The sequence below is a fragment of the Sylvia atricapilla genome, chromosome 3 (genome assembly GCF_009819655.1).
Source record: "Sylvia atricapilla isolate bSylAtr1 chromosome 3, bSylAtr1.pri, whole genome shotgun sequence".
Lineage (NCBI taxonomy): Eukaryota > Metazoa > Chordata > Aves > Passeriformes > Sylviidae > Sylvia > Sylvia atricapilla.
Genome location: NC_089142.1, coordinates 17,637,784 through 17,760,707, shown reverse-complemented (window position 1 = coordinate 17,760,707; position 122,924 = coordinate 17,637,784). Strand labels below are relative to the sequence as shown.

At 39.7% G+C, this 122,924-nt stretch overlaps 4 protein-coding genes across 6 annotated transcripts; 2 read left to right on the top strand and 2 right to left on the bottom strand.

Annotated features, from left to right (window-relative positions):
- Positions 1–5,647: 5,647 nt before the first annotated feature.
- On the bottom strand, positions 5,648–11,349 carry ADI1 (acireductone dioxygenase 1). The gene is made up of 4 exons (XM_066314861.1): positions 11,190–11,349; positions 10,529–10,648; positions 8,802–8,981; positions 5,648–7,095 (listed from the first exon to the last, which is right to left on the bottom strand). Exons 1-4 carry the CDS (start codon positions 11,307–11,309, stop codon positions 6,964–6,966), a joined length of 552 nt encoding a protein of 183 aa, XP_066170958.1. The 5' UTR covers positions 11,310–11,349; the 3' UTR covers positions 5,648–6,963.
- Positions 11,350–13,609: 2,260 nt separating this feature from the next.
- RNASEH1 (ribonuclease H1) lies at positions 13,610–21,010 on the bottom strand. Of its 2 annotated transcripts, XM_066314859.1 has the most exons (9): positions 20,993–21,010; positions 20,834–20,893; positions 20,640–20,764; positions 19,994–20,197; positions 19,326–19,425; positions 18,812–18,866; positions 17,644–17,728; positions 16,067–16,191; positions 13,610–14,052 (listed from the first exon to the last, which is right to left on the bottom strand). In XM_066314859.1, exons 2-9 carry the CDS (start codon positions 20,881–20,883, stop codon positions 13,966–13,968), a joined length of 831 nt encoding a protein of 276 aa, XP_066170956.1. In that variant the 5' UTR covers positions 20,884–20,893; positions 20,993–21,010; the 3' UTR covers positions 13,610–13,965. The 2 variants fall into 2 exon arrangements, with proteins under 2 accessions (XP_066170956.1, XP_066170955.1); XM_066314858.1 differs by lacking the exon at positions 20,993–21,010 and having other exon boundaries at positions 20,834–20,983.
- A 3,282-nt stretch (positions 21,011–24,292) lies between these two features.
- Positions 24,293–31,297, top strand: RPS7 (ribosomal protein S7). Its single transcript, XM_066314854.1, has 7 exons — positions 24,293–24,364; positions 24,903–24,984; positions 25,294–25,365; positions 26,968–27,111; positions 28,704–28,768; positions 30,419–30,569; positions 31,182–31,297. The coding sequence occupies exons 2-7, from the start codon at positions 24,910–24,912 to the stop codon at positions 31,257–31,259; spliced, it is 585 nt and encodes a 194-aa protein (XP_066170951.1). The 5' UTR covers positions 24,293–24,364; positions 24,903–24,909; the 3' UTR covers positions 31,260–31,297.
- Positions 31,298–38,991: 7,694 nt separating this feature from the next.
- Positions 38,992–78,212, top strand: COLEC11 (collectin subfamily member 11). 2 transcript variants are annotated; one of them, XM_066314852.1, is made up of 7 exons: positions 38,992–39,511; positions 56,509–56,664; positions 62,429–62,500; positions 73,248–73,319; positions 74,006–74,059; positions 75,714–75,809; positions 75,967–78,212. In XM_066314852.1, exons 2-7 carry the CDS (start codon positions 56,535–56,537, stop codon positions 76,374–76,376), a joined length of 834 nt encoding a protein of 277 aa, XP_066170949.1. In that variant the 5' UTR covers positions 38,992–39,511; positions 56,509–56,534; the 3' UTR covers positions 76,377–78,212. The 2 variants fall into 2 exon arrangements, with proteins under 2 accessions (XP_066170949.1, XP_066170950.1); XM_066314853.1 differs by having other exon boundaries at positions 38,994–39,511; positions 75,985–78,212.
- The last annotated feature ends 44,712 nt before the right edge of the window (positions 78,213–122,924 follow it).

Below are 122,924 nucleotides of genomic sequence, written 5' to 3'. Positions count from 1 at the left end.
GAAATAGAAATGAAAGCTTACTTTGAGTTGTAGGATACCGAGTCTTAGTTACTATATAACCTGAAAATAATAGCCTAGCTAGCTGAAGGAGAATCCCTTTTGATAGAACAATACCTTTCTGCTGGCTAAGGGATCCAAAGGTCAATGTAGCAAATCAGAAGTCTAAAGAGTAGTTTTTAGAGTTTAAAATATAACACAGTATGGTAATGTAGTAGTTCTTATAGGCTGTATGTAGATTCTATAGGATTTTGTGTCTTGTATTGGTTGGTCACTGTAAATTAGAATATTCATCACAAAAGGAGATATAATGTATTGTAACAAGGACCTCTCTCTCTTACTCGTCCTCTTCCCCCTACTCTTGTTCTCTCTTGCTCTCTTATCCCTGCTCTCCTACCCCTGCTCTCTTCCTCCTGCTCTCTTCCCCCTGCCACCTTGCTCTCTTGCTCCCTTCTCTCTTAGCTCTCACCCTGCTGTTCTTTCTCCCTCTCTCTTTGGGACTTCCCTTCAGCTGAGGCTGGTGGCTGAAGGCAAGGCCCTTTTACCCATGACCCTTGCAATAAAACCACGTGTTCTAGAATATACAGGTCAGCAGAATTCCTTGTCCCAGCCGTCCGCGGATTCTCCTACAGATATGCTGGGAATTACCACATTGCCTGGAATGGCTGCTGGGTTTTCTGCTCTATAGGCCTAACAAGAGCTACACAGACAGCCCCTCTGTGAAGCCTTTGCTGCAGGTGTTTTGCAAATCCAGTCAGAGGGGGAGAAGCGGAGAAAGATCTTTGTGCACAGCTAAGTTATGTCTCTCATTTGGTATGTCAGCTGATGTGCTTAACCACATGTGCTGGAGCTGTCTAAAAGAGGAGTGCAGGATGTGTGGTACTGCCATCACCCGCTGCAGCAAGAAATACACATTCACTCACTGCTTCAGCTGGGAAAATGGGGCTGAAGCACCAGATATAGATGTAAATGTATTTCAGACAGGCAGAACCACAGCAGGCAGGGTCAACTTCTCTGAGGTTGCTCAGGTAGCAACCTATATTGCCGCTGTCCTGAGCAGAGGCCAGGGAAATTAAAGGTGTTGAAACAAAGTGAGTTTATCCAGTAATTCACACCTATAAGAGTTCAAAGGAAGATGCCATCCACGTTTTCCATCCTGCTTTTTACCCCCTTAATTAAACATTAAGGAATTATCTTACCAATGAGGTACCTTGCAATGTAGGAATCTGCTCAGTTTCTGGGATTTGAACAACAGTTCTGTGGTACTGGATACAAACAAGCCCCAGCACTAACTTTCAGGAAATGGTAACAGAAAGCTGCTTTTCTGCTTTTCCCATTTAGTTCTTCCAGCCAGTCTGGGGATTACAGATTTAAGAATTGTCATTCTTTAAGAGGTGTGAGAGATGGTCACAACCCTGATCTTAGGGAGGAAGACAAAGATGTGGATGGGAGGATGACCTAGGTGCTGCCTTTCCAAGCTGTTCTGGATCGACATGTAGATTTTCTATTCTAGATTTGGGCAGTCATCTGCAGATGTTTATTATGTATGAGAGTCATTAAAATAAATCCACCTGAAAGGCAGCAATAATGACTTATAATTTTCCCACAAAGAGGGAAAAATGGGATGTTACGTTTTTGAGGCAAGGAAGGAAGGGGGGAGAAGGTTCCTCTTTGGCTTTGAAAAACTGTCAAGACTGTCAGTACTAAACCAAAAAAAAAAACTGAAATAAAAGGATGCAGAACTAGAGCTGTTTATTAGAAAAAAAAAAAAAAAAAAAGAAAAAAAACCAAACCCTGCTATTTGCAATGCAGGATGTGAACAAGTACTTCAAATTCTGGGACACATTTCCAGTGGCAGGCAGCAGGACTGAGCCCCAACGCAAGGCTGGGGCAGCAGGCTGTGCATAACCTGGCCACCATTCTGTTTATGCCCCAGCACTTTGTTTTGTTACAGCATCACCAAGGACAGCTCACCTCTTTCCCATGAACAGTGGGTCAGCTTTAAGTTGCCTGAATCATTTGGGGAAAAAAAAAAAAAATAAGCCTGAGGGCGGACCCAAATGAAATTCTCCCAGCTCAAATGCCTGTGATCACAAGGGAAAGCAGAGCCCAGAGCTCAGTTTGGCTGCTCTGGGCTGTGTCTGTGACCAAAGGCAATCCCAGAGCATACCCAGCCCAATTTTCTACCAGCCAATATTGACAGGCACAACAGTTTTTAATTGGTACTCTGAGAAGCAGCATAGAGAATGAAACAAAATTAATGCAGGTATCCCAGAGAGAACTGCAGCAGGGGAGGCCAGAATTAAAAGAGATTCACAGTCCTTTAACTGTTGAATCTTTCCCCAGGCATTTTGGTTTCTGAAATTTTGCTTCTTTGCCTTATCTGGGTATTTATACAGTTAATAAATAATGAGAGCTAGCGACTCAGTTGCACAAAAACAGGTTTTTCAAATTGCAGGTATAGCAGAGTATTACCTTCTTGCAACCACACAAAATGTTTTTTGAATCAAGCTGTAAAATCACAATGAGTGAAGTAAATCAAATAAAATCTGCATCTTTGAGCCAGGAATATTTAAATTGTAACACCAATTCACCCCCCAGTGAGTTGATGTGTTTGTTTGGCTTCAGGAAATAGAAGACAACTGGCAGTGACCCTATTCTCAGACTTCCTCCCCTACTGGGGTGGGGAGGGAGGGAATCTGGGCATTTCTATAATTTTCCCAGGAAAGACTCCCAAACAAATGATGTCATATTCAAGCATAGCACAAGTCACGTCTTGGTCAAATATCTAAATCCACAATTTGACTACAAAGAAATATTCTTCAAAGCGGTGCTCAGCTTGCATCTCAGTCTTTGCATGTGCTGGTGTTTGACAGCTGATACTAAATGACTGCCTTTGTCAGGAAACTGTCCCTTCTCCTAAGTTTCTAGTCCAAGCTAAATCCTGGAACCAGAAACCCAGCAGGAGAGTTCTGGCCTGTTCTGCCAGTAGGACCCGATGCTCTGAGTACATGAAGATTTATACTTGCCAAGTTCAGCAGCCAGGACAGACAGCTACCAGCTCCCACAGCTACAGGTAGCAGCACAGCCCCCGCTCTCAGGCAGCCCAGGGCAAGACACTCACCATCAGCAGCCCTTCTCTTCACCTATTCTTAGCCCCCCCCAAATGGATGTTACTAGTTAACTGTGAAATGTCGTTTCATTAAAAAATCCAGCCAAAGAAACTTGCCCCAGGACATATAACAAGGGAATGCAGTTTGCCCACCTAAATTATTAAATTATTAAAAATCCTACTGTCCGTCCACAGTTTGCACTGAGTACCCTTCAGAAAAGTTCTCTCAAGATGTTAATGAGAAAATAGGGTATATACCACTTTGGGAAGGTTTGGACTAACACAGAAAATAATACATAGGTACCAAAAAAAGCTATCTTTAAACATCTCAATTCAGTACCATTTTTCCTATTTTTTTTTAATCTAATCTAATCCTGGAGGAGCTGGAGTATTTCCCATGCCTGAGTTAATGCTGCCAATATGATGTTGCTGGAACTACTTACATGAATTTTCATACTACATCAATGTACCAAGATTTTCCACTAGCTGTGGTAAAACAGAACCATGTTTTTGGACCAAAAATCAATTTAACTTTGCACTTTTTGTTTGTGGGGGGTGAGGAGGTGGGTGGGAAGGGGAGGGAAGAAAGAAAAAAACCACAAAAATCACTATGAAAATAAACTACATTTTTCATCTGAAGGAATGGCATGCTCTCCTTCCCATTTCTCTGCTCTCTTAAATGTTTTCTATTAATATTAACATTTTTTCTGCTCAGCTGTTTCCTCCCACTGTAATTTCCCATATAACCTCTTTGCAGGTGTGGAATCTTTATACCGGTCTCAAATTGCTTTTTTTCCTGGCTGACAAAACCACTTTGAGAGTGCAAAGCTTTCACCCTTTCAAAGACACCTATAGCACTAAAGGGCATGGACTCCAAAGTGTTGACAGTCAAACCCCCCCAGCCCCTGCCACCTCTCAGCAGCAGAATGCATTGTGCTATGAAAATGATGAACGATCTCCAGTGGGGTGATCGTGTGTTATTCTGACAGCCGGGAGATGGGAGCTGTACCGGGTGTATATATTCCTCCAGAGAGGCAACAAAACAAGGTGGCTCAGCCTTCCTTCCCAGGTCACATCCTACACCAACGAGCTGCTGAAAGCAATAGCTGCAAGCAGCCTCTTTTACTGTCCATCCCTCATCACTGCTCCAAACTGTAAATCTCTCCCGAGGAGAATGCATTACCTGCTCTCTTCCCAGTCGCTCCCCCAGCCTGGTAGGTGATGGCTGCTCTGTAAGTGGGGCTTGCTGAGGGCCAGTGCTGCTGCCCCACCTCTCCTTTTGCAGAGAGAGATCAAAAAGCAAAAGCTTAGAAGGGGTATGAATTAGATGGGATACCAGGGGCTGATCCCAGCACCAGGAGAAAGCAGTCATTTTACTTCACATTCAGATACCCAATTTTCTGTGGCATATAAATCAAAGGAATAAAATCTGCTGCAGGCAATAACTGTCATTTATTCCTGTAGTTGTACCTTGAAAAATCCCCAAAGTTTGTTCTGGGAGCAGGAAGCCCCAGTGTGCTGTACAAGAGGACATTCAAGTGCTCCCTTTCAGACAAGTGGCACACAAATCCCTGAGCCAGTAAGGCACATGTCACAGCACAGCCTCCCCCATGTGTGTCTGGCTATAGCTAAACTTCCTATTTGCTCATAACACCGATTTTTCTGACAGGCTTATAGACCACAGCACAAAAGCCAGTCCTGGATGCATGGAGAGGGGGGTGAGTTTCAATTTTGCAAGCTTGGGTTATGCCTGTTCCCCCTCCCACAAACTGAGCCCATACTGGCAGACTGAAGGGGCAGCTGTGCTCCCACATCTTCTCTGGCTGCAACTCAAACCCCAGGGAACATGACTTTTTTCTTCACCCATTCGAACTTGTAAATTTTGTACAATTTTACTTCAAAATTGCAACTTCTCTTTCAGCAACACTTAAAGAAATAAAACACCTAGAAATGGTTACCAGTAATGCTGCTACAAAGTGAGAAAAACAAATTTACCAACTAAAGAAGGGCTGTGTACACACTCACAGGAAAGAACAGTGGGAAGTTCAATTGTCCATCATCTGCTACATTAGGAAAACCCACGTAGGGCCATTTCAACCTCCTCCTCGAGTTGTTTATTTAGGAAACTGCAAGGCAGGAGCATGTATTATATCTGGCTGAAATCAGCACACAGGCTGCAGTCAGCTCATCATCCACTGAGAGCTGGAGCAAGCAGTACATCTGCCCAGCTGATACAATCCTTCACTGAGAAGTGCAAAACACTCCAATGCCCATTGCTGGGGAGCTCCATGTCCTGTGTAAGCACAAGGCATTTACTGAAAACCAGCCCAGTGTGCCTAAGCCTACTCTTCTCCCTCTCACAGCTGAAGAAACAGGCACAGTCAGTGATTTGTCCCATGTCACAGAACAAATCAATGCCAGCACAAGAAATAAAAGCTGATTAATAATTACAGTAACACTGTTGTTCAATGGGTCCTAAATGTCAGTACAAGGAATTAAAAAACAACAAACAAACAAACCACCAGAACGAAACACACCTAGGTCAAAGTAATTTTATTAATAACTCACAAGAACAAATTGCTACATTTTACTGAGAAAAGCACAGCTTTCTGTACCAGGGCAGAACTTGGAAAGCTGCATACTAAAATGCCGATTATGCAAATTTATCTTACGAACGTTTTTAGACAAGAATGAAAGAGGGTTTATTTTCTTTAATTAAAACCAGAATCCTACGTAGTTCATTAGCATGGATTCTGAACAAAATTAATATTAATGTAGCCCACCTCTCACAATTCTACCTGCCAGAAATACCAAGGAAAAAACGGTTAGTAAATGGATTCCTGAGCAGCTGTAAATGCAACTAGCTAATGTCACTGCAAGGCTGCCGGCATCTTTGAAAGGTCACAGAGATCAGGAAAACCTTTTTGAGCAGAAAAAGGCAAGTAATACTGCCACCTTCAAAAAGGCATGAAAGAAGATGTGGAGAACTGCAGGCTGGTCAGCCCTGCTTCAGTCCCCAGGAATGTTACAGAATAAACCATTATGGAAGGCGTTCCAGGCACAAGAAATACCAGGTGATGGGGAGCAACCAGTCAATTCCAATTCATCAAGGGCCCATTCTGCTTGATGTTGACTGCCAGGGGCAGTGGCTCTGTGGCAGAGGGGAGACCAGACCATAAATGCCATTCACCTTGGCTCCACCAAGGCTTTCACTGGTGTGTCCCACAGCAGCCTGACTGAGGATACAGACTACTGGGTGGATGAAGAACCTCAGGCCCACTGGGCTCAAAACATCCTGTGGTTGAAGTTTAACTATCAGGTGGTTCTAAGTGACATCTCAGCCACCAGAACTAGGGCAAAACATGTTGAACATCACACTTAACAGAAGGGAGCCCAGCCAAGGGCACTGGTTTGGGCAGCCTGGAGAGGAGGCGGCTCAACTCAGCTACAGTTTCCTACTAGAGCAGGGACTGTGAAGAAGAGAGAGACAGACTCTCTCAGACATGCAGTGAAAAGGCAATAACAACTTCAAACGGCAACCAGAGAGTTGGCCATGAAGAACAAATGCTTGGCCATGGGAGCAGTTAAGTGTTGGAACCAGCACCCAGAGATGCTGTGGGACCTCCACCACCAGAGGTTTCCAAAACTCAGGGTCTTAAGCAACTTGGTCTAGCTTTAAAACTGGCATAAGTAATTCATAGGGTTGGATTACATGACATCCAAATTACTTTTTAATCTAAATTCTTCTATGATTCTCTGATTCCGATTTCCTATGTAAATGCAAGTTTAATCAGTGAAAAGCAACAAGGCACATTTATTCTGATGGGGCTTCAAGATGTTCCACCTGTCAGGTCTCAGACACCACTATGTGTTTCTTCAGCCAAAAACTTCATATACTGTTTCCGGGCAGGAAAATCGTCAGCCGGCCTGTTGTAGGCAGTCCACACGGGCTCTCCAACAAACAGCCTCATCGCCTTCACGTAGTTCTGCCAAAGAACAAGCGGTGACAAATCATTTAAGAGCTCTTTTTCAAGGGATCTTCATTCCAAAGTTAAGGCTTCATTTGCACTTCTGCAGAAATTTTTGAAACTATTTCATGATGGACTGAAAGCTTTACACATTCCAGAAAATTACAGCACTATTCTACTGTTCCTGCTCTCAGTGCCTGCAGGGGAAGACTCTGGCTCCTACAGAGTGATATACTGTGTCATGACCAGTGTCTTTAGTTCAGGAAGCAGCAGTACTTCTCCCCTTTTCAAGGACACCAAAACCATCCTCTTTTATGCAAACCTTTTCCACAGGATCCACAATACTCAGCAGTGCAGCATTTAAATCCCATCTCCTCAGTTAAACAGCAGCAACTGGAGTATCCAAGATGTTTACACAATGTTTTTGGGCAATACCAGAAGGGTAAAAGTCACAGCCATAAAAAGTGAATGGGGAGTGCATAAACTACCCCCGAAATAATGCTTACAGGAAGTGGAAAGTCTCCAGATTCCAACAGGAAAAGCAACAGCCTCTTACAACAGCTAACCAAAAGTATGCCTGGTGCAAGGTACAGCTGTGGCAGTAGAAAATGCGATCTGACATCCTGCAGAAGTGCTCCAACCATGTGGTTATGAGGAACTCCCCTCTTCTGTCCACTATGCTATAGATTTAGACCCTACCTATTCTGTAAAATATGGACAGACGATTATCTTACACCCAGGTGTTCAGCAATGGTAAGAATAAAGTTAGGTACCAGAAGAACTTAGCTGCAAAATGCCAGGGCAGAGAAGGACCTAAAGATTTTACTTTTGAAGATGGCATTTCTAGACTAAAGTTCCTGAAGTCAAACAGTGAAGACTTCCTGGGGATTCAACCCCTGACATTTTGTCTATGTAAAGAAAAAGCCTGAGAATAGTAAATGTAGCTTATTCATTGTGGATCTGAAGATGCAGATGGGAAAACTCAGGTTTTTCACCAAAGCAGCACCTCCCTTTTTCACATGTATGAGCACTACTATCTGGACAGGTGATTCAAAACAAAACCATTCTCAAAATCATTCTCTTCACCAGAGATGCAATTTCACCACACAGAAGACAGCAAGTTTCCCCATTTTGCAGGAGTAACGCTGAGGTTACAAACACGCTTGTAAAAGCTCACAAGAAAAGAAATACAGACTAGGGCTGTAACTGCCAATCTCACTCTCCCACTGACAACAGTATCTTTCCAAAGGAGGTCACCAGCTGTGAAGCCAACATTCAGCTTAGCATACAGCAGTTGCAAGTAGTGCCTCAGGACTCTTAAATCCATCTTTACCCGAAGGTGATTTTAACACTTGTGAAAAATATCACTGCTGGACACAGATATGCTCTTCTATCGCCACAAAAATACACAAGAAAATACAGAATGATCAATCTAGATGTTGTCCACCTCAGCTGACAGCTGGGGCAACTGTGGAAGGGACAGCCCAAGGCCTGATATGCCACAGACATCATGTGGCAATGACTTACAGCTGAGAAGAAGCTGAATCTGTGACCTGGAGATGAAAGGTTCAGATGCTGTGAATTATTTAGTATTTTTCATTCTCCTTCTTCATATTTAATATGTTTTGCTAATGAACTGCAAGTCTCAGGGCATGCAGTTACTAATGTGTTATATATTCACATGGATTTGTCATCAAAATTTACGGTAATCTACAACAACATACGTTCTCATCCAGGGTAAATCGGTGATATATGCCAGCAGGGAGGGTTATCATATCTCCTTTTTCCATGGAAATCCGAATCCATTTGTCATCCTTGTCTCGAACATCAAAATAGCCAGATCCCTCCAAGATGTAGCGAATTTCATCATCGAGGTGTAAATGTTCTTCATAAAATGTTTTTATCTAGAAATAGCAAATATTTTGTAAAACTACTGACCATGGGAAAACTGCAAAAAAATCTGTTAGAAACACAGAAGCTGAGAAAGTTAAAACAGTTACCCTGTGAAAGCCTAACAGAGGAGACCAACATGGTTAAGATGGCCAAGACAGACAGACAGCCCCCATCTCTGGACACCTCTAAGCAGTCCTACATTTCCTTTGGAGGGCAGGAATTCCTCTGACAAGAAACAGCAGCTCTAGCTGTAAACCATTCTCTAAATAACAGTAATGCCTACACCCATTTGAAAGAGAGATGGGTAAAGCTTCCCACTGGAGGATTTGGTCCTTGCACTTGCTCAGTTTGATAATTTTGTGCTTTTTTTTTCTGCAACATGCAGCACCAAACAAAGCCACAGATTATCTCTCCTCTTTTACACTTACATAGAGCTGAATTAGCTGCACAAGGTAGTACCACTGTCTGAAAGCACAGTTACTGCCAAACACGGCCCATCTACAGCAATCTGATGTAAACAGTGTGTCATGCCTGCCCACACACAGTGAGACCCAGCTCAGGCTCTCTTGTCCAAGGCAGTGACAGCAACATTCTCTTTTTTCTGGAATGGTCAATTCTTCACACATGCACAGAATATAAAGCACATTTTGAAAGTTCAATTAATGGAGACCTGAGATAATTAGTGCACAGTGAGCAGTGCAGTGCCAGGTACCATCACTACCAGCTCAGGTCTGGATGATATTTAGCCACACTTGTACAGATGTCCTTGAGCCAGAAGTGATCCAGCACAAGAAGATTAGCAAAAGTTCCTATATCCTGTAGAGAATGGCCCACCTTTCTCTCAGATAGAACCTACCCAAGCCATCTACCTAATGAGTTACTTACCTAATTCACCTTCTCACCAAAACAAAACACACTGGGCTTAAAACAAACTGCTAACTTGAAATTTAATAAAAATATTCAAGTGTCATTGGGTTGCTGTCCTCAAGTCAGAGCAGCAAGCCAGCAGCACCTGGAGGCTGGGATGAGAAAGCAAAAGCACCTTCTAGGTGGCTCACCTGAACAATGATGAGCTATAATGAAATTGTCAAGATATGAGCTCTCCAAGGTAAAAAAATCTTCTTGTACAAAGAATGTATCCCTCCTGTTCTATGGGGTTAACACTCACTTTAAAAAGACACGTTATGCAAGCAGCCATCAGGATGTAAAAGCCTTCAAAGCGCAGGCCCAGCTGGCAGCCACTTGCCTTCATCCCAGAGAGGCTCTCTGAGGACAGGTCAGCATTGGCAGAACTCTCCTGGTAGGAATCTCAGTTTTGAAATGACAGTGATAGAAATGATCCTCAAAACCTTTGAAGGCAATCTACAGAAGCAAAAGACCTCTGCTATCTTTAAAATAATATCAAAAGTTCTGTTCTAATGTTCAGGATTCGGTACAGGATGTATTTTAGACGTGGAAGCCTCATCCCCGTGTCCCGCTGGGCTGTCACACGCTGGCCGCATGCTCCAGCGGCAGACGGCGGCGCCGAAACCCGCACTGAGAGCACAGTTTCACGCACCTTTTCCTCATAGTTTGGAAGCTTGTCTTTATGTATGGTCACTATATCCATCCAAGAATAATTTTCGGCCCTCCGAATCTCTTTCAAGCATGGATCAGTTTCATAGTTATCAGCATCCAACTTAAAAAATAGGCAAGGGAAAAAAAATAAATTACTCGGACGCCATTGCTGGAGGCGGAACTCCGGGCACCCGTGGGAATCGCGAGGTGCCGAGAGCGCCGGGGCGGGCCGGCCGCTGCAGGCGGAGCTGCCGCAAGGACACGGGTGTCTGCACCGGGCCCCCGCCCGGCTGCCTGCCCGTCTGCGGGCGGCCCGGCCCGGCCCCGCGCCGTACCTTCGGTGTGCCCGCCGTGCCCTCGGTACCCACTGCTGTGCCCTCGGTACCCACTGCGTGCCCTGCTGTCCCCTCGCCGTGCCCTCGGTACCCATTGCCGTGCCCTGCTGTACACCCCGCCGTGCCCTCGGTACCCACTGCCGTGCCCTCCTGTCCCCCCGCCGAGCCCTCGGTACCCACTGCCGTGCCCTGCTCTACACCCCGCCGTGCCCTCGGTACCCACTGCCGTGCCCTCCTGTCCCCCCGCCGAGCCCTCGGTACCCACTGCCGTGCCCTGCTGTCCCCCCGCCGAGCCCTCGGTACCCACCGCCGTGCCCTCCCCCGTACCCTCCGGTACACCACGCCGAGGCGGCGCAGCTGCTCCAGGCTGACGGCGCGGTTGGGCCGCTGGCGGTGCGGCGCCCGCTGGTCCTCCTGGGACTCGTCCATGTACCAGGCCTCCACCATCTCGCCGCCACAGCGCCCGGGGGCCGGGCTGGCGGCACGTCCCGCCCCGGCGGGGCTCCGGGCCCGGCAGCGAGCGGGACGGGCCCGCCCCGCGGCCTGGGTTACAGCCTGACAGGGGCGCCGTGGGCCGCTGCAAACGCGTTGAACAGGGCGCGGTGCGGAGCCCGAGTGAACAGCTCCAGGCTGAGAGCCGAGGGTCGCCACCAGAGAACGGCCGGGGCTCGGCGCTTCTCATCCGCGCCAGCCTCCCGGGGTAGCCTGAGGGACCGGCCGCGGTGTTCGCATCATGCCGCCCCTCGCTATAAAGCTCTGACGGAACTTACTGCTACTGCTCAGGCTTAAAGGCCCGCATCGCAACCCCACAATATGGAAAAACGGAAATTAAGTGTTAAGATATCTGTGCAAGCATAACTTGTATTGTCTCCATCCACGGAGCCACACCGTCAGTGTCCTCCCCGAGCTGGACTGAGGAAGAGAGCCTGGGATGTGTCCCCTCCAGTCTCCACACTTCTGCATCTACCCGATTCTGCACGGCACTTAAATCAACAGACAGCTAACTTTAGAAGTTTTTTTTCTAAAAAGATTTTTACTTACCCAACTGTCAACCACTACTATTCCAATTCTTATAAAAAGGTACCAGATCCCTTTAATGTGTAGTATTTATGTTTAGGCACTATTGGTTATCAAACAGATAATCTAGAAGCTATGCTAAGGCACATGGAAGACAAGTAGGTGTTTTCGGACAGCTAGCACTGAATATTGTGGGTGCTAAGTGACAATATTCTCCTAAAGTTGCAGTTCTCTGAAAAGATGACATAATATCCACCATCCTCTGCAGGCCCTCAAGCCCGTTAAGTCCTTTTGAGATGTACTGTTTGTTTTCCATCCTTTAATCAGCCTTAATCTTGTAACCTTCCTCTTGGCTTTCTTCTGTCCTATATTTCCAGATTAAGAATACACATTTATATCAAATTGATGGAAAACTGTCCTATTAGATTTTCTATTATAATCTACCTATTATATTCAGGTAATCAAGTGGCCTAAATTCAGTATTATACATTGTTATGATTTACCCACCATTATCTTATGGGTTTTCCAAAGCTCCTGCTTTAAAAAAACCAAAAAAACCACAAACAAACAAACAAACCCAACCTACAACAAACAAAACAACAAAAAACCCCAAACAAACACAAAAAACCAAACCACCACCCCACAAAACTTATTTCCATACAGTTAACAGAATTTGCTTATTCTGTTAAACAAGAGAGGCAAGTTGCTAGAAATCTGATCAGGGTGGTGGATTTTTTTTTTTTTTTTTTTGCAGCCAAACTCCTAAATAATTGTGTGCACATATACCAAGAAGCAGAGGGAGCCCAACCAGTGCCCTCCTTACCCCTAGATGAGCTGCAATGTGCAGTTTTGGATGAGAAGAAAAAATAAAAATCATCACTGATCTATTAACTACTGGCTAGCCAGTTTCTTCCTACTACAATCATGTGACAAAGTATGTAAACCTCACACTTTCCCTCAAGAAAGTTCTCATGCATTATGATAATCTATTAAGTTACAAACTTCTGCAGCTCTAACTATCTGTACAGAAATTAACAAATACAAAAACATTTCAGTGACTTCTAGCTTAAGCCCTACTATTCACTAGTACAAAGGTACCATATAGAGAAGTTGACACATATAAAAAGCACAACAAACCTGTTTGCTTTTCCTCTATACTTGCATAGAAAACAAATCATTGTTGATTAGTGGTAATTACTCTCCAACTCAAGTGCACATTAGCAATTCCATTAATCTCATAATTGACTGGAAAAATGAAGTGAAACACTTGAGATCTGAAAGTATAGTGAAGCTTATCAGATTTCAGATGAAATGGTCAATTACCAATTACCTTTTGGGACAACACTGAAGAAGAATTAACAATGCTAACAAGAACCAGTATGCATAAACCCCCTAATTAATAAAAACAGGAAGTTAGAGACTAAGAGCTTGAATATGAATCAGGTAAAAAGAACAATAAAAATTCATTGTTCAAGTTTTCCTGTGACCTGGCTTTTTATCATGTTATTCTGCAGGGTAGGATGAAAAAAGAAAGCTACTGGTGCTGTAGCTGACACTGTGATGCACACACAGGTCAGTGTTACAAGCCCATCTGTGGAGCAGTTATTGCCAGTACCAGAATGCCAGAGTGGATCAATGGATATCTGTATTAGGCGACCTCCTACCAAATCAAGCAACCCCAAAGTCGGCCCCAACTATTTTGGGCTGCAATATATACCTCTATACAAAAAAAAAATAAAATTTATTTCACTAAGAAGAAAATACAGAACACTTTGATTTAAAATTACTTCTTCAGAAGCCTGTCTTTAAAGTGAATTCATAAGTACATAAGACAGCTAACAGCCCTTCCAATAGACGGAGATAAAACCAAATACTCAGTATCATCAACTAAACATTGTCTCAATTGTAAAACAAATACAACAGAAGAAAATGTGGGTTTTTCCTTCCCAGAAGTTGGTTTATATTTCGTGTTTCAGGCCAGAAAGAAGTATAGCTCAAAGTTCAACTCCAAAACAATTGTAGCAGTTCAAGTTGTTGTCATGTTAGGCCTTTTCCTCCCAGTACAACAGTCTCTAGTCCCAGGACATCAGCACTTTTGTTTCAGAGCTCCTTCTCTTGCCAGTCTATCAGCTTCCTCATTTCCTCGGAAGCCAGCATGACCAGGAATATGCATCTGTCAGGACAAAAATATAGGAGTGTTAGATAACGAAGAAATCAGAAAGAAAGCAGATACAATAATTTGATCAAGCAATGCTCTGTCATTGATAGTACAGGACCACCTCCTGAGAGGTCCCCACCTAATATTTAGCCCTTAGGTTTTCTTCCCAGGGATTTTCACTGCCTCTCTTCCTCTCTTGCCAAACTGAATATCCTCTTTATGGGAATTAGTGAAAAGCATAAGGACCAGCTAACTTATCCTTTAAGAAATGCAGACAACAGCTCCAATTCAAAATTCCCACCTTCCTGTATTCAGTGCTTAAACTTAAAGCACCTCTATTCCACTAAAAGCCTTGGTAGGTACAGCATTCACTTAGGACACATACATAGGATATTACAAGATCCTCTTAATTATCAGATGTCTTAACTGTCAATCCATCAATCAGGAACTGAAAAACACTTTAAGCCCATCCTTGTCAGAAGCAAGAGTGGAATAGGAAGGTAGGAAGAAGATCAAGCTTGTTATTTGACAAGATCTGAGAGGGGACAAGCACGAAGGTGTGTGTGTGAAGCGACACTAGATTTACATGGCAAGGAGTTGGTACCACGTGCTGTAGGTGTGTTTTCTGTCACTAGCAGTGCCTCTACATGTGAGGGAGCCAGACCCAGACAGCTCCAAAAGGGACCCACAGTTCAACACAACTAAGCCCATCAGCAAAGCTGATGGCTCTTCTGTAATAACATATTTAAGAAGAGGTAAAAATGCTGCACAACAGCCAGAGAAAAGTGAGAATATGTGAAAACAGCAGCTCTGCAGACACCAAGGGAGTGCAGAAGGAGGCGGCACTCCAGGCACCTGAGCAGAGATTCTCTTCAGTTTGTGGTGAGACCATGGTCACTCAGTCTGTCCCCCCTACAGCCCAGGGAGGGCCACGGTGGAGCAGAGATTTGCCTGCAGCCCGTGCACAACTTCATGCATACACTTCTCCTGAAACAAAATTCTTCCCACCTTTTTAAGAGATTTAGGTTTAAGAAGTGTGCATAAAGGACTATCTTTTAATTATGTAAAATATTCCCAAGAACAGCTGAACTTAGTTGGGCTTTGAATTTTTATGCTTTCTCCTCAGAAAATAGGAGTAGCTATAGAAAAGCTAGTCAGGGTGTAAAGTGCAGTCACCAATTCTGTAACACAGAATACCTGCAATAAATTCCCATCAAAAAATTGCACATTAAATAGCTACATGATCCTGCTTTCTATGGAGTAAAGACAGAAGCTGAGTAGACATGCCATTAGTAGCTGCAAAGTCAGCTGTACACATTTTCTCAAATCAGTGGTCCTATACCATAATTAGGCTAAAATTTAAGAGGCAAAGGAATGTATTCCCTGAAGCGTTAAGCACTGATTATTAGAGGTTACAGAAAAATACATTTTACCGTAAATACCTGCATAGAAGTTGGTTTACTTCTTTACTAGAGAGCAAAACAACTTAATTTTTTTTTATTTTAAAGACCTTCTTGTACCAATTTTTCTTAGAAGAAGCAGTTAAGGCACTAGAGCTAGCTTATTTTGGGTTACACACACTCAGTTTTCCCACTTTAAAGACACTCATGTGATTGAGTTACTCCAACAAACCAGCATCCTAAAGAGTTCTGACAAGCAAATACAGAAATCCAGCTAGGACAAAAAAAGCCAAACTTAGTTATATTCTAAGGTCAGATTTCCAGGAACAGAAATTGCATCTAATACCAGCACTAACAAACTATAAATAATTATTTCAGGCATTTTCTAAGCAGTAATAAGAGACAGGAAACATACAAATATTTATTTAAATAAATTAAATACTGGTTCAAAGAATCTAGGTAATGTTGCTAATTTCCTTTAAACACAACAAGCAGCTTCTGTGTATTTACTGTTTTAGTTAAGGATGTACAATATTATGGTCTACAAAGTCTGAGTCGTGATCACACTTTTAAGTTTCTACCAGAAACATGTTTAAGATGTCATTAAAAATAAGAAACAAAGATCTTACCCACTGAATTTCTATGTCTTTTGCTAGATTATCAAGTCTTTCGAAATCTTCTTTATTTATTACACTTGCTCCTGAACTTGTTCTCCAGCCATTTGTTTTCCAGTTGTCAACCCAGCTCGTAATACCTGTGCAAAGAGAGTATCACCATAAGAGTGATATTAAAGAAGCCAGCAAGGATGAAGATGGAGCCCACAGCCTTTAACAAGACATCATCTCTGTACAAAGTCTCAGGCAAAAACACTGGAGACAAAAGTTAATTCTTGTTTGGTTCTCTGCTGCTGTCTTTCAGGATTGTATTGTCTCATTACTACCTGAGCTGCCCATGTTTTTCTAAAGAGGTATTTAATTTAAAGACTACAATCTTATACATGAATTGTAAACAAACTCTCATGAACTTCAATAAACTGAAGCTAAGGACTTGCTTGATGACACAGCAAGCAAAGTCTACTGCTTGCCAGAGAATTTTCTATACTGTGCCTTAAGTAAGGATTTTTATTTTTTTTTAGTATCTTTGCTGGTGTGGACAATGTAAGACATCCTTACTGCTTTCATGACCTGAATCTAAACAACCAAAAAAAAAAATTACAAACACCAAAAAACCACATTACATCCATTTATGCTTAACTGCAAGCCTCCTTCTCTGGCATTTTTAAATAACAGCTCGTAGACACATCTACAAAAAAACCTGTTTAAAACAAGAATGGAACCTGCACCTCTGTGTATCAAAATGCAAAATAAAACTGCAAGCAAAACCAAGGAGACCAAGACAAAACCAAAAAACGTGACATTCTCAACTATAAGTTGCACTTATAGTTTTTACAGGTTTTTGTTTAATGTTATTTCAGAAAAAAACCCACTAAAATCAAATCTTCAAAGTGATCTGGAAACAACAAAAAACATGTACTGCCTTTGCAAAATTGAGAAAAAAAAAAAAAAAAAACCAGAAAAAACCTCAACCAGATCTATACCAGATTATCACAGGAACAAAATCTGAACATCTTGAGGAAAGAGGCAGAAGGTTTTTTTCAGAAATTAAGCCTTATTGGCTGCTTCATACAGTATTTACAGAGAATAAAATAAAATTTTCCAGGTCTTTTAATACATTTTCTAAGCATAGATCTCTGACTAGTCTTCCAGTGTAGCCTAAAAGCTCGGAAGCAAAAGAACCTGAATATATTTCACAGGTGTGTGTGTTAAAGACAGCCTCTCCAATGCAAGCAAAACAACAAAACCCTACACGTTACCACACCAACTTGCAAGTCATCTCCTGAGTACTGCCTTAACAGCCTATAAATGAACATTTTTTCGAGATTTTGTGTCATACTGAACACCTCAAGACACAAATCCTGCTGTTACTTCTGTCAGCATTTACTGTAACAGACACTTTGACTCTACTTCTATTTCATGTAGTTAGCAGGCAATGCCTGATACTCTGAAGTTTTCAGAGTCAGAAGTGATAAGTTATGCACTGTCTTCCCTACATTCCTCTCTCCAGGACTCCGAATGTTCTGTGTCTTATGTAATGAAAAAGCAGGCAGTGTCTTTAAGGATTAGGAAAATTAAAATCATTAACTTACCGTTAATAGTAAACTTGCTGTCAGTGTAGATTATTAACTTCTTGATGTTTTGACTCTTGGCTTGCTCTATCGCTTTGCAGGCTGCCTTAAGAACATTTCAAAACAACCACAGTTCAGAAGGCATTTTGACCACATGGAATTAAAATACCAACAAAGTACCTGATGCTAACCCCGAACTACAGAGTGTTACTGTAACTTCTCCACCAGTGGTTATCAACATGTTTTAGTGTAGAGGATCCCAAAATTGTGTATTGCAGATGACACCTTTATGATTCAGGCAAAGAGGCAGGCACTTAAGCTTCAATGGCAAACAAAACCTCGTAACATTCTGATGTTCAAATCTGTGCTGAAGCTCTCTGACCCATTTTCTAACTAACAAAACCTCTGTCAATACCAAAGCATTTTCTCCAAAACCTTGAAGAGGAAGAATTCATATCAGTTCCAACAGTCTGGAAGCCTTGAAAGGTTGGGGATTGGGTTTTTGGTTTTTTTGGGTTTTTTTTGGTGCTCTGAAATATAACAGGAAGAAGCAGTTGGGTGTGGGTGTAGAACTGAAAAGCTCTTTAGTGACAAGTTTGATCACTGGCACACCAACACCACCTCTAAAATGAACTATGTAGTTTTTAAGTAGATCAATTGCCCATTTCAGTTCATCTCCAAACATGGAGTGTGGGATAGCAGCAATAGCATAATTAAGAGGAGATGACAAGAGAAGACTAAATCTGCTGTTGCCAATAGAAGTTAGTCAGGAGCCTAGAATTGCTCTTTAGATTTATCTAAGGAATGAGATACTCTGATCATGTCATCATAAGAAGCTGACTCTCCTCTTTAACAATACTCAGCAGCCCTGACTCTAAGGTCTGAAACATACACATTAAAAATGCAAGAGAATCTATACAGATTTGAGAGCCAGACTTTCCTAATGTAAGGCTGTTTAAATAGCTGTGCTTGGTGGCATTTGGGAATTCTCAAGATGAATTACCTAGTTCAAAGCCAATAAAGACCAATAAAACCTGAAGGTAACTATTTGTTTGAAGTCACAACTCTGAATATTTTGCACACTTTCCTTAGAGCTCCATACCGGTTTCTGGAAACCGGAGTTGAAATAAGCATGAAAGTGCAGCTGCAGTATAACATAAAGAAGCATTTCAGAACATTTGCTACTTACATGGATTTCTGCTCTTTGATTAGTCTGCCGTCCAGGAAGCCTTTCACTGGTGTTTCTGTGTCCAAAGAACAAAGAGTAGATTAGTTATCCCAAGTATTCAGAATGGTGTATAATGGCTACACATTAAAAAAATAAAGACAAGAGTGTTACTATTGTTTTTGTAAAAAAAGATAAATGGATATTCTAGCTCTAGCTTTCCCCTGCATAGAACCACCTGCATCTCTGGACCTGACATCAATATGACATTATATTTGTCATCTTCTATGCACACACTTCTATTTTAAAACTTTCCACATTACTTGAACTCTAGCTTAAGCCCCCCAAAATATTATTTTCAGTTGATTTTTCCCAGAGAGGTTGCTTTCTTTGTTCCCCTCAGTATCTCCTGACTCAGTCATTGTGAGTCTCAACAATAAAGTCCCATATTTAAAAGGAGGCTGGCATTGTACATCACATAAAACCCAAACAGAATATATTAATAATAAAAACAAAAAAAATCCATTGAGTTACTTACAAAGGGTGGCCTGGTCCCCAGTAGACACCTATTCCAGCACGTGCCCTGTTACGTCCATTACCACTGCAACAACCATCTGTATAAACAACTGCAAAGTCACCTACAAAAAAATTACCAAAATCAGAAGTTCAATCACTTCTTCAAAAACACTATTTAAGATAGAAGAAATGTTTGCCAGTATATTAATCCCCAAAACTTCCCTCCCCAGGGACCCCTTCCAAAAGGTAACTGCAGAAGCCCTGTGAATTAGCAGCTCAGAACACCACAAGTCCCACTGCAGCTTGACACACTCGCTGCTGTCAAACCAGTCAGCCTCAAGAAGAACTTCTACCCCAAGTCCCATACTTCTCACTATAGCTCATGTCCTCTTCATAGCTTCCCAACTACATCCAAACATTTAAACAGAGTCTGTAGCCCAGACACACATAAAATCACACCTATCACAATGTGATTAAACTATATATTCATACCAGTTAAAACCAATCAAAGTTAAACTGAAAGACAATGTGACCAAATAGATCATGGTTCACATTTTCATTTCCAAAAGGAATAATGGGCCTGATGCTGCTATATACAACCTCTCTAAAAGCTTTCTAATAGTTACACTTCTTGCTTATCACAGAGAACAAACAAATGAAAATAATTAAAGGAATGAACAAAGACCTCACCCATGTATGAAAACTTGTCTTCACTGACTGTTGGTGTTGAGCACACTGAGTGTACTTCATCATGTTTTACACGTTTTGCAATCTGATCTTCATTTGTAGACTGTTCATATGGCCTTTTATGCGAACTGCAATACACGGTATTTAATTCTGGTTCCTCTCTCTGGCTACCACTTTCTTGTGTTACAGCTGGAAGACCAAATGCCTCTTCAAAAAAAAAAAATTCAGCAAAATAAAATTTTATTTGAAACTACTACTTCTAAAGACAACAGTTGTTAGCAGCCATTAGCAATGTTAGTCCGTTATCTGACGCCACCCTAAACCATTATTGAAAAGAAATAAAACACGCCAGTCATTCTTCATAAATAAAACCGAAGAGGAAAGAGACATGCAAGGGCCCTTTTACCTTAAAACACGAAACAAACAACTCTCTCCAAACACCCACAGAAACACTTTCACTGCACTAGCACATCCTTCACAGTGTCCTGAGGCCATCGCCACGGCGCTGCGCCAGTGACGAGGAATGCTCAGGGGTTGGTGCTCGCATTTCGGCAGCAGCCGCAGCGCTGCCACAGCCGCCGTGACTCCCCGAGCCCCCGGCCGCCCGCCGTCCTTCGCCTTCTCCCTCCCGGGCGGCGGGACGCGCTACCTGCCGGCTCGGGCTGCTGCGGCCCCGGGAGGCCGGCGCGCACGAAGGTCCAGGCGTCCTTCTCGGTGGCGAACTTCTTGAAGCTAGCGGAGGGGAACTTGTTCACCTGCTCCTGGCACTCCGCCCTGCAAAAGAGCGGGCAGCGGTAAGGCCGGGCCAGGTGGGCTCCCCGCTCCACCAGGGCCGTTGCTCACCAGGAGCGGTAGACGCCGGTCCGCCGGCCCTTGCGCACCGCGTAGAACATGGAGCCGCCCCTGGGGACAAAGCAGGAGTGGCTGAGCACGGCCACGAGCCAGCGCAGCATCGCGCGGCACCGCCGCCATCCGCGCCCCCGCGCCCGCGCCCGTGCCCACCCCGGCACCGCTGCGCCTGCGCGGCCGCCGCGCTCACGGCAGCGCCGTAGCCTCCTACGGGCCGCCAGAGCGGCCAAAGTACCAGAAAAATTCCAGAAGGCAGGGGTTTGTATGGCTTGGCTCTTTTGTTTGGTTGGTTTTGTTCCCTCCCCCCGCCAATAATGGCATTTTAAAAACCTAAATCAGCTGTTGTTTTGTGGGTGGGGCATGAGGTGTGTGAGGTCGCAGCGGCTTTGCATAAACCACCTCGTTCTGGAAGCCCCATTTTCTAAAAGGCAAAGGAGACCTCTTAGGTGTGTTGACGTGTTTAGCACGTCCAAAAGGCTGGAGCTGAACAAGGTCGTTAAGTTGTTCCTCATCCTGCTGTCAGGCTCCAAGTGTATGTGTTCCAGCTGAGCCCTGTGTCCAGGTGGCCTCTGGAGTGAGGAGAAACACCTTCACGGAATCTCAGAGTCGTTGGCATTGGGAGGGACCTCTGGAGATCATCTGCCATGGCAGGGCCAGCTGGTGCAGGTGACACAGGAGCATGTCCTAGTGGATTTCGAACGTCTCTAGAGAAGATAACTCCACCACCTCCCCAGGCAGCTGCCACACTCAGTGTAAAAAAGTTCTTTCTCATGCTTTAGTTTATGGCCACTACTCATCCTGCCACTGAGCACCACCAAAAAGAGTCTGGCACCACCCTCTTGGCACCTGGACTGTCATGTACTGGGAGACCAAAGCTGGGAGCTGGGTGTGTGCCTCAGCTTCTGACAAGACCAAAGTAGTGAAGACGGAGGCACTGGTGTAGCCACCTCCAGAAGCAGCCCAAAGTATCCAAGCTGCTGTTGTACTTCCCCGATAGCTCTAAAACTGATCCCTGTGACAAAGCCGACCACATGGTGCCAGAGCTGCAGTGTTGTGTTCCAATTAACAAGGGTGGCCCAGTAAAATGCCAAGAATGAGAAACACCGGTGTTAATTATGCCTTCCGTTGCAAAACCAACAAATGGACTCAACATTATGCTATTAATGTGATAACACTTCTCTTTAAAAAAAAAAAAAAAAAACAAAAAAACAGATGCAAAGAGCTTATGTGTTTGACAGGCCTTGGTGGAACACAGAAACAGCTTGGTCAGGGTTGTATGAAAATATAATTACTGCATTTTCTTTGCTTCTTCCAACATGTTAATGAGACTTTATATACTCATAGCATCCTATTGCTGTTGGGATTATTTCGTTACACAGCTGACAAATTTATTCTTTCCACTTCTTCACTGTGCCCATTCTGAGACTGCACAGCATAAGAACCTTCTTAACTACATTACTCTGTAGTGACTTCTTTTAAAGATCACAAGTCCACGGTGGTTGTTAAAAACCTGTCAGATATTTTTAGTACCAGGCATTATGGGGTACCAGGCACATTGATCTTGACACTCTACATTCTTTTTCTAACATAAATTCAGTGTCCAAAAGTAAACATCTCTCTACACCATTTTTTTCCTCGTGGCTGTTATCTGGTCTGTTCAGTAACACTCACAGCATGGAGATGGGAAGCTGCAGGTCGTCCCATTACATCTTTATTCATTAATGCTCTGAAGAGTCATGTTTTGATCCATCCACACATCACCTGTGCTTTCTGCCTCTCATGAATGGCTTCCCAGTATGAACTAAGTGCATACTACTGGACTGATGTTTTCTTGTTATCCTTCTTTTTGTTATTCTTCAATCAGGTCCTGATCACTGTTGCTTAGTCAATCCAAGTATCTATAAATATTATTCCTGCCTATCAGTATGAGCTGAGCCATTTTTCCCATTCATTGAATTAATGCTAGGAAAGAAGAGTGACTTGGAAGAAAAATGGGCATGAACAAAGTGCTTTTCTGGCTATCAAAAATTTAGTGAAAAGTCCACAAATGTTAGAAAACATGATGAGCTGCCTTTTGTGGAGGCTAAGGTTGTTTAGTTTGGGATGTTAGTGTCTTTATTGATTTTTTTGTTTACAAGAGATTATTACTCCACTATTGCATTTTGTAAAGTAAGAGACTACACACAGCATTACATGGTAATAGCAAATGTGTTTGTACAAGCTTAAACTGGTTCCTCTTAGGGTAATCCAGGGAATCTGAGCACAGAACCAGTGCTCTGAACGCCATTCCTGCCTCCAAGTCGCACACCTGTCTTCAAGTGGGACTTTCCTTTGAGCAAGAAACCTAAATCAGCTAACAGGGAAGTGTCAAGATGGGGATCTTTTGTCGGGGCAAGGTTTTAGTTCCACTTCAGTTAGGTATACAGACAGGCACTTTTACTTGAATCAACATGCAAGTCATTTCTTTCAAAATTAAAAGCACAGCTTGTTCTGTTTATCAGTGTGCAAGTGTTATTAGAGCCTTCTTTGTTAGATAGTAATACAGTATATTAAAAAGAGTGCTTCTACTGATGAGAGAGTATGTGGAGCCCAGAACTCTCACCCTGAATTAGTACCTGAACACAGCTGAAGACTCATGCATTATTTCTAGCCTAGTAAGTCAGGTAACTGTGATCACTGTGACACTGTCTTAGTGGAAGCAACTGAGAGATCACGTTTACAGAGGCCAACAAAAACCAAAGGCAGGCTGCCCTGTGCTGGCAGGCGACTGCCTACACTCCCGGCTTGCCAGCACGCTCCCTGGCACGGTTTTGGCCGTGGCTCTCCAGCACAACACCTCGCTACAGGCCAGGGGTGACCTTGCCAGCACTGCTCCATCACGTCTTTTATGTCTCGAAAAGGACTGAACATCTGCGTGAATTCGCACCACTAAGTTAACGTGAAACGGAGAGGGCAGGGAAAAACACCATCCATTCTCCCACTGTTCGAGTGGTGGCTGCTGCCGTCCTGCAGAGCCCTGGAGGGAGAGAGCGAGAGTGCGGAGGGAGCTCCTCGGCGGGCTGCGCAAACCGAGCGCACCGCGGTGCCAAGGCCGAGATTCCGGTGGCTCTTCACAGAAGTGGCATTTCGACACCAGAGAGCTCCTCCTGTGAGAGGTGCGGCGGGGGCGGCCCACGGCCAATGCTCGGCGTAACAGCGAGGGCCAGAGCAGAGCAGACTCTCCCTCACTCTCCCTCGCTGCCTGCCGCAGGAAGCGCAAAAGGTTGAGGCGGGACGGGAGCGCAACCCCCACCGCCCGCCGCGCTCCGCAGCACTGCGCATGTACCAGCCCGCGACCCTCGCGCCAGGACCCTAAATGTCCGCTCGGGCTTCACTGGTGCGGATCCGCGGTATGTTCGCAGCGCCCGCCCTGCCCTTCTTCCTGCTCTGGCTTCACTGGGGGTGGGCGGGGCCAGCGCCTTCCCGGGCCGCGATCTGTGCTGCTCTCGCGAGAGCTCTCCCTTTTCCAGGCCGGCGCGGAGCGAGGTGGGTGCCCGGGCTCGGGCCGCCGTTCTCCCGCCGGGGCCGCCGCGATACGGGACTGGGCGCGGAGCGGGGCCCCCCGCGGCACCGTGGCGTGGGGATGCGCCCGATTACCGCCCGCCCGGGGCCCGATGGCCGCCGGGGCGCCCGGGGCGGGGGATGGCCAGCCGGCAGGGTTTCCTTCCTCCCTCGGCCGGCGGCGACCCGCAGGAGGAGTGGGCCAGGGCCGGGAATAGGGCCCAGGAGTGCTGCTCGCCCGTGGCGGCTCGTCGGGATCTGTGAGCGGTGGTGCCGCTTCCCCGAGCTCCCGGGGCCTTGCAGCAGGCCCCGGGGTGGGCAGGCCCCGCGCTCCCTGGGACGCTTTTCCTGTGGCCTGGTAGGCACCCCCTGGTGTGACATGCTGGGGCTGGCCCGGCCCGTGCGGCGTTCGCTGGCTTAGTTTTGGAGCGTTCGGCTGCGTAGCCGGGTTGTAGAGTCGTGGCTGTGTTTGGAACAGGTGGCACATGCATGATAACAGCCGAAGTGTTCTTTTGCGTTGCAGAAAGGCCATGTTCAGCTCTAGCGCCAAGATTGTGAAGCCTAATGGCGAGAAGCCAGATGAGTTCGAGTCTGGTATATCCCAGGTATGTGGCTTTTCCTTATGCTCTTCAGTAACTTCAAGTTATAGAGGCAGTTATCCAGACCTTAAACTTTAAAATTGATCCTGTCAACGTGTATTGTTTCCTAGTTTTACTTGAGAACTGAGCCAGTTAGCTTTTGTTTTCATCAGTTAAACTTGCTGGATGTTGGTGTCTCATACAGGAAGTCTGTGATACTGACTGTGGTTAAAAGTCTATATCTGCTCTTTGGCCACTGTGGACACACTTTGGTCTTAAGCGTTCTCGTGAGCTGAAGCATATGTAATGGATAATTCGTCAACTTCACTCTTGTAGGCTCTGCTGGAGTTGGAAATGAACTCCGACTTAAAAGCTCAGCTGCGGGAGTTGAACATCACAGCAGCTAAGGTAGGCTGGACCTTCTCCACTAAGAACTGGCTGGTGACTTGTTCTGTGTATGTTTAATTTTTGTGGATGTATTGTGCTAGGTGAATGGTGTCTTAAGCCCTTATGGTCTGTGATGGTTTTGTTATGTGCTGTTGTGGTTTATCTCCCGGTATTTGCTGCCAGCACATAGGATTCTGTAATAGTGATTTTCTCAGGAACTAGTCTGAAAAGTCTCTGTAAAAGCCCAAATAACAGTTTTAGTGTGCTAAATACAAGTGTTTTAAAATTATTCTACTTTATGTCTCTGCAGACTGGGTTTGAGGCGTGAAAATGACTTTTTGCATGTAGATACTAGCTGGAAATGTAGTTGCTACAGAAACTTAGTCAGAAATACAAAGTGCAATAATCTTTGTAAAAAACAATGGATTTTTTAATGAGTCTCTTTATGTACAATTAATAGGTGGTTAGGTGGATTAAGGCAATAGACTGACTTGATCATGTAGCTTAGCCTGCTTGTATACATTTCAGTTTTAGATGATGCAGGTAGCTGAAACATCAAGAAAGAAAGAGAAGGCAATTAGTAGAAGGAAAAAATGAGTGTTTAAAATTTTTCAGCTTGGTAGACTGCATGGCAGCAGTGGAGCTGGTCACTGCAACTTTATTGGGCTGTTCTTGCCCAGCCCACCGGTACAGACACAGGGCCCTGACTCCATAGAATTGAGTTAAGGAATCATGGAATGCAAAAAGCAGCTCGATGTATGAGCTGAGGGGCCTTCAGAAGAAACCACATCTCTGGAAGTATAGCAATGCCAGCTGTCCTTAGTGAAGGGCTTTTAGAACACCTGTGTTGTTTACTTAGCTTACTTGATTTTATTTGTGAGGCATCTCCCATGGGCATCGTAGTTGGATCATATGAGAAGGTAGCTGCTGAAAAACAATTCGTCCTTCCATTCTGTTTGAGAATGAGGATGTCTCTGCAGCAGGTTTCATGGGAGAAGTGCCTTGTAAGCCTATGCCAACTTTGGATTTGATCAAATACTGGAGAGAGAAACCAGTTGAGAAGTTACCTCTCCTACTGTATTGTAATTCCTTTGGTATTTTAAAAGGTGACAAATGTTTTGATTGAGTTGTGATGCAGGCTAGGCAAGTGGTGGAAAGAAGGTGATTTCCATGAAGCAGTAGACTAAAAGGAAGAGATTTGTTCCTCTAAACTTTGTCTGGAGCTTGCATTGGAGTCAAGTAATTTTTGAAACTTTGTATCAGCACAACTGCAGATGTGATGGTAAACATTCAGTATGGTTACAGTTCTAGCATGTGAGTCTCATCCTGCAGAAGGAAAGGGCTTTTGCTATTCAGAAGATGTGATTCTGAAAGAAGTAGTGGGATTTATTGCCTGATCAGTCCTTCACAGTGAAACAAGTGCTCTGATAGAAGTTTTTCTGTTTAGTGCTTTGTCTGTAGAGCATTAAGGCAGATCCTGCTGCTTTCTGATGCACTCCCCACCCCCACAGAGTGAGAAGCAGGACTATCAATACCTATGCTCAGAGGATTCAGGGTCAAACCAAGTATCACTTCTCAACCCCTAGCTAATGCTTATGTATTACTTAATTGCTTCTGTTTCAGGAAATTGAAGTAGGTGGTGGCAGAAAAGCCATCATTATCTTTGTACCAGTTCCTCAGCTGAAGTCTTTCCAGAAGATTCAGGTGCGGCTAGTTCGGGAGCTGGAGAAGAAATTTAGTGGAAAACATGTGGTGTTCATTGCTCAGGTAAAAAAAAACCTCAGAGTCACAAAAATGTTGATTTGAAGGGATATCTGGAGGTGGTCTAGTCCAGGCTCATGCATGTTACAGTGTTGCATTACCCATTCAGGTTAACAGTGATAGTAATTCATTGTACCAGCAGGAATTGTAATATGTGTCCGGTGGATGTTAGCTAAAATGTTTTCAGATGGCAGTAGTGGAAAATGGGTGAGATGCAAAATTCTTTCATGGAGGGTATGACTTTCTTCTTCTGGTCTCTCTTGCTCCTTCAGACGTTTGACACACAAAGCTTAAAATAAAAAGGAGCAAATATTAATAGAAACTTTACTACACTTGGACAATTTAAGCACTTAAAATTTAAGTTACTAGGAAATGAGAAAAAAACTTCATGCAAGTTCTAAATATATGGCAGGAGTTGAGGTGAAAAGGTGTTGGGGGAATCTCTGGGTAGTGCATAAAGGTTGGACAAACTGTGGAGTGGACATTTGGTTAAACTGAAGCTAGCTGAAAATTTTTAATGCAATTTTAAGAGCCAGAGCACCTTACCCTGAATCTTTATATGGCCAAGAAGATTTATTTTAATGAAGTGCCTCTGGCTCACTTGACCTAAAGGCTCCTCATCTAGAGAGTGGTTGGGCACTGGAACAGGGCCCCCCCACCCCCACCCGGGAAGGGGTCACAGCACCAGCCTAACGGAGAGCAAGAAGTGTTTGGGCAATTCTTTCTGGCACATGGTGTGACTTGTGGGGATGTTCTGTGCAGGGCCAGGAGCTGGACTCGATGGTCCTTGTAGATCTCTTCCAACTCAGCATATTTCATGAATTTGTAAGATTCTGTAATCCCTTGAGAATTCCTTATCAGTTCAGTAATCAGTATTTTAGAAGGGAATGTGCTTTTGAGTATGACACGACCCAATTTGGATTATGGTAACCCCATCATGAATAGTCATGGAGAAGCTGTGATGTAATGGTAGAAAATACTGGAGGTGGCTAAAACTGCATCTAGAATGTTTTAAAACATCTAGTCTTGCAGTAGGGAAGTAAAAATAAATTTTACTGACCTAACACTTAGGTCCTATTTTTGGAACAGGTTATAGTTAAGCCAGGGTTTGATCTGGATTGTGCAATCGATCTTATTATTAAAACTAGCATTTCAATGTCAGATGTCACCTATGTGTGGAACTGAGCTCACTACTCTGGTTTGTGCCAGAGGCTCAGTCTAACAGAAGTTTTAAAATTCCCTGGGATTTCTGTTCACAGAAAGAAGTGTGTTCACAGTGCTAATGGGACACAGTAAACAATTCCGGTTGTATTCCTGGGGAGAGCAGATGAAGTACAAATCTTTTATCTCAATGCACTGAACACAGGAGTAGTAATTGAGAAATATAGCAGTACAATACTTCACCTTCTGCAGGCAACTCTAGTTCTCTAGTTTCTGATGCTGATGTCATTTTAAGCATATTAGGTCTACCATTTTGGCTTTTCATGCATTGGTTTTTAGTGTGGAGTGAGAAGGTGTATGTGCTGGAGGTGTTTTGAGTTCATAGTAACCCCCAGATACTGAGAAAAGGCCGCCTTGTTTTTCTTTTGTCTTACCAGAGAAGGATTCTGCCCAAGCCGACAAGAAAGAGCCGCACAAAAAACAAGCAAAAGCGTCCAAGAAGGTTAGTAAGTTACACTGATTCAATATGACAGCCTTCTTTTGTATCTGATAGTTTAATGGTTAGTTGAGTTTTTAGGAAGTCATTCAAGTGATTGGGTGGTCTTGTCCTTTCTCCTGCTGCTTGAAATAGTATCTGTCATTTGACTGCCAAAGTGTTCACTAGAAAGCTCACCTTTGGGCGCTGTGTTGCATTTCTTAGCACTCGATTTGTATTTCCAGCTACAGCTGTAGCAAACTTTTAGCTAGCAGTTCTGGCTTAGAGGAACCCCAAGCTGCTGTCTCTGTTGCCACAGTGTGCTGACAAGAACTATGTTTTTTTTAAGTTGTAGGAAGAGCCTCTTCCACATGACATGTTAGACTGTGCAGAAGTCAAGGCTGGCACACTGGAAGGGGATGCAATGAGGGAGAGAGTGGCTGAGGAGGGGTGTAGGTATGAGTACTAGTCCCTCTGAATATGAATTTGATAGCAATAGTATAGTCATCTGTGTTAAATGGCCTCCCTGCTCTCATCTAGTCACTTGATTGCTAGACATGCAACACTGCTGTGTCTCTGTGGATGTCAGTGCCTCATCTACATGTTGCTATATCATTATGTAAGTCCGTGTCTTAGAAGTCTGTCCTCTATGTGGCTTGTCTTGTAGCTTCTCCCTGCCCTCTCAGTATTATATGTGTGTCATGTGTTACTGTATTTTGCAGTCTTCAGGCATGGATTTTAAAAGTGCAGTTTCACAGTACTCATCTAGCTGCAGTCCTGCCTCTGAAAGACTCTGTATTCTATTAAAACTAGCACTGCACAGTGGTTAGGGCAGTTGGCATTTGTGTCTGAGTAGCACACTGCCACTTCCTGCACGAGTCAAGGCAGGTGTGCAGGACTGCCCCTGTCACAGCCTGAGATGAGATCAGGCTGTGTTGGTGTCTGTGTCCCTCAGCTGTGCCAGTCTCAGCTGGTGTGAAGTGCTGCTTTACACACAGGTGTTAGTTACTAGTGATACTGCCCTGAACCTGCAGCTCGGGCTGCTGCGGATTGGAAGACTTGCTAGTCCTGTAGACTCTGGTAAAATAATCTGGGCCGCCTTTTTTCATGTTCGCTCACTTCTGGACAGTTCAGGAACACACATGTAGATTTCAAACAGTCTTCTAAGCATAGACTCAATTGACCAGCTTGTCTTTTTCTGTATTACATTGGTCTTCTAAGCTGCTTGGGTTTAGGCACATTAAGAAACCAGTGTTTCCAAAATTGGGACTCCCATGAATGTACTCTGTGCAGCTGAGGATACTTACATACTTAAACTCTTGTAGTCAGTGTCTCTGGCAGAGTTGCAGATGAACCAATTTGGTTTTGATTTAAGTATTTATTAAATGTGTAGAAGTAGAAAAATGTTTCAGGGCTGTTGCTGCAAAATAACATGTGATCTAAAAGGTCAGAAACCTGGCTGCTTTCTCTTTTGCAGTCATTAAATTTCTGCACTCTGTAGAATTTATCTTTTCCTTTTGCATGCCCTGTGGTAGTGTTGTATTGTCACACTGTGGCATTCAAGAGAAAAAACAACAGTGAATTTTCAGCCAAAGCATTTTGTGGAAGCTTTAAACCTTGTCAAACTGGAGAATTTTCAAGAGTATGTGTTTTAACGATGTAAATGTGGCATTTCAGCCGTACACTTACTGCAGTGCACGATGCTATTCTCGAGGACCTGGTCTTCCCAAGTGAAATCGTGGGCAAGAGAATCCGTGTCAAACTGGACGGCAGCAGGCTTATAAAAGTCCATCTGGACAAAGCACAACAGAACAATGTTGAACACAAGGTAAATAAAAAAACTTGCTTTCTCATGCAGGTGAGGGTAATATTCTGACATCCCTAAGAGATTGTAGCAAAAGATCTGCCTTTTGGCTTGTGAAGATGTCTCTATTTTTATTTGGAATAAAGTGCTGAAGTAGAGGCAAGACGGTTTTGAACTAAAGCTCTATCTCAACTTGCCAGAGCTCCTGGATTATAGAGTAGTTATATTGATTCCCTCATGGGACCAGACAGTGTTTTATTGGGTTTTTTGTATGTATATGGGGTTTTCTTTTTCTCATTTTTCAAGTGAAGCGCTTAGTTTTGACCTTTAGCAGATGTGCTCAGTAAAGCCTGCACTTCACTTGGTTTTGTTCTGCAGGGTGGGGTGAGGATGTGGGAGGCTAGTGTTTGGGCCTGCTCAGCTCTCAGGATCTCACATTGTTGCAAATCAGAGAGGTCCCAAATCCTCTAGAGCAAATGTATCTTTTGTGTAAATCCTCAGCTACCATAATCTAGAAGAAAATAATTGGCCTCAGAGTGAAGATGCACTGGCAAATAGTATAGTACCTTAAGTGTGTTAACTTAAGAGTTACTTGTCTACGCAGCATTTATAAGCAAGATTTATTTGTTTTCACAGGTGGAAACATTTTCTGGTGTGTACAAGAAGCTCACAGGGAAAGATGTGGTGTTTGAATTTCCAGAATTCCAGCTGTAAAATGCAAAAAATGGCTGAATAAACAACTGTTCATATAACAGAGTAATTTCATTTAAATTTTGAATTCCATAAACACAGATGGGGATTAACAGGTTCATGGGACTTCACCACTGTCTGGAGAGTGACACCTATGAATCAAAGTATTAAGTGCCCAGCATTTTAATGGTAGCCCTCTTAGGTTTTTCTTGTCACTGTTGCAACACAACTGGATAAAAGTGTCCAGAGTCTGGAAAAAGAATTTGTGAAAAACTTAAGTATTTCAGATTTCACCTTCTGGGGAAAATATGGAGGATTACTGTAGAGTAGTGGAACTCCTGAGTTTTGCACACAAGATACCTACATGTTCCCCACACTGGAAGAACTAACGGGTGGTGTGTGACTCATAAAGTATGTAGAAATGACATCTGGATAAGGGGTTTGAACTCTTAGGAAATAGGTTGGAGGAGGTATAGGCTGACTTTGAGATAACTTAACTTGCTCTGAATGGCAATATTTCTTACCAGTTCTTGCCTAAAAGTAGGCTCTATAACTAGCTTCTCATCTTTATCAGACTGAAATAGGAAGGGATTTTTACTTCTGAGTGTTTGATTACATTGCTGCACAAAACAACAGGTTTTTTAGGTATTGATCTTGCTTTCAATAAATGTTTAGGTTTTTTCTTAGATGATGTTTTAACATGGTTCTGTACATTCTTGGTGATACAGGGAGAGGTGGAGAAGGACTAGATGTTTCAGCATCTAAAGGCTGATAATGCCTCAGAAACACTACATTTTTGACTTCAGTATCTGTGTTAAAAAACACTTTACGCAAGCTCAGAAGGGATTGTGGAGTTGGTCATGTAAAGTTCTCAGCAAATGATGCCAATTTAGTACTTGATTGTACTAAACATAGTATTAGAAATAAGGGTTTAATACAGTAAAAGACAACTGATTTTGGAGTTGGTCTATTAAGTGGAGAGCTGAGTTGGGAACAAGTTGTGTGACAGGAGCTCTTCATAACTTGCATTTTCCTGCCTGAGAGTAGATGGAGGACAAGTACCACTCCCAGGATCTTCGTACCATTGCTTCCTTTTTCCATTTACAGTAGTTTTGGTTGCTTCCCATTTGACATCTCCTTCAGCTATGGAGAGCTAAAAGGTTAAAACAAGTTCTGTATTGTTTTTGTATTGAAAAAATAAAGACTTTGGAAGTTATGAGATGACATAGGGTGGGACGGATAGCCCTGTGCTGTTACTGTTGGTGCCGAGAATGCAAACAGAAGGAAAATGAGTAGTTAATTTCCAGTTACTTGCTGACAAGGCTTGAATATTTTGCACAAAAAGCAGGCTCTATTTTTTAAGAGGTTTGTTTACCTTAAGGCCTTTGCATATCTTCTTTTCAAACCTCTGTCTCTGGAGTATAAGTTAATTCCTTATTTTTTCCTTGACTATTGTTTATCTTGATTGATTCAGCAGAACTGAATGCATCAGCTTCCCTTAAAATTGGATGAGAGCAGTTGTAGGTATATAATAACCCCAAATCCTGTCTGTTTGTGTGAAGAATAATTGTAGAAGATCTTTCAGTAGAGGAGCCGTAACTTTTGAATTCAAGTTTTCATTGCAAAAACGGGTATTATTCAGATTGGAAATGCCACCTTGTCTAGTCCCCAAAAATACAGTCTTGAGTCAGACACATTACTAAGCTTTCCTCTAAAACAGTCACAGATGGCAGCCTGTGCAAATAGACGTTAGCTGGTGTGGGTTGAAGAAGCAGCTTGGGGAGTATTTGGAGATTTGCCAGATGTTGACTACCTTTAGTTAGCGGCAGGTGAGTCTGCTGGGGCTGTGTAACCTCTGCAAGGAGAGGTGATCTTCAGCAAGGCTTTGCTAGACAGCATTTCCTGTTTTATAGGGAAATACAAGTCAGGTTTCATCTCTTCATAGTAATAAAAATGTCAGTTGAATTTCTTTTGAAGCACTGGGAGGGGGTAAGTGGGGGAGGAGAAATCCAGTAAACCAAACATAAAGATTGCAAATGTTCCCAGGCATTGCCAGCTGTCTATAGATTTTTCTTGGCTCTTGTTGCAAGCCCTCTTGAACTATATGATATGCAAAGGCTCACAACGGCCCCATAAGCAAATTCTTTGAGGGAAAGAACACGGCTGCAAAAGCTCTATGGTTTTTACATCAACTAAGCTACAAGGAAAGGTGAACTTTTGTGGCATAAAAATACAAGGCGGTGTGTTTGCAAAAGACTTTAGTCTTAGTTTACCTTTATTTACAAACTCCCTCGTGTGTTTGTGTCATTGATACAGTCAGACAACTCCCTCTGTCCCTTGCCAAGCATACTAAATGCATGTCTACAATCTGGAAAGTCAGTTTGATGCCATCTGGTCAAGTGCTAATGAGGCTGCTGGAATAGTGGTGTCAAATGTTACCTTAACCTAAGCAAACTGCATGTGAGATGATGCTAGACTTTTCCTATACCTTTCATATGCTGGCACAGTTAAACTGAACATGTGTTAGATCATGAGTTTTTATCAGCTGCTCTGGGCGAAGAAGCAGTGGGGCATTCTGTACCAAGACTGCAGCAGTATTATGTGGGTAGTATCAGTGTGGAGGGTCAGCCGCAGTTCTTTCCTGTAGGAGCTCCAAATGAGAAGCAAGGGCGTTACATATGTTAAGTAGTCATAAGACTTTCACCTGATCTTAAAGCTTCAATTGTTTATTTCATATTAATCCTTTAATGTCTTCAAGTATTTTTGCTTGTAAGGAAGACTGATCCCTGGTGATTTTTATTTGAAAAGGTGTGTAGATGTGTCACAATTCTAGTGTAACCACAGAATTTGCTTAAAATCTTTGATGGTTTAAGTGCTTGGCCTACCTTCTGTTAACAGGGTAACTTGATACATGATAACATCATGTCTGAGTAGCAGCTCCTGGCTGTAAGGGGGAGTAACTGGTGAGTTTCGGTGTAGTGATCTCATGCCAAGCAGCATTCGAAGGAAATCCTATCACTCCTGCATTGTAGACTGAAATAATCTATTTCCTATTCCTCTGTTTTTCCTGAATTTTCCAAGTGGGAGGCCTGAGTTTGATCCTCAATTACATCTGAAGGTCAGAGCAATGCTGAAAAGCTAGAGCTTTTCCAGTTTGTGGGATATGTTGTCTAGGCCACTAGACATTTATCAGAATGACAGAAAAAAAGGTGTTGATTACAGGAAGTTATGAAGCCTCATAAAATGAAGGCTGGTGGTCAGGCTGAGGGAGTGTGAGTTTCCCTGTCTCCAGCAGGGGCTGACTGCAGCATTGATCAGTGTGAATAATTCACTGCTGCTTAACAAAGTGCCTTTGCCCTGCCCCTTGCTGCCTCCCTTGAGGGTGCTCCTGTGAAAAAAACATGCTGACATGAACGTGTATGTACTAGTGCTCTGTTCCCACCAGAGATACAAGTAAGGGACCTTATTTATGTATTGCCATCAAGAGGAGAAAGTTTTTTGGATTTGTTAAGTCTATGAGTTCATGTATCCCCTCTTCTGCCTTCCAGTTACTCTTTCTTGTTTTCAGGAAAACCATTCTTAAGCTTAATGTCGTGCAGTTGTTACTTGGTGTTGCAAAATGATAAATAGCTAATATTATTGCATATTGAGTTAACATATTTTAATTACTGCATATTGAGTTAACATCACTGATGAAGTAGAAGGCCAGGTCTTACACAGTTGCCAATAAAGTTGATGCTGTATTGATGTGGCCACACTGATCTTTCCCACCACACATATCATGTACCACACAGAAGAGGCGTTAAGGAGAACTGCTTTGTGTGCCCGCAGAGGTGCTCGGGTGGTGCTAAGAAGTTGTTCAGATGGCAGGTGGGTATCTTCACAGGGACAGATATGTGTTTTACCAGCAATGTCTTAGTAGTTTATAAAGTTGTTTCCTATTTTCTTGGCTAAACAGATACTGTTATGTGAAGCAAAGGGAACAGGACACATCATTGTGCTGCCTCAAGAGCAGAGGAGGGCACTTGGTGTACTTGTGTGCATGTCTGTGCTTGGAGGAGTCCTGTATCTGCTGCATCTGCTTGCCACTTTTAGGAGTCTTTTGGTGGTGCCCTGAGAGGCCTAATAAGGGCTGGTTAGCGAAGCAGCTTTTACTTTCAGTAGCTAGAACAGCATTTGTGATGGCCTGCAATGAACTGAGCAATGGCAATAGCTCAGATACTGATTTCTTAAAGAGTTTGGGTATTGGAAATTTTCATCCTTTGGAAAAATCTGATTGGGAAATGCTGATACCATTGGATGCTTTGCTAAACCAGAGGGAGAATCAGGGTCTTGTCATCTTCTCTTAAGATTTTTAGATAACCACTGTGGTTTTAAATAGGTATTGTGTTTAATCCTCTTACAGATACAAAGGTAATGCCAACTGATTATGCAAAGTACAGAAAAATTTTCCTGGATGCTCATAAAATGTATTAGCATATCTTTTCTGTTTTCTAAAAACTTTTTATTGTCCTTGTACAACCTGTTGGATTTTATCAGCATGGTGTTGGTTTGGTTTGAATCCAAGAATTCTACTTGTATTTGTGTGGTGTTTAACTGGAATTTAAAGGCTAGGGAAAAGTTGTGTAGTGAGTTGAGCTGAGGTAGCTGGCCTAACTGGTGTCTTGCTGTATAGAAACATAGAATGGTTTGTGTTTCAAGGGACCTTAAGGATGATCTACTCTAGCCCCCTGTGCTGTGGGCAGGGACACCTTCGTCTAGATAAGGTTATTTAAAGCCCCATCCAGCCTGTCCTTAGTCATCTCAAGGAATGGGGCATCCACAACTTCTCTGGGAAATCTGTTCTGGTGTCTCACCAGTCTCACAGTAAAGAATTCGTGGTATCTAATATAAACCTGCCCTTTTTCAGCTGGAAGCCTTTCTGCCTTGCCCTATCACTACATGTCCTTGTAAAAGGTCCCTCTCTAGTTTTCTTTTAGCCCTGCCCTCCTTTACGTAATGGAAGGTGCTTGAAGGTCTCTCAGGAGCCTTCTACAGGCTGAAGAAGCCTGACCTTTTCAGCCTGTATTCATTAGAAAGGTTCTCCAGTCCAGCTCTAATTCATTAGCACTTCTCTGGACTCATTCCAACAGGTCCATATTTTTCTTATGTTGGGGGTCTCGGAGCTGGATGCAGCACCGCAGGTAGGCTCTCATGAGAGAGGAGCAGAGGGACAGAATTACTTCCCTCAGCCTGCTGGCCATGCTTCTTTTGATGCAGGCCAGGATGTGGTTGGATTTCTGGGCTGCAAGGGCACATGGCTGGCTTGTGTTGAGCTTCTCATAAACCAACAAGTTCTCCTTCTCAGGGCTGTTCTTGATCTGTTCTCTGCCCAATCTGTGTTTATGCTTCGATTGCCCCAACCCTGGTGCAAGATCTTGCACTTGGTGTTGAACTTAATGAGGTTTGCACTGGCCCATCTCTTGAGCATGTCAAACAGGTCTTGTTTCCTTGCAGAGAGGATGCACATTTTCCTTAGTCTTTCTTTTATTACTAATGTACCTAAAGAAGCATTTCTTGTTGCCATTGATGTCCCTGGCCAGATTTAATTCTCTCAGGGCATGTTAGTTTTCCTAACACGATCCCTTGTTGCTCGGACAATCTCTATTTCTCCCGGGCTACCCATTCTTCTACCCTCTTCAGGCTTCCTTTCTGTGTTTCAGTTTGTCCAGGAGCTCCTTGTTCCTCTCTGTAGTGGTGTACTACAGAGTGTGGCCTCTGAAGGCTGTCTGTCCATCCAGCAAGGGTGGCTGAAAGACTTGGAAATCAGCTCTTGAAGTGCTACAGTGTCCTGGACAGGCATGTTAACACAATAAATAACTTAATAACCAGCAACTGTTGTGATGTAAGCTGCTCCAACATGGTCCATGCATCAGTATCCCAGTTTGCACATAGTAGCCTAATTTAGATGATGCACCAATATGGCTACAGAGTTTCCAATTGGTTTTTGGGGTGAGAAAAGGTTACTTATCCCCTTCTGTATAGGGACTATGTCTTTCTTTCTCTCATGTGAAAGAAAACCATGTGCTTGCTTATTCTCCATTTTCCTAGAGAAAGTACTTTCTTTGCATTTATAGTGTTTGCCCTTTCATTTTGAACTGTGGTCATTTATGTTTGTTTTCACTTCTGCTTCCCTGGTGCTGAGTCCTACCTTTTCTGACAACTTTCTCTGAATGGCTCTGTTTCTCCATTGAATTCTGTTTCTGGCCTCAAAGTTATTTGCCAGTGTTTACAGGGAGAGTAGATATGTATGTAAATGGAGTTGTCTTTGCCATGGTAATAGGATCCTCAAAGGCTTGGATTACAGTCACTTTGCTGCATTCTTTACATAAAATGTTTGTCTTGGCAAGTTTCTGCCAACAAAGTGCTGCAAGGGCCCACTCCTGCTAATTGCCTTGTTTCCACTGAATTGACGGGGCCTGTATGCATAAAAAATGAACTTTAAAATTAGAGCTGTGTGGTCCTCAACAGTTATGTTCACATTCTACCATTTTGCACTTTCTTTACCAAGGTAATCTGCCAAGGAAGTGAGCATTGACTCCTAACTTTTCATAACCATTTGGTGTGTGTTAAAATGCAGGAGTCCATAGCAGCGGAGGAGGGTAGCTAGGTTCCAGTCCAACATGGAAATCGGTATGTAGGTAGTCTACAGGGAGTCCTGAGTATGAGGCATCACTGCCTCTTTTTGTACCTGTTTTTGTTTGCCAATAAAGCTGGTCAGTGTGTGCTGTGCTGTGGGCTAACAAAACAGGAGCTGTTGTGGGCAGGAAGGCTGCACTCCCCAGGTTTAGTGAAAGATTTGCTGAGAGAGAGGATATGTACTGTCAAGAGCAAAGCAGTAAGAGAGTACATCAGTACTGTGTCATCAGCTTGTACTGCAAGCCTCACCACAGGACAAAATTCTCAATGGAATGGACCTACACTCAAAGGAGATCTGAAAAGTGACAAAGTGAACACACAGATTATTCTATTGCAATTTTTTCTAGCCCCTCAGTCTAAAACCTTTTCTGTATTCTGATACGTTCTTGATCTTGGGACTGTGGAAGACGGAACCTCCCACTACTGCCCTTAGCTCTTGTCCTGTTTTTCCAGTAAGAGGTCACATATTGAAGTTCACCCAGGTTCCCAGCCCACGGGGTGCTTGCTTATAGCATGATCCCTCAAACATTACCTGGAAGAGCTGAGAGGAAACAGTGGCACGAGATGGATTGAGACAGATAATTCACAAGATTTTTTTTTTTTTTTTTTTTTTTGTAGCTATCAGAGCTGCAGTCTTACAAATACAGCAGCTTTTCATCAGAGTGTATTAACTGATAAAGTCACAAGTCTCTATTTGCCCTGGAAGTTGAGAGTGAAGTAATTTATATCTGTTGAAGTATAAACTGCTGTAAATGAGGGGGTTGTTCTCAAAATTCCACTTCCCAGAATCAGCTGGCTCCAGCTTTTTCCTGCTTAAATGTATGTGGAGTACTGTGGTTTATCCAGACCTCAAACCTAGTCTAGCTGTTTAAGGTAAAAATCAGAGTTATACAACTATTTAGGAGCTATAGTGAAATAGCACTGAAGTTGTATCAAAAGGTATTTAACAAAACCCCACAAAGTTTCATGAAGATGCCTGCCATGTAGATAATTCAGCATTTATGTTGCTGTGGGGTGTTTAGGCATGGCTCTGAAATAGTTGCATGTTTAACTCAAGTCAAGAATGCTGCAGCCAATTGCAAGAATAGAGAGAATTTCAGCAAGGGAAGAGTGTGTTAATTATCCACACAAGATGATCACATGCAGTGCTGCATTTCGTGTGTTTTCATATCTGCTGAAGCAAAGCAAGAAAAGTGTTGTGCTGGGGCAGTGTGCATGCATGGCTTAGAGCTGAATAGATGTAAATGGTTAAAACGGGGTTCTCTGCTAGAGAGGAGGAGGGGAAAGTAAGTGTGCATTCCCAAAAAAGTACATTCCCAAAATAAAAAGCTTACATCATGGACCTCTTCAGTTTTCCCACACTTCTTCCCTAATTATTGTCCTTCAGGACAGCTGATCTATTTCAAACAGGAAGCTGTTTACAGATAACACTTGCAACTGTTTTGTCTGATTTGTTGAACTGTCGAAAAGCAAAAGACCACCTCTTTTCAAATTAAAAACTGTCAGACTTCTGTAAACAGCAGCAATGAGGTTCATCTGTGCAGTGTCCCTGCAGGCACAGAGCATTGTGCAGTTCCCATTCTCTCAGCAGCCATAAGGTAAGAGACTTTTATGCTTTCACTCTGTAAAAATATGGATGAAAAGGTCTGGATGTTTGTTAGGGGTCTGCTTTGTAGATGGTAAAATGTGATTGACAATCCCCAAGTAGAAGGGGAAGGTAAAGGGAAAAAGAGCTTGCTTGAGTCTATTGGATAACATTGGACCTTTCTTTTGAGAAGCACCCATGTGAGTTAGATCACTGAATACCAGTTTAGTTTTGGGGGGGTGTATTTAAAATGTGCAAATGCCATTGGAAGAACTTGCTTTGCTTTTAGCAGGGAAGAACAAAACAAAAAGTATGTGAATTTTAACTTTTCCTACAACTGAAACTTATTTTACTTCATTCTTGAATTGTAATTCCTGGTAACAGACGCAGGCAGTTGTCTGTTTCCCACTTTAAAAAGTGGTCTTTTAATACAACTGCAAAGCAGACGATGAAGACTGGCATTGCAGAAGTGAAACATGACACAAGGTCCAGTAAGGGCTGGAATTACACCACTGGATAATTAGGAGCAATCTCAGTGAAAACCAAATCATATAGGGACCCATGCAGAAATACGTAGTCGGATATAAGGACGTATAATGATACAAAATCCTGGTCCAAGTGAGCAGGACGGAATGTGAGACTTCAATATGAAGCCATAGTTCAATAAGCAGTAGGGTACATATCTGCTTTTCAGTCATGAGCTATGAAAGCAAGGATGCATAATGGACTTGCAAGTCTCCATTCTGACCTCTGTGTGTATGTGTGTGCTCAGTATAGGCAGTGAAATTTTGGAGGGAGATTGTTTTCTAGCAAAATCAAATCACTGTGGAGAACTGAGATAACTAGGGTTACTTGTCATACAGTGAAACAGAGCAACTGGGCTGGAAATGCTGAGTTTGTTTATTGGTGCAAAATCAATACACTTCAATTCTTGAGTATTGCAAGATTTTTAAAATGTGGCAAATGTAAAAAAAATGTCACCCTATGTTTCCCTCTCTGTTGCTGAGATCTTTGTATTTCATATGCGTGTGATGGTTTACATGATCATGAACATTTAAGGCATTATAGTGATCAGAAAATATAAAACAAACACTGATTTAAAGGTCATAAAATGATACTATACTAAAAATTTTAGTATGTTACTGATGCAGCATAAAGTGTGCCAGTGTCATGGATAAGAAGTAAGACTTTAAAGCCAAGTATTCATTTTAAAAATGTTTGGATTGTCTTTCATGAAATTCTTAAGATGTATCTGTTAAAATGAAATTACTGTTTTAGTTAATACATGAAAGATAATGTGTAACTTAAATTCATAGTCAAAATAGTGTTTTAAACATGGCATAGTCCTACAGTCAACAGAGAATTGCACTGTGGAAGCAGCAGAAATCTACTGTGTAATTTCTAATTGTGTGTTATGTTCAAGACTATTTTTTCTGATTATTTTGAGTGATTTTACACAGTTTCTAAAGCTCTTTTTAGTCATCTCTAGGGCTGTCCAAAAATTCTTGAACCAGAATCCTTTTGAAGTAGGAAGACTTTTGGCAGAGTAGCTTTCTAAAGAAAAGTGTCAGTTTTCTGGGATAGTTCAGTTCTTTTGTCAAATTATTTTGGCTGAAAACCAGGAGAGTTTAGCCAAAAATATTCTCATAGTGTCTCTTGGGAAGTGTAGTTTGTGCTTTGCACTGCATTTCACTACTGGCTGAACTTCACAGCTGAACCATGCTTCCCGTAAGGCTGTGTGGTCAGGGTCTTGCTATTTTAATTTCCCTTGATGAAAGGAGTATTAGGATGTATTTTACAAAAAGTTAGCCTCATGAAAGAGGCACAGACTGGCTCATAAGGCATCAACTGGTTGATAACTAGTTGGCAGCTTCTTAGAATTTGAGTGTTTCCTTCTGGTTTGCACATGAGCCACAGGCCATCCTGGTTTTCAGCCATGAGAGTAGGACCCTTCAAGAGTGTGTCAGCAGGTTTAAAGCCTTTTGATGTTTTTAGCCTTGCAAACACCTTTACAAGGGAGAGAATATTTAATTACATTTCTAAGGCTTTGTTAATGCTTCTGCCAACTTTTGTTCTAAAAGTGCTCCATTTTATGTATTTGGAACTGAAAAATGCAAGGGATTATTTAAGATCTTTTAAGATCTTTTAAGAACTCTTAAGTCAAGGGTAAAACAACCTTCTAGGAGCCTGAAGCTTTAGAAAGAGGTGGTTTTGAAAATCCAGTAAGGTGTCATCTCACTTAGCCTCTTCAGAAAAATCTATTCCTGGGTCATTTGCCTGTAGCTGTATAAGATGTCTGTAGGCAAGAAAAGAAGTTAGTCTGCATGAACACTTCATCGGTACACCGGTCTCTTAATTTTTCCATAGGATCCAAGGATCCTCAGCTTTTGGGACTTTTGGATACTGCCCACTCAAAACTTTATCAGAAGATTGTTTAGGAGGTCCATAGGGTGCCTTGGAGGCCAGGACAGAGCAGTATGACTAATGGTGAGGAGTAATAGGGTTTACATTGGCTTTCTTCTGCACTGAATCATAGAATGGTTTGGGTTGGAAGGGACTTGTAAAGATCTAGTCCAACAGCATGTGAATGGAACACAGTCACAAATAAATAGTTTCACAACTGGATACCAGACTCCAAACCAAGAACTGGCTATGCTTATGTGCAATATAGAGTGAGTGGAGGAGAGCTAAGTGCTGAAGAAAGTGACTCACCACAGTCAGACAAGTGTGTGATGGCCACAGCAGCCATCTGAAAATTGCTTGTGAGAGATGCTCCTCTATTGTCTCCGCTGGATGTGGAAGTGGATCAATTCATCATCTTTAGTGCCAAATGCTGCAGGACCTAGAGTTTTGGAAAGTGAAAGCTTACCTTGAATTTGAGTGTTGAGCTGTCCTTCAAGCATGGAGATTTTGAAAAATGGCTCTGAGAAAAGGGTTTTCTACAGTTCTCTTTGAAAAACAGAATGCTGCTACCACCTGTCACATAATAATCTGCTGTCTGGGACCACTTGCCTGGGAAGTAGGAGGTCTAAACACAGCTCATTGCACTGCTTCAAACCTTACCTCCCGTCTGCTGGAAACGTGTCCTTGTAACAACCAACATGGTAATTTGGTGTGCTTGGAGGAGACTGAATGATTTTGGATGTGTTTCCTTGCTGAAAATATACTAGGTGGGAGAAGAGTATCTTGTTATTCTCCTCATGCAAGAAGTTGACCATCTCTGGTCTTTTCTGTAAGAAAAGCTTAGACACAAGTTTTCCAGTAAAACTACAGGAACCTCCTACCTCTTAAGGTGGCTGGATTGTTAGGAGATGGTTTTGGATGCTTTGTTTGAACCTGGGATGAGGCCACAGAAAGGGATTCAGAGGTAGTGTTGCCAGTGTTTAACTTAAGCAGCACTTATTTGGAGATGTAGGGGTGAAAAATGGGGGGGAAAGATGGAGAGTGGAAAGAGAAACTGCTTCAGCTTTGGCTGTTTTTTGAATAGTGACCTTGAAGAATGAAGCTGGATTCATAGATTTGCTTAAATTCCTGGTGCCTGTCTTTGGTCTTAAGCATGGCTTTCTCTGTGGTTCTTTTTGTCCTGTTTGATAATTGTGGAATAAGCATAAATAATAACAGCAACAACAAACCCAAAGAACCCCACAAAGCACCAAGCCAAATCCTACAGAAAGTACTCAAACATTTTCTTTTTGAGTGATTTGCAAACTTAATTGTGGACCACCCCAAAATCTCCTGTGGTGGTGATGATGATTTTAGCAGATATTGATACTTGCTGACTGTAGGTATGCATTAATTCATCTTTAGTGGACTCTTTAGAAATTGTCTATGGGCCTCCAAGAAACCATGGATGAGATGTTGAATGCCAGGGTAAGTCTGCTTTTTTGGAAGGACAATATTATATAAGTGATTGTATAACTTTTATTCTACTTATATATAGAATTTTATATTATCATTAGAGAAAGTTTTGTAAGAGATCTAATTTTTGGGAATTAAAGAATTAAAAAAAAAAAAGTTGATATGAAAGAACCAGCATTGTTAGATGGTGCTTTAATAATAGCCAATTAATTAAAAACACCAGACAAGAATCTAATGAAGGCCTAGCACAGGAAACAGAAAATAACCCTTATTAAATAGGAAAAGAAAAATGTGTACCAATGAGCTTTCTTGTCAGAGTGGTGTTAATAAGAAAACAGGTCTTTCGGAGTAGAGTTATGTTCAAGAAATGTTAAGGAGACAGATACTGAGAACATGTGGAAGAGCAAGAGAAGGACTGATGGTGCCTGCTGAGGAGACTCTAGGGTTCCAGATCTGTCAGCAGCACCTACGGATGCACTTGCAGTGTTTCTCTCTAGCTGTGCAATGAACTTGCTGTTTAAAGCTAATGTACAGATGAAGTGAGATGATGTAGTGAGAACCATGCTATGAGCTGCAGTTGAAAAAAACTCTTTATTGGAGGTTATCTTCCTTTGCTGTTTAACATCCTCATGAATTTTCTTTGTTCAGCCGGAAGAGAAGGCTTTGGGGTGACCTGATTGCAGCCTTCCAATACCTGAAGGGAACTTACAGGAAAGATGGAAAGGGACTTTTTGCAAAGGCCTGTTAGTGACAGGGCAGTAGGAAAGGGCTTCAAACTGAAAGAAGGCAGGTTTAAATTAGCAGAGTAATATTCTTGACTGTAAGGCACTGGAGCTAGCTGCCCAGAGAAGCTGTGGATGCCCCATCCCTGGAAGTGTTCAAGGCCAGGTTGGAGCTCTGAGCAGCCTAGTCTAGTGGAAGGTCCCTGCCCATGGCAAAGAATTTGGAACCAGATGATCTTCAAGGTCCCTTCCAACCTAGGCTGTGATATGATATATATTATACGATATACATTACAGCATATATGATATCATGTGTTAGAATTACCTTTTATGTAATTGTGGAGTGTCAAAAAGTCTCTATTGTTGCCCTCTATTTTCATGAATGTTATACAAAACTCACAGAGTGGATTGGTGGGCAGTGGCATCCAGCCAAGGCTAATCCACCATGTCTGACAGACTGTCCCCTAAGCAATTTGTATTTAAATGTGCATTTGCCTGTTTACGCTTAATGTACAAGTGATTACATTCTCTCTCGTCCTTGATTTTAGGGAAGATGACATTAAACATTGAAACTACAGTGCTGAGTACATGGACTTTGTTATGTATAGAGCTGATGCCTCTGTATCTTTTGGCAGCACTGAGTAACTGTGGCAAGTCTTGGTTTTGTTTTCATTGTTCATTTTCTTAAGTCAACTGGTGGATGTTGGGATTTCAGGCCAGTGTGCTCTTTAACACCACTGAAGCCTTTTATTTTACTGGTAAGTGCATAATCAGAACAGTAGCATTAGTTTTTGCTCCTGTAAGTGCCCTGTAAATTCTGAGCAGACAAACGTGGAGGTTCAAGTGTTCACTGCTTAGCTGTTCTGCAGCTTCTTAATTGGTGCACAGCTGCCCTCTGGTCATGTTCTAACTGTGTGAAAGGTACATCTGCTTCTACTGTTAGAGAATTTGCTGAGTACCAAAGCAGGTGGAAATGCCAATAGTTATCACTTACTTAACGTAGCTCATTACATTATTCCCTAGAAATGTACGTTATTAAAATACAGAAATCTCTCAGGGCAGTTGCTTAGGTGGAAGGACTTTAATGAAAAAATTTCAAAGGGGGTTGTCATCCTCAAGAATCTTTTGGTAGCAGAAGCATCACGGTATGCTGTTAAGGGAAATAACACCTTCAGTTTATATGAATTCAGATAAATGACCTTGCAAATTGTGTTCTACAAATTCTGTTTCCTTCTGAATTCATATTTCTTTTTCAAAATGAGATGAGATTGTCAAAAGCATCTCAAACTGCATGCAATCCCTTGTACTCCTTCTCAAATTTAAAAAAATATTTTCCAACCAGTACGTGGTAAAGTATGTGGAAGTATGTGTGTTGTGGTGTGTGTAAGAGCTGCTCTAGGAGGCTTTGCCACTGAAAGATATTTCATCTCCGTTCCTTTTGGCAATAGCTTTTACATTGGGTCGTGACTATTGCAAATGTTATAGACTGATTAGTAAAAGTCTGCTGTAGCACACTAGTATAAGAATACTTTGACTTCTTACAACTTTGTAATGTCTAGTTATGTGCAGGAATTGAGTGCCTTTGTGTGTGCTTCAACTAAGTCCCACCAGATGCAGAGAAACCTGTTCATTTTCCCACTGCCTTTTGCTTCCACAACCATTTCTGTGTACCAACCATATATTTTCTATCAACGTGGGCAGCTGTTTTGATGAGTTCCCCTGTCTTTTGCCTTCTTTTCCTTATCTGTATTTGGAAAGGTGTGTCAGAGCTCTAAGTATAAAAGGACATTGGGTACTACTGTTGCTATCAAGATCACCTGTCACTTGTCCAGTGAAGATAATATAGAATCATAGAATGGCCTGAGTTGGAAGGGACATTTACAATCATCTAGTTACAACCTCCCTGCCACGGACAGAGACATCATCCACTAGACCAGATTCCTCAAAGCCTCATCCAATCGGCCTTGAACACTTGCAGTGATGGGGCATCCACAACTTACCTGGGCAGCCTTGTTCCAGTGCCTCACCACTCTCACAGTAAAGAGTATCTTCCCAGTATCTAATCTAAACCTACTTTCAGTTTGAACCCATCCCTATAGCCCTGTCACTTTATGCTCTTGTAAAAAGTGTTTCCACATCTTTCTTTTAGACTCCCTTTAGGTACTGGAAGGCTGCAATTAGGTGACTCTGAAGCCTTCTCTTCTCCAGGAATCCCAAATATCTCAGCCTTTCCTTGTAGGACAGGTGCTTCATCCCTCTGATCATCTTGGTAGTCTCCTCTGGACTCACTCCACCAGGTCCATGTCCTTCCTGTGCTGGGACCCAGAGCTGATGCAGCCCTGCAGGTGGGGTGTCACCAGAGCAGAGCAGAGGGGCAGAATCCCCTCCTTCACCTCTGCCCACACTGCCTTTGGTGCAGCCCAGGATACATTTGGCTCTCCAGGCTGTGAGGGCACATGGCTGGGTCATGTCCAGCCTCTCACCCCCCCTGCATCCCCAAATCCTTCTGGGCAGGGCTGCTTTGGAGCTGTTCATCCCCAGCCTGTGTTGATAGCAAGGGTTGCCCCAACTCAGGTGCAGCAGCTTGCCCTTGGTTTTGTTAAACCTCATGAGATTTCCATGAGCCACTTCTCCAGCTTGTCCAGATCCCTCTGGATGGCGTCTGTCCTTCAGGAGTGCCACTGCACCACAGCTTGGTGTCATCTGCAAATTTGCTGAGGGTGCACCTGATCCCTTCATCCATGTTATTAATGATAATATTAATTACAGTGGTTCCAATTCAGACTCATGAGGACACCACTTATCACTGATGTCCATCAGGACACTGAGCAATTTACCCTCTGGATGTGATTCTCCAATAGCTTTCTTGTCCATCTAACACTCTATCCAAAAAACCAACTCTCTATTTTAGAGAGAAGATCTTGTGGGGCACCATGTCAAAGGCTTTGCAGAAGACCAGATAAATCATATCTGTAGCCCTTCCCTCAACCACTGATGTAGTCACATGTAGAATCGAATAGGATCACATGCAGAGTGTTAGTTGGTCACAACCTGAAAGTAAAAATCCCTTTTTTTGAAATAGCATTGACACTGCCCAAGTTCAAATACAAGATTTTGATCATGAATGCTTATGTACCACAGTTTTCTTATATTGAGGATATCACTCCAAGAAATATGTCCTTGTCATTTGAGGATAACACTCTTGGATCCTTTCCATAACTCTTTGTGGCTTGTATGCTATTACAAAATGCCTGATGTTGCTGTATTTCCTATGTTCTGTATCTTTTGCTGGTTATTGTTATCCATTGCAGCCTGGTGTTTTGCCATATCTTTTCTTCTTTTAAAATGTTCCCACTCTAATTATGTGCTGGGTTGTTTTTTGGTTTTTAGTGGGGCTCTTTTTTGTGGGAGGTTTTTTTTTTTTTTTTCTCTGTGTGTTTTGTTGGTTTATGTTGCTTTTGTTTTTTGGGGGGTTTCTGTTTGGGTTTTTGTTGTTTGTTTATTTATTTGTTTTTCTGGTGATTTAGTCCCTTGAATTCTTTCACTTATGCATCTTCCTGTTTTCTGTATGCTGTTGTCATGCAATGGCACAGTTTTATGACACACTGGAGACCATCTCAGCTGCTGCCAAGGGCATTCCTTTCCTTGGCTGGCATAATTTTTCACAGGAATTATGGCCATTTTATCCTCACCAGGAACCAAGGAATTAAATCAACTCAAAAACAACATTACAAGCAGAAGAATATCTTCCTGCTGGAATAGCAGCCTGTGCTAGCTGGGATCAGCTGGCCTTTGGTGACAGGGAAGGCTAATGTGTGACTGCAGCAGGAAGCCAGGCTGCTGCTAGCCCTCCTGTAGATTGACTTAGCTAATTAGCAATGATGGGACACCCCTCACCTGAATTTACAAACCTGCAAGGCTGAGCTAGCAATGCTGGGTAATGAATAGGTGCCTCCAGAATCAATTACCAGTTCTGTTCTGTGTCGGGGTGAAATGTATCCTTGTGCCAAGGTGCCTTTCTCTGACTTGGTTACACAGAGTGCTTAGGATAGGATGACTTTTTCAGACTGACCACCTAAGCCAGAACAGTTAAATCCTCCCCACAAAAATCTGTTTAAAACTAACCTCTGCTAGCTTGAGATCTGGACCTAGCAGAGTTGTCCTGATAGATAGGCATCTGCTAATGGCAGCTGTGCTCTGTCTTGTGGTTTGCTTTTTGAGGTGTTATACCTGCAGCATTGGGGAAAAACTGGGTAGCAGTCAAATGGCTTCCCTTTGTTCTTAGAACCTCCTTTAAATGTAGTTGTCACTTATCTAATATGTGAGAAAAGGGTTATTATGTATGTATTTGTGTAAAGTGATGCTCCCTGCAGCATTCTCCACATCAGTCACTGATTCTTGGTGGATCCTTGGTTTTTCATTTCCTGCAGATAGCTGTTTGGGGATAGTATGAGGTTCTCATGTAAATGCTTTATAGGAGTGGGAATGAGCTGCGACATGTTAGACCCAGCTTTTAGAACTGACACTTAAATTAGAACCCTGTATACTTTTTTTTTGGTGGTTAAGAATACCAAAAATTTCATCTGACATGTAACAATGATGGCACCCAAATTCACAAACTATTTTTGTAAAATATAGCTGAAGGCAGAAGAGATCTTGTAATATAATAGGGACTTTGAAAAATTCTGCTTAGTATTCTAGTTGTCTCTGACCACCAATTTACATAAAAATAAAAATGTACTTGAGTGTTATTTTCCACAAAAACTCCATAGATTGTTTAAATTCCATAGAGAATTATTATGAAAGATTTGACACTCAGGTCCCATCTCCCTCTAGTTAAAAGTTTTGAAAACTTGCCCCTTTCTGGCACTACTTCCTCTTACTCTTGCTGAAGCCTTGTTTTTATATTTTCAGTACAGATGACAGTAAGTTAATTCTAACATGAACTCATTGACGTCAACAGAACAACATCAGGAAGAAATTTGTCTCAATTTCTAAAAACATTCTTCTTGGTGAAAAGTGGGGCTACTATACTTACATCTGATAAGGGCATCTCTGTTGACAAACTGATCATACCTTACACCTCACAAACATCATCTGAGGAAATGGCTCTGTCGTGCCAGAACTAACTGTACTCTGGGGAGTAACCAAGGACTTACTACTATCAGTTTGGTTTTTAGGTAATGCTTCTCATCAGCTTAGACTCATTCTTTTGTCCTCTACAGCAGACCTCACTGTTCTTCAGCATCATCAGGAGCTGAAATGTACTATGTCTCTGCTTTGTGCTACTCCATGCTCCATAGATTTCACAGAGACTTGGTAACTACAGCAGTTATGGTCCTCATTTTTGTAATTCTACAGTATTAATATTTTTTTCAGTCTTTCAAGTCCATTACTTTAACCTTTAAATCAACATGTAACTTGATAGCTTTGTAATTGATTCTGATTTTTATAGTCTAGCTAAATGGCAAATGTTTGATTACCCAAGGTAATGTGCAAGGGAACTGAGAGGACAAATGAGAGAATGCTTAGATAAAGTAAAAGCATAGCTACACAAAACATCTGTAGCTTAGGAAGATTAACAAGGCTATAATGGAGAGAGATGAGGTCAGTGACACAGGTTTCATCTCCAGTGTGAAAAGTTTCTTCCCCAGGGAATGATCCACATCCCTTGGGCCAAGGGGTGAAACACAGCTTGTGTCAGCAGTGCTAACAGGCTTTTCCCTTTTACTTCTCTCTGCTTCCCCCAGAAACCTATCTCTGGTCTGTGGTGGGTGCTGGTGGTAGCCGTGAGACTTCATATTTTTGTGGGTCTTTCATCTGTTCAAAATGTTTGAAATAGCATGAGGACTGTGTCACAGCCTGATATTTTGTGGGCATGATTCTGTAGGCAATGTGTTGCATCTCCTAGAATTCAGCTTAGGGCCTGCAGGTGCTTGAGGATACATGAGCTGCCAGAGAGTTCAGCCAGGGAGGTGCTGAGATGTGGATGACAAGGACTTGAAAAGTCAGGGGAGTGAAAATTTTTCGAAGTTATTGCTGTGTCTGTAGTGCTGACTCCAACTGGCTTGGGAGTCACTCACCCAATGTGGCTGTGGCTCTGCAGATTTGTGTGTCTGTACCAGAAGAATACTCAGTTCAGAATACAGATAATTCAGCTCAGATACTTGAGAATGAAGTATAGTTTTAAAAATGACAGAAAAAATCATAGGATGAAAACTATTTAGTGACATAAAAGCAGCTCAAAGATGAGTCCTATAGTATGTCAGCTGGTGGATGGGGTCCGCCGCTTGGGACCCAGAGAGCCACAGCCACCCCAAAGGATGTTTCGCTAGAAACAGCTCCTTGGGGGGTCAGGGCGCTCCTCAGCTGGGTAGAGGGGCTTCTCAGCATCGGGCAGAGCAGTGATTTTTCAGCTCAGTGATTTCAGCTTTCAGTGATTTCAGCTCAGTGCTCTTAGCTTATGCCTTTGTGAGTTAGCCCCTCTTTTAGCCGGCCATGGTGAGAGAGAGAGAGGTCTCGTATGGAATTTCCGCAGGTGGTACTTTATTGAGAGGGTACCAGCGAAAGGGATCCAGGGACGAGGAACCTCTGCTGACCAGAGGAAACTCAGGGGTTTTTATGGGACACCAGGGTGGGAGGAAAAGGGTACAGAACCAATCAATTGTAACAGATCTACATAAAATCCCGAGGGGGCTTGTGGGTCTCCAGCCAGGTCACCGTGGCTAGGATGTTTGCCTTTGTCTTAGGTGCTCTGGCTGAAGTTTCGAAATTCTTCCTTGACTCCTCAGCTTGGCTCCCTCCAGGGCAGAGCAGCCGGGGCTCCGCCCACCTCCACACTATAGGATTATACAGAGGATTACAGTTACTCTGTAGCTGTTGGCTGGCTGAACATTAATGCCAGGAGCATCATTTGTCTTCTGCATGTTTCATCCATTTGATTTCAGCTTGGCAGATCATCTGTATTGTTTCTTCTAGGTCCAAAATAATGGTGTGGAATTAGCCACTGGCACTTTTGGAGCCACTGGTAGATAGAGGAACTTCATGCATGAGGCATTAGCTGGCTCAAGTAATCTCCAGGCTTTCCATCCAGCGAGGGAAGAAGTGTGGGAACTCGATGGGTGCCAGCTGGCCTGGCTGGTCCTGCAGCAGTTTTGAGTGAGCCTGTAGGTTCTTTGGGATTCTCCAATGACCTCTCAAGGACTTGTCATTTGAAGCTTGGCTTGAGAAACCTCCTCTCTCTTGGCAACTGAGGCAGATTTCTTAAAGCTGAGAAGTGTCAGAAGTTGTTTTGAAATTATTGTGCCCATTGCATTGATATGTTTTCATTTCTGGTGGAGATAGAAGCACTTTATTAATTTTTATTTTTAAGTAAGTGCTGCCTTTTTCTTCTCCTAATTTTTTTCCAATACTTTCAGCTTTCACTGATTTTTCACTGTTAATGGCCATAAATTTGACTTTTGAACCCTGCACGAGCAGTGAGAATATATTCGTACTTTTACATGTGCTGAACATGTTTAGATCTCTCTCTGGCATTGGTTGTACCAATGCTGAAGATACTCCAAATACCAGGGCCAAAATAGTGTTTGAAAAAACAGGCTGGTCCTCCTTTGTCTGAGGACCAATTTCAGTGGGATTTAGTTTTCTTAAATGACTTTATCCATCTAGGCCTGAAAGGACTTGAAAATAGGTCAGAGGACAAGAAATTTTCTAGGATTTTAAAGTGAAAAGTACTGCTGTAGCATGTACCTGGAGATGAAACTGGTATTTTAATGACAGAAAGAAATTTTAGCTGCAGAAGGTTTCTTTTCAAAGCAGGGAGAGATGGAGAAAGCGATATACAAAGTGCTTTTGGTTTGATTTCTCCTATTAATGTGTCTCTTTACTGCAGCCACAGATTCTATAGAGTATTTAGTGTGCAACCTCTTCAGAGATGCCTTTTGTTAGTGGCTCTTCTCAGACCAAGGTAATTTCCCTGAGTACCCTTATGGATCTCGGTATTGTTACCTAAATGACACTAGAGAAGCTCCTTTTTCTAGAACAAATCCATATCCTCTGTGAGTTGAGCTAATATGAGGTAGGGTGAAGTTGTATCCCCTGTCTTTGAGACATGTAAGCCCAAGAGCAGACAGCAGGGAATGTGCTGAAGCTTTGTTGGAGACTTTGTTTCCCCCAGAATATCCTTCATATGTGGCTGCTGAGCAGAGCCAAGGAGCAGCCTTGACAGTTCTCTGCTGCTTGATGTCTGTCTCATCTCTGAGCTCTGTAGAGGTTTGCAAAGGCAGATTAATATTTAACATACCTGGAGCCTTTGATCTTTCAGTTGGAGTCTGCATACATCTAAGTCCTCATAAAATGCAGACAGAGGAGATGATATTGCCTTTTATTCACTAATGCAGAGACTGGAATACCATCCCAATTTCAATTTCTTCTTTCATCTCAGGCCATTTCATTCTACTCTCCAATTTGTCCATCAAGAATCCTTATCACCAGTCTGGCAGGTGCTCCTGCTGAAACTGCCTAATTTCCAGGCTTTCAGCTGGGTATCTGACCCACTTGGCTTGACAGCCTCTGTCTGACCTTCTGAATCCTGAAGTGCTCCCACGACATACATAAAAAAGGTGGGATATCCTGCCTAGGATGTCCTGCAGGCTGGTGACCAGGTGTTTTCCTGGGCTGTAGGGTGGGTTTGGCAAGCTGAGGCAGGTAGGACTCATGTTCTCTTTTGGCTCAGCCTGAAAACCTTCTCTCTCAAGGGAGGCTGCTGCTGAGAGTGTCTGAAAGAGACTTCAGGCACATCCTCCTGGCTGGCTGAGGCAAACACAACTCACTGCTTTTCTCAATAAGGCAGTGCTGGACCGTCACTTGGCATTGCAAATCATGTTCCTGCCAGGGACCCCTTCACTTTGCAGTCAACCAACATTGACTATTCAAATGCCAAGACTGGCCTTAGAAACCTTTGAAGATCTGGAAAAACACCATTTTCCTCAACCTTTCTTATTGACTAGTTTTTGTTGTTCCGTCTTGCTTGCTGACTGTTGTGAATCAGAGAGAAAAAAAGAGGTAGGACTGTCCCCTGTAGACAAATTCCTTGTATCCTGGGGTTAGGAATCTCCTTCTGGGGAGATGTAGCCAGATTCAAGCTTAGTGTTTCTGAGGTAATTTTAGTATGCATATGAGGATATTTTGGAGAAAAGTGCTGTCACAGAGATTGACACTTCAAAACTATCTCAAGACTGTGGTCAAATGGTTTGCATAACCTTAGAAAATAGCTGTCAAGTAGCTGGTTTCTTGACCTCGTTTCTAGTACTTGTGGCTGGCCCTTGTGGCTGGCCCTGTGCATAGGCAAGGGAGGCTGTAGTCCAGAAAAGCAGAGTTCAGCAACACAGCAAACGTTTTACTGCTGGTTTTATCTGTCAGAGCCCTGGGGAGCTGGCCTGGTTGCTGCTTCTCCAAGGCGTCCCAATTTGCATTACGTTTCCTCCCCGACTATTGCCGTTCTTTATGTCCACCTTTATCACAGAAAAGCTTGGGATGGAAAGGATCTTAAAGGTCTTCTAATTCCATCCCTCCTTCCATGGGCAGGACATCTTCTATCAGACCAGATTGCTGAGGGTCCTGTGCAGTCTGGCCTTGAACACTTCTGGGGATGGGGCATCCTTAACTTCTCTGGGCAACCTGCTTATTCTAATCTAAGTATCTCCTCTTTCAGTTTAAAGCCATTCTCCCTTATCCTATCAGTGTCTGTGTAAAAAGTCCCTCTCCCACTTTTTCTATAAGCTCATTTTAAATACCAGAAGACCCCAGTGATGTTTCCCCTGAGATTTCTTTTTTTCTAGTCTGAACAGCTTCAACTGTTTCAGCCTGTTTTTGTTGAGATCAGACCTCTGATCATCTTTGTGACCCTCTTCTGGACACATTCTAACAGATATGGATCATGGCTTTATGATGTACTTTCTCCTCTAGCTCTTGTTTCTCATCCTTGGATTCCTCAATTTTGCCCCATACTCTTGACAAGCCTCTAGTGATAATTGCTGCAATTGTGACAAAACTTCTCATGGCCTAAATCTGTGAGCAGCAGTTCCACACTCAGGTACTCTTTCTGGTTGGCACAGCCTGTCTGTGAAGCAGCTTATGCCTGACCCGTAATAGGACTGCATGGCAGGTTGTGGAAAACCTCAGACAGTCCCTGTTCCTCCCTTCCCCCATGGGAAAATTACCTAGCATCACCCAGGGTTACCTTTTCCCTGGGGTTTCTTGCCCAACTGTAGCCCATTAGACTATGACTGTACTGAGATCTCTTGACTCAAATGCTCTTCCCAGCTCTCAACACAGATACCAACTTTTAAGGTGTGGTCCTCCATCTGCAGATTTTCTTCTTTGGAAAGACACCTGGGGAAAGGATTTGTGTCAAGAGGGATTCATAGCATATACAAGTCTCTGCAGTAGATCTGGATGATCAGAATGAACTTAAGGGTGTATTGTGGCATCCCTCTGTGTGGATGTAGCAATAGATGGTGTAGTAGATGGACTTGTGAGGCAGAGAAACCTGGCCTGTAACTCACATAATGCCCTCCACACATGAGGAAGGAGGGAAAGTCTACTCCCATCAGATTCCCTTGCTATGGTCTCCTAGGGGATAATGGAAGCACAAACTTGACAGTAATTCAGAGGGACAGTTTATTCCCCCAGCTCCAAAATCATCTACTTGGCCTTGCTGCTAAGACATCTGTTATGCCAGTTAATACCTTCAGGGCATCCCAAAAATAACAGTTCCACTCTCCAGGATCCCAAATATGTTGAGGCATACAGACCTATAGACTGGTCCCACACCTGTGCCTAATCCTACTTGACTTATTCTTGCATGGATTCAGGGAGCTGAAATTAATATAGCCCAATCTTCTTGTTCTAGATGTAAAATGCACATGTCCTTATGGTGGCTATAAAAGATGATAAAAAACCTGTTATGAGTTTCAGCTTATTTGTGTAGTACAGAGCTCTGGTTAAGGATGGACTGGAAAAACATATCAGAAATATATAAATAACAATTTTGTCAAAGTATTTTTACAGGCCCCCTAAATACTGTCTTTTGACAGTCCTTTCACACAAACTCCATTTCTGTTTGGTTGTTTTCTAAGACATCACTTCACAGCCTAATTTCAGGCAAGTCATTTCACTTGTCATCTTAGACTAGAATATGTTTCTAAGGTGATTCTCTTCAGGAGTTATTGAAGACTGATTCAACTTTATTGAATAATACAGTGAAATATTACCTGCCTTCCACCCTCAATGACTTATATGAGGGCTATTGTATCAGACAATTTGCCTGGGCACAATTCCAGTGCTCAGGTAGATGGCCAGTGAAGTTTCAGGATTTTGAGTTGGTCTCATCTGCTACTGAATTGCCTCTCTAGAGCAGTATCCACCCTAAGTGGGAACTTAGCACTGACAACTTTCAGGGCAAGGCCAGGTGGCCAAGAAGGCCAAGGACATCCTGCCCTTTATCAGGAATGGTGTGGCCAGTAGGACCAGGGCACTGATTTTCTCCCTTTACTTGGCACTGGTGAGTTTACACCTCAAATCCTGTGCTCAGTTCTGGGCCCCTCACTGCAAGAAAGACATGGAGGAGCTGGAGTGAGTCCAGAGATGAGCAACAGAGCTGGTGAAGGGTCTGAAGCTCAAGTTCTGTGTGGAGTGGGGTTTAGTCTGGAGAAAAGGAGGTGCAGGGGAGACTTTATTGCTCTTTACAATTACTTGAAAGGAGGTTGTAGCCAGGATGGAGATGGGCTTTTTTTCCCAGATTACAAGAATCAGGACAAGAGGAAAAGGCCTCAAGTTGTGCCAGAGGGAGTTTAGATTGTATATTTGGAAAAAATTACTTCATGGAAAGCGTTGTCAAGCACTGGAACAGGCTGCCCAGGGAAGTGATTGAGTCACCATTCCTGGACATATTTCAAAGCTATGTAGATGTGGGACTTGGGGACAGAGCTTAGTGATGGACTTGGCCGTCCTGGATTAATGGTTGACTGATGATCCTAGAGGTCTTTTTCAGACTAAGGAATTGTGTGATTTTAAGTCTGCATGCTGTATTATGTCCTTTCACCTTTCCAAATTGCTGCCTCCAATGAGAAATTTTGAACACAGAATTGGCTGTTATTAGCATTGTTTAATCTCCTCCTTGTTTAATTAAATTTCTCCTGAGCTTTATCCCATTTAGTCTAACAGCAAAAAAAACCTGCTAAATGTGCTGCTGCCTGTTTCATGTGTGTCTGAGGAACACATAACCTGCTTGGAGGAGCTGCACATGTGCTTCTCGTGCTTTGTGGGTTATGGTACACAAATATGTATTGTGTTTTTAGTGGGGTATGTGTTCAGAAACTGTTGAAAGCCTTTGGAATTCTTATAACTGTTTATTCATTCTTTTGTTTAGGAGTCAGTGACCTGTAAGTGCTCATTATGAAGAGAGATCTGGTTTTCTTGGTGACTCTAATTAGCCTTGCCTTCCTGTCACTGCTAAGATCTGGATATCCTCAACACATTGCAGAGGAGTCCTGCTCTGTTCAGATTCTTGTTCCAGGCCTCAAAGGTAATGTGAAAGCCTACTCCATTCTTTAAATATTAATCTTTTTGTTCTAATAGGCTTATTTGCATAACTGACAGTTTTAACAGAGACAAAGAAGTTGCCTCTCAGTTGTCCTCTTATTTGCCCCTGCTTGTAGCCTCCTTAAAAATGGAGTTTTAAGGTCCATAAGGTGAAATTAAATGGTTGAGAGAATGCACATCAGTTTCCCAGATTTGCTCGGGATCACTAGTGCTTGTTACTCTTATGCATTGCCTGGTTGTTCTGTGTTTGTACTGAGCAGTGGTACATGTACCCAAAAATTGTGTAATCAGGCCCTACTTTATACCTGGAGAGGTTTTCATTCCCGTTTTCCAATGTAATAGGAATTATTTCGTGTTTTCTTGTCTTTTGGCTTTTGATTTGCTAAAAGCTCAAATGCTTCTTAGAAGAAAGCAAACATTAGTTAGTTTTTGGCATTTCTATAGTTTTTGTGGGAAAAGGCAACATTTTTACAGAATGTGCCCCCAAACTTTTGCTCAAAGGTGGTGTAATAAATTATTGATCTTTCCATAGGAAAAAAATATATCTCACATAAGAAATCAACCACTGGGAAGAATTAGCATTTTAAAGCAATAGCATCCATTATGGTTGTTGAAATCCCAGCCCTGTTTAGTCAATAACAATAATTCCCCTTGTGGCAGCTGCGGCATATCTGTTGAAATATAACACTTCTGAACATGGGGAAATACTTTTTAACTAAGGACAAAAAGACCCCATGAAAACCACCAGTTTATCATCAACAATTTAAAAAAAAGCATTATGTAAGAACCACACAACAAACCTTTCAGTTCTTCTTGTAATTATACCTTATAGTGTCACAAACCCCACCTAATTGGTGCCATTAATCTTATCTGTACAGATCTGGGCTTTTCTGAATTGTCTGAGGGCCACAGTATGGACTGCAGGCATTGTCTGTTCTGGTTAACTGATTGGGAAGGGTGAGGCTCAGTTCTGTTCTGCAGTTGTTCAGACAGCTAAATTGTGAGCCCAGCTTGGCCACAGGTTTGGCTGGAGTGTAAACTGCTCTCTCCAGCCATTACCCAATTTGTGTGTGGTTGCCCTCTGGGCTACAGGGATGCAGGCTGTGCTTGGCCGATTTGCTTTAAGAATATGTTTATTTTTTAATATTTATTATTGTTTTATCTATTAATATTATTATAGATACATCTTTGGATGCCTGAATCCAACCAAAAGCTATTCTTTACTATTCACTTCAATAAGTGTCTTTTGCTCTTAATAATATGTAGACCTTCTGCAGATGTTCTAGTCAGAAAGAATAACACTTTATCCAGGCCTTCTGAGGTTTGACTAAGGCTTGAGTATAGGTGTTTAATTTGTTTGATATATTTACTCTGTAAAAGGCATACGATAGTGCTGTTTATGTGACTTACAGAGGAGAACATAACCAAGTTAAATATCTGTTGTCCAAAATTGCATGAAAGATCAGTCAAAGAGTCAGACTCCACAGCTCTAAGCTTTGAAAATATTTTTCATATCAAAGAACTTGACAGGATGAATTTTGTGACTTTGCAATGGTTTCCTTATTTTTGTAATCAGTCAACATTAGCAGCTATGATTACCATTGTAATGCAAAGATTATTCTTATTATCCTTATCCCTATTATTATTATTAATATACACAGCAGAGATTTTTAAAGTGTGTAAACTCTGCAGGACCCTTTGGCAGAAGACAATTCTGAGCCTGGAAAACAGAGAGAGGCCTGAAAACCTGTGTGCTAATTATTTCACTCAGTTTCATAAAATATAAGCCTTGCAAAATTAAGAGAGACTGACGTACAGATTCAGTGAAGCACAAAATTACCTGATACAGACCTAGTTAACGTGAAATCCCTAAAACACTTTCAATGCTCCAACGATGCTGTCAGGGGGACTGGCTCAGAGAGATGGTGATGAGATACTGCTGTCCCTCACTGCCACAACTCCAACCCATTCCACTGGCCAAGGCTTCCTTAAAACTGAGCACACGTGTGGCCATGTGCCCAAATTTCAGCTCCTATGCTGAAATTCGTGGGAAATTTCCCTCCTGTGCAGTGATTGCTCACTGCAGCTTTTAGATCTGCACCATCTCCTTCCCTGCTGGGCTGCCAGCAACATCTCCAGTGGTGGAGAAACAGAGTGCCACACTGCTGCTGGGCATGGCTCTGCCAGAATTTGGGAAAAACAGGTACAGGGAAAAAGCGCAAGAAATTAGAGAGACCTAAGTGGGATATGTGAATGGCAGAGGATAGACACTCAAGAGGTGGTGCAAAATAGTAGAGCCCAAATGGGGTGATGAAGGAGAAAGTCATCAGGAAAAAGTACACGAAAGCAGGGGAGCATAAAGGATGAATTTTAGAACAGAAAGAGATAATAGGGGGAAAAAAAAAAAAAAAAGAAGAGCTCAAAAATGAGTCTGAGTGGACAGACTGGAAACTAAATAAATGTAAAATGACACAAAATCAATTAGGATCCCATAGACTAAAAGAGAAAATCAGAAAGGGCATGAGATGAGAATGGAGGTGGAAATGGATGAGGAAAAAAGCCAGTAAAGACACTAAGAATAGAAAAAGTAGAAATGAGATTAAGGTTGGCAGCTTAAGTCTTAGGGACTGGTTTTGGTGGTTTGTGATGTTTGTATTTTGTGTTTTGGTTTTGTTTTTCTGTGGATTTTTTTTTTGCTTGTTTTTAGTTTGTTTTTTGTAATTATTTTGGTGGGGTTTTTTTAGGGGGGTAGCTTTTGGTGGATTGGTTATTTTTCAACTCATGAGTGTAAAGGAGTAAGATGAAAAGTGTAAGGGAAAAACTATAGCTCTGAGAATGCAGACAGCAGACTGAACCATGTTTTAGAAAACCAGCAATATTAACAATAAGGGAAGTGTGCCACGTGTGAAGAAGCAATGGATGATGAAGCCTTACTACACAGCTCACTCATATTCTTCCTAAAGTCCAGTTTCTTTTCATAGGGACATGAAATTGAAGTTGCTACTATTGTGGAGAAAAAAAATATCATTGAACAATCCTTCAAAGCTTAAATTCTCAGTTTACTGTGTTGTTTTGTCTCCCTTCTAGAGTCCAAAGCAGGAGTTGTCTTAATAGTCTCAATGGCATTCAGTACATTAAAAATTTGATGCTACGTTAAAAACCCCATTTTTTTATACACCCACAATTGATGCATCTACTCACATGGGGAATATGAGTAATGGAAAGAAGTTATCACCAGCCAAGAATGCTTAATAGCTCACATAATTAATATTTGGTGTATATTTTCATTGCACACTGTAGATGGTACAGCTTATGGTGGGAAGCTGCAAATATAAGCATAGACAAATCCTGTCCCAAATAATTCACAAAAGGAGACAAATCAACAGCAGTTGTTAGATATATTGACTGAATTAAGAAAGATGTCTCCCAGGGATAATGTAGGAAGAACTTGTGGTGGTGTTAGGGCCTGATACCCATGATCCTACCACAGCTCGTGTTGGTAGCAGGGCTAAATTTCTTTTAGGAATATGGGGCATCTCAACACTGTGGAGCACTACTAACTACATCTTGCCCTGTCTCAGCTGCAAAGACAATGCTGCACTGTGCTGACAAAGAAAGTACTGTTTCATGCAGTGGGGCTGGAGCACATATTCAGGGAGAGATGGAGAGGAGACTGAGCAAGAGGTGCAAGTGCTAAGGGACTGTGGCTGGTGGAAGAGGCCACAATAGATCAGATGGGCAGGGACCATAATGCACAGATCCCAACCTCCTGTCCTGAAGGGACTTAGCTGTAGATTGAGGGACTGCAGACCAGAAAGGAGGCACAGGGGTGTCTTTCTTTACTTCACAAATCAATAAGTTAAACACTGTTGTTTATTGGTGAAAAATTAAATTGATTGAAATTTCCTTGACAGAAAACTGTTTTGTTGCCCATGACACCTGCACAGGCTTTACCTCCTCAATTTTCACAATGCTCAGGGTACAAACAGCAAGAATAGGGACTTACACAAGGCAAAGCTGAGCTGTACCACTGATCAGTCCCTCTTGGACAAGGTCTTGCTCTTTAAAGCAGCTGATAAGAAAAAAATGTCGACTGCTCTGCAGCTGGGGCTGTAATGGAGTAATCTCCTCCAGGAGAAAGTTTTTAAAACACCCACACTAAGGAATGTGGTGTCATCGTATTATAAGAATAAATGCAGGCAAGTGTAATGGCCTGGAGCAAGAGTGATCTATTTTATTGATCCCTAATGCACAGCTTTCACTCTGAAGAACATGTAAAGCAATAGGCTGTAATAGCCTGCTCCCAGCCTCCAGGGAGCAAGGAAAAGTCATTGTCAGGATTTATCTTGGGGAAGCGAAGAACTCATAACCAGCACTGAGGGGTGAAAGGCAATCATACAAAGCCTGTTGGTTACTTGATAATAAAAATGTGACGTTCCCAAATGTGCCAAATTATAGCCTGTTTCATACTAACAATATTATTCACTGGGGATTATGTGAAGTTTGTCCTCATTAAGGTCAGAGAATGGCCTATTTTTGCATATCTGAAGGCAGGGAAGATGGTCTGGAGCAGCCTGAAGAATAAAAATATAACAGATGGAGGGCTGAGTTCAGCTCACAGCCACCTAGGCCTAGAATAAAGAGAGATATGGAAAAAGGGCTGGAGGCTGCATGTTTGAAATGTGCCATGGTGTGGCATGTTTTTACATGACATCTCTGTGACTCCTCTCTGAACCACCACTGCCAGCTGTGCCAGGGAACTGGGCTTGTGTGGTGCATGATAACCACTCACTTTCCTGCTGTGGGGTTACCATCAGCTTCCTGGAGAGCAGCTAAGGCTCACTCTCCTCCATAAAAATACAGTCTTGGGACATCATATGTGCTGAGCTAACTCTGGATTTTGCATACAAACACTTTATTTTCTGTGGAAGCCATAGAACGTTCTTCTCCTACCTCATATAAATCTTGTTTTATCAAGGTGGCTGTATAAATAATTCTTTAACCTTCTGTTTGTCAGAGATTTTAATTTTATGTCAGCGACAGACTACAGTAGAAGTACAGTTGAAGGGGCAAAACAAGCTAAGCATCCACAAGTTTTTAATGAAAGACACCAGAGAGGCAAATATTTTTTTACAGAAAGTGATGTTTAAATATGCTGAATATAATGATGCACCATGAGCTCTGTGCATGTAAATGCAGTACGCAGTGGTTCATAACCTCAGATATTAAAAGTCACAGTATATAACTGAGGATATGGAGTAGGGAGTTAATGCTTTCATGATTAAAAATGGTCCTCTAATCATGGATGTAGCAGTGCCTTCTTATAGGTCTCAAAAATGGCATTTTTTTCTTTTAATTTGAGGTCTCATTTTCATTTGAGACTTAAGTGTGTCCTTAGCAGAGGCTTGGAAAGAGTTTGATGAACACAGAAGTTTATGTGCCAAGTTGGGGTCTGATTCTGCATAAGTGAACTGTGCTCTTGGCTTTGTGGAGGTCAGTGATATAAGTAACTAACACAAAACTAGACCTATTGTGAAAGACTTCAGTAATGTATTGACAGGGTTTGCCAGTGTCTACATTAATTGAAGAAAAAATCTGTTTTCTGTCCATCAAATAAAGCTGTTAAATCAGATCACATCCGCTTCTATTTTTTTCACTGGAGAAAATGGCATTCTTGTCACTGCTGCTAACAGAAAATAGTCCTGATTTAATATAATTCTTTCTTTTGTTTACTTTTGTATCAACAGGGGAGGCTGGAGAAAAGGGAGAGAAAGGTGCTCCAGGTCGTCCAGGCAGAGTTGGACCTCCAGGAGAAAAAGGTAACTTTGATAAATGAGATGTTTGGGAAGTCATTCCTGAGAAAATGTTGCTTATGATGACGATGGAGGTCCTTGCACCCTTCACCGGGTGACTAATCAATCTTTGGCCATTTCTTTTACTACAGTTGTGGTTTAACCCCAGCCAGCAGCTCAGCCCCACATGGCCACTCACTCACATCCCTTGGTTTGGATGGGGAGAAAATCAGAAGGGTACAAGTGAGAAAACCATGGGGTGAGATAAAGACAGTTTAATAGGGAAAGCAAAGGTCACATGTACACAAGCAAAGCATAACAAGGAATTAATTCATTGCTTCCAAAGGTCAGGCAGGTGTTCAGCCATCCCCAGGAGAGTGGGGCCCCATCAAATGCAACAGTGACTTGGGAAGACAAACAGCATCGCTCCAAATGTCCCTCCATTCCTTCTTCTTCCCCCAGTTTTACATACTGACCACAATCCCTTATGTTAGGGAATTTCCCTTAGGTCAATGGCTGTGTCCCCTCGCAGCTTCTTGTGCACTCCCAGCCTCCTTGCTGGGGGGTGATGAACAGAAAATACCTTAATCCTGTGCAAGCACTGTTCAGCAATAATGAATACATTTCTGGGTTATCAATATTGCTTTGGTCACAAATCCCAAATATAGCACCCTCCAAGCTAAAATGATAAAAAAGAATTTTATTTAGCCAAAACCTGTGCAACTATATGCACTCATTTGTAGACTAAGTAGTACCTTGTGGTTAAAAAAATATATTTTGGAAATAAAAAAAATCTTGATCCTTTAAAAGGGTCTCTGAAGAAAGGCATCATAACATCTCCTTCAGAACATTTCTGCAAGTGAAAACCTCACATTAGATCAGAGAGAAAAAATTCACAAAGCTTGATTTTTTTGTTTTGTTTTGATTTGTTTGTTTGTTTGTTTGTTTTTGTGGTTTTTGGGGTGTTTTGGTTTGTTTGGTTTTTTTTTTTTGCAAATTTAAACACTCACAACATCTTAATTAAAACCATTGGAGGAAGGTCGTATGCTGTAATAGGCAGAGATGAACATGAGTGTTCATATGGGAAAATGGTGATAAATTTGTTTGCATTGTAGTTCAAAAATACTTTGAGCTCTTGAGAGGAATGGTGCTCAACAGTGTTCAGTTTTACTGCTGAGAGTAATGTAGAATTCTGTCTTGCAGTAAATTCTGCCTTTTAATATTTGTTTTCCTCCTAAAGCAAGGAGGAAATTTGACCTTCGTAAGTTTTTCCAGGATGTGTTGTTCTGAAATCTTCAAATTAGGAGAAATGTGACCCTTCTGTTTCAATATTGAAATTAAAGATTGACATTGCTGTCATCAGAAGGTTGGAGTTGGTTTTTATTGAACTGAGTTTACAATCTTTTTTTCAACACAATTTTAGAGATAATTTATACTTCCTTATGATGCTGCATGATCCCTTATGTTGTTCTTTTAGGCCATTATGGAAGTCTGCTACTGATTACCCTGGGACCAAAATCCACAGCTAGAGCTCTTCCTCCTACAATGCACTGAAAAATTTATAAATTCCATGAGGGATGTGTGTTTGTTCAGTCAGTGTATTTCCCTTATACAGATGTACTGTATAAGAGTCAAGGATGACTCTTAGAAAAAATGTATTTGAAACTAAAATTTTGGCTCTTGCAAGGCAATGCAGCCTGAAGTGTAGAATGACAGAATAATTTAGGCTAAAAGGTTGTAAAGAGCTCATCTACTTCAATCTCCTGCTTTAAGCAGGACAGATTTCAGTATCAGAACAGGTTTCTCAGGGCCTTGACCAGCAGACTTTTGACATACTCCAAGGATGGAGATTCCACATATATTTTTATCAGTCTGTTTCACTGGTGTCTTCGTGAAAGACCTGTTGTAGCTTGTAAATGTTGCATCTTGCCCTTTCTCTGTGTGTCTCTGAGGAAAAAAAAAAGCCTGCATCTTCTCTAGAAACTGCTTGTAAGTAGTGGAAGACTGCAATTAATTCCCCCCTTACCTTTCTGTATTCCAGACTAAGTAAAACCATCTTCCTTATGTGGACTTTATTTTGCTTCTCATGTATGAGGGCCTAAAATTCTCTGAGTCCTCTTATGCAAAGGAGTTTTTTACCCAGCCAGACTTCATCAAAGCATCACAGATGAGGAACTTTAGGATCTGGCTGAACCCATGATACTCTTGTCAACACATTTCTGCCTCTTGTTGAGCTCCTCCTGACTGGCACGGCCGTCCTCCAATGCACCAACCATTCCTGCCAGCATGGAGCATCCTCTACTTTTTCCTCCCTCTCAGCAGTGAAGGACTCATTAGCAGCTGCTGGTTAGGCTTTGGCAGCCCTGCAGCTGCACCAGCTAACCCTCTCAGCACCCTTGAATGCCTTGTGGGCAGGACCATGGACTTGTGGACATCCAGGTGAATATCCCTCACTCAATTGTCAGCTGCCATGGGTGGCTTGTCCTCCCCAGATCAACCTGCAGAGCAGACTTTGCCGGCAGAGACGAAGGCAAAGAAAGCACTAAGTGCCTCAGCCTTCTCTGTGTCCTTTGGCATCAGGTTGTCTTAACAATTTCTTTAGAACCCCTCTCATCATGCTGTCATGTATGTTTCTCTATCTTGGCATTTTGTCATGTCACTTCAAAATGCTTTGGACCATCTGAGATGTGGAAATACTCTTTTTCAGTCAGGCCAATCCATGATGTAGCATTTCATTTGTTTATTTTATACTGTAAAAAATGCATTTGTTTGAAAAATAGTTCTCATAAGGTATGCTTGATTAATGCTAGTAACAATGGTAATTTTCTGGTTTTTCACCCCTCTAAAAGTGCAAAATTCTCATGAGACTGAAAGAAGAAATAGTGAAGTGGAAACAAACTGCAAGAAAACATAGATGAAACAGAAAAGAAATTAAAGAAAATGGAATATTATTGCATACTATATCAGTATTTTTCCAGGTAGTACTTTCAATTAAACGCAGACAAAATTTCTTACCACTTCTGTTGCAACATATTTTTCTGTTTTGCTTTTTGCATCCAGAAATTTCTACAAACAAGCTCCTGTTTAAAACAAACTCTAATTAACTAGTGTTTTTGTTAATACTGTACATTTTGTAGATATGTCTTCATCAACTCCACAAATGCTTTATCAAAGAAAAAAACATAGATACCTTAAAAGCAATTTCAATCATATGGCACCACTTTTCATCATGGTACTATATCAAATATACTCACAGATGTGATTTCTAGTCTACCAAAAGGACACATAAGAATATCCTGCTTTGACCTGGAAAAACCTTTTAGTCTCCTGACCTTTCAGTCTCTGGTTAACCTCCACAGACTGTGTGTAGTGTGCAGCCCTGTAGGTAAGTTCATGCATAAATACTTTTCTAAAATCTCAAGCTGCTTGAGGCTGAGTATATTCTCTTCCAGAAGACCAAGGATTTTCCAATTTCTTGTCCAGAAAATGGAACATTGAGACAAAACCAAAATATAACAGCATACATTGCAAAAATCATTGTTCCTTCACTTTGCATTTGCCCCTGAAAACACCCATGGACAGCAGCCCTGCCTCTATGCAGTAGTCTGTAAAATTTCAGTCAGTGTGTCAGCATGTGTTCAACCCCTTGTATTTTCTTGAAGCCTGATAATTTTTTGTCTTGATCTAATATTTGGCTCCTTCTGTTGATGCAAGCTGCTAGATTTCATTTTATTTTTCTCCTCTTTCTGTGAGTGATGGTTTACATGAGGGAGAACTGTAATCCTTCTGCCACATTTGTAGAGTTTTCTACTTTTGATCTTAATTTGCATTTTCAAAATCACACTAATCTTTTTTTTTCCCTTTCTTTGTTTCATTTTTCTAGCAAGTTAATCTAAGAAAATGTGTTTAGTTTCTTTGAACTCCATAGGTATATAATAACCATAAAATAACTTACAAAAGAAACTATCTCTTATGGCATATTTGACCTGAAATTAACAGCTCAAGATCAGAAAGTGCTGCAAAGGTTTTTATCATAGCCTTTCCTCATGATATTTTCGAATTTTTGGTAACTCAGAAATTGATAGAAATTAAAACTTTCTGGTGCTTACCTGAAATAAGTCTGTTCTGACTGTTCTGATGCTTCAGGGTGACATCAGAGATACTGATGTCTTTGGGTGCTGATTAAGGTTAAATTCCACTTACTTTCCTCATTGCTTTTAATTAATTGTATAGGTCAATTATGATGCATAGCATGTCAGCAGAATATAAAACTGTGTTGGCCTTATGTAAAGCATAGAACACTAGGTCGAGTACAATGGCTGTTTCAGATGAAAGCAGTATGTCCTGTAGTGCAAGTTTTAGGGTGTGAAGTTCACAGAATTAACTTTCCCCACTTGCTCTGTTGGCTGTGCTCTCCCACATGGAGAATAAACTCAGTTATTTAACTGAGACCTGGTGCAGTCTGTGGGGCTGTAACTTCCATGTATTCAAATTCCACACAGCTTTTCAGCAACATAGTTGTCCTGTAAATACTCCCAGAGTGTCTTACTACAACAACCAAAATAAGGACATGAAGGTGGATTTACACTTGGAATGTAACATTGAAGGAGCAGAACATTAAAAATATTTTCTTGAAGATATTTCAATTTTCTTAGAGCCATAACCATTTAACATGTTGTAGTGGTTTAGGGCAAATTTGGGAGGAAACTTCCTAAGAAATTTCCCTCCCCCAGCTGGTTTGGAAAGAAAACCTCCTCAGAGAGAAGTGGAAAGAACCCTGTTTATTAAAGTGCCAAAGCACAATAAATTGGACAATACTCGACGACAAGAACTTCGTGCTGCTCTGGAGAGATGACAGATTTGGAAAAGAAAGAAGTCCTTCCTGGAGGTGGTTGCTCTGTTTCAGTCTCTCTAGCACTGGGAAAAGTTGTGCAGGGTCGACCTTGGTGGGTTCCAAATGCAAGCCCTCACGACACTCCCCTGGGTCCTCAATCCAGAGAGATTTTAACAGTTACAAAAGAAGGAAAAAAAAAAAAAAAAAGAGGAAAAAAAAATAGGAGGAGAAGAAAAAAAAAAGAACTCTCTGTTCCAGGCCAGGTGTTGCTGACTCTGACTCTCAAGGCCAGCCGGTAAAGGAGAGTTTCTGAAAACAAAACTGCCTCTCTCTTCCCCCTGGTCCCAGACCCAACACCAAAGGCACACAGGGCAATATCCAACACAAACCAAACATGTGATTGGGGATACAAACATCATAACGTCACCCTAGGACCCATGTTTATTATTTTAGTATTTTAATTTTAGCCTTTATATGTTGTACTTAATTTATGTACATCTATAATGGCATGTGATACAGAGTCACATACTGTGCTTGGGCTTGGAACTCAACTGTCCGTACCTTTGCCGTGTTAGTGATTTTGGCTTTTGCCAGCTAACACTTACCCAGGCAGTTCTTGGGCATCTTTCAGGAGCTAACACAATGTGCAGCTTGCAAGATTATACTGGCTTGAAGAGTAAGACACTTTAGTACCACAGAGTGTCCCATTCTTGACCACCTGGCTCCCACTGCCAGGGAACAGTCCCAGGCATTTAGTTTACTAATACAGGCACAGTCTCTTAAGTAGAAGAGAAGACTCATTAATTTAACTGGAGTGGAGCCAGAGTGCTCAGTCATTTGTGTAATCAAATTCTAAAAAGAGGTAATAATATCTTAATTTATATTTTATTATTAGTGATTGCTCATAATATGTAATCAATCAATCCTTTGCATTTCTGACTCAATTTGTACTCGAATTTATTGCTCGCTAAGGAGTGCTGCAGGCAGTATTCCATATAAAAGTCCTGACATTGACAGTTGTGAATTCACAAAGTGGGTATCTGGTTCAAAACTCTTTTAGTTCCACCTGAACTCAATAGGATTTTGAGAAAATCCTGCTAAACTGAGTGGGCAAAAAGGTGGCAGATGGGCTTCAATGTAAATAAATATATTGCCTAGGGACATTAGGGATGCATGATTTAATCCATACTTAAATTATGCCCAAACCCCAAACTGTCACTTGAAACTCAGGGACTGCCCTGAAGTCATTAACAAGAGTCCCAAGGCCAACAGAGCACTGCCCGTCATCACAAAAGGATGAGAAAAGGATAAAGGACAGAACAGGGAGCTTCTTTTTGCAGCTGATTTTGTTCTGTACAGAAGCCTGACATGCACTGTCTCAAGAATGAATATGCTTCTGACCTATGCCTCTCAAGAAGGACTTTAGAGTGAGAGACAGGCACCAAAAATGTGAAAAAGAAGAGCTGTCTCATAAGGAGAAACTGGACAGGCTGAGACTTACATCTGTACAGAATAGTCTTAGGAGGTTATAATCAGTATTACAGAATCACCAGATCCCATCATACCTGAGCTAGGAGGCATTCTCTGAAGCTGCTGGGGACAGATCCAGCAATTCCACCTGCAAAGGACTGCAGGTAGTGGCTGGGGTTGTGGGATCTTACTGTACTGCACCTTCTGCTGCCACCACAGGAAACAAAGTCTTGGGCTAGAGGAACCACTGTTTTGAATAAGCTTGGTATTATGTTATAAACATAATTCTAGCAAGATAATGTTTCATTAGGGCAGTTATTTTTCTTTGCTTGCCTCTGAATAGAAACTCTTCCATTCAGGAATGTACAATACTATTTTCATTTTTATTTTGAGTGTACTTTTAAATCCTTTAAACTTTTCTGCTGCCTTCCTAGGTTGTATTTTTTCTCACTATCTTTAGTTTGTTTTGCAAAATTTCGAACAGCCCTGATTTTTAGTTAGTACAGATTGGTAACAGTTTACTCTTTTTTTCCTCCTGTTTGTAGTGTAAAGCTTTTAAAGTTTTACTTTGTCATTATGATACTTGTTTAACATGAGTGGGATGGATCATTACTGAGAGGTGTTTATTTTTCCATTACCTACTATAGTGTTTAGATAATTATCTTAGACTATAACCCCTAACTTTAAGATGTCTAATGCTGAAATTGGTTTGCCCCAGCTACGTAAAACGCCTCCTGTGATTGTGCACTGCTAATTCATATGAGAAGGTGGGATTGAGGCACCTTCAGCAAGTTTGCCAACACCATCAAGCTGTGTGGCACAGTCAACATGCTGGAGGGAAGGAATGCCACCCAAAGGGACCTGGACAGGCTTGAGGTGAGCCCATGAAGTTCAACAAGACGAAGTGCAAGGTGTTGCACCTGGGCTGGGGCAATCCCATGGACAAATACAGACTGGGCAGCGAATGGATTGAGAGCATGGAGGTGAAGAACTTGGAGGTGTTGGTTGAAGATAAGCTCAACACAAGCCAGCCATGTGCCCTTGCAGCCCAGAAATCCAACCACAGACTCGGCTGTATCAGCAGCAGTGTGGTCAGCAGGTCAAGGGAAGTGGTTCTTCCACTCTGCTCTGCTCTCATGAGAATCCTGGCTGGAGTGCTGCATCTGGCTCTGCAACCCCCAACCTAAAATGGACACGGATCTGCTGGAGGAGGTCCAGAGGAGGGCCATGAAGATGATCAGAGGGATGGGACACCTCTGCCTTGAAAACAGATTGAGAGAGTTTGGCTTCTTCAAGACGCAGAAGAGAAAGTCTCAGACCTGAGAGGACCTTCCAGTAAAGGGGAGCTCCAAGAAAGCTTTTGACAGGGACTTTTTTCAAGGGCATGTAATAATAAGACAAGGAAGAATGGCTTTAATCTGAAAGAAGGCAGGTTTAGATTAGAAAAAAGGAAGATATTTTTTACTGTGAGGATGGTGAGACTCTGGAACAAGTTTCCCAGAGAAGCTATGGATGCTCCATCCCTTAAAGAGTGTTCAAGGGCACATTGGATGGGGCCCTGAGTAACCTGGTCTAGTGGAAGTTGTCCCTGCCCATGGAAGGGGGTTGTTACTAGATGACCTTAAGGTTGTTTCCAACTCAGCCCAATTTCATGATTCTGTGATAAGATATAACTTCTTGTGGCCACTGTTCCCTCACCGATCCCTGACCTTAATCGTTGTGGATAATTCCAGCTTTTCAGTGTATAGTAGTTCTGTAGCCTGTTGACGTATTTGGAATTTTCTGATTTCCAATTTCCAATAGTTTTTTTTTTTTTTTTTTTTTTTTTTTTTTTTTTTTTTTTTTTTTTTTTAAATAAAGTGTCCTGAATGTAGATGACTATTATAGCATCATTATATCCTTTAAAAATATCATTCTCATTCAAGCCAGGCTAGCTATTTGCATTGGGAACATTGACTGCTGCGAGACTATCAAGGTGCACTGGGGAAAAGACTTTTTAATCTTCATCTATATCTTACATTCTTTTTCTAAGTATCCTCTGCAGATTGCTGTCAAAGATGGTACTAGATTCAAGAGGCCTTTGGTGTGGTTTGGTACACTTCTACTTTCCTTGTTAGGTAGGTGTCTGTGATGTCTTCTATGTCAAATCATGAATTTGATTTGATTTGTCTTAAAATCTATAAGTTTGGGAAGAAAACTACTGCTCTCTTCTTTTTAACATGATTCAATTAAATTTGTCTGTGACATGGTGAATTTTCTTTTCTACTAGATTTGTCCTTTTGTATGCCTTTTTCTTTTTCTAGGTAGTTTTATACGTTCTTACCTGTTCCAACTAATCCTGAAGAGATTGCCCGTACTCCATGACCCCCATTTATAGTATTGCACAGAGTCCAACCCCTCATTTTTTCACTTGTTTTGCAGCCCACCATTCATCTCTGGAATTTTATTTCTTTAAATGTTTATAGTCTGAAAAAGCTACCAAGAAGATAATTTAGAATTTCCTTCTCTTCAGTTCTTCCCAAATCCTTTAAATCTTCTCTAATTGGTTCCAGTGTATGCCACCTTCATCTGAGAGATGACAGATGACTTTCTTCAGTTCTCTATTCACTCTTCGTGTTTGGTTTCCTATTTTTGGTCTATGGAGACTTAATTTCTTTTATTGTCCTCATTTCTTTCCAGCTATCACTTCCTGATTTCATTAAGACTCCTCAGACTACTTTTTTGACAACTATAGGGCCACTAAAAAGGGCTTTACAAAAGGTATAAAAACTTTAGAAACCCTCGAGGCAGATGGGTCTCTCTTGAAACTTTGTGATTTATTCTGCAGAAGAAGCAGAATAAGCAAGCCCCTGGAGTGGAAGTAGGGGTTAGTCACTGTGAGAGAAACCCAAATGTGAACAGTTCTTTTAATGAGGAAAGGAGATTTAATGTATGTCTTCATTGCTTGAGATAAAACACTTTCCTTTTACTTCTGAGCAGAGCACATAGGTTTTACTGGCTGTGATTGAGAAGCAGTTAATTTTCTGGGAAGTTTCCGTGAGAAAGAAAGGGAAATAATTTAAAATACTTTATTTATATTATATTTTATTTTATCTGTGCATTAGATCTATGAGTTTATTTAATTTCAGGTGTAGCAGCCTGAAAAGAGAAAGCATTCAAACATCTACTAATCTGTAATGGTAATCCCAATTCATTAATATGCTAACCAAGATACATAATTTTCAGAGAAACTTGATAAACTGTTTACAAGATGGTACTTCCAGTAGGAATAGATAAGAGAAAAATATTTTTGGTTTCTGGTGAAAGCCTGTGTCCAGCAGTGTCTGAATTTGATACTTATTAGAAACAGAGGATTGATGGTAGGACTTGCTAATAATTAATTAGACAAACAAACTACACACATTTAGCTTCTCTCGGTTCAGAGAAAATTGTTTCTTTCTGGCTCGTGCCATCAAGTGACAAGAGTTGCTTGAGACTTCATGGAGTAATAGAAATTACATCTCTTAGCCCAGCAGCGATCAGTTTATATTCTGAAACTTGTTACTGATTTCACTTTTAAATTAAAGGTAGTGACAAAATGGGTCATACAATTACCCAGCTTTCAAAAATACTTATGTCTATCTAGCTGCAGTAGCAACAGGGAGCAACAGATCTTCAGTTGTCATAGATCCACAACTGAGGCTAAGCTATGACGTTTGGCACAAGTCCAGTTGCTGGATCCCTATGGTAGATTTTCCTCCTAGTTTGTCTCACTGTTCCCTTGAACCTGTGCAGTTGACCAGTGCATGGCAGATGTTGCTTTCAGCAGAGAAGAAATCTTTTCAACAGTCGTGAAAACAACTTTATAAATATTTTCTAAGACAGTCTTGGGCTTTGATTTCTGTAGGATGGGGGCCTCAGAAGGCTTTCATCCCTGTAGTCCCTTCATACTCATTCTCCTTTAATAGTGTGGTACAGAGGGAAACCTATCTCATATGACAGTATTTATATTGTATTTATATTGTATAAATAAGTCATTAAGCCCAAAGCCAGCCCTCAGTTACGGTGGAGTCACTGTCTGAGATGAAACGTCAGTTATGCTTGGATCCTTTAGGTTTTCTCATCTCCATGATAGTTTTAATCTGCTGATCCATGTTTGAATGCAACAATCCTTTGTATTTTCAACATAATTCTGTCACGATCAGCTGAAAGAAGTTTGCAAAAGCTTTCCCAGTGGTTTTCAGCCAAGAGCTGTTGACAATTACACCTTTATGCCTTGGTAATGTCAATCGTTTAGCAAAGATAAAATCACTGTCTAGGTTGCTATATGTAAGTTTTCACAAGGATTGAGCTAGACCTCTGAAGTTCAATTAATATTTGGGATATAGGATTATTTTTTTATTGTAAAAACTGATATTACAAACATGGTAGTATCTGAATGCAACAGACTATATTGCTACCTTGTGCTTTTCATCCTTCTGTTATGTACAGGAGAAATGGGGGACAAAGGACAGAAAGGCAGCATAGGACGGCATGGAAAAATTGGTCCTATTGGTTCAAAAGGTATGTTTAGCTCAATTGTTTCTCCGTTTGTGTTTCAGGTGAAAAATGTGTGATTATTTATGTCTCACTAAATTTTAGGGGCTTGAAAAATGGCTAACAAGTCTCACAGTTTACTCTAGTAGGAATCTTCTCACGCTATAGTCAGCCAGGTCACTGAGAGCTCAACTAGTTACCTTTTGCTATTTATTTAGTCTTAAAGCACTTGAGTATCCTGGTTTGAGGATAAACAAAGAACTTTGCACTTCCATGCAAGTGTGGACAGTTAAAGCAGATGGGAATATGTGCTGCACTTTGGCAGACTTCTTATGTTGACTACTCCATAAGCTTCCTATGTAACTTTGGTTAAGTCATTTGGACCAGTGTTTACCTAATCATCTAGATTATGATTTGAAATTTAGGTATCTCCAGCTCTTTTCCCTCTACAATTCCCTATCTGAATTTACTGGTTCTATGAAGTTTATGAATGTCAAGAAGTGGATATTGGTACATATTTTTTGGGTTCAAATTTCATAGCTTTGGCTGGCCTTTGTTGTGGAATGACTAGGACAAAAAAAATCTTTATTTTTGCTTGGGCATATTTCTACTTTCCACATTTGAATTTTACTAGAGAAAAAAATAGGTAAGTGCTAAATGAACTATTGACAGAAAAGGCTGCATTAACATTATGTTATTTTTCATGTCTTCAGGTGAAAAAGGAGATAATGGTGACATAGGACCACCAGGTCCTAATGGTGACCCAGGTAATCCATAACACATCTTCTTTATGTGAAAGACTTTTCTTCACTAAAAATGGATCTGTTTACATACTGGGGGAAATAATGAATGATTTTTTCAGAGCTACTGTAATATTTTACTATGATATTCTCAAATGACTTAAAGTCATTGGAGTTGCAGCAGTTGCTAGACTTGCAGTGTATGTGCTAAAACAGTATTTCATACTTTTTCAGAGAAAGAATCTCTCCAGAAGCATAGTGGAAAATGAAGTGCAAGACTGTGTGTATCATTCATTACCAGGGCAGAGGGATGTCTCTGCATATCTCACTTTATCTTCCAGTCAGCACAAAGGAGTAGGTTGGACACTCCTGCCCTCCATGGATTATGGTTACAGGAGCAGGAGATTGTCAGGAGTACAGATCACAGAATGGGTCAGGTTGGAAAGGGCCACATTGGGTCACCTGGCCCAACCTCTGCTCGAGCAGAGTAATGCCAGAGCACATGGCTCAGGATTGTATGCAGACCTTGAATATCTTCAGTGAGAGAGACTCCACAATCTCTCTGGGCTATCTGTTCCCATGCTTGGTTACCCACACGGTAAAGAAGTTCATCCTCATGTTCAGGAGGAACTTCCTGTGCATCAGTTTCTGCCCATTGCTTCTTGTCCTATTGCTTGACACCCCAAGCAGAACCTGGCTTGGTCTTCTTGTCACCTCTTCTTCAGATTCTTAATGGGTATAAGGATCTTCCAGAGGTATAGATGTTCTGGAGAGACAGTCTAGCGTAAGAAGTGCAAGCCTTGCAAGAGTGGCAGGTTCAGATTTGACTGAATTCATCTCTTCCTGGTGGAGTGCATTGAATTGGATTTCTCACGAGAAGATAATTTGTCACTCTAATTCTTGAGCCAGCGTGCTGTGCACGAGGCCAGCAGGCAGTTTTGCAGGGCACGTACCCTGTGCTTAGACTGACTTACACAACTAAGCTGAGTTACTGGGTAGCCCAATGCAGATTTAATAATTACATACAGAACTACAAACTGTAATAAATGCAAATGGTAATTGATCCTCATTTTGAGATTTTGTGGTCAGAGATATAACAATTATTCTTTTAGTATTCACATTCAGATTATCTTTGTCAAACTTATACCAGTTTGGGTTAATAGATGATTTTCTATTGTCTAATTTTATTGTTAGAAATATTGTAAATTCTGTATGTTCAAAAACACAGAACTGCATTTTGCAGGTAATTATGTGCATTATATGGTTGGAATTTTTTGTGGTATGTTCCTTGAAAAGAACTTGAAAACAATGTTTTTTGCTGTGAAAGAAGTCTTTGGGAAAACTAAAGAAAATAATTTTACTGAAAATGGGAATCTTTGGAAAATATTTTTAGTTAAAAACCATTCTAGGTGTTTTGCAGAGAGTATTTATCTGTGTTTAGGTTAGTGCTAATTATTCAGGGCTGAAGATTTGTAGGAAGTGAACTGAGCTGTTCTGCACAGGCCCAGACACCCCTGAGAATCATATAATGGTGCAGCGTAGTGAAGGCTCTAATTTTCTGTCTTTACTTGCAAGACAGCTTTCTCCAGGGCTGCCACGCTGGGTCTTTTCATGAAATTGTTGAGATAATTGTTGAAATTAGGTAGCTTTTTGATTTGGGTGTATCTATATCATTTTACAGGCATCCCTTGTGAGTGCAGTCAGCTGAGGAAGGCTATTGGTGAAATGGATATTCAAGTAGCCCAGCTGACAACAGAACTAAAATTCATAAAAAATGGTAGGTTAATTTTATATAACCGTTTTCCTTTCTTTTTTGCCTCATTTTATCGGTGTAATCGCTCGTAAGGAGTGTCACCGTTCCACGTCTGATTTGTGAAGCTCTTTTGGGGTGTGCAGTGACTTGGTTTATAGAAATGCGAGTGCTCACTTTTCAGCACTGCCCTCCCCCGCAGCTGTCGCCGGCGTGCGTGAGACAGACAATAAGATATATCTGCTGGTGAAGGAGGAGAAGAGGTACAAGGAGGCCCAGCTGTACTGCCACGGGAGAGGAGGGACGCTGAGCATGCCCAAGGATGAGACTGCCAACAACTTGATTGCCTCGTACATCAACCAGGCTGGGCTCACCAGAGTCTTCATTGGGATTAATGACCTGGAGAAAGAGGGGAATTTCGTCTACTCGGACCGGTCGCCCATGCAGACCTTCAACAAATGGCGCAGCGGGGAGCCCAACAACGCCTACGACGAGGAGGACTGCGTGGAGATGGTGGCGTCGGGAGGCTGGAATGATGTTGCCTGTCACATTACCATGTATTTTGTGTGTGAATTTGACAAAGAAAATGTCTAAGCTGAGCTGCTCTTTATTGTAAGAAAACCTGTTTAAGGCAATTGTGCGAGTTACTCCGTGTTTATAGAGTGCAAGTGGAATTTTGAAAGTATGCGACATCAGAGTTGTACAGCTGTAAATAGAGGTTAGGTATTTCAAATATCAGAATTTACCCTTCAGAAGGGATGACCAGAAATAAGGCATAGCTTGGTTGGCTTTTTTTTTTTTTTTTTTTTTTTTTTTTTTATGTAGGAAAATATATCTATTTAGGTAAAAATGTGCTTTGGGGCTAAATTTTTCCTTTACAACAGTTAACAAAATTTTACAAATGATTACATGACTGTAAGGGAAGGCAGAATTTGGCCTCTAGTTGTTAGAATGGTTAGAATTAAATTCCTGATATTCTTTTATCTTAGTAAAATTTGTAGTTATAGATGCTAATTACTTGTAGTGCTGCAGGGATATTTTGGCAATAAGACAAATATTTTGTATACTCCAGTTTATATGTATGAATATTACTGTAGATTTTTTTGAATGTTACAACTTTTTTTTTTTTTTTTTAAACTGGTCAAAGCAAACCAAAAAGTCATGGTTCCTACCAATTTTGTAATGTTTCTCTATTAAACTGTTCACAGATATATGACCAAAAAGCATTTAAATAAACTGAATTTTAGTGCTGAGGGAGGACAAAGTCTAGTGAAAGGTGTCCCTGCCCATGGCAAGGGGTTGGAACTAAGTAATCTTTAAGGTCTCTTCCAACCCAAACTGTTCTATGATTCCATGATTCTACGCTATGAAAATTCTTATAATATTAAAGAAGGTTTCCATCCAGATGGTGTTTTGGGGTTGGCTAAATTTAAAAGTAACAATTTGATTTTCTACATTCCTTGGTAAAAAAGGATTCAGTGCATGAAGTATTTCAGACCCTAAATAATTCCCTAAAGTAAACATTTCACATTTTTTAAGATAATCTTGGTGCATCTTGTTACAAAGCAAGCAAAATACCAGCCCTCCAGAGTTTAAGGCACCCTTCATATATATGCAATTAAGCTCATGAAAACACATTAGCTATCAGTTTCTTTCAGTAAGAAAACAGCTTACATGTTTATACAGATTGTTAAGATAATCCCCTGAAAAGCACAAAAGTTTCCAAAATTTTCCTAATTATGTGTATAGCAATAATAAGTAACTTAGCACAAATAATTTATTCACCAAATTTACAACTGCATGTGATGGAAAATGTGATATATATTAAAAAAAATCAAACCAAAACCAAACCAACATAATTTCACAAAAAAAATAAAAGATTAATTACTTTAAATCTTCCCATCTCAACTCACTGTTAGGCATAGAAAAATCGACAACATTTACAAAATCTCTGACCGTGTTTCTTTAGGAACACCTTGCTCAGTATTTTAAGATAATTTTTGTGGATAAATGATCTTTGCATAACATTCTGATCAAAATGCTTCTCTGATCATATGGCAGATTGGATAGCCACAGTGGATATGGCATGTGTTCCCAGAGTTTTCCTTACAACAAGGAAACCAACTCATACCAACTCTTCTGTGGCATGTAAACAATTGATGACCATAAATGCTGTTCATATCCACAGATACTGACATTATTTGATTTATATACTAAGAGAACAAACTGTTTTGCTTGCTATATTTACCCTGTAAATCTCAATCCTTTCTATATATTTATATATATGTATGTTTGCTATTACTTTTGAAGATCATTAGCAGTACTGTAGTATCCTATAGTATTTGACTATCAGCCCAGCTCCAGAGCAATCACTCAAAATGAATGGTCTTTTGATTGCTTTAATTTCTTTTAATAAAGATAGGTATGATACCTGTGTGTTAGTCATTCTTCCAACTGCATATTGAAATCTATTAAATAGTGTGAATCTCTTTCTACACTAATATTCAAAGACTCTATAGAATTTGCAGGGAGCTAACAATTCCAGTAGAGCAATTTGTTTAGAGTAGTGCCTTTTGAATATCATGATTGTTTCCTGCCTGCTATAGAAATCCTCAGAAGCCATTTAAATCTCCAACATACTTTTGTCAAATCATTGTTGCTGTATTAAAACTGTCCAAACCTGAGATCCAGATATTTGAAGCTCCCTCATTGTGCACTGAAGTTGCTGTTTTCCACCTAGGTTTGAAATTTTTGTTGTATTGTTCAATTTCCTCAGAAAGATGAAAAGAGGCCTTTTAGGGAGATGGGAAACTTTTTGAGGTGACAAATGCTCCTATTTTAGCTAAAATCACACCACATTTTAAAGATTGCCTGGATATATGGAACATTTAAACAGCTTAAATTTCTATTAAAATTTAGGATAAAAAGTAAAAAGCACTTATTTTTCCTAGTTTTTATGTCCTTCAAGATGTATTTTTTGCAATGCTTTATATGTGAGCTAGAAACGAAATCAGTTTTATTGTCAGATACTTGTACACTGGCTGCAGCAGCCCTTATTTCACCATTTGGGTAAAGGGAGCTAGTCTATAAGGTCTGTAGCTGTCCTGCAAGGGGCAACAACAGGACATCTGATATTTGCCCCTTTGAGGAACTGGGTGAGAAATGATGGAGGCATTGGAAATGAATGAACCCTTCATAATTTCTTTCACCCTTTAGTTGCTGATGGCTGTAGGTAGACTCCTGCTGGAGGCAGAAATCAATGTTGCATGTAGTGCTCAGCCTGCATGAAGCCTGCTGACATGCTTGGGTAGGTTTCCATTACTCTCCCTGGAATGTGGAACTATTGTTTTTTTCAAAAAATGAAATGAGTGATAATTTATTTTTACTTACGGTGTTTTCCATGTTCATTAAAAAATGCAGTTGTAGCATAATTACTCATTTTGTGTAGCTCTGCAGAAGCCTTTGGAACATGTCTGTCTGGCAAGCACAGGTGTTTCTCAGGTTATTCTTGTATGTTCTATTTTTGATGGATAATTTTACCTCATAAATATATTTATTTTATTTTATTTTATTTATAATATAAATAATAGCCCTTATTAATTTTATTATTGAATGAGGAGTGTTAAAAAGGCAAAAATAGCAGGTGGTTTTTTTTAATGTTGCCACCCTTTCATGTTTTTGAATGACTTCTTCCCATAAAATATGGATTCTGTTTGACTGTGCTCTGCACCTTCAGCTGCTAAGGCTCTGTGTTGTAGTATTGATGTCAGGGCAGATGTGCCCCCCCCCCCGCTAGGAAGGGACTTGGTGAAGATAAAGCATTTAGCTGGCTGAGTCCAAGGGGAACTCCACGGCCTGTGAGAGCTCTGATTTTGCTGTGGACATCTTGGGAGAGCGCTGGATTATGTCTGGTCCTGATCACCATCCAAATTTGTCACTCCACAAAATCACTCCTGGGTGGAAAGTGCTGCCCCCACTTGCCTTGTTACTCTGCCCAGCTCCTGGCTCACCATCCCTCATGAACCAGCTGCTGCTCACTGTGCTGACAGCTGACGTGATTATCCCTGGAAATATGGGTTTGTTACAGGTTTGTTAGGAGCAGAACCTCTCCCTGTGAGTTTTAAACATTCTTATATCACAGAGTAGAACTGTAAAAAAATTAATATTCATATGTGAGATACGGAGCATCATGTAAGTAAAATGGAGTGTTTCATTTTTCATAAGCTCAGGAAATGCCAGTTCAATGTGATTTGCAAAATAGCAGCTGGTTGGACCTTTTTTTGTTATAATTCTTGATGAAAAGCTAAAGAAGATGATATCAAAATAATTTTAATTAAAAAATACGATGGAGGTTCACAATGGAGGAAAACTTTTGAGGCAGACATTTTTCAAGATGTTTACTTCTAGAATTTTTCAGAATTTAATTTTCAGGTTCTAAAGCTTTATTTTGACCCATAAAGGGATTTGATTTTTATAATATTTTTAATAGGTTTTATAGTATGTCAGTAGCAGAGATCTGTATAATGTTTGAAATATTTTACTTTATTTTTTAGGTCTTGATTTCCAGTGGGAACAAGTTATCTTTTTAGACTTCTGTTTGCCACACTGAAAGACTGTGATATTGGAATTGTTTTTCCTCCTGGGCCTGCTATGACACTGTAAATGCTTTGAGTACAAAACAGTAGATAGTTCAACCTACATTACATAGAAAATATTCTTACTGATTATGAAAAATATTCATTTAAGTATTATGCCATATAACTCGTAGTTTATGCACTATTCCAAATGTCCAAACCAATCATTAGATAAATACAAGCCTTTTGAAAGCTGAAAATCTTACAAATATGCTTTCACCCTGAATTAAAACAGAATTTGTCAAAGTAACCAAATTTACAATAAAGCAGAATTTCAGGGTTTCCCCTACGTCCATGTCCAGATCTAGTTTTTGTGGGAAACTCAGTGACTTGTGATGGCCGTGGCCGAATCAAATCCTCAAATAGAGAATTGGCCAACAGTGCAATGATGTGTGAATTTTCCCTTTACACTTTCTGAACTGCATCCCCTTAGCCTTTGTTGGCCCAAGGGCCAGTGTCTTTTCACGGGAGAATCTGGTTTTCAGTTTTTGGCTTGCCTGTGGTGCCAACATGTTCATCACTCTACATGTCTGCCACAGGTTATGAACAGAGATGGGATTTTTTCCACTGTGGGGACCTGGAAGTGCTTGTAAAACTGGCTGTGATGGGAAAGGTATTGTGCAAAACTGGAGCTGGCCACTCGCCCCGTCCTTGGGGTGCATATTCCTGCCCAGGGAGAGTCAGTCCAGCCTACCAAGAGAAAAACTGAGATTGTTATTGTGGATAAAAAGAAACCAGAATTTTAAGATTTACTTAGGGGAAAAATGTGCAGTGAAGGGTTTTGACTATTTACTTTACAGAGTAGCTGTGAGAAAGAACACTATGCTTTTATTTTTGCTGCAATAAGAGAGTACAAATTATGTGAAATGGGAGAGAAGGTGTTTGGAGAGAGGACACAGTTCTGTGGCAAGGTGTTTTTCTGGATGCGAGTCTCCTCCTAGGCCAGAGCTTTTCTATTGGATGAGGAGGGAATCCTCTCAAGAGGGAGAGCACAAAATTGAAAAGGTGGAAGAATCAGTGAGTGGATGTGCAGAACTGGCAGTGTGTGGGATGCCCATGAGGCAGAATGTAAATGTTACCTCCAGCCATTCTCCTGCTTCCTGCAGGGAAATGTAATTATCTTGCCCTTTCCATCAAAATGTCTCACTATAGCTCTGGATGGGTAACTCACAAAAATAGACTGAGGTGACCAATTTTACGTAGTATCTGTGCCTAAATAAAGCCCAGTTTGGGTCTATGGACAAATAATAGCATCCACCACATTCTGGGTGTATTAATGCATGAAATCACAGGGGATATAATTAAGCACTGCTATTCAAAGGCTAGCTATGTAGTATTGATGAGCTTCTGGATATTCTTTACATATAAAAGTGTGAATGCTGCCAAGAATTCAGCAACAGAAGGTCTGGAGTGCAGCTGAACAATACAGGTGTTACCATACTATCATCTAGTGGCAGTAAGAGTAAAAATGAAGGAGCAGAGTGGTGTTTTGCTTCTGCTTGCATCAGTTGCTGTGTTGCAATCACTGATGCTGTATTGAACAACTGACTTCCCAGCTCTGAAGTCTTAAGTCAGCTTTCTTCTTCTTTTTGCCTTTGTGAAAAATTATTTTGAATTATTACAAAGAGACGTGCACTGATTTTAAGTCCAATTCTCAGGTGGGAGTTTTGACTAAGAAGTGAGAAGTGTGCCCAAATGAGCTCAATTATCATGCTTTGGAGTGAAGAAAAAGAAAACAAGTCAAGCTGTGCTCTGCAGGCCAGCATCTAAATTGCAGGTGCAGATTTTCACCTGGCATCAATCAGCTCCAGTGAAACCAAATTGATTTATACCTGCTGAGGATTTGAGACAGTATTGTCATCAATTCTAGATCTATGCTTATTTTAGAAAGAAAGACAGAGAAGTATTTTGATATTTATAATTTATTCTGAGAATTTTAAATGTTGTTCAGAGTCTGAGCCACTATAATGCATCTCCCATGAAGATTTTGGGCAATATTTGGTTTTGAGACAAATATTGAATGTAAAATAATCTAAGTAGATCTATGATGTGGAACTTTATCCGTGCAAGTACATAAGGGGTATCATATAGAACACAAAAGAAGCATAAAAGCATTCAACACAAAGAACAAGTCCTCTATAATTTTATAATCTTCTGTGAAAATGAAACCTTTGCTTTTTGCCGTGTTCAAATCTACCCGTAGGAGAAGACAGGGTGCCATCTAGTGAAGAAAAGATTTGTTGCATATCCAAAGAACCACAAATCCAACTTTGTTCCCGGTATATTCTTTAGTAAGAAATTAATTATATGGTCATTCTCCAAGAAGGAAAGTGCGCAATATGTTAAGTCCACTGTGTTCTACAAACACAGAAATAAAAGAAGGTATAAAAATGCAAAACACTAAGTTCCTTATTGCAAAATACCCTGCACATATACATGTCAGTTTGTTTTACTTAACCCAATTCCTTGCTTCTTCCTCAGCATTACTACACTTCTCTTCTACATAAATAAATCTAATATAGTAACTTGTGACATGTTAGGTAAAGTTCACCACCTTTCCCAAATATTCCCAGCTGGGTTAGCAGAAAACTTACAGTTGAAGTTGATTCAGGGAATTATTTTTCCATCCTGATTTTTGTCTACAGCTTCTGAAAATGGAAGAAAAACGATGTATCCCTTAAACTTGCATTGCAAAAGTATGAATGCATTGCAGCTGATGTGTTGATATCATGCTTAATACTCAGTGGTTACATCTCAAAAAAATATTCTTTGAGACTACTGTCCTGGTTTACATAGTGCCCCCAGTTGCCTTCTTAAAGCTTATCTACCTTTTGCATCTGGTCAGACCCAAAGTGAAGTTAATTATGTATGCTGATTGTATGTTCCATACTGTAGTTTCTTAGGAATTGATTTGCCTGTGCAGTTGTTTGGAATAATAAGAAACTTAAAAACGATTTTTGAACATATGGTTTAAATTATTAACAAAGTCAAAAGTCCTTTCAATCGCTGGTTTCTAACAGATGAGAAGTCAATGGCCATTGACCTTTAAGCTCAGGTAAAGCAGTGCCTGAGTTTGCTGACCCCAGGCTATGCTTTGGCATGTCCCCTATCAGCTGACACCAGAGACACCTGGTCTGAGGCTTTGTGAGCCAGTTTTTCTCAGGCCCAAATCTCTGGTTTTAGTGCCATTTGCAGATCATTATCAAGCAGTGCCTGCCTCAGGTGTTGGCTGCTCCTTTGATGAGCTGTGTTAAGCCTCTGTTTGAAGAACAGACCTAATGTGATTGCATGGTGTATTTCCTTAAAACAACTTTTGAATTTCCTAGCCATTGTCAACCAGGTGTGACGTAAGGTCTCCGGGATTTGCCATTTTTAAATACCTAATGTAAAAACCTGAATGGGTAATAAACAAAAATTTTCCTCCTCAGGAGATGGCTGCAGTGGGAACTCACCTGCTGTAAACACCAGAGAGCCATCTTGGAAACAGACTATACAAAATCCTAAGCACAGGAAAAGATTTGATGAGAAATTGTCCTTACTAGGCACTGAAGATTCCAACTAATATTGATGGATGATGTAGGAAACCAGCCTTTCTGCTGGATTGCCCCCTAACAACTCACCTGCTCTGTGATGTCCAGTTGATGATATGCTGGCTGCAGGGTAAAGAGACCATTAGATCACCTCTCACCCTAGAAAAGAACATTTTCCATCCATGTCATTTTGAATCAGCTTTGCTGTGATTTGAGTGTAAATGATATTTGATCATATTTTTACTTAATCCCACACTGATCTTACATCTTTCCCCTTCATTGCTGAGATCACTAAGCAAGGATAAAGAAAGAATTTTCAAAACCACTCAGCATGTTCTGACTGTCCTGAGAGTGAGAAAGGGAAAGACAAAGCTGGACTCTGTCCTGTGCATCCCACTTTTTCTGCTGGAAGGTTCTGCATGCTTTATGTTTGCATTTATAAAATGTATAATGCTTTTTCCCTTTGCCTGTGTTTTACTTCCTTTTCTCTTTACTTCTTTATGCAGATATGGGATATTGGAAGAAAAAAAGGACTTTTCTGCTGTTTAAAAAAGTAATGTGTATGTGTGATTAGAGACTACAGATAAATGCATTCACAGAAGTCCAATTTTAATAGTCAGCAGTCAGGGAAAAAATCATTTGTCATAAGATTGCAGAGGGGAATATTTAAACCTGTTATGAGATTTTTAAAGGTCTTAAGGAGTATGATAATTATTATGCAGACTAGGTGTATTGCTAGGTATGTAGTGAAAATGAAATCAAAAAACCCACAGTGGAAATCAATATTAAGTAAGGTATTATGTATTAAATTAGTCTTAAAATTAAGACAGTAATATTACATATAAAAAGGATTAAAGGGAAGCAAACATGGAGCATAATTAACTGGGCTGTTCTTTACTGTTGAGGGTTTGGGTGAGCCTATTGTACCTTTAATTGCTCTGAACTGCTCTTTTTTTAAATGAGTCTTCAAACTAGGCACTCTTTTTCAGCTTATTCTTACAGGTTGCTCTGCATGATCTCTGCCTGCTTCATTACCAATCTTGTGATGGAGGATCACCTGCTGTGACAGCGTCTAGGGTTTACTGTACTGGGAGCAGCACTGCAGTGGGCAGCCTGACCTGGTAGTTTGCTTAACCGAGGTCCAATTTTGCATCCCTTGGGCAGAGGCCAGTGGATAAATTTGCTGAATGTCTTGGATGTCCTAGGGTGCCTAACAGGGCACTAGGCACCTCTGTATGAGGCATCTGAATTGAGACTATCATGAAGATCAGTTCAGCCTTCTGGGTTTGCCAGAACCCTTGGCTGAGGTCTGGTGGTTGGGAATTGTCTCCTCCAGTTTTAAACATCAGCACTGTCGATATAAGCATCTGAGCTAGTCACACTGTCTCTCTAGTCTATGGGGAGAAATAAGTGCACTCAGGATATGATTCATCTGTCTTATTTTAGATGTCTAAATTGGGATAGGAATGTTCCTTTTTCTGAGTCTTCTTTATTTGCCCTGAGGTGAGGCCAAGGTGACAAGCTAAAATGCAGACATTTCTGACTGATAGATGAATCTTACCCATCAAATCTCAGGAGCTTCCATCACATAATCCCCATTATGTGGAACTGCCACTCAAATGTTTCTTTTGCTGACCAGTGGTGCTTGTCATGTAAGGTTATGAGGAGAGGTTGTAAAAGGTTTTGAAGGAGATGTGACATCCACTAGAAGGGCATGACCTGTGACAGGTGACATTTTGTCACACGGTGGATCCGGATGCCCTCTCTATCACGTATCAGTGTGGTACAGACTCATGAGTCACACTCAGGAAAAAAAAAAATATCAACGCTCTACCTGCAGAAAATAACTGTCCTTTCTTCCTTTCTCCAACTGGCAGTTATGATCACTGTGTGAGAGGGAAGCTGAATTTGCTCTTACTTCGCTTCCTTGCAGGCGAGAGAGAGGTGTTAATGGTTGCCTGGCATTGTTTCTTTCTTCCCTCAGACTGTGGTGCTTGCCTTTCCTTGTCTGTGCTGCAAAGAAATAAATAGCACCTCCAGGAGAGACTATGGACACCAGAAATCGTGGGCACATGAAATGGCAGAGACCATTTCAATGACTTCCACGCACAGATGTTCTAGCTTGACTAGTTTCATTAGCAAAAACTCAACAGAGAAGCATGGTGTGTGTGCTCCATAGCCCAGATGGGAACTTGCCATATTAAATGTTTAAAAATATTACTGTTTCCTGCTTGTAAACGTAAAATCCATTGATTCTGATCTGGAGAACAGCATTTGAATCTCATACCTCATACACTGTGTGTGATATCTCTGCCCTTTTAAGTGTGTGTTGGGTTAAAACGCCACTGTGGAGGAGTGTGACATCCTGAGGTCCTGTCACAAGAGTCATTGCTGATCAGCAGAGAGGGGGCCAGGCCTGCAAATCCAGCAGCATTGCTGAGGTACACAACTGCATTGTAACTACTAAGAGGACAAATGTCTGGTGATATGTATTGAAAAGGCTTTACTGAGGTGCTGGTATTATATAGACAACATATTTCTTTTTAATTTGACAGAATAAGCTTTTGTAGGCTGTGATGACATAGGAAAGGCTGAAAGATTCACTCTTTCAAGGTTAATTGCAATCAGATCTTTGATGCAATTAATTTTAACAGGGGAAGAGAATCACAGGTCAGAAGAGAGAAAGGGCAGGTTAAAAAATATTTAGATGAATTAGAAATGTTCTAGTCAGCAGGGTGAGGTGAAATCTGGTTGAAGGTTGCCAAAGCAGCTGCTAACATTTTAGTGATTGTCTTGAGATGCTTATGGAGGTCTCACAGCCCTAGAGAAGCCTCCAGATTGCACCTTTATTTAAAAAGAAATACAAAGTAACTCATCAGGCAGATAAACTGGATTACCAGAGCAAATGTCTAAACAAATAAGTGAAAGCACCAAATAGATAATAAAGCAGTGGAAATAATAATTGTGGATTTGTCAAGAAGAAATCACGTCAAATCTTCCTTTATATATTTGGCTTCTTTGCTGATCTGGTAGATGTAGAAAAACAGTAAGATGCTGTATTCTAAATACTCACATGTCAAATGGGGTATAGCTTTGATTTATTGCTACAAAGGGAGTGCATTGCTTAAAAAAACCTGCTAAGAAACATTATCAGTGCTTTGGGGTAAAAACAAAAGGGCATTTGAAGTTAAGAGTTTTGTGAGGTTTGTCCTGAACAAAATTCTACTCAGTATTCATGTTGCTGTTTTCAATGACATAATGAAAGAGTAAGGAGGACTGCAAGAACTGTGGGAGACAGTATCATGTTTGAAATTGATTTTTACTGTGTTGGAAATTGCCAGATATCAATGAATGAAATGCAGTAACAGGAAGGGCAAAGTAGTGTACATAAGAAAAAATGACCAGGTACCTCAGAATATGTGAAAGATGAAAGAGGCTTGGAGGTTTAGGGTTAATGTCAGTGCTAAATTGCAAAAGATTTAAAGATTTTTTTTTTTGTTTATCAAGATATTTCAGTCTGGGATAGGTTTATAAAGGACAGGGAAAGGAGTTAATTTCTTTTCTGTTGTATAGTTGGGGTCTCAGCTGGAATAATGGGCTCACTTCTGAGCAGTGGATACAAAGTGTACGGAATCCAAAGGTGAAATAATAAAACTGATGAACATCTGGCAAATGTGACCCGTGAAATGAGCTTCATTTGATCTAGAGAAGACTTAAGTAAGGAAGTGTATGATGTAAGTGTGTGATGATGAAGAGTAAAGACTCCTTAAAATTATGATGACTGATTATTTCCAATGTCTGCTCTTGATGTGGCATGAAAAAAAAAATTAATTGTGAAGGCAACAGGATTTGATTTGGATACTGAAAAATATCTAACAAAAGGGACGCTTAAGCTCTAAAACAGATTTTATAGTGAATTAGTGCTATCTATCTATTACTGTTATTATTACTATCATACTTCTGTGTTCTTCATGGAAGCATTGCCCCATTGTTTGCAAAAAAATTCTTCTCATCTTATTTTAGAGATAAGCTGAATCTGGTTCTGTCCAGGCTCAGGTGTCCAGTGCCATGATGTTATGGCTTTTACTGGCATGGTATAGTGTGGCAATGCTTGATAATGAGTGCAAAGCAGAACTGTGCAAAAAGGATTTTGAGCCTTCTCAGCCAGCTGTATGCTGATCTGCCTACCTATGCCTGCCTAGCATTAAGGGTGCACAATTATGTTGACTTCCTGTAGCTGTGAGGAATTTGGTGATCTTCCTATCCCAACCCCTTGCAGTTCTCACTTGTATCTCTGCTTCCTTTGGGCCAGCTTAGCACCAAGGTCAAATCAAGGAATAAGAGGCTGGGTTCCTGTGGCTGATAATGTTGTGCTGTGCCCCTGGCATGGTGCAACATAGGCCAAAGGCAGCCAGGAGAATATGACCCACATGAAATCTTGCTATAAGCGTGTTAGGCTAACTTCTGTAATACTAAGATATAAATAGCCACATGTCATATGTCTAGCAGATACTAGAGTGGCAACGGGCATAAAGTAATTATTATTTTAAGGATTCTAAGTAATATTTGTGAGAGGCTAAATTGCATATCACAGAACTATAAGGGTAGTTCTGTTGGAATTAGTTGTTCAACTTAAATGTTTGTTTTTTAAAGCAGTGTCAAAGAACCCTTGTGTTTCAAGTACACCTTCACAACATTTGCTTTTGCTGAGGGTGATTCCAACTAGTTTTATCCAATAGCTTTTGGTACTTGTATGGGAAGAGCCCATGAAAATTGTTCCTTTCCATACTGTGGCTGCTTCTCACAAACCCACAGACCTCTACGGTGACTCAGCCCTCTTCCTATTCTGTTCAGATGTTGGTTCCTTGTTTCAAGACTGTCTGACCCTATCACTTCTTCTTCCCCTGCCCCTGCCCTGCTCTTTTTCCCACACTATCATGTCCCCCTGCTCAGCAAGTGATGGATGCTGTCAGTTGTTGGACCCAGCCAAAAGAAGAGTCAGAGTTAACACAGGGTATGTTTACCTGAGTAGGCTTCCATGGGCTTCCCAATCTCCTCATGGATTGCCATCACTCTCTTTTATGTTCTCCAAAACGGTATTCCAGCAACTGATGATAAAAACATTGAAAGTAAGTTACTAAGTCTCTGATTGAAAGAGCATCAAGCAAAATATTTAGCATTTCCCTAAATCTATTGCTTGCCTCTCTGATGCAGCCGATGTCCTATACCAGCACAAAAACCTTTCCTAGGATAAACCTAGGCCATCTTAAAGTCTAAGCTATACAGGCCATGGATTGAGATTCTCTTTTGCCCTGTTATTCTAAAACAATCCTTCCTATCTGATCAAGCAGGAATCTGGGAATCATCCTTACTAGTAAAAATTATGATTGTGCTAAGTATATATTTTTATAATATGACTCTGCAATAAAAACATAATTATTTGCCTTCAGCCTTACATACTTGAAGGAAATACAATTTTTAAGAACATAAATTCTTTGTCACCTAATACATGCCTCTTATGTTTTTCAGTAGCATGTATTGTAAAACATAGTAGTAGTAAAGCAGTATCTTGAGTAGATGTGTAAGTGCTTTATGAAACTAACAACTAATTCCAGTCATATCAGTTTTCTTGTCTGCTGGAAAGGGCAGAGAAGAAGTTGCAGACATGAGAAACAAGTAACCTTTTATAGTTTGGTCATCTCAAAGCAGAAAAACTCAGTATTTATCTGACTTCCCATATATAAAAGAAGATAGAGAAAAAAGTAAATTTCTGTTTTTAGGTGAAGATCAAAAAGTGTTTTATAGACCATAAAAATCAAGGCTCTCAACATCCCTGTGAATTAGGTAATGATCTAAATTTCCATGTGGGAGAAACTAAGGCACAAAGAAATAATTAGATTTATCAACATATCATTGCAATCCTATGATAAAAATCAGAATAATCTGAAAATCTTCAGCATAGTCTTTTGCTTTAATTAAATCTGTTTCCTAAAATAAATGGTTCTCAGCAATTTCAGTACATGTACGGGTGGAAATTCTCTAATATAACTCATTGAAATTTATATTGAATATTTTAAAGCTTGGAAATTAGGTTCTTGTCTTCTGAGGATGGGCATGAACAGCCTACAGTAAAGCTCATAAAAAGAAAGTTATTTTTTGTTTGGCAAAACACTCTCCTCCCCATACTTTACCATAAACTATATGTCACTAGCATAAACCCCCTCTTTTTATGTGCCTTTGAAGTAAATGAAATTATGTACTATAAGAGAGAGATTGTTAATGAAAAGAGGAAAAAATATCCTGCTGAATTGCTTTGTATATGAAATCTCATGCTTATATCCATGAAAGAAGAGAGACTTTAATTCTTTAAAATAATTTGTAATAAAAAGATTGTTTTTATGGTGCATTACTGAATCATTAAAAACCAAAAGGGGGAGAAATCAAACAAGCTGCTAGAGAAGTGGCAGGTGGCTGCTGTTACTGGCAGATGTGCATCTCGGAACTGAACTCTTTGCAGATGTCATGTGAAATAACTGAATTTATTAGAAGTAGGAATTACACACACAGAAGCTGATGACCCTGAAAAAATATGCAGGCAGCTGTGGGACTGCAGGCTAGAAACTACCCTTCCTATCTGTATTCAAAACCTGTGAAAACACTCTAATAGATTTAGCTGCAGCAATTTCAGATGCTGCTTCTCCTGCCTTCCCTGTTTTTACAACAGAGCTTTCCTCTACTCAGTGGAAGAGGCAATAGGGGACAGGTTGTGCCCTCTCCTGGCCACACCTTGTGTATTGGCACAGTTCACACTTCACAGTGGATGGGGTAAAAACACTGAAACAGGGTGACTGAAGTGGAACACGAATCCAGTTCTTACAGCTGAGATAATGACAGCAGTTTCTGTCAGAAAGGGGGGAGAACTTGACTAGTAATGTCCTTACCAGCAGGAGTCAAGCAGAGCCCTGCTGCTGCAGTGGCCACATTTCACAGGTTACCTGGCAGGCTGCTTTTGCAATGATAGGTGTGCCTGTGCTGCACTGCCCTGACCTGAAGCGGAGGTTGGACTGACTTCTGGAGGTCACTTGTCCAAGCTCCTGCTCAAAGCACGGCTAACTTCACACCTGGCACGTGCACTGGCAGATGTTAATATTTAACCTGTAAACTAATTTAATGGAGCTTTTCTTTTTCATGTGATTTTCAGGATGTGAAAAACGAGATTCATTTTTTGGTAGATTTTAAGAAATAGGTTTTAATAAAAAGATAAGACAATTAGGAGATAAGGAAAAAAGCAAAGTACGGCCGGCCGGGTGACTTGGCATTTAGCCAAGTCCACAAATTGCTATTTCACAAGCTTTCTTTAAATACCCTTTCTGTTGCATCAGTCTGTTGAATATTCATATTTTTCCATAAACTAGTTTCCATAGTCCAGGGACTGTTTTGCATGGCCCCTCCTTGGGTCCGCCTTTTTAGAGCTGCGTGATTCTTGGCTGTGTCTTCATTATTGCCTCCAGATTGGGCCTTGGTCCGTGCTTCCTTCAGATGGAAGATGCTGATAGTTGGTGTATCAACAGCAGAGTCTTCTTTACATGTTCACTGGATGTTATCCCGGCCAAACAGACAGTTTAAGCATACTCTATCACTACTACCACTATGCCTAATTTTCTTTACTAACAGCAGAAATAAAAACTTATATCCTTACCACAAAGTTATTAATCATATAGCACACATCTTGTGAAAAGCCAACTTTATAATAGTCATTTATAACAAGGACAAATTCACTTTTAAAGAGTAGAAGCACAGGGCAGAAAAAGGTGATTTTTTTTAAAGTGAGAAGTGAGTGGTCATAAATGAAAGCTGATGTGTAGATGCCTTTTGTTTGTTTTATTTTACTTACAAGTTTTCAGAAAGTATTACTTTTTTTTTTTTTTTTTTTTTTTTTCTTGGTAAACATTTTGTACTTCAGGGGAGATTTTTGCTCCATCAGAAGAGCCCAAGAGTTCACATATTATTACGAAGAAAGTAGGATGGGTGAGACAAGAAGTAATCATGATGTGCATGAACTACAAAGAGGTAATTCACATGTCTAGTTTCATGTTGGTATTGCACAGAAATTGTCAACTCTGCAATTAATGTTAGGATTTTTACTCACGTTCTTTTACCTCTCCTATTTGTTATTCTCGGATCTCACCTTTCCAGGTGAGGCAGGTTGAATTCTGTGTATTCTCTAGGAGCAGAGGTAAGATAAGATGCCAACCTCTCCTGAAGATTTTGTATGGTCTTGGAGCTCCACTGCAAGCTTGAAACCTCTGGCAAGAGGTTTCAATATGACAAGAAACAAAAGTTCCCCAAAGAAAATAGGACCATTAAGTACATAAAAGATGAATGATTCTAGAGATTGGATCAATAAGATATAAGAATGATGGCCAATGTGACAATCAAGATTTTGAAATTGTAGACGGAGTGAAAATTTATGAGCTTTAAACTTACATTCCTCAACTGCTCACTTCAATTGAAATGAAGCAGAATGTGGTGAGCAAACTTCAGTAGAGGATGTGCTAATTATTTGAACCATATTTGTGCTCTTGCTCCAAAATCCCCTTTCATTTTTGATAATGACAATGTTTCAGTGGCATTCTTATTCTTTGTACAGGAAAAGCTGGTAAGTATGTTTTGGAGTGTCACCAAACCTTCAAGAATTGTGAGGTGAAAAATGAGAGAAACAATGAAATCATCAAGATTAAAACTAACCTCCAGAGTAAAAGGACTGAGGACTGGCAGGCCCTTGCAAACCACCCCCCCCCCCCTTTTTTTTTTCATTTTAAAACCATATCCATTACAAGGACACTAAACATATCCATTTCAGGACCACTAAAATTAGCATGAGGCATAATTTATAGAAGACAAGAAAAGGTAAAATTAAAATAAATTTTTCAGTTTTTTGTCCATCTTGTAAAAGAGCATCTGTGAAGCTGTATTGCCACTAAGACAAAGAGCTGAGAAAGGAAGCTACTGGGAATGTCTGCAGAGCTGAGTTATCAAGCATCTTGTTACCCATGTAACTCGGAGAGCTTGGGAAGCTGCTGAGGTAGGATGTTTGGCGTTGTCTGTGGCATGTGGAGCCAGCTGGCTGCAGACTAAGGCAGTAGCTCTAGAGAGTTCATCTTCGTTGTATTATCCTGATTTCCAGGTGCCCAGGGAATTAACCTTACCAGCTCCTTTACCAGCTTGGATGGTGGCCAAGAACTCTGCCGACCAGACTGCTTATAAAAACCCCACAGAGCTCAAGAGATTAAACAGGCAGGAGCTGGCTGGAAAAAGGACTTCAGCAGCCAAGCACCCAGGAGATGGGCAGCAGGCAGAGTGACCACAAATGAGTAGATTTTCCTCAAGGGTTGCAACTGAATTGGCATATCCCTGCAGAATGCTTTGATCCTTTCAAATCCATTATTTTCTGGTAATTGTTGGGAAATTTCTGAAAAGTCCCAAATGTAAAAAAAACCAACAAAAAAGCAAGTAAAAATCTTCACATATATGTTCTTATTTTTCACATAATGCAATGAAGAGAAATATGGGCAGAAATTTGTTTTTGGTCGACTGAAAATGCAGACCTTCAGCTTTTATACACTCACCCGTTTAACTGGTAGGTAAAATTAATCTGTGTTGGGCTTTTGTGTATATCTGAGCACTTGTTGTGATGCCACAAGTCTATTCTAAAATAGTCCTTACAGGCAGGAAATACTCATTTTGTCCTACTTTGCGCTGAAGTATATTAACTCTGAAAATTTTCCTGAACTTGACAGTGGCCATAATCGTTGTCTCAAAATACAAGTGCATTCAGACTGAAGGTCTGCAATGGCAATTTTATTACCTAAATTTAGATTTTGGCGTGAATTTTCAAAATGATAATTTTCATAAAATAAACTGGTCCAGAAGTCCAGATAAAACCGGTCCAGAAGTCCAGATAAAACCAATGAAATCTTCAACTTCTCTCCTTGACAGATCTGGATCTGTTGAGATGTTTCTCCTTTATTTTTAATGCTTACTAGGAATACTTAATCTGTTTTAAACCACACATATCTACATTTTAAGATAGTCACATACTTTTTTCTCAAGAGTTTTTCAATTAAACTTTTCCTTTCACATCTAAAGTTAAAGGAAGTTCAACCGTTCCTCTTTTCCCTAGTCTAGTGGTTTTCTGGAAACCAAATTAGTAAGTGAATGTTATCCCTAAATAATAAATAAATAAATAAATCTAATATAAATATACATAAATTATATAAATATATAATACAAATATTTTCAGAAGGTTTTGATTGCATACCAATTCTTTGGAGGAAAATTGAGACATGTTATGGGGTTTTTGATTGCTTTGCAGATATAATTTGATTTTTGTTTCACAACCTGCATTTGTAGACAGTTCTCATTGTTGCCACACTTTCATGTGCTAAAAAATATTACTTGCATTTAAGTTAAGAGACTGTGCATATCTCTTTATCTTAGTTACAAACAAAACAAAACTTTTATTCTCTATCCTTTTCTATTAACAGGCATGATTAATCCATTACCCAGATGGGAGCCCCTGGCATTATCTGTTGTGAGTTAAACATTTCTCTGCTGGAAACACTGTTCCTCTTGTAGAAAGTCAAGCAGCATGTTTGAAGCAACATGAAAGATTAGTTTTGAAACAAGGTAAAAGACTAGTTTCTGAAAAGTTACTGGACTTCACAGAGAAAGAGTTATTGGATCATTACATTGTGTAGTTAAGGCCACAGGTAAGCTATTTTTGGAGGAATTGGATTTTAGATTTCATAGTTGATGTAAATAATTCCTTAAAATCTGATGTTTGGACAAATATAGTGTTTCAATAGCTCTGTCTTATCGAGGACAAAATCGCAGTGGGAATGAAGAGGGAATAAAGAGCAGCTGTTTTCATTGCTTTTTAACACATATTTTATGCAGTGTTTGCTATTAATAGTTTTTTTGAAGATCATATCTTTTGGCTGTAAGAAGAAAGATCCTTCATGTAGGATACAAGGCCAGCAACCAGCGGCTGTACAGATAACCACTTTCCTTACAGGATGCCTGAGCTGCATCCGTAAGAACAAATGTTCCACCCTCAGAAGAAGACTGTGGAATTAGTGCAGGAAAAATCTGCCTGTGTGCCTCTCTCCTTTGTCCTCTGATGGCTGAGATGTGACAGCTTGAACACAGCCTGGCCCACACAGGGGTCAGGTACCACTGTGGTTTTCCTTCAACACTTTTTTTCCACAACTCCCTCTGAGATCTTCATCTTGCCTGGCAGATCCACTCCAGCTTCACTGCAAAGGAGTGTTTTGTGCCTGCCAAAAGGAACTTAGTTTTTAAGAAAATATAAAACCAAACAACTCAGGTGCTTTGAAAGAATTAGCTAAGTTTTTTTGTTTTCCATTAGAGGTAATACCTCAGACAGACCTTCATATGCAATGTTACTATGTACTTTTCTGTTTGGCCATTCAGATGAGATGCAGTTTCACTTCTTTAGTTGTGTGATAACTATGGAATGCAAGTTCTTTATTGTATTTACATTATTTTGAACCAGCATCCCCTTAAAAAAACTAGTGCTCACTAATTTTGCTGTAAAATGCAATGTAACATACAATGTGTTTTCCAAACTTGCATTTTAAATAGCACTAAGCTATTTAAATACCACTAAAGTATATTGTGAATTGTTTATTATATTGAGATTTTGAAAAAATCACTGAAGAATTAGCCATTTTATACATTTAAACATTAATCCTGAATAATGCTGGTTTGCTATCTACTTTGAATAATTCTGTGCATGTATATGGCTGCATGAATTGTGACACAAAGTATGATTCCTATAGTTTGCTTTTTTACATACACAAGAATATTTATATAAAAATACTAAATTCAGATTATGTAACCATTTAACAGGAACCATATAGTATTAAAGTAGGAAGATGGCCTTCATGTGTAGCATATTTCTGCTAAGAATACTTTGTGTTACAGATAAGTGCCTGAATATGTTTTGTCTGAGAAATAAGAGAGAAACAGGGTGATATAGAGACAGTAAACACAAAATCTGTAGAAAATACAGATATTCGATTCCACATCTGCAGAGCCAGGTTAAAATTAAGACTTTTATTCCTCCCCGGTAATTACAGATGTTTAGTATCTCATGCTAGAAAGGACCTGGTGTTCATAGCTGTTCTTCTGTTCCTTTCTGCTTCATGCTACTATTTGTGTCTGCAATGCAGTGAGTCATGCTATCATTAAAAGGTTTTTTTATTTATTTATTGCATTTCTGTTTTCTGTGTTTCTATTTAATCATATTCTTCTTCACTGATTATAAAATGAGCATAACATTTTTGTTTGTGTAAGAACAAACTTTGTAAGTCACTTTGTAAGTTTGCTTTGCTATCCGAATGACACTTTTTTAGATGTTGTCTTTCATGTAAGGACTTTTGGACCATAGAACACTTTTCTGTGCTGTCTGTCCTATTGGAAAGGAGTAAAACTGTTGAGGAAATCTAGATAAAATAAGAAGCTCATCATGAATGACAGTCTAAACTTGTGATGAAAGGGAAGGGAAAGGCATCTCCGCACAATCCCCAGCTGGACTCCTTGGATCTTCGCTGCGTCTGCAGCTCCAGGAAGCTGGCTGCCCTCCTCAGTACTCCATAGGCACTCCAGCATCTGTTGGAGAGAAAGCTGTAAAACAGAAACACAGAACAGGAGAAAGGAATGACTCATACAGAGAAACAAAAGCCTCGTATTTCAGGGAGGTCTTAACAATTTTAAAAGCTGATTTTCTGTTCGTTGCAAAGTACTCTGTAACATCTACCCCAGAACTTGCTGCTATTCAGGATATTTGACATGTTCATCAATTAACCCCAGGAGGTTTTAGTATTCCCACCACCTTTGTGGGTCTGACCCTGTGTGCAGAGCACACATACAGGCCACCAACACGTCCAGCTCCTTGGGGCAGAGCAGGTGGGATGGGCAGCTGGGCAGCAGGAGGCAGGAAGGTGTTGTCTGGCTCCTGACTGCCTCAGCTGAGCCTCCAGGAAGGGATGGGGCTGACTCGTCCCACCCTGGGCTTGCTGGGGTCATAAGGGGCCATCAGTGCTTGGCATGAGGGAGAGGAGAAAACCTTCATGGAGCCTGTCAGGCTCTTTCCTGAAAGGCTCTTTCCAGACCTTTGTCCTTGACCAGTTAAGCTGTCTCTGTTGATGGGCTGCCCTGGCCCATGAGTTTATAGACTGCCTTAGTATTGCCAGGTTTTGTCATTACGAATTACTACTGAAATCTGCTTGAAAATGAAAAAAAGAGAGGGAGGAGAAGGAGAAGGAGGAGGAGGTATGGAAATACTCTTCCCTACCCTGTGTTACACTGGAAAGGCAAATTGCCTTCTTGAGAAGACACCTAAGTTTTATTCAGGCAAGTTGCTCCTCTGGGAAATAGTGACCATCAAAGGGTTTCTTTAATACAGTAATTAATTTATCACCCTGCAAAGCTTTTCAGAGCTGTTCTTAGAACTGTCTGCACTCATGTGGGGTGCTGTAACAGAGTTCAGCTGTTCCTGCTCTGAGAAGGCAACAAAAGGGTTGACAGTAGCAGCAAGATAAAACTGTGACTTTTTTCACCAGTTAGAGTAATGGTGCTCACAGCAGGCAGTGAATTTGAGCAAGAGCTTTTAGGGTTTTTATCCTGAAATTCTGTGCAACTAATGAATAATCTTCCCAAAAGCACACACTACTCTGTTAGGTCTCTGTTTTGTCAAGCAAGTCAAAACAGTAAAATTTGTTCAGTTTTACTGTTGCTCTGAAGAACCTCAGAATACAGCAAAAATAGTCAAGAGCCTCATGATCTCCAGGCATGCTTTGCTGCTACTGCCTTAGGGAAACTGGAGCAACAAAAACATCCAGTGCCTTTCTTCCTTTTTTTTTTTTTTTTTTTTTGAGGAAGCAGTGATAGACCTAATGGATTGCTGCAAAACAGAATTCAGTAATTTGAATTCAAATTCTGAATAACCAGTAAGCCACATTTGTGTGCAATCAATCACTTTCCTGTGAAATTAAGGAATTTCTTTTTCTCATGAATAAGATTAACTAACTGGCAGATCTCTACTTAAGTAAAATTAGTTTAACCAGTTTAGATATTTAGCTGAGATGTTGCTTAGCTCAATGGAAGATTTGCTCACTGGTAGAAATTTTGGTCAGATTTCATTGAAAAAGAATACTACAGAAATAAAGTCCGGCGTATTTATAATGATTCTTTCCTTCCGTTATAGACATAATATCTCCATGTATCAGCCTCTTCAGGCAACAAAACCTTTTTCAAAAACCATATTTTAATTGAGCATTTACAGAAATCTCTTCTGGAACTGAATAAATCCAGCCATGAAACTTGCACTCTATATAGTTACATATACACATAAATGCAATGTATCAGAGAAGACATCAAAGAAATAACTGTAGACTAGAACTTAAACCACAGTGATTTAGTACAAGCTATTAGTCATTGTGCTGTCACTAGGTACAGCCATGAGAAGATGCACAGCAGTCTTCAGGGAGAGTTTAGAGTGAGGGCTGAGAGCTGGCAGAGGGCATTCTCTCCTGTCTCAGTAAATTAGTGTGTGCAACTCTGTTCTGTACTGGTGGCTAGTTACAGGTGGCTAGTATCTCTTGCTGCCTATCTGCCAGCAATTCTTGGCAGAGTGGGGTTTCTGAGCAGCCCTTTGGAAGTGTCTTAAAGCCTCCAAATCTGTGAAATCCTGTGTCTGATGGGGTTTTAGATTCTGTGGTGGTGACAACGCATTACATTTAGTTTCCAGTTCTGGTAAGCTGAAGTAATGTTACTCATGTCCTTTTTTTGTGTCTCAATCCTTAGATTAGGATTTCACAGTGAGGCCGAAGTATTTTTAGATTGTCTATTTAATTTGATATTTTATCTACTGTGTCTTTTTTTCCTCTACAGCAGCATGGAAATAGGAATTAAAAAGCCTGAGGGGAAAAAGAAAGAAATGATAGTAAGTGTTTAATTATGAACACTGCCTGTTTAAATTAAAATGAAAAAATATCCATTCATTACTCTATACTTGTATAATTTATGTTTAACTGTTAATGTATGGTATTTCAGGGAAGAGTGTGATATGATAGTAATATCAATTTGCCTATGATTCGTTATGTAAAATTTTGGATACAAAGATAATGTTGCTCTGTCCCAACTTTCCTTTGTCTTTATTGTGCAACAATTTAAACATCAGTTGACTGGGAAAAAATATGTTCAGGAATTAAGAGTAATTATTACTCTCTTACATTCTTTGCTGTAAGTCATAAAAGTAGAAGTTCAGGCAGGGTAAACTATAGATAACATTTAGTGATTAATCACCGCATCATGACATTGTTGAGATTGGAGGCGACCTCTGGAGGTCATTCAGTCCAAACCCGTACTCACTGAGGGACAACTAAAGCAGGTTGCTCAGTGCCCTGTCCATTGAGCTTCTAAATGTATCCAATGGACACAGACTCTGCAATCTGCCTGGGCAACCAGCCAATGTTTGATCACCCTCACAGAAAAAGAGAGCTGTTCTTTCTTCCCTGATCTTGCATGGTTTTCATCTCAGCTGAAACTGATGCCAGATAAGTAAGATTTCCTCATTTTTTTGCTTATGTGGAGTCAGAGACTGACCAAATGACACAGGCATTAAGTTAGCTCATTTGGATTTAAACTACTACAGAGGATAAGAAACATTCAAAATTAGAATGTAAGTACTTTAGGTCATAAACCTAAATCTATATGACTTCATCACACAGAATATTAGCTCATTATTCTAACTGTTTATTTCTCAAACAGATAACTTTTAGTTATGAGTAATTAATCTAGTGTGGATTACAGAGAGTTTTTATGATAGTATTGATACAGTTAATGCAAAGCTAAACTATATATCCTTTCATAGTAATTTTTGGCAGTTTGATCTCGCATATGTACTCTTGCATTGTGTCATCTCTGCTGTATTTATCATTATAATAGCTTGTTGCAGCCAGACAATATGGAATGCTGGCACTACTGAAGGCCCATTTATATCCTCCAAATATAACATAAATAGTTCAAGTGGCTTGTGTTGGAATTTAAGCAAACTAAGTGGTGGACTATTTTAAGATTGTGGGAAGCCCTGAGTACTGTGTGCACATGCAGAGTAAATCTGTTTCATACATCGCAGAATTAACTACTTTGGAAAAGACCTTTGAGATCATCAAGCCCAATGTACGTACAATGACTCTAATCTGTTCTTTGTTCTGCCTTTCCTTCTAAGAGAAGATAGATTCCAAATGACTGGATATGGATATTCCCATCTTACTGAATATAGGATTTTGGGTCCAGTGTTGCTGTGTAGTGTAGCCTCAGTCAATGTGATATAGGTTGCACCATGTACAGAGTTCCTTTGGGCAGGCTTAGCCAGTCAGAAATTGCCATTATCATTCTGAACAGGGTCTTCTCATTCTCCCATATGGCACTGAAGGGCAACAGGATTGGAATCATTACTGTTAAAAGGGAAAGGCCTTTAATAGATTTCTACATTTTGAATTATTACTGGATTTTGATTCGAAATAGAGATCTACCGTAGTTATTTTCTTCTTTTATTGTTTTGATAAAAAATATAGTGAAAACCAACTGGGCTAGGCTTCTGGCTTTACTGAAACTGTGCCATTCTTACTGAGAACAAACAAACAAACAAACAAATAAATAAAGTTAATATTGAAGTTAATAAATGAAGTTAATCTCACTCAATTTCTTGTGTAAATAAGAAATATAACTCTTGGAACTTACATTATTGCTTTGATACCTGCTTGATATAAATTACTAAACCACACATTTGTAAAATGCCATAGTAATACCTATTCAATTTAATATTTTAATTACTGTGAATAAAAAACCAACAGTAACTCTATATCCTCACACTTGAATTATGAAAGCTATTTTAATGAAACAAACATTTGGGTCTAATTTGAACATTTCTCTTTGTACAGCGGTTTGTGATGTGCCTTATAAGATTGCTTTGTGAACAGGGGCGATTTAAAAAAAAAAAAACAGTTTGGATATATTTTATTCTTTTCTCTTTATTGAGTTGTATTTAGAGCCAAATTCTGTTTGTTCATGGAAATGTCCTGGAAGGCAGGAAGACCAAATCTAAATGTTTATGGATTGGATGACTTTAATACCTGAGAACATCAGTTCTCAGGCTGAGGTGGTCACTCCAGCTGTGTCTTCTCTGTATGCCATGGTGCAACCTTGGTGTTTATTATCTCCTCTCCTTCTCTTCCATTGAAATGGTACAGGAACATGATCAGAAAGAGACCTCTAGGCAATAGCTATAATACACAGTGCCACAATCTGTTTGCCTCTGGCTACATCTTTATCAGTACATTAAACTGTCTCCTAGAATATGTTGGGATACCAAAACTCAATTATCTGTACTGGGACATGCTTATGGCTTGTACCAGCTCATATCCCAATTCCCAGCCTAGATATTAGGATGGGCCAAACACCTTTGTCAATAGGCATGAACTTCGTTTTGAAGACTAACTGAGCTAAATATTATGGATTAGAAGATGATGCTGTGTGATTTTGGGACTGGGAATAGGTATTGTCACTGTTTCATTCAGTAGCGTAAATGTAGCAGATTGCGTGTGGATATTTTGAGGGATGAGGATTTTGTTGTAATTGTCTTGTAATATTTTTCCACTTTAAAAGCTTTATTGTAGTCCATAAATACCCTTTAAAACTAGAAAAAGGATAGCTATAATGGAAATTAAAGGACTAAAATGTAAAACTATGTTGCACCATTGTCAACTTATTAGCATATACTCCATCTAGAACTGTAACAGCACTCAGTGTGCACCTTCATACTGTATGGAACAGGGCCAAGGCATGGTCCTAAGGACTGGCAAGGGGTAGAATGAAATCTCAAACTGTTAGTGCAGTCCCTGACACACTTCAGGTGAATGTCAGTTGGCACCTTTTCAAACAAAGTTCTTGTTTTCAAAGTTCTTCAAACACAGTTCCAATGGGGACAGTTGAATATCCTCTGAAGTGTGATTACGTATGGGTATGAACACAGAATACTCTGCTTCGTGGCATCCTGTCCCTGGTCATTTGTATAGATATACTAGTGAGGTTGACTCCAGGCTAAAGACAACGTGGGTGTTGAGAGAGAGAACCTTGATTTTTATGTCTAACAAATTCCTTGCCTTATACATTTGCTGATAGAATTGCACTAGTATAGGACACTCTCTCACTGATTATTCACATTTTTTCTCATGAAACACTTGCAGCTTTTGCATCTAAGGACAGATTTTATGTTGGAGAGAAGATTTAGGCTTTCCCACCTTTGATGTTACACTGACATCCTATCTTTGTTTCTTTGTTGATGCATCCTCATCAGTAAACACATTTATTTGAATGAACAAATTGAAGTTACAAAGAAGTTTATAATCACTGCAGTATCATTAATGATACCAGGGCTTCATATAGAATAAATTAAAACAAAATAGTGCCTGCAATGTCTTTTTAGTAGGTGAGGAAAGCAGGTTTTAAAGTTACTTGACTATCGCTATAAATATTTCACTGCCTTTTTTTTTTTCCCTGTTTTGAACTCCTGTGTGGGAAATCCTTTTTAATTCCAAGCCTCAATTTTTCATTTCTTGGCTTAGCAGATAGTGGAAAAGCTGTGGTGGCAGCTTATTTTCTCAGGGGAGAGAGTGTATGGGGCCACTTGACAGTGACTTCTCTGCTTGATTAAATTGTGTCAGCGACTTCCAAACAGAAGAGTCTTTTGGACAAATGGTGAAAGAATATGACACAGGTTTTTGAGGACAGAAGACATGAAACAGTGAAAGCCTTTGGAATTCTTCAAGTATGACAGATTTTCCAAAATACTGACAAGAAACATATTGCATTGAACAAAGATAGTATTTGACAGTGGGACTAGTGTTTATGTTTAAGAAATACTTCTGAGAAGAAAATATTTTAAACATCTTGCATCAGCTAATGATGTATGATTCATTTTTTCTGCAGATTAAATCAATAATTCACAGTACTATCTGTGGGCCTTCCAGATGGCAATTTATTTTTAATAAGTCACATAATCTCAAGTAAATATGTTATGAATAAGACTGTTTTCTTGGTTTTAAGTTTTCTATTCTAACGTATAGAAACTTCCAAATGTCTATGTTCAGTTATAAACTGAATGTTTGTAGGGAAACTCTGGTTAACCAGGTGGGATTTGGAACGGGCAATTTCTTGATTCAGATATCATGAATTAAAGCTAAATTAGTATGGTATGACAGTAGGTTTAATTTTTCCAGAGTATTCTTATAGAAGGAAATAAGTTGAGAGTGACAATATACTGCAATGCATAGTTATATTATGTTAGTGAAATTTAAAAAGAAACCATTATATGAGATTTAGAAAATTTATAGAACACAATGTTTAAACATCATAGATGACATGACAGGACCCTTAATCCAAGGGTTATTTAGGAAAAACTCTCATAATTACAAAGCACCACAGAGTTTTCTGAAACAGCAGAGTGATATGAATAGACAACTTGAGAAATTAATTCTGTGACCTGCTAATGAAACCTAATTTCCTATAAATTTCCATCTGTTATTACGTAATGTTTTTATATATTATAATAATATTCTAATAATAAAACATAATAATAATTAATATTTATCTTCCACATGCCTTTTGTCACCCTGCCTGGGTGTACCAGGGAGTGTATTATGACTATTGCCCTTAACAGAATGCCCCTTAGTCAAGTAATGTGAATGAAATTCAAGCAAAGCCATCTTCTTTGGAGTTATGATGGTTCCCATGCAGCAAGACAGTAACAGTTCAACTGTGCAAGAAAGGGGGAGTTTTGAAGAAGAAAAGATAATAATATATTGTTTTCCAATACTTCATATTAAGATTTATTTAATGGAGAAACTATAACTTCAAATGATGAGCATTCAAAATAATATAACCAGGGAAAGGACTATTAGAAGTTTATAAAAGTTGCTTATCTAATATCTAATTTGCTTTCAACTTAGCTCCTATATAATTCAAGCCATTGTTATGACAGTTGTGTACATTTAGGTAGCTCTAGCAAGTTACAAATACAGAGAGATCAAAAATCTGCAGATTTTGCAGTGTTATTCTATAATTAATGTGGGTTTTATGACCTATTCTATTATCTCCACCTAAAAACTTGTCTATTATGTGAAGGAAGACCAAATGTGTTCTCATCATTAACTGAAAAACAATAGACTTGGACTCTGAAAATGGTAGCATTTGTTCTATCCTTGAAGACAACACTCATGATGGAGTATATTCTTTCTGCATATGGATGCAATGATAACTCCCCAAATTTGTATGATCTTATCTGAAACTCTCTTGAGGAGATAGTTGAAATAATCATGATAAATTCTATAGAAAGGTTTGATCACCAAAGCAAGTTATGTTTAAATTAAAAAGCCAAGGTAATTCTCTGAGTACAGATGTGTTGTGGGAAATTTTGCCATGAGGCTAAGGTTGAAAGATTTAACTTTTCTGTAATCAAGCAATCACACATGGTTCCACTGTTAAAATCCAGAGCCAATTAAAAAAGTATAAGTTGAAGAATATGTCTGACATATGATGTGAATTGCTTCTTCAAGGAAAGGGTGTATTAAATTGAATAACTCTTGACCACTGTAAACTTATCACTGGCAAATTAAACAACAGAATTTGAAGATAAAGAAAACAATGTAGGTCTTTCAGATAATTCCTGTAGATGCAGGAATTACCTGATGCCTTACACTATGCAGCACACTTTCCTGGTTATTCTGGATTTATGTATTCCTGGGAATGATGGTTCTAAATCAATCCTCATAGCATCCTGCAGATTCGAGTTTTTACATTATTTGTAAGTTCTCTTTGAAATTATTTTTTTCTTAAACTTCAATAACAAAAGTTGTGTCAAGTTTCACAATGTATTTGAGGAAAAAAACTGCTAAAAATTAATCACGTCTCTCCCTTTTCTGCCAAACTGACTGCATTTCATGTCCATGATCCCCAGGTTTTACTTGACTTCAGGTTCCACTAGATGGCATCAAACGTCTTCTGAATGCAGCTTTATTTCTTCAAGAGGTTTTAATGTGACATGCAGACATAAATATTTGCTCTTGGCTGGAACTTGACACACTGTGGTAGCAGTGCTAGGACCTGTCCCAGGCAGATTTATTTATTTATTGAAACCCACCCACCCCAAAAAAACCCAAACAAAACCAAACAACTGCCTCCTCAACCCCCCACCAAATCCAAACAAGAAACCAAACCAAGAAACCATTAAAACACCCTCCCCCAACCCCACAAAAAGCAAAAACAAAACCAACTCCTCCCAACAAACAAACAAAAAACCCCTACATGTTCCTGGAAAACATTTTTCTTGCCATAGTACTCTTACCTATACAGAAAATTGTATTTTGCGATTTACATGATAGACAGATCATTAAAATATGTTTTCTTGGTCTTAGAAAAACAAAGTACATTATAATATTCCACATTTAAAAAAAAAAAAGCCATGAAGAGAGAGGTTCAATATAAAAAGGATATATCCCAATAGTATAAAAAAATGGTACATTATGAATTACTTTTTATGACATCCAAATTATATTAGATTCCTTACGTTGCATAGAAAATGATTCAGATTTCTTTTTGATATAGACAATTTATTAGACGTTAGTCTGTCATGAAAGAAGACGGAAGGTACTTTCTAAAGCATTTTAGAGCAGGTTTGCAGCACTGTCAGAGTGAAATGGCTGATTTAAGCCTAGATTACAAAATCACTTTTAAAAAGAGGTATTTTAAAGCTGTAAATTTATAAATGCTGCTTTCTGTTTAATCCCTTTTTCATATTACAAGGCAAGGCAATCTGCTTCAAAATGCTAGACTCATAGGAGAAGATCAGTTACTTTTTACATGTGTTCTCTGATTAGGTTTTAAGATTCATCATTGTTCTGGGTGAGAGACTAGATATAAGACTGAATTCTTGATAACAATTATGAATAGTATAAAGTATTGTTATGTCATTTATGCGTTTAAAATAGAAAAGTTAATTAGGAAATTATTTATCATTAAGAACGTAATGGGTGAGACTAAAAGGAATTCTCAGTTGACCTTCAATGTCAAAAAAGAGAAAAGATTTAATGAATGAAAATTATTGAAAAATTACTGAAAATTAGGTATTAAAATTTAGTGTCGTTAGTGATGCAGGGGAGGGAAGGAAGTGTTTTAATGTTTGAATGGATTGTGAGTTATGGATAATCTTCAGAAGGTCTGAAAGAAATTTATACTTGTCAGAAGAAGAAGAGCTTCAAGAAAGCAATAAGAAGTAATAGGAAGGAGAAAGTAATAGAAGAGGAGAAGTTTCAAGGAAAATGGATATGTAATGCTAGGGGCTGAGGAAGGTGACACCATAATTATTTATTTTTTGATTAGAAAACACAGCCTTTGGAAAAGAGATTGTAGTATCTGACACAGAATGTGAAAAAATTCAAGTACTTTTCTATTGATTTAGTTTAATCTGTATTTGGGAAAAGAGTGTGTGTTGAAAGGGAAAGGAAGAAGAGAAGAAATGAGTTTTGAGAATCTGTCATTGATACAAAATCACATAGAATTAAAATTGTTACAAATGGAGGGCACTTTTGGGGGTCATCCAAACCCCTATTCACAGACAGGTGGACTAGATCAGGTTGCCCAGCACCATACCCAGTCAGGTTCTGAATGTGTCCAAGCATGGAGATGTTGCAATCTCTCTGGGCAGCCTGTACCAGAGTTTGACCAACCTTGCTGGAAAAAAGGCTTTTTTTTATGCTTAAGTGAGATCTCCCATCTTTCAGTTCATACCCATTGTCCTGTAGCCAGATATTACTGCAAAGAGTCTGTTTACTCACTCCTTCGGGAATTGATACACTTTGGTAAGGTCCCCCTGAGCCTTCACATCTCCACACACGGCAATTACCATGGCTTCTCATAATCCAATATATGGATTATATATGGATATCCAAGGCCTTCCTTGCCTTTGTGGCCTTGCTCCAGTAAGCCCACACCTCTGTTGGACTGAGGAGCCCATAACTGGACACAGCATCTAATATGGACCACAAAACTATTGCCTTGCCAACTGTTTAGATGAGCTTACCTTGCTTCTCTTAGGAATCATGATAATTTTGTTAAATAACACAAAGAGAGTGCAGCTGAACTCTGGAGGGCAATGTATTTCACTGTTGAATCCTTTGTCATGTCAGACAGGCGTTAAGAGTATGATCCCACATTTTTTTAAATGAGTTTTAAAATTTGATGAAAGACACTAGGATTTAAAATCAACTATTGAGATTCAAAATTATATTTGAATAGCTAGATGATTTAAATTCAACCAGTTTTCTCCTCAAATCAATTGTTATTCCTTGTTATTGTTTGGTTTAGATCTTGTTCAGTTTGTAAATAAAAAGTAGAATAAGCCACTTGGTGAGCTTGTAGTGTATCACCAGAGAAATAAAGTAAAATGAAAGAGTTCTACCTATTTAGACAAAGCTCTTAATTTCCCAGGATGCTAATGGAAATTTATTTCTTTTGTGCAACCTTCAATATCTTTTCCTTTTTGTTTAGCAGCCTTCCTCTAATTATTAAATTATGAGAATCTTTAGACTTTAGAGAGTCTTTAGGAGAACCTTTATAATAAAAAAAGTCTTGAAAGGAGGACAAAAATTATTCTCACTTATTCTAACTTCAACATGACTTAATAATACTTTCTCAGTCTTTCTAAGCAACTGTTTTGCTCACATCTATCCATATGTTGAAGGCGTTTGTCTGGCAACAGCAATGTTCCTAAAAGCTACAAATAAAAATTGAAACTGAAATTTGTTATGTTATCTTGCCATATATCTCTCAGGGCCTACGTTTCTTAAGAAGTTGCTAGGTTTTTTGCTTTCATATTGTTAGCAATATTTCAAGACTTCAGATTTGCAGACTTTAAACCAGCACATTATCACAGAAAATTTTACTTTCCCATGTGCAGAGACTCTTACAATTTCAGCATCTTTTATTCTTTAAGTATGGTGCTCCTTCTCTCCTGCTTTCCACAGAACTAGCCATTGGAGGCCTTACAGACTGAGTAGGCTTACATGTTAAATCAATTCTTTAGTTTGGAACCTGATTTTTACAACCCTGTAACATATTCCTTTTGGATTTTTGAACCACAGTTTTGTGAAACATTGAGAAACCACCAGCGCTTGTGCTGCACTAAGTTCTACATGTCTCAGGCAATTTATTTCTCATTTGAGAGCAAGTACATAAGTGCAGTTTTTGGAGCTTTTATCTTTGGAGACATATTTCTTCATCATCTCTTCCATATGTTACACATATATTGTAAAAAAGAAGCATCTCAGCTCCCATCATTTATTTTTAACATTACATCTGGGTCACAGTGATACTTTCTGTGGCTCATGTTGAGTTTGTGGTCACACTAAGACATATCCTCAAGGTCCCTTTTATCAGCCACCTACCATTCCCTCTTAGATGGAAGCAGTTTTAGTACCTCCACTTTTCTTGTCATAATTTCCTTGTATACAAGCATTGGAGAATGATGTTTGAACATTCCCAAAGCATTTTCCCTGTTCCTGGTGTTAATGCTACTATAAAACAGGCATAGCATATACTTCCCTTTCAGCTCCCCTCAGCCAGCTGGCTGAAACAAGCTGTTCTCCTGTGTTTTCTGTTGTGTAAAACTTTTGTATTTATTTCCTCACCACTGAGGCATCTTTCCACATATTGAATATTTTATCAGAGCAGTTTGTTACTGCTGACAACATAGATAACTGAGATGAGGTGTATAGACATCCACTGCTGTTTGAAATCCTTTGGTTTATGCTGCCTGACTTCCAGCCGCTGCTCCAGAGTGGTGTGAGGCTCTAGAAGTCATGCAGCCCACCAGTCCTGCAGCTCAGATTCCACAAGTATCTGAAAGTGCACTAGGCACAGTGATTAGGCAGCTGAAAACTATGTTTGTGATTGCAGGAAACTTCTGGAATTTCTTCAAAGATCTTCTGAGCCAGAACAACCCGTTACAAACATTGTACACTTTCAAAATCCTCTTTGTCTCTTATCGTGGTATTTTTGTCTCCCATAGATGGACTCCAGACTACTGCAAGTCCACCAGATGAGTTGACCAAAAAGACCTTGTTCTGGAGGAAGCTTCCAGAGCTGATTCTACAGAAAGTATGTTGTACAACAGTTACTTGCTGGATATGTAGAGGTCAAACTTGGAGTCTCATTCTGTGTTTTAGAAATCTGTATGATTTTCAAGACCATGTCTGCTTAAGAGAAATTAGCTTACATATGTGGACTTCCAAGAGGCTTATTCTCATCATGTTTCTGTTGGATGTTCCTCTTTAGCTCTCTACACTGAAAGAGAACTTGGGAGTTAAAGCAAGCCCTGGGAATCCTTACAAATTGTACCACAGCTCTTTAATCTCACATTGCAGCCATTCTGCAGAATCAACAGAAACTTTTGCCGTACCTTTGAGGATGGTGATTTTTCAGAAGTTTTATAACGTGAACTGTTTTCAACACTGAAATCTCAGCTCTTTGTATATCATAGCTTGAATGTTTGATGGCTCTGAGAGGTGAAAGAAGATGGATCTTCTGTGACTAGATGCATCCTTACAAATGGCAGCATTCAATCTAAATAGTCAAGGTTCATAACATTTCTGATGACACTGTGATTAATTTGTCTGCCTGTCATGCTACATTATTTGTTGAATATGGAATTTTTTATTAGTCAGAATTAGTCTGATGGTTATTTTACTCAGCTTCCTCATTTTATGTTTTTTGTGGTCTCATATTCTGCAACTAGTAGGCTTATGAAAAATATTAGAAGACTTTTCACTCTAGATAAAAAATATGGTGCTATAGTAGGATTTAAATTGAATGCTAATTTTCTAATGAAAAAAATCCCTAGAGAATGTGTTCCTTCTGGTTGAAAAGAAATTTAAGAATTTTATTATTTTCCTGTGATTAGTATACTGCCTTCTATTTCTCATCTCATATACTATATCATTGACATTAATCTTACAAAAAATTTCTTTGATTATAATTTAACTTTTGTTGTTCTTTGTTGCCAATTTAAACATTTTTTCTAATTTGTGGTGAATGGCTGTTTCTGTGTCTTAGCAGCTACTGGAAATAGCACTCATGATGAAGTGTTGCTGCTGTGTGTTGGTGACCAATCTGAACTGAATTCACCATGAAAATATACCTGCAGCATTGGATAGATACAATTTGTGCATTTTTAAAATGCATATTGCTTTTTTTTTCATGCTGAATCTTGGTCACGGTAGAAAGAAAACAAAAATATCAATATTGTTTATTCATATTCCAGGACTGTTTAAATTACATTGGTAAAATGTCTCTTTTCCTTTTAGCCTCCCTTATTGTTTTAGCTTACTTTTAGCTTTTATACTTCACACACTGTTCCTCACTTATTATTTTTGATGACAAATTAGCCAAAAGTACATGACTTCTGATTGCTCATTTAAATTACCTAATGAGCATGAAAGACTTAATGTAGTTCTGATACAGGAAAAGATGCTTTCAGTTGGTATGTTCTTATCAAACTTTCTCTCAGTAATATGTAAGTGACAAATTTAAGTGTCAGAAGAATAGATGTTAGGGTGTGCTACTTTGTAATGTGTGCAATTTTGTAATGTGAAGAAATAAGCACAGATACAACAAAACAAGATAAGTGACAGAACAACAATAGTACAAGTTCTTTGCAAGTGACAGAGCAATTTATATTTACTTTTTTTTTTACAGTCTCTAATTTAAATTCACTAGTTGTTAACATGGACAGCAAGAGTTTACAGGTTACGAAATTTACTTTGATGCTTAAATCCATCTTAAAACAGACATCCTTGGGAATTACCATGTTAAATACCAATTATTTTCTGTTGGAATGGTCTCATATTACAGTAGTTGACTGTATATTTGGAAATATTTAGGATATTTGTGGTCATCAGCATGAATTTTTTCCTCTTCGGTCCTTGCCTTTGTTATCTTAGTAATGGTTTATATTTTGGAAATTGTTTGAGACATCATTATGACACCATATTACAGTCTAGTTTTAGACTTCATTAGTTTAATGGCAAGCTTTTCTTTAAAATTTTTGTACAGTAGTAGAAATGCAAAATACTAAAGTTCTTGGGTTCTTGTATTGTGTTTATGAGTAATGTACATGTATTTTAACAGTTGATGAAGGCCCTGGTTATTTCCTCAGAGGGAAATTATGTGATCAATACTGTAAACATATCTCCAGCCTAAAAAAAAATCAGTTAAATTATAAATTAAGGTAATTATAATAAGAAATATGCATGCAGAGTGAATCATATTTATATGCTGTTCACTTAATGATGGGTAATTCCAATATCACCAAACAGAAAAGTTCCCACATTCATATGTTTGGTAACTTAGGAGATGGAATTGTCTCAGCCTCCTGTGGTACTAACATTTAGACTCTGTCTGATCTGCAAAAATATGCTGACTAGTTCATGGATCTGAGTGTAATTTTGGACTTAAATGTAGCAGATAAATGAATAATCTGCTTTCTGCTGTTTTTGAAATTCTATTAGCAATTCTTGGAGTTGCTTGATTTTTATACAAATACTCTAATTGGGTAGCAGTAATGTTAAATTTAGCCTAAGTGAAAGTGTTTATCATTTTGAATTGTCTGGAACTCAGTTGTCATGCATCACAGAATAGGGAATCAGAAATATAATATGTTTAGCAAAAGATAAGATGGTATGTTGTGCTCTAGGCAAGGTTTCTGAATGACTGTGGAAAAACTTGTGTTTAGGTATTTTACTGATCTGGCCAGATACATAGAAAATTGTTTAAATGCTTTTTAATGAAAATACTCAGTATTTTGTCCAGTTGAAGATAAAGTATAATATTTCTGTCCATAACTACACAAATGTTACTGTCTTTAGAATCCTAAATTTGGAAACAATTCTGAAAATTTGTGATCAGAGGCATTTGTTAGGGTGAAGCCATAGTGAAGCAACAAACCATTGCCAAAATACCTATTTTTCTCACCCATGTTAAAACTAGTTTCAGTCACATATTTTTTCAGTATGATACCATGAGTGGAGAGAAACAGTTACGTGCTTGTTCAGTAAAACTTCCCTTCAGATCTGCAAATTTCGGCGTTATACACCACCATGATTAAGAGTTTTCTACAGTTGCTTCCTTATGTATTTCCTGTATACTGAGCAGACATATTCATTGAGCTTTTATATTCCTCCAAAATGTGTGAACCATTTGATACTCTTTAATAAGAGGAGAATGGATGCAGCCCAGCCAGGCTTTCTTCAAAAGGACATGAGATAATTGTAGTGGTTCTAATCACTACTTCTGAAACTTATTTTCTTGAACTAAGCATATGGAAGACTTCAGTCATGATGTGTTTTTCCTAAAGAAGAAACACTGACGAAAATGCTGTTGGAAGGAACATTGCACTGTACTGGCTTTTCTTGTCTATTATTAAAAATATTTCATTAGCAACATAATTATTTAATTCTCAAAGTAGATAATTATTTATGTTCTTTCTCTATGTTAGACAAAACTTTCAAGAGTAGACTTAACCTCTAAGCAGGAGCAAGTGCAAAAACATTCAGCTGCTGAATGAAGTTGGCAAGTGCTACCGGTTCTCTTCTGTCATATAAAACTATGAGATAAGAATGGTTTTTGTGAAATAAACAAGCTCCATTTTAAGAGTAATTTTAAGAAATTGCTTTTACCCTGCTCCTTTGAATCCAGATTTTTATTAATTTAGTGTTTAAAAACATGATTTTCAGCCTACATTTTGTCATGGAAATGCTGGTATACAAGTGTTTTGGTGATAATGAATCTAGTTTAACACTATTTCTCATTGTTATTTCATGGTTTGGCTCTTTATTTCTTATTTTATTATAATTTTTAATGAAATTTCAGATTAATCAATTGATCAAACTTAATATTACTGCCAAACTGGAATATGAATCCATCCAAATATACCAAATATTTTTAAAAATTGATTTTGTAACTACTGAGATCACCTTGTGGAGTTATTAGACACTTTTTTTACAAGTTCCTCTACATAATTTAAATCTAAAACAATCCTCCACAGTTTGCAGTGTCTTGCTGTGCACCCAATTAATGCATTTTGTTTGCAATTCATATTACAGTGGGGGTGGGGAGCACTACAGAAGTAATATGGAGAACCAAATTCTAGGTCTGTAAAGAAGCAATCTTTGTCTTTGTTCTGAAGGACAAGAGAGTTATTAAGTACGTGACACAAGCTCACTTCTTATTTCTTTTGGTTCAAGTGCGGTATCATTTCACAATTTACTGATACAAACTGATACACGACTTCTATTTGAAAAAATCTGTTCTGCTAGTGTTGATTCCTTAGCTGAATATTGTTAGGGTGAGTATTTGTTATAAAATGGTAATAAATGAACTTTTTTGCTGTTACACTGATAAGAAACAGGATTTTTACAAATCCTGTTGTTCTCATTCAGGTTCATGAGGAAAAGTCAAGGGCATATGATTATGAAACAATGTTCTCTAAAAATTAGTAAGCAAATAGATCCTGTCTTGTTCTGATTATCTTTCTGAGGGCTGGGAAAACAGCTCAGTTTATTATGATACTATGATTTGAGGTTTGAATATCATGAAGTGTGAAAACAGACTGTGACAACGGGGTTTGTTCAGCCTTAAGCGGTGAAGGCTTAGGGGTGACATCACTGCTTTTCAATTACCTAATAAGGGAAATGGATGGATCCTGGCTGTTAATAGAGATACCTGACTAACGAAGAAGAGACAACAGACACAAATTGCAACATTGGCAATTCTTATAAGATGTTAGGGCTTCCTAAAAATTGTAATAAAATGGCAGAAAGTTGCACCAGAAGAAGTTCAGATTAGGTTTTATGGAATATTTTGTCACTGAAAGGGTGATCAGTCATTAGAATAGGCAGTCCAGGGAACTGGTGTAGTCAATGACTCTGGAAATGTTTAACAAACATGTGGATGTGGCCCTTGGGAATATGGTTTTTTCTTTAATGTGGTCAAGCTAGGTTAACAATTGAACTAGACTATCTTAGAGGACTTTCCAAACTAAATTATTCTGTGATTACGAGATAATAGTTACAATTAAAAAATAATAGAAGATGATACAGAATGCCCTATTTTTGTTTCAGCATTTAGAGAATCCAGGATACCTTTTGCTTGAAGATATGCGTTCTAAAGGAACTAGCAGAGATTGATTCCCTTTTGCAAGAATGTTGTGAAGAGGCACCTTAGTATCTCATCAAGATCTATCTGTGATACCTTCCTTATGAATACAGTAATTTTTGAGGCAGTGAAGGGAGAAGTCCAATATTGGTGATTGCATTGGCAGGACATTTAGATTTTTTAAGTATTGGGGTGGAAGTAGGCCTGGAACAGGCACACTCACCAGTCTAGCCTTTGAAATCTTGTTAATGTGAGATGAGAGCAGGCAGAGTGATTTATACCTGTTGATGTGACATTATCCTCATTCAACTGTGGTGCAAGTGTCAAAACACCAGATTTTTTTTTTTCCTAGAACACTAATCTTTTAGGTTACACGAAAGAGTTCAGACTATTCAAAAACTGTTAGTATCTCATAGATGGGAGGCAGAGAAGTGAACCCAATTACTTGTTTATATGAACTAGGATTTATAAACAACCTTAACTAGCTGCAGCAGCTAGCAATTACAAACCACATCAACCCTTCCTCTTAGAGGAACCAAATAAACATTGGCTATTACAAAATTCGTGTCTAGGAGTTAGCAGGAGAATAAGTGAGCTGAAATTTTTGGTAGACTGGCTTGAGTTTAAAAATAGTCCAAAGGAGCAGAGAGACATCCACCCACTGTAGTTTCTTTCCTTGCTGTCATATTGCATACCCATATTGGGTATCTACACATACACTTGTGATGGGAGCTAAAAAAGATTTGGAGACAAACTGAAGGATTCACTTCCACAAGCTCTGCATTGGACTGCCAACAGTGATGGATCCAGTTTGGGAGTCCAAATAAAGAAAAATATGTGATGCCAGTCAAACAGGAATGAATTTAACACAGATATCAGATTTCTTGGATCAGACAGGGCTGTGCTTAATTTTGGTTTTGGAAGGTCTTTGCAGAGGATCTTTCAAGCTGGGCATTCTAGTTGTTTTTCAAAAGCATTTAGCTTGGATATATTTACTATTGATATAGTGAATTGTAATGGTTTCTGTAAAGATTAAGACTTATGATTTTGATATATTAATGAACTCACTTTCTGACTTACCAATACCTCTCTGTTTGAAAGCTTTTATCAGGCAGTATTTTTATTTTATGAAGAGCAACATGCTTTTACCTTTTGCAATATTATTTTTATTACCTGCATAAGATGTCATTTCTTCTATAGTGTGATTTGACACAATATTGTAACTGCTTTCACAGTTGCTGAGAGCAGATATCTTTGTCAGTTGGCATATGTTTAACCTTTATAGTTTGATTTCATTTTTAATTTGATGTGTTTGGCATTTTTGTTCAGCCTACTAAACTTTCCATTTGTGAGTAATAATTCTTTTTAGCTCTCCTAGTATTTTTTCTTCGGAAAGTCAAGTTTGTTTTTTACAATACTCTTTTATCTATATTGTAATCTGCCATATTGCAAATAATGAATTGTCTAACAATTAAATTTCTAAATTTGTGAACTGTTTGAATTCATTGAAAAATTACAAACTAGGTGTTAATTTGTCTATGAATCTTCCCAGTCTTTCTTAATGTACATCCGTCAGCAATTCATGATACTAACACAATATCATGTTTTTCCTAAAACAGCTTCCAAAGAAAATGCGAGTTTCACAGAAAATGAGAACTAAAAAAATTAAACACAATTACCTGTAGTATAAAAAATGGACTGCACAAACACAATTACCTATTTGTTAGTGCTTACTTGAATAACTAAAAAAATATGTTTTACATTGCCTAGATTTAAAACAGCTTATAAGGTAATTGTATTCCTCTGGGCTTAGAACAAATGCATAAATAACCTGATTTTCATAATACCAGTATTTTATTTGACTGTGTTAAGTATCATTTGACTGTATTTTAAAACTGATGTATAGCTGATGAGTTTATGAAATAAATTCACATAATTATTGAATATTGGTAATTCAAAGCAGTTTGCTATGTAGCACTTCAGTCTTTTGTACATAAGGAATGTGAATTTGGACAAGACAAGGTAGGTTAAAATTACTACCACTTGGAAGTCTTTCAGGGTTCTAAATCAAGTGACTTGATGGTTTCACACCATTTGCTAGTGTCTAAATACTTTATAAAAATGTTTCACAGCAGTGTCTAGGCACTTCAGAAGACACCCTGCTGATTTAATTAAAATTTCTATGATTCCTTCAAAATTTGACTGTAAAAGGCAACAGTTTCTACAGTTTCATGATAACATGTGTTATATTGCCACTACTTGGGTAAAATTATGCTGATTGTTTTGTAGGAGAACCTCTACTTTAAAAAATTATGGTATGTGGAAAAAATGAGACGAAATACATACAGCTGCCTATGGTAACTGCATCACCTTTACAATACTCAAGTATAATTCATATTTAAATTAGTAGGATTTAGGGTTCTAATTGCAGGTCTATTTTTTAACTTTACAAACCAATCAGTTGGAAGTTATTTGGTATATGCCATTTGTGCAAGGCAACAGCTCATATAGAAGGGAAACCATTAAAGTGTATCTAAAATTTAAGTTCCATGTTAATATAATACCTTGGGATGTTATAAATACTTTTACCTGGTGGAATGTCTTCAGTGGGTGGAAGGAAGACTTTATTAGCATTGTTACTTTTATTTAAAATTAGTAAAAAAAAGAATGGACCTTCATTGTAACACTTGTCATTCAAAATTACCAAATTAGAATAATAGAATCATAGAATGGTTTTGGTTGGAAGGGACCCACCCTAAAGATCATCTGGTTCCAAGGCAGATGAAATGGGCAGGGATAGCTTGCACTAGACCAGGCTGCTCAGAGCCCCATCCAGTCTTACCTTGAGCACTTTAAAGGATGGACAACCTCTCTTGGCAACCTTTTCTGGTGCCTCACTACTCTCCCAGTAAAGAATTTCTTCCTCTTATATAGTCTAAATGTACCCTCCTTCAGTTAAAGGCCATTCTCCCTTGTTCTATCACAACAGATCCCTGTGAAAAGACCTTCTCCAGCTCTCTTGTAGTCTCTTTAGGTATTGGAAGGTGATCTAAAGTTTCCCCTAAGTCTTGCTCTCTCTAGGCTGAACAGCCCCTCTCAGCCTGTCTTCTTACAAGAGGGGCTCCAGCCCTGTGGTCAACTGTCTCTCCTCTGGACTCATTCAACAGGTCCATGTCTGTCTTGTGTTGGAAGTCCCAGGGCTGGATGCAGCCCTGCAGGTGGGGTGTCACCAGAGCAGAGGGGCAGAATCCCCTCCCTCACCTGCTGCCCACACTGCTCTGGATGCAGCCCAGGACGCATGACTGTAGCCCAGGGCTTCTGGTCTGCAATTGTGTGTTGCCAAGTCATGCTGAGTTTTCGTCCACAAACACTCCCAATTCCTTCTCCCTGGGGCTAGTCTTGATCCATTCTACAATTACTTATAATTACTAAAAGAGAAGAGTGTCCCAGAAATTACTTATAATTTAAATTTTAATTATTTATAGTTCCCCTTTTAGGATTATTATACGCAACTTCCAGAGGAGCTAAGCTAAAAAAGGTGAGAGGTAGTTAAAAATGAATTTTAAATAGACATTTTAAGGCTGTGGCTAGGGTATATTTCAGGTAGTTTATGAAAAAAATACATGGTCGGAGCTATGAAATATTACAAAATATACAAAATGAAATATTACAAAAATAGCTGGCTGCATAATGAATCTGTCATAATTTATGCTTGAATTCAGATTATGGGTATTTAATTATTTGCATTTTAAGTAAATAAAATGTAGATAGTTATGAAAATATATGTATATGATTTAAATCTGAAAATAACTGAATGTGTTTTTCATATTATTTTTGCATTTATCCTCATCACCAAATCCTCATAGTGCTTAGTTTTCTCATGTTGAATTTATTACTTCTCTGACTTGTACTAGAAAACTAAGTGATTTCATATTCATGTTTAGAAGATGAAAAAATTCTATTTCATTCATTGGGGATATTTCAGGCTAAAGGAAAAGACTATTCCACTTTTAAATTTCTTGTTAAGCTTGTAAGGAAGTCATGGATAAAATACACTAATTATAAAGTTTCTAGATTCCTGTTCTCCTGATTTTCTACGGATATCATGGGATTTATAGGAAAGACTTCTGGCACAAACTCAGAGATTTAGACACTAAGATTAAAATCAAGAAAACAAATCTATTTGGGAGCCCACATATTGGAGTTAAATTAGAAAATATTTATTGTAGTTTCTTTGCTCACTTTGAAGAGTTACACTTGAGATGCTGCACCTAAATAGTGGATATGTTTTGTGTCTTGATCAGCTGGGTGTCCTCTAAACCGAGCAGGTTCAGTCTCCTCTCATAAGGTAACCAGGCATACGTAATTTTCAGATTACATGTGTCTGGATCATATGGTGGCATGGAGCTGGGACATGGCAGTGAACTCATCTGGACCTGGCTTAGAAGCTGTAACTCACATGCAGGTCAGAGCATTAGTCCTCTGTAACAATGGCACTGAAGAGACTGCTGCCTTCAGCCTGCTCCTCTTGCTGGTTTATGCTCCTTTGGTTGCTTTTTTAACCCTATTGGCTGAGTCTTTTCATTCAGAATAGGCTCAATTAAATGGATTAGACAGTTTACATCACAGTTTTACTAGAATTGCCTTTTTTGTAGTGCAGGACTCTCCACTGCAATCAGTGCAACTATTGCTGGAGGAAGGGAGGAAATTTCTGTCCTTTGTGTAATGGGACTTAGAACAGCTGACACATCATGGAATATTGCATAAATCAGCTAGAGAATACTAATAAAAGGAGTATATGAGAAAAATTGTCACTTTCTTAAAGGTGCTGACATGAAACCTTGAAATAGTCACCTCTGAGAAATGGAGATTCATGGTGTAATACTTTCTTCAGAGTGTGTCCCACTACCATTTGGGTACAGGCAGCTGGACCATTGTCCTGTTTTAGAAAACATAAGGAAAAGGCTGAGAGAGAAGAGAGAAATATTTTCATAAACTATTTAGCAGTCTAAGGCCCTAACTGGAAAATAGAGTCTTGAGTTCCTAAACTTTTCTTAACTCAGTTGGTTTCAAACCCACAGCATGCACTTCAATGAAGAGTGATGAGGCCATAGAGTACCTGAACCTGAGACCATCTTTCTCTCACCTGAGGAGAGCTGGGTAATCATGGAGGGAGCTCAGTACTACTTATAAATGAATTTTTCCAGTCAAAGTTTGATTTCTCTGCTGGATTTATCTTATAAAGTTTTTAGTTAATAAGTTAATGTAGCTGTGCATAAATGTAATTGTTCTCTAAATGCTACTGAGATATTAGTTTTTTAAACAGTAAGAACTACATAGAAGGTATCTGTCATGTAATAAAAGTTACATTTATTTCTATCTATGTTGGAATTTTATTGGTTATTCTGCTGTTCCTGAATTAAGATGAATGCCATCTGTGGTTCACTAAATATTTTATAGGCTTTTATTGCAATCCTTCTTTTATTTTTTGTATCACACCTAAATTCATAGCTACATTATCTAAAATTTCTCTTCATGTGAAATATCACATTATAAAATAAAAACAAATTTTCATCATGAAAATTAGTTTATATTTTGCCTTCAATGGGATTTTAATATCAATCTTTTCTATTATTATACAATTGACTTTTTCTCTTTTTTTTTTTTTTTTTTTTTTTCTCTGCTAGGATATATGACAGTTCCATATGTCAGAAATAGAAATATCACTGCACTGATATTACTTAAGCTTTGGCTACTTGTAATCCATTGGGACATTAAAACTAAATCTTGGCCTGATGCAGTTCTTGCATGACTAACAACTAATCAGCCTACATCTAGTCACAGCAAGCCTGCAGTATCACAGAGTCACAGAATCCTTGAGGTTGGAAAAGACCTTTGAGATCATCAAGTCCAACCTAGGACCTAACGCCACCTTGTCAACCAGACCATGGCACTGAGTGCCACATCCAGTGTTTTCTTAAAGTAAAAGGAAGCTGTAAGGATTATGGATTGTTTACAGTCCTGATGTATACTATTTAGTTTAGAGGTTTACTATTGTGTGAGGACTGAAATAGTTCCAGAAATGGGAACTGGAACCCAGAAGGGGAATAACTCCTCACAGGTGGGGTAAATAGGATCACAATGAGAATTTGGGAATGTACTGGCTACGTTGTGCTTCCAACTGAATAGCATGTAAAAATACTATGTAATTTATACATTACTGCATCTTGAAAGGAGCCATAACAAGTTTTTAATGGTTTCTTCTTTGAAATAATAAATTGTAGTTTTGTATGAAATTATTTAATTTTTCCAAAATGTACCAAAAAAAGTTTAACATTTCTTAATGGGATGTATGCATGCTACCTGCAGTCAGTGATTTTACACAGTGACTGAAATATGAGAATGCAGGTATAAGAGCTGCAGTTACTTTCTCACTTTTGCAAAGCCAAAATAACTTTAGAAATCAAAGTAAAAAAGATTATGGATGAAATAAATCAGAACATTGGTACTGGTTACATTAAATAAAATTGGAAACAAATTATTTTGGCATAATTATCAGTATATCAAAACTGTTTAGTCTCTATTTTGACATTTTCTGTTTATGTTTCACTAGTCAGCAAAGCCAAGTACCAGGAACCTTCCAGTAGACCTCTAGGAATATCCATTAAAAATACAAAAATAGCAGTTGAAAAATGAAAACCAGACTTTCAAGGAAAAAGGTAACCCAAGATAACATATAGGTGATAACTTAAGGGAATATAAATAAATTCTGGGATGGAGTGCTGTAGAATTAATATTATTCAGTCTTGTGCTTGTCAGAACTACTCTCTATACTGTACAAATATCCAGCCATTTGGGATGACAGAATAAGGTAGAACTGTGAATTCTCTTTAGGATAATATTTATTGCAGTTTAATGAACCTGTACAAGAAACAGTGTTTAAATATAAGGGTAATCTCTTCTAATGACAAGCTTTTAATATAGATTTTTTTTTTCCTGCATATGCTGCACAACTGGATCTCTATAGATCTCAGAAATAATAAATATAGCTCTGTTCTGCAGATATACATTTATAAAAAGAACATATCTAATACAACCTAGAGCATAACCCAACTTCAGGTTGTATCTGATGCTATTAGAAGGTAAAGAACATAAACTTTGTGTTTCATAAATACATTTAAAAATAGTTTTGTCATTCTGAATTTTCCTAAATTTCTATTTTTCTTGAAGTACTTATTTTTCTCGAAGTACTTATTTTTCTCCGTCCAAGATTTAATGTACATAAAGAAAAAGCCTTATATTTACAATATCCTCTTCACTATTATCTGTAAAAGTTGAAAGTTATGATGGACTGCTAAAGTCTGCTGAAAATATTCAATACTGGGGCATGGAAATACTGGTATGCAAATTTAACAGAAGTCACTTGGCAGATGAACACCAGAAGATCAGCTAACTACATACTGGTGAAGACAGCAAGGTTCCCATAATCTACATTGGAAAGTCGCTGGGAAAGACAGTGTGATTTTGCTCCTCCTTGGGGAAAAGTCAGACCAAGTTCTTGGACTGCCTGCTCAAGCAGCCAGGTAAGCTAGTTGGATAACGTGGGGGAATATGCTGAGTCTCTACCAGAAGGATTTATGTTTCTACTTCTCCTTTAAGCACCTAATAAAATAGTGGGATCAAACCAGGGCCTCTCACCCATGAACTCATACAACTTTTTGTTTGATTGATTTGGTTTTTAAATGTTAATGTCATGGTAGAGAAAAAGCAGAATTGTACATACCAGAGGGATGCTCAAAAGTGAGCCTGAGAATACTCAGGTTTTCTTTTGCTTCCTTTCTGGCAGGGTTGGAATGTGTTGTGCTGAAAATTTGTGTCATGCTGAATGGATGTATATACATTTTTAATAGAACTTTGAGCCCTGTCAATAAAAAAAGTTGAGCTGATTCTATCTATCTTGGCAAATTAGAAATTATATTAATGATCATTAAGAGCAAATAATTTTTCTCAATTAAAACTTTATATATGTATAGTTTAAAAAACCAATAGAGAAGACAACATATGAAAATTATTGCATGTAGTATTAGCTCATTATCATTATGTTAACTCATTAAATTGATTTATTGTACTATTTTTTCTCTAATATTAAGTTTAATTAATAAGACTTTTATATGTATAGATATTTTTACGTCTTAGGCATTTTTATAATAGTTACAATAAAGAAACAGCTATTTTATAATTTTATAGTAGTATATGGGTGTTGTTTAAAACATAAAAAATAACTATTTTATTTTATATTAAAGATGTCCTTAGTGTTACTATATTAGATAAGCTGACCAAACATATAAGTCAGACTAGTAGATACTTTAAAAATAGGGGGAAAAAGTGGGAGATGTACAAATCAGGATACAGTGGTATTTTATTTTATCTTTCTTTATGTTAGGAAGGGACAGAGACAAAATGATTTTTGTTTCTTTTTTTTTTTTTTTTTTTTTACAAAAGCATCTAGTTAAACATTCTATTGTCTTTCAATTTCAGCCCAGATGAGAGAGATTGCTGAAGGGCAAGGAACTGTCTTCTTGTCTGAAATCTCTCACTCAATTCACCTGTCAGGTCAAACCTGT

Bases quoted from the DNA above. Each gene is read 5' to 3' on its own strand.
- RPS7 (XM_066314854.1), top strand. From the start codon at position 24,910: ATGTTCAGCTCTAGCGCCAAGATTGTGAAGCCTAATGGCGAGAAGCCA. The intron at 24,985-25,293 runs GTATGTGGCTTT...TCACTCTTGTAG, and splicing joins TCGAGTCTGGTATATCCCAG to GCTCTGCTGGAGTTGGAAAT. The intron at 28,769-30,418 runs GTTAGTAAGTTA...GTGGCATTTCAG, and splicing joins AAGCAAAAGCGTCCAAGAAG to CCGTACACTTACTGCAGTGC.
- ADI1 (XM_066314861.1), bottom strand. From the start codon at position 11,309: ATGGTGGAGGCCTGGTACATGGACGAGTCCCAGGAGGACCAGCGGGCG. The intron at 8,982-10,528 runs GTGCGTGAAACT...TGCTATTTCTAG, and splicing joins TTCCAAACTATGAGGAAAAG to ATAAAAACATTTTATGAAGA. The intron at 7,096-8,801 runs GTATGTTGTTGT...GTTCTTTGGCAG, and splicing joins GATTTACCCTGGATGAGAAC to AACTACGTGAAGGCGATGAG.
- RNASEH1 (XM_066314858.1), bottom strand. From the start codon at position 20,943: ATGCTGCGCTGGCTCGTGGCCGTGCTCAGCCACTCCTGCTTTGTCCCC. The intron at 17,729-18,811 runs GTAAGTAGCAAA...AATGTTCTTAAG, and splicing joins ATCAAAGAGCAGAAATCCAT to GCAGCCTGCAAAGCGATAGA. The intron at 14,053-16,066 runs GTAAGATCTTTG...TTGTCCTGACAG, and splicing joins AAGACATAGAAATTCAGTGG to ATGCATATTCCTGGTCATGC.
- COLEC11 (XM_066314852.1), top strand. From the start codon at position 56,535: ATGAAGAGAGATCTGGTTTTCTTGGTGACTCTAATTAGCCTTGCCTTC. The intron at 73,320-74,005 runs GTATGTTTAGCT...TCATGTCTTCAG, and splicing joins TGGTCCTATTGGTTCAAAAG to GTGAAAAAGGAGATAATGGT. The intron at 74,060-75,713 runs GTAATCCATAAC...ATCATTTTACAG, and splicing joins AGGTCCTAATGGTGACCCAG to GCATCCCTTGTGAGTGCAGT.